Source organism: Mauremys mutica, unplaced genomic scaffold, assembly GCF_020497125.1.
Source record: "Mauremys mutica isolate MM-2020 ecotype Southern unplaced genomic scaffold, ASM2049712v1 000298F_np12_obj, whole genome shotgun sequence".
NCBI classification, from domain to species: Eukaryota; Metazoa; Chordata; order Testudines; family Geoemydidae; genus Mauremys; species Mauremys mutica.
In genome coordinates, this window is record NW_025422903.1 from 1 (window position 1) to 119,129 (window position 119,129).

Genomic DNA, 119,129 nt, shown 5'->3' on the forward strand with positions numbered 1-119,129 from the left:
CGGGGGCGGGGGGAGGGGACACCGGGCTGACAGGGGGGACACCGGGCCGGCCGGGGACAGGGGGAGGGGACACCGGGCCGGCCGGGGACAGGGGGAGGGGACACCGGGCCGGCCGGGGGGGGGGGAGGGGACACCGGGTCCGGCCGGGGGGTGGGGGGAGGGGACACCGGGCCGGCCGGGGGCGGGGGGAGGGGACACCGGGCCGGCCGGGGGGCGGGGGGGGGCCACCGGGCCGGCCGGGGGGGGGGGGGCGGGGACCCCGGGCCGGCGGGGGGGGGGGGGGGGACACCGGGCCGGCCGGGGGGGGGGGGACGGGACACCGGGCCGGCCGGGGGCGGGGGGAGGGGGACACCGGGCTGACAGGGGCGACACCGGGCCGGCCGGGGGCGGGGGGGGGACACCGGGCTGACAGGGGGGACACCGGGCCGGCCGGGGTGGGGGGAGGGGACACCGGGCCGGCCGGGGGCGGGGGGCGGGGACACCGGGCCGGCCGGGGGGGGGGGGAGGGGGACACCGGGCCGGCCGGGGGCGGGCGGGGGGGGACACCGGGCCGGCCGGGGGCGGGGGGAGGGGACACCGGGCCGGCCGGGGGCGGGCGGGGGGGGACACCGGGCCGGCCGGGGGCGGGGGGAGGGGACACCGGGCCGGGTGGGGGGGGACACCGGGCCGGCCGGGGCCGGGGGGGAGGGGACACCGGGCCGGCCGGGGTGGGGGGAGGGGACCCCGGGCCGGCCGGGGTGGGGGGGGGGGACACCGGGCCGGCCGGGGGCGGGGGGAGGGGACACCGGGCCGGCCGGGGGCGGGGGGAGGGGACACCGGGCCGGCCGGGGGCGGGGCACACCGGGCCGGTGGGGGGGGACACCGGGCCGGCCGGGGGCGGGGGGGGACACCGGGCCGGCCGGGGGGGGGGGAGGGGACACCGGGCCGGCCGGGGGCGGGGGGAGGGGACACCGGGCCGGCCGGGGGGGCTGCCCCACGGTTCAGGTCTCCCCCCAGGCCGGGCTGCAGACCCTGCAGGACCTGGGCCCCGAGATGCGCCGGGCGCTGTCCTGCGACCTGGAGGAGGGCGAGGAGGCGGCCGGGGACACCCTGTGTGAGGAGGAGCAGCTGACATGCCAGGTGAGACCCCCCCCGCCCCCTCCCCAGCACCCGCTGCCCCTCCCGCCACGGCTCCCGGTACCACCCACTACCCCCCGGGTGTCCCCCAAGTGCCCCACCCCCAGTTAACCCCTCCCCCCGTGTCACCACAGACCCCAGAGGCACTGCTCGGCAGCGCCCCCGACCACCGCCCCACGGCGCCCGTCTCCGCCCCGGCCGAGGGGGGTGGGGAGCCCCTGGCCAACGGGCTGCTGGACCCCCGGCGCCCCTCTTCCGCCAGTCTGGCCAGGACCCCCAACCACCCCCCCAGCTACGAGGAGAACGAGAGGGGGCAGGAGGAACTGCCCGAGCTACCCCACATCCCCAGCAGGCGCCGCATGAGCAGGTACCGGACGCCGGGGTTCTCCCCCGGCTCTGGGGGAGGAGGGGGGCCGGGGGGCTCCTGGGTTCTCCCCCGGCTCTGGGGGAGGAGGGGGGCTTGGGGGGCTCCTGGGTTCTCCCCCGGCTCCGGGAGGGGAGTGGGGGCTTGTGGGTTAGAGCGGGGGGGAGGGCTGGGAGCTAGGACTCCTGGGTTCTCTCCCCGGCTCTGGGAGGGCAGTGGAGGCTGGTGGTTAGAGCAGGGGGGGCTCGGAGCCAGGATTCCTGGGTTCTCTCCCCAGTTCTGGGAGGGGCTGGGAGCCAGGACTCCTGGGTTCTCTCCCCAGCTCTGGGAGGGGAGTGGGGGCTGGTGGTTAGAGCAGGGGGGGCTCGGAGCCAGGATTCCTGGGTTCTCTCCCCAGTTCTGGGAGGGCAGTGGGGGCTGGTGGTTAGAGCAGGGGGGCTCGGAGCCAGGACTCCTGGGTTCTCTCCCTGGATCTGGGAGGGCAGTGGGGGCTGGTGGTTAGAGCGTGGGGGGGGGGGCTGGGAGCCAGGACTCCTGGGTTCTCTCCCCAGTTCTGGGAGGGGCTGGGAGCCAGGACTCCTGGATTCTCTCCCTGGCTCTGGGAGGGGAGTGGGGGCTGGTGGTTAGAGCAGGGGGGGCTCGGAGCCAGGACTCCTGGGTTCCCAGTGTCTGTGTGTCTGTCCAGGCGGAGCTCCGACGGGAGCTGTATCCCCCCGACGGTGCATGAGGAGCCCGCCCCAGCCGAGGAGACGGCGGGGCAGCAAGGCTACAATAGCCGGGAGGACGACTCGGAGAGCCTGGCTTCTCAGGACAGGTGGGGCGCTGAGATGCAGCCACCTCTGGGGCAGGGCGGCTGGGGAACAGCCACACATAACGCCTCACGGGCAGGGCTCCCGCACACTGGGATTGAGCTTGGACGCCTGGGTTCCCACCCTGACTCTTGCGGGTTGGAGCTGGAGTGGGGCTTGGGTTTACCCCACCTCCTAGCAACCGGGGAGCACCCCCCACATTGCCCCACAGGGGAGCTGGGCGGGGGGCGGTGCTGACTGAGGTGTTTTCCGTCTCTCTCTCCTTCTGTCCATCTGACACTTTTGTCTTCCCTTCCTTCATTGTGTGACCCCGTGGGGTTCGGCCCCGGATGCCGGGGTTCCCCCTTCCTCCTTTCCTTCCTGCTCCGGTGCAGGCAGCCGTGTCTGGGGGACGCCCGGCTCTACCGGCGCCGCTGGGATGATGGCGGCTATGGGGGGTCCCTGCCGCTGCCCCATCGCCGCCTCTCCAACGCCCACCCGGCCGGGGGACCGGGGGGCCGCCTGGCCAAGCGCCGACGCCTCCTGCCCCCCACGCCCGCAGGTAGGGGGCTGGGGGCCAGGGCTAGCGAGGGGGAGGGGAGGGGCCACAGGGTGGGCTAGGGAGTGGTTGGGGAGGGGCAAACAGCTGGAAGTGGTGCTGGGGGCGGGGCAAGGGACAAAGATCTGGCGGTGGGCGGGGCTAGGGGAGGGGCTGGAAGGTGTGAGGGGCGGGGCTAGGGGTGTGGGCGGGGCTAGGGGCGGGGACGAAAGGAACATTGAGGCCGGGCAAGGGGCGGGGCTAGGGTGGGCAAGGGAGGGGAGATTTGAGGATGGGGCAAGGTGGGAGGGGTGGGGCTGGGGGACAAGGCAGAGGGGGAGGGACAGGGGGTGGGGCTTGATGGGAAGGGGCGGGGCCTGGGCTGAGGCCATGTGAGCGCTGGGGAGTAAGGCCCCCCCCGTTGGCCCCCCCAGGCCGGAAGCCGCCCTTCCTCATGCAGTGTTTGCAGCGGCAGGGCAGCTGTGAGGACATGCCCATCCCGGGCACCTACCACCAGAACGCCCCGGACCGGCGCCACCACCCCCAGGTACCTGCACCTGGGGCCGCCTCTCGCACGGCCATTCGCACGAGGCGGCACGCCCGGGGTCTCTGACGGGACGATCGTGCGGGGTGGCAGAGCCGGTGCAGAGCTCTCTCTCTCGTTCACGGTGCCCTGGCTGGGGACCGGGACCGGCTCGGCTCTAGGCACCGGCAAATCAAGCACAATTCCAGGGGGCAGCACTCCGGGCAGTTGTGCTCTGCCTCTCGGAGCTTGGGGCGGCCTGGCTGGGGACGGGCACCTAGCGCCCGCTGGGGGGTGGGCGCCTCCTTTGGTGCCACGGGGCGTCTCCCAGCCTGTGTCCATAACAGCCAGAGGGCAGACGCTCTGCACGTGGAGCTGAGCCACGGGGCTGTGTGCGTGCGATGGTGCGACGGGGTGTGTGCGCATGTGATGGTGCGCGGGGTATGTGTGCATGCGATGGTGCAGCATGGGGTATGTGCATGCTGAAGTGCAATGGGGGCTCTGTGCGTGCAATGGTGCAATAGGGACTTGTGCATGTGATGGTGCAACAGAGGGCATGTGCATGCGATGGTGCGATGGGGCATGTGATGGTGCAAAGGGGGCTGAGTGCCCATGACGGTGTGATGGGGGGCCCTGTGCATGTGATGGTGTGACTGGGTGTGTGTGCGTGCGATGGTGGATGGGGGGCGTGTGCGTGCAATGGTGCAACGGGACGTGATGGTACGACTGGGGGTGTGTGCGTGCGATGGGGGGCGTGTGCTCCCCCCACAGCCCCCCTCACCCCGCTCTCCCCCCCAGGGCTACGGCAGCGCCGCCTCCTGGCACAGCACCAGCCGCCCCCCGGGGGACTCCTCGCAGGCCTGGGCTGCGCCCCCCAAGCGGGGCCGGCTGCTCTACGCCCCACTGCTGCTGGTGGAGGAGGGGGGGCTGACGGTCAGGGGCTGGGGGGAGAAGAGCAGCAGCCGCAGCCTCCCGCCCCCCTCCCGCACCCGCTGGGGGGCCCACGAGCCGGACCTGCCCTGGCCCCCCTACGCCCATCTCCACGTGCCCAGTCCCAGCTACCACGACCAGCGGGGCAGCGCTGACAGCCTGGTGGAAGCCGTGAGTCGGGGGGCCGGCTGGCTGGGGGGGGCAGGGAATGGAGCAGGGGCACGTCCCCTCCGGGGGCCCCGGCTGGCTGGGGGGGCAGGGAATGGGGTACGGGGCCCGTCCCCTCCGGGGGGCAGGGAATGGGGTACGGGGCCCGTCCCCTCTGGGGGCCCCGGCTGGCTGGGGGGGCCGGGAATGGGGTATGGGGCCCGTCCCCTCCGGGGGCCCCGGCTGGCTGGGGGGGGCCGGGAATGGGGTACGGGGCCCGTCCCCTCCGGGGGGCAGGGAATGGGGTACGGGGCCCGTCCCCTCCGGGGGCCCCGGCTGGCTCTGGGGGGGCCGGGAATGGGGTACGGTGCCCGTCCCCTCCGGGGGGCTGGGAATGGGGTATGGGGCCCGTCCCCTCCGGGGGCCCCGGCTGGCTCTGGGGGGGCCGGGAATGGGGTACGGGGCCCGTCCCCTCCGGGGGGCTGGGAATGGGGTACGGGGCCCGTCCCCTCCGGGGGCGCTGGCTGGCTGGGGGGCCGGGCGGGCGCCTCCGTCTCTCTGACCCCCCGTCCCCCCAGGTGCTGATCTCGGAGGGCCTGGGGCTCTACGCCCGGGACCCCAAGTTCGTGGCCTTTGCCAAGCGGGAGATCGCCGACGCCTGTCACATGACCATCGCCGAGATGGAGAGCGCCGCCTCCGACCTGCTGAGCCGCGGGCGGGGCGCTGGGGGGCCCCTGGGCAGCGACGGGGAGGGGGCCCCCCTGTACAGCGACGAGGAGCCGTTCCGCTCGCGGGCCGAGGACGAGCTGGCCGACGAGATGGTCTGTGTGGCCTCGTATTGACCGGGGCGGGGGGCGCGAGGACCCCCCCGAGGGGACCCCCAGGACTCAGAGATACAGCTGGACCCGCCCCCAAGGGCAGGGAGCCTCCCGGGGGAGCCCCCCGGGGGTGCAGCTGGGGGCAGTGGGGGGGCAGGAGAAGACAGATGAGGGGGCTCCCCCCCAAAGGCAGCCCCCTCATTGGCCGAGGCAGGCTCCTGCCCTGGGGGGGGGGGCTGTGCCAGCAGCCCCGCCTCCTTTGCTGAAGCCACGCCCCCACCCAATGGGGAGCCCCCTAGGGTCGGGGCGGGGGGCGGAGCTGGGACAGTTCAATAAAGTCTCTTTGGAAGAAGTGAGGTCTGGGGTCTCCTGTTGGGGGGGGGGGTGTCGCAGGGACCCCCCAGCACAGGATATTTGGGTGGGGGAATCGCCTAGAGGAACAGGACTGTGGCCGCATCCACCCCAATGGGAGCCCCCCACTCCCAAGGAGAGAACCCAGGAGTCCGGCTCCCAGCCCCCCCTGCTCTAGCCACCGGACCCCACTCCCCTCCCAGAGCCAGGGAGAGAACACAGGAGTCCGACTCCCAGCCCCCCCTGCTCTAACCACCAGCCCCCACTCCCCTCCCAGAGCCGGAGAGAGAACCCAGGCGTCCTGGCTCCCAGCCTCCCCTGCTCTAACCACTAAACCCCACCCCCTCCCAGAGCCGGAGAGAGAACCCAGGAGTCCAGCTCCCAGCCCCCCCTGCTCTAGCCACCACACCCCACTCGCCTCCCAGAGCTGGGGACAGACCCCTGGGCCCAGCCACAGTGTCTTCCCCCCGCCCCCCCGTTCCCGTGCGGGGAGGGGGCGGGGGGGCCGCCCTCGCAGACCCATGGACAATTGGGGCAGAGGGGTTCTTATCTCGTCCCAGCGCTCGGGGGGGCTCTCCCTGGCCCTATTATAAATACCCTCAATTCCTCCCGGGTCCAGCCCCCAAGCCCCACCCCGCATCAGGCCAGGAATGGAGGGGGCATGTGTGGGGGTGAGCCCTGGGGCCAGGAGTCCGTCCGAATGCACACGCCCTGCAGCGGTGACACAGCGATGGTTTGCCCAGTGCGGAGATGCAGCCGCCTCTGGGGCACCACCGGGGCACAGCCGTGCATAACGCTGCAGGAGAACAGCTCCTCTGGCGCTGAGATGCAGCCACCTCTGGGGCACCACCAGGGCACAGCCGTGTATAACGCTGCAGGAGAACGGCTCCTCTGGCGCTGAGATGCAGCCACCTCTGGGGCACCACCGGGGAACAGCCGTGTATAACGCTGCAGGAGAACGGCTCCTCTGGCGCTGAGATGCAGCCACCTCTGGGGCACCACCAGGGCACAGCCGTGTATAACGCTGCAGGAGAACGGCTCATCTGGCAGTGAGATGCAGCCGCCTCTGAGGCACCACCAGGGCACAGCCGTGTATAACGCTGCAGGAGAACGGCTCATCTGGCACTGAGATGCAGCCGCCTCTGAGGCACCACCGGGGCACAGCCGTGTATAACGCTGCAGGAGAACGGCTCATCTGGCACTGAGATGCAGCCGCCTCTGGGGCACCACCGGGGCACAGCCGTGTATAACGCTGCAGGAGAACGGCTCATCTGGCGCTGAGATGCAGCCGCCTCTGGGGCACCACCGGGTCACAGCCGTGCATAACGCTGCAGGAGAACGGCTCAGCCAGCACGGAGATGCAGCCGCCTCTGGGGCACCACCGGGGAACAGCCGCACCTAACGCCGCCTGGTTTCTTTGTCCTGGACCTGGGCGGTCGCCAGCGCCCGGCTGCCGGGGGTCAGGCTCGAGGGGGCTCATCTGCGGCTCTGCCCAAAGCCCCCAGGCCGGGAGGACGCAGCCAGGCCGAGCCCCCCGGCCTTCTCCGAGGACCCCGCCGTGGGGCAGGGGCAGCTGCCCCGGGTCCGGGCGGGTCTCAGCCAGTTCGTCCCGCCCCAAGGCAGCCCCCGGGCTCGGAGCAGAGGGGAAACTGAGGCACCCGGGCCAGTCCCATGTCCCCGCAATCCGCACCCGGCACTGGGCTCCTTAGCGCTGCCCCCGGGCCTGGCTGCTCGTTAGTGCCGCAGCCTCAGGCTCGTTAACTGGGCCCGGCTTCCCCCAGGGCCCCTTCGTTAATCTGGTAATTAGCTAATTGGGGCTGGCTCATCAGCGCTAATTAAGGGACCTAGGCATTGGGTGGGTTGACAGGGGCAGCCCAGCAGTCACTAATTGTTAGTTAATTAATCCTAATTAATGGGTGGCACCAATGGGGGAGGGGGGAAGGGCGGGGGCGCTGGAGGACCAAAGAGGGTAACCTTCCCTGCCCTCGTCTCTATGGTCACTGCGGTTCCGGGCTCACAAGTGGACGCTCTGCCCACGGGTGGCGCCATAATATCTATCGTGGCCACTTCCGGTTTTTCAGCGAGCGACTCCGGCTTCTCGCGCGCCGACCATCTCTATGGTCCTCGCATCCTTTCGGCGGGCGACGCTCTGTCACTCACGGCTCCATGGCCTCTCCTTCCGGCTTGAGCCTCTGCGCCTCTATGGTCCTCACTTCCGGTTCCTAGGGGGGCGAAGAGCGCGACTGTCTCTCCCGCCCGTCCTGGCGGCGCCCGGCTACTCTCTATGGTCTCCACTTCCTGCTTCCGGGCGACGTTCTCGCCGGCCTCCCCCGGCAACTCTATGCTCCGCTCTTAAAGTCCCCCGCACCGCTACACTCACGGCCGGGGCGGGCGGCGGTTTTTTGCCCTCCGACGGGCGGGGGCCGGAAGATGGCGCAGGCTCTGTCGGCGGAGGAGTTCCAGCGGCTGCAGGTGCGGGGGACCCAGGCGTCCGGGCCCCCCCCCGCCCCGGGGGGAGAACCCAGGCGTCCGGGCCCCCCCCCCCGCTCTGACCCGCCCCAGCCGGGGGGAGAACCCAGGCGTCCGGGCCCCCACTCTGACCCCCCCCGCCCCGAGCCGGCGGGAGAACCCAGGCGTCCGGGCCCCCCCCCCGCTCTGACACCCCCCCCCGCCCCAGCCGGGGGGTGTACCCCGGCGTCCGGGCCCCCCCCCCGCTCTGACGCCCCCCGCCCCGAGCCGGGGGGAGAACCCAGGCGTCCGGGCCCCCCCCCCGCTCTGACCCCCCCCGCCCCAGCTGGGGGGAGAACCCAGGCGTCCGGGCCCCCCCCCCGCTCTGACCCCCCCGCCCCAGCTGGGGGGAGAACCCAGACGTCCGGGCCCCCCCCCCCGCTCTGACCCCCCCGCCCCGAGCCGGGGGGAGAACCCAGGCGTCCGGGCCCCCGCTCTGACCCCCCCGCCCCGAGCCGGGGGGAGAACCCAGGCGTCCGGGCCCCCGCTCTGACCCCCCCCCCCGCCCCGAGCCGGGGGAGAACCCAGGCGTCCGGGCCCCCGCTCTGACCCCTGTGTGTTTGTGCCCAGGCGCAGCTGCTGGAGCTTCGCACCCAGAACTACCAGCTGTCGGACGAGCTGCGGAAAACCGGCGCCGGTAACGGGGGGGGGGGGGGACGCTGAGACTGACTCTCACCCTTGGGGGGGCCTTGGCTTCTGCCCAGCATCTCTCAGTCCCTGCCCCCCCCTGAGCCAGCCAGTCCCTGCCCTGGGGCCGGGTGGAGCCGGCGCCCCCCAGAGGGGCCAGGCCCCTGCCCCATTCCCTGCCCCCCCCCCCGAGCCAGCCAGTCCCCACCCTGGGGCCGGGTGGGAGCCGGTGCCCCCCAGAGGGGCCAGGCCCCTGCCCCATGCCCTCCCCCCCCCCCCCCGAGCCAGCCAGTCCCCGCCCTGGGGCTGGGGGGAGCCGGCGCCCCCCAGAGAAGCCAGGCCCCTGCCCCATTCCCCGCCCCCCCCCCCCCGAGCCAGCCAGTCCCCGCCCTGGGGCTGGGGGGAGCCGGCGGGGGAGGGAGAGCTCGGTGGTGGGAGCACTGGCCGGCTAACCCCAGGGCTGTGAGTTCAATCCTTGAGGGGGCCACTGAGGGATCTGCCTGGGGCTGGGCCCCCTTTGAGCAGGGGGTTGGACTAGATCCCTCCCGAGGCCCCTTCCCGCCCGGAGATTGTGTGATGCCCCCGAGGGGCCCACCCCCCGGCCGTGGTGTCTCACCTGGTCTCTCTCCCCACAGAACTGACCGGGCTCCGGCAGCGTGTGGCCTTTCTGGATAAGGAGCTCGCCAAGGCTCAGAAGGTACCTGCCCTTCCCGACCTGGGGAGCGCTGGGGCCCCGATCCTGCCTCTGAGCGCTGCCCACAGGGCCCTGCTCGCCTCACCTGCTTGAGGATGCAGGGCCGGGGCGGCAGGGGATCAGCCGCGTAACCCCACGTGGAGGTGGTTTACTTGGCGCTGAGATGCGACCACCTCTGGGGCGGGACAGCTGGGGAACAGCCGCACATAACACCACGCTGGGATGACTCGCCTGGCGCGGCGATGCAGCCGCCTCGGTGGTGGGTGGGAGGGAGGGAAGCTGAGGGGCTGCGGCGTTTAGTTACTGACTCTTCCCTTCTCTCGCTGTCTAGGCTCTGGGGAAAAGCAAGAAAGCTCAGGTGAGGCTGGCCCGGCGGCGGAGCGGGAAGGCTTCGGCCGAGCAGGGTGGTTCTCTGTCACCGGGACTGGCGTGAGGCCCGTCACCGGGGCGTCTGGGGGCTTCACCATCTACAAACGCCTTGATCTGCGCTTGTAGGCCGGTGCGATTGTCACTGTGTTCCAGACAGGGAAACTGAGGCACAGTTAAGTGAGCCACCTGGGAGGCAGCAGCAGAGCACCAGGAGTCCTGGCTCCCAGGCCCCCCTGCTCTAACCACCAGCCCCCACTCCCCTGCCAGAGCCAGGGAGAGAACCCAGGAGTCCTGGCTCCCAGCCCCCCCGGCTCTAACCACCAGCCCCCACTCCCCTCCCCGAGGCTGTTGGGGTGCCCGGCTCTGGGACTCGGTGGGAGGAGGGGATGGAATGAGGTGGGAGGGGATTGGGGGGAGAGTTGGGGTCAGGCTGGGGCGTGTTGGGTGAGTGTGTGAAGGTGGGGGGAGGGGATGGATCTTGGCAAGGGGCAGAGCTGGTGGCCTGGGGTGGGTCACAGCCGGTGTCACGGCTGTGGGGGGGCCTGTGCCCGGGGGGGGTGGTTTCCCAGCCGGTGTCTGGGCTGGGGGGGGCTCTGTGCCCGGGGGGGGGTTCACAGCCGGTGTCCGGGCTGGGCGGGGGGGGCTCTGTGCCCGGGGGGTGCGGTTCACAACCGGTGGCCGGGCTGGGGGGGGGGCTCTGTGCCCGGGGGGGGGTTCACACCCGGTGTCCGGGCTGGGCGGGGGAGGCTCAGTGCCTGGGGGGGGTGTCTGTGCCCGGGGGGGGGTTCACAGCCGGTGTCCGGGCTGGGCGGGGGGGGGCTCTGTGCCCGGGGGGGGTTCACAGCCGGTGTCCGGGCTGGGGGGGGGTCTCTGTGCCCGGGGGGGGACCGAGAGGGGGGGGCGGCTGTGTGCTGGGGGGGGTTCCCAGGGGGTGTCCGGGCTGGGCGGGGGAGGCTCTGTGCCTGGGGGGGGGTGTCTGTGCCCGGGGGGGGTTTCACAGCCGGTGTCCGGGCTGGGCGGGGGGGGGCTCTGTGCCCGGGGGGGTTCACAGCCGGTGTCCGGGCTGGGGGGGGTCTCTGTGCCCGGGGGGGGGTCCGAGCTGGGGGGGCGGCTCTGTGCTGGGGGGGTTCACAGCCGGCCTGTGCCCCCCCCAGGAGGTGGAGGCGCTGCTGAGCGAGAATGAGATGCTGCAGAGCAAATTGCAGAGCCAGGACGAGGATTTCCGGCTCCAGAACAGCAGCCTCCTGCAGGAGCTGGGCAAGGTACCGCGCCGGGGGGTCCGGGCTCGTGGGGGGGGGGGGGGGTCCGGGCTTGCTGGGCGGGGTGGGGGCTGGGCTCGCCGGGGGGGGGCGGGGGGGGGGCCGGGCTCTCACATCCCCCAGAGTTTGCCCAGGAGCCCCTAAGATTCCCCTGGGGGGGGGTGATATTGGTTAACCTTTGACCCCTTCCTCTGCTCCCCTCGCCCCAGCTCTGCTCCCAGGTCGAGCAGCTGGAGACGGACAATAAGCGGATGCAGGGGGGGGGCCCCGTGTCGGACGGGCCCCCTCCCCCCGGGCCCCCACCCCCCGAGCTCCTGCGGCTGCAGGCCGAGAACACGGCGCTGCAAAGGAACGTGGCAGGTAACCCGGCGCTGGGGGGCGCTCGCCCCGAGGCGGGGCCGGGGCTGGGGGGTCACCCGTGGGTGGGGAGGGGGGCGGGGTGCTCGCCCCAGCAGACAGGGCCAGGGGCTGGGGGTGGGGAGAGAGAGGGAGGTGGGGCCGGGCAGCCTGTGGGGCTGTGGCCAGGGGCCGGGCCGGCTGGGGGCCGTGGCGGGGCGCTGGGGGGGCCGGGCAGGCGGGGGGGGCCGTGGGTGGGGAGAGAGGCAGGGATGCTCTCACGTGCAGGCAGGGCGGGCGCGGGGCAGTAACCGGCTCCCCACAGCCCTGCAGGAGCGCTTGGAGAAGGAGGCGGCCCGGCAGGCCGAGGGGCAGGGGGCCCCCCAAGCTCCGGGCCCCGCTGGGGAGGCCGGGGCCGGGCCCTGCCAGCCGCTGCCTGCGGAGCTGGAGCTGAAGTGGGCGACCGAGCGGGAGGAGAAGAAGCTGCTGACGCAGCAGCTGCAGGGCCTGGAGGTCAGCGGGGGGCATGGCCGGGGGGGGGGGGTCTGGGCTGGGGGCTCCCATGGGTCTGACCCCCCCCCGCTCTCTCCCCAGGCGGCCAAGCAGGCCGAGATCTCCCGGCTTCAGGACGAGCTGACTAAGGTGAGCGGGACCCCGGATCCCTGACCCGGTGTGGGGGGGCCGGGGGGGCTCTGGTGACCCCTCCCTGACGGCGTCTCCCTCCTCTCTGCAGCTCAATGAGAAACTGAAGAAAAAGCAAGAGAGGTAGGGACCAGGACGCCTGGGTTCTCTCCCCAGCTCTGGGAGGGGAGTGGGGGCTGGTGGTTAGAGCGGGAGGGGGCTGGGGACCAGGACGCCTGGGTTCTCTCCCCGGCTCTGGGAGGGGAGTGGGGGCTGGTGGTTAGAGCGGGAGGGGGCTGGGGACCAGGACGCCTGGGTTCTCTCCCCGGCTCTGGGAGGGGAGTGTGGGCTGGTGGTTAGAGCGGGAGGGGGCTGGGGACCAGAACGCCTGGGTTCTCTCCCTGGCTCAGGGAGGGGCGCAGGGGCTGGGGACCAGAACGCCTGGGTTCTCTCCCTGGCTCAGGGAGGGGCGCAGGGGCTGGGGGCCAGGACGCCTGGGTTCTCTCCCGGCTCTGGTGGTTGGACAGGGGGCCGGGCCCCGCACCCCAGAGCCAGGGTGGGGGGTGACGGGGCGTTTTGTCTCCTAGTTTCCGGCGGCTGCAGGCGGAGAAGGAGGCTCTGTACAACGACAGCCGGTGAGACGGGCCCCGGGCAAGGGCCAGAACCCACCCGGCCCCCCGCTGGCTGCAGCCGTCTGGCTCCCCTGGGTGGGGGCCCGGAGCCCGGCCCCCCAGTGGGCGCGCGCTCCCCCCCACCTCACACATGCGCGCACACACACACGCACCCCTGCAGGGCCCGGCCCCCCGAACCCCCCCCCCCCCACACGCACCTCGCACGGCCCGGCCCCCCGAACTCCTCCCACCCACCTGCAGGGCCCGGCCCCCCGAACCCCCCCCCACACACGCACCTCGCATGGCCCGGCCCCCCGAACTCCTCCCACCCCCCGCAGGGCCTGGCCCCCCGAACCCCCCCCACCCCCGCAAGTCGCACGGCCCGGCCCCCCGAACCCCCCCACCCCCCCGCAGGGCCCGGCCCCTACACCCTCCTGGCTCTTATTCGCTCCCTGCCCCAAATGTTCTCTGCCCCCCCCGGGGTGTAAAGTAAACGGGTAAAAGTTTGTCTCCTTCCCCGGCTCTGGGAGGGGAGTGGGGGCTGGTGGGTTAGAGTGGGGGGGGGCTGGGAGCCCGGACACCTGGGTTCTCTCCTGGCTCTGGGAGGGGAGGGGGGGCTGGTGGTTAGCGTGCGGGGGTGGGGGGCTGGGAGCCCGGACTCCTGGGTTCTCTCCCGGCTCTGGGAGGGGAGTGGGGGCTGGTGGGTTAGAGTGGGGGGGGGGCTGGGAGCCCGGACACCTGGGTTCTGTCCCGGCTCTGGGAGGGGAGTGGGGGCTGGTGGGTTAGAGTGGGGGGGGGCTGGGAGCCCGGACACCTGGGTTCTCTCCCGGCTCTGGGAGGGGAGTGGGGGCTGGTGGGTTGGGGGGGGGGGCTGGGAGCCCGGACTCCTGGGTTCTCTCCCCTGAGTGCGGGGACCCCGTCTCTGCTGTTCTTGCTCCAGGACCAAGCTGGCTGAGGTCCAGCAGCAGAAAGCCGAGGAGCTGAAATCGCTGCAGCTTTGCAACCAGAAACTGCACCAGGAGCTGCAGGCAGCCGCGCAGGTGAGAGGTGGGGGGGGGGGGGGCCTGCCCCCCCCCAGGTCCCGTCACGTCCCCGGGGCAGGGGCTGGCTGGCGCGGGGGTGGGGAGGAGCCAGGCTGGGGGGTTGAGGGGGTACAGGAGGTGGTGGGATGCTTTGGGGGGCTCTCTCCCAGCCGGTCCCCCTCTCCCCGCAGAGCGCCGCGGAGCTGCGGGAGCAGCTGCAGAGCCGCCAGAGGGAGCACGCGGACGCCCTGCACGCCCTGCAGGAGCAGGTGAGGGGCCCGGACTCCTGGGTTCTCTGGGTGGGGGCTGGGATCTGCTCCCCCCAGGGCTGTGTCAAGGGTAGCAGCTGTTCTCCCCCCCGCCCGCCTTCTCTAACCTCCCGGGTTCACTCCAGCCCCTTCCCTTCCCGTAGGTCCCGCTGGCGGCCGTGTCGCCTCCCGGGGCCTTCGCTCGTCTGCGTGTCGTTCGCTCCCCGGGTCAGGGGGGGGTTCGCGGGTCCTGGCCTCTCTGGATCTCCCCCGGAGCTTGACTTTCCGCAGCGGTTTCCAGTGTGGCTGCGTTTGCCGAGTCCCTCAGCCCGTTTCCACTGGGCTCTTGCGGTTTGTGTCGTGCTGTTGGCTCCTTCGTTACCTTCTGCTCGGTTTTTTTCCGTTGCGTTTTGCGGCGCCGGGACCGTCCGGTGGCGGCGTGTGGCGGGGCGCGGGCGGCGTGTGGCGGGGCGCGGGCGGCGTGTGGCGGGGCGCGGGCGGCGTTTCCCGTCGCTCTGGGGGTTGAAGTTGATTTGACGTTTCGCGCTGACCCGGTTCCCGTGTTGAATGTTGCGGTTCACGGATGTTTTCGTAGTGGGGTTGAACCCCTGGCTGCTGCCCGTGCGAATGGCACCTTGCTGGGGGGCCCCGCCCTGCCCCAGCTGCAGGGGAGCAGTGGTGGCACGTGAGGTGCAGCTGGGGAAACCGAGGCACGGACGGGGCATGGGCAGGGACGCGTTGCCGTTGGTCGTCTCCTCGGCCGTTCTGCGTGTTAACCTGCGTCTCTTCTCTTCCTGCCTCTGTCTGGGCGCCCCCCCTCCCCGCGCCGTCCCCCCGGGGGCAGGCGGCCTGCCAGAGCGCAGAGACCCAGGAGCAAGTAGAGACGATTCTCTCTGAGAACGAAGCCCTGAGAACCAATCTAGCGGCGCTCGAGCAGGTACCCGCTTGGGCAGGGGGCGTCTCCCCTGGCAGGCAGGGCTGGCCACGGGGGGGCACCATGGGGCAGGGGGCGTCTCCCCCGGCAGGCAGGGCTGGCCACGGGGGGGCACCATGGGGCAGGGGGCGTCTCCCCTGGCAGGCAGGGCTGGCCACGGGGGGGCACCATGGGGCAGGGGGCGTCTCCCCCGGCAGGCAGGGCTGGCCACGGGGGGGCACCATGGGGCAGGGGGCGTCTCCCCCGGCAGGCGGGGCTGGCCACGGGGGGGCACCATGGGGCAGGGGGCGTCTCCCCCGGCAGGCGGCGTCTCCCCCGGCAGGCAGGGCTGGCCACGGGGGGGCACCATGGGGCAGGGGGCGTCTCCCCCGGCAGGCGGGGCTGGCCACGGGGGGGCACCATGGGGCAGGGGGCGTCTCCCCCGGCAGGCGGGGCTGGCCACGGGGGGGCACCATGGGGCAGGGGGCTCCGCAGGACTCTCAGCTGGGGGCCTCTGCTCCCGTCCTGCACCCAGGTGGGGTTTGATTTGGGCCTGGGATTCGCCTTTGCTGCCTGCCCTAAAACTCAAGCGCTGCCCCGCCCCAGCAGCGGCTGCATCTCGGTGCCAGGGAGCTGTTATATGCAGCTGTTCCCCACCCCAGAGGCAGCTGCATCTCCCCCCCCTCGGCCTGCGAGGCTGCTGCACTGAATTCCCCGGTTCTCCTGCTTGCTGGATTCTTTTCTCCTTGCGTCTGGCGTCCGCGTCCCCTCTGGTCTGGTTTGTTCTCTGCCCTCGGCTTGCAACCCCCCCCAGCCTGCGCCCGCCCCGTGCTCTGATCCCAGTCACTGGTGCGCTCAGCTACTGGGGACCCCTCCCATGGTGTGGGGCGCTCCGTGGCCGAGGGCAGGTTCCCAGCTCCTGTCCTGGGAGAGGCTGGAATTGACTAGCCCAGGCCGAGCGCCGTGGGGTGGGGTTGGGCTGCTGCCCGCAGGCCGGTGGCGGGTAGTTCCCCAGGCCCAGTGCCGCGGGGTGGGGGTCAGGCTGCTGGGGGCGGGGGGGTAGTTCCCCAGGCCGGGCGGGCCGGGGGCGGGGGCGGGGACGGGCTGCTGGTCGGGGGCGGGGGGGGTAGTTCCCCAGGCCGAGCGCCAGGGGTCGGGCTGCCGCACACGGGCCGGTGGCGGGTAGTTCCCCAGGCCCAGCGGCCTCTCCTCTCCTCTCCTCTCCCGCTGTTAAGATCCAGACGTCGAAGACCCAGGAGCTGAACCTGCTGCGGGAGCAGAGCGCGGCGCTCGGCCTGGAGCTGCAGCAGAGGCAGAGCGAGAAGGAGGCGCTGGCCGGGCAGCGGGACGACCTCGACACCCAGCTACAGGTGTGGGGAGACGGGACGCCTGGGTAGGGCTCATCCCGCCCGGGGGGGCTGGCGGGGGGGCGGTTTTGGGTTATGAATGGGGCCGCGTTCCCTTCTCCGCCCCCCCGGGTGTTCACGGGGAGGGGGGCGCGTTCCCAACCCAGGAGCAGGCTGCTCCGCCCTTTGCAGGATCCCCGACCCGGGGGGCTGCTGGGTTAATGCCCACGGGAGGCCGCGCTCTTGCGTTCACCTGCGGAACTCCTTGCCACGGGGCGGCCGACTGCCCCGAGAAGCAGCTGGAGTCAGGCCCAAAGCCTGTCAGCCGGGGTCTCCCTGGCACCCCGGCTGCTGTGGGAGACAGGCCTGGCTGCGCTGTCGGGGCAGCAGATTTATCGGGGCCTGGTACGTGCCCCCCCCCCCAGGAATCCATCCGAGCCAACAGCCGCCTCCTGGAGCAACTGCAGGCGCTGGGGCAGGAGAAGGAGAAGCTGGTTGTGGAGCTGGAAGAGGCCAGGAAGGTGAGGGGTGGGGCAGGGGGGTGGGCAGGCCGGGTGCTGGGGGGCCAGTCTTGGGGGTGCTCTGGCTGCGGGGGGGCACAGCGGAGGGCACTAGGGGGCTGGTCTCGGGGGGGCTCAGGCCACGGGGCTCAGCGGGGACACTGGGGGGCCGGTCTCGGGGGCTCAGGCTGTGGGGCTCAGCGGGGGGCTCAGGCCGTGGGGCTCAGCGGGGACACTGGGGGGCTGCTCTCTGGGGCTCTGGCCGTGGGGCTCAGCGGGGACACTGGAGGGCCGGTCTCGGGGGGCTCAGGCCGCGGGGCACAGCGGGGGGCTCAGGCCGCGGGGCACAGCGGGGGGCTCAGGCCGCGGGGCACAGCGGGGGACACTGGGGGGCCGGTCTCAGGGCTCAGCGGGGGGCTCAGGCCGCGGGGCTCAGCGGGGGACACTGGGGGGCCGGTCTCGGGGGGCTCAGGCCGTGGGGCTCAGCGGGGTCTCCCCGCAGAGCGCAGACAAGCGCAAGGCCCTGCTGGACGCGCTGGCGGTGGAGACGCAGCAGGAGAAGGGGCGGCAGCAGGAGGTGCTGGCTGCGCTGCGGGTGCAGCACGACAAGGAGGTGCTGAGCGTCCGGGCGCAGTACGAGCGGGAGCTGCGCCAGGTGCACGAGGAGAAGAAACGCCACGAGGAGGCGCTGCGGGGGCAGCTCAAGGAGGAGAAGGTGCTGGGTGTGGGGGGTAGGGAGCCGGGGGGGGCACTTCTGGGGGCCAGAATTTTTACACACAGCTGCTCTGCTCCGCCCGTGGGGCGTTATGTGTGGCTGTTCCCCAGCTGCTCCGCCCCAGAGCTGGCTGCACCTCAGCACCAGGCAACCCCTCCCCATGGGGTGTTATGTGTGGCTGTTCCCCAGCTGCTCCGCCCCAGAGCTGGCTGCGTCTCAGCCCCGTGGGCTCTGCCCTAGCTGGGTGGGCTCACGCTAGCCCTGCCTCTTTGAAGCCCCCGGCCCCTCAGCGCGAGGGCAGGCGGTGATGGTGCCTCTCCCTGCGCCGCAGGCCCGCACCCGGGAGCTGGAGAGCTCGCAGCAGACGGTGGAGGAGCTGCGCCTGCAAATCCAGTCCATGGACGGGGCCAAAGGCTGGTTCGAGCGGCGGCTCAAGGAAGCGGAGGTGGGAGAGGCCCCGGGGTCCCATTCCTGTCCCCTGCCCTGGGGCCGGGTGAAGCCGGCGCCCCCTGGAGGGAGCCGGCGCCCGGTCCCACCCCCCATATCCCCGGCCATTCTCACTCGGGGCGTCTTTCCTGTGTTGCAGGAGCTGATTGAAAAGCACCAACGGGACCATGAAGAGGCGCTTCGAGTGTGCAAGGAGCAGCACGCGGCCGAGCTGAAGGTACGACCGGCAGCTGCCTTGTCCCAGGGGTGGCGGCGTCTCCGAGCCAGGGAGCCTCCCGCTGGGGTGTTACACGCGGCGGTTCCCCGGGGCGGCGGCGTCTCCGAGCCAGGGAGCCTCCCGCTGGGGTGTTAGACGCGGCGGTTCCCCGGGGGCGGCGGCGTCTCCGAGCCAGGGAGCCTCCCGCTGGGGTGTTACACGCGGCGGTTCCCGGGGGCGGCGGCGTCTCCGAGCCAGGGAGCCTCCCGCTGGGGTGTTACACGCGGTGGTTCCCCGGGGGCGGCGGCGTCTCGGAGCCAGGGAGCCTCCCGCTGGGGCGTTACACGCGGCGGTTCCCAGGGGCGGCTGCGTCTCCGAGCCAGGGAGCCTCCCGCTGGGGTGTTACACGCGGCGGTTCCTGGGGGCGGCTGCGTCTCCGAGCCAGGGAGCCTCCCGCTGGGGTGTTACACGCGGCGGTTCCCGGGGGCGGCTGCGTCTCCGAGCCAGGGAGCCTCCCGCTGGGGTGTTAGACGCGGCGGTTCCCGGGGGCGGCGGCGTCTCCGAGCCAGGGAGCCTCCCGCTGGGGTGTTACACGCGGCGGTTCCCGGGGGCGGCGTCGTCTCCGAGCCAGGGAGCCTCCCGCTGGGGTGTTACACGCGGCGGTTCCCGGGGGCGGCTGCGTCTCCGAGCCAGGGAGCCTCCCGCTGGGGTGTTACACGCGGCGGTTCCCGGGGGCGGCGGCGTCTCCGAGCCCGGGAGCCTCCCGCTGGGGTGTTAGACGCGGCGGTTCCTGGGGGCGGCGGCGTCTCCGAGCCAGGGAGCCTCCCGCTGGGGTGTTAGACGCGGCGGTTCCCGGGGGCGGCTGCGTCTCCGAGCCAGGGAGCCTCCCGCTGGGGTGTTACACGCGGCGGTTCCCCGGGGGCGGCGGCGTCTCCGAGCCAGGGAGCCTCCCGCTGGGGTGTTACACGCGGCGGTTCCCCGGGGGCGGCGGCGTCTCGGAGCCAGGGAGCCTCCCGCTGGGGTGTTACACGCGGCGGTTCCCCGGGGGCGGCGGCGTCTCCGAGCCAGGGAGCCTCCCGCTGGGGTGTTACACGCGGCGGTTCCCCGGGGGCGGCGGCGTCTCCGAGCCAGGGAGCCTCCCGCTGGGGTGTTACACGCGGCGGTTCCCGGGGGCGGCGGCGTCTCCGAGCCAGGGAGCCTCCCGCTGGGGCGTTACACGCGGCGGTTCCCGGGGGCGGCGGCGTCTCCGAGCCAGGGAGTCTCCCCGTGTGGCGTTATATGCGGCGGTTCCCGGGGGCGGCTGCATGTTCTGTGGGCCAGGCAGCCCTTTAACCCCTGGCTGCGTGTCCCTTCCCTCAGCTAAAGGACCAGGAGGTGGACGCTGCCAGGGAGCAGCTGCGGGCAGCCGAGAGCTCCCGGGACGAGCACGTGGGCACGATCAGCCGCCTCAGACAGGTGAGGGGGAGCCCGGAGCCCCCCGGGGTGGGGTGGGGCGGGGTGGGGCTGGGGTGAGACTGACGCAGCCTCGTCTCTGGCAGGAGGTGAAGGACACGGTGGACGGCCAGCGCATCCTGGAGAAGAAAGGCAGCGCTGCAGTGAGTGGCCCCCGAGTTCCGGCCCCGCCGAAGGAACCCAGGAGTCCTGATCCCCGCCCCCTCCCCCGGGCGCCCCCTTGCTGTGACGCAGCTTGATGCTCTGCAGTCATGGAGCCCCCCGGCCCCTCCAGCTGGCCCCATGCGGAGGGGAGACGCGCTCCCTGCTGGCCCCTGCCCGGCACAGGGCTGCGCTCCGGGCCCCGTGGCCCCCGGGCCCTTTCAATGCTCTGCCCCCTTCTCCGTAGCTCAAAGACTTGAAGCGGCAGCTGCAGGTGGAGCGGAAGCGGGCGGATAAGTTGCAGGAGCGACTGCAGGAGATCCTGACCAACAGCAAGACGCGGACGGGTGAGCGGGGGTGGGACGCTGGGCCCCCCACCCCATCCGGCACCAGGGACTGGCTGGCCCCGGGGGGCAGGGACCTTGCCCTCAACCTGCAGTCCCTTCCCAAGCTCCTTTGCACAAGTATGGTACTGAGATGCGGCCACCTCTGGGGCGGGGCAGCTGGGGAACAGCCGCACAGTGAATCTGCAGTGATCTTAGGCTGCGCCCTGTGGGGGGCGATGTTCCCCCTTCCACCATTAGGGGGCAGCCCCCCATTCTCCAGTCGGCCAAGGCTTCACAGAAGGGGGAGGGGCAGTTTCAAAGGAGGAGCCTGCGGAACTCCTCGCTGCAGGATGGCCCAGAGCGGGGGTGTTTGACTGGGGGCTTTTGGGGCAGGGCCGTTCCTTGAATCTGTGGAGTCGCTCGCATGCACCAAGAGGCAAAATCATTCTGCTTTTCCCTTGGCCGTGGCAGGAGAAGTGGAGATCAAATATTAACGCCGGGCGTGCGCCGTTTCCGTGCCGGCCTCGCTGCCGCGGGGAGCTGGACTATTAAATACGGTTCTGGGCATGAAATATTAATTCCCATGGCAAAGAAACGCATTTAGCTGGAGCTCAGAGCATTCATCTCCTGCGGAATAACCGTCCCCTGGCTTAACGGGCACCTCAACTTCTGTCCCCCAGTGCAGGGGGGCTGGGAGCCCGGACTCCTGGGTTCCCTCCCCTGCTCCGGGAGGGGAGTGGGGGCTGGTGGTGAGAGCAGGGGGGCTGGGAGCCCGGACTCCTGGGTTCCCTCCCCTGCTCCGGGAGGGGAGTGGGGGCTGGTGGTGAGAGCAGGGGGGCTGGGAGCCCGGACTCCTGGGTTCCCTCCCCTGCTCCGGGAGGGGAGTGGGGGCTGGTGGTGAGAGCAGGGGGGCTGGGAGCCCGGACTCCTGGGTTCCCTCCCCTGCTCCGGGAGGGGAGTGGGGGCTGGTGGTGAGAGCAGGGGGGCTGGGAGCCCGGACTCCTGGGTTCCCTCCCCTGCTCCGGGAGGGGAGCGGGGGCTGGTGGTGAGAGCAGGGGGGCTGGGAGCCCGGACTCCTGGGTTCCCTCCCCTGCTCCGGGAGGGGAGCGGGGGCTGGTGGTGAGAGCAGGGGGGCTGGGAGCCCGGACTCCTGGGTTCTCTCCTCGGCTCCGTGTGGGTCTCAGCATTGGCGTCCTTGTGCGGCTGTTTCCCGGCTGGCCCTCTCCAGAGCCAGACGCATCCTGGCAGTGCAGGCGTCTGCCCCGGTGGGTTAAACATGGGGCGGCGGCGGCTCCTGTCTCCCCATGGTCGCGAGGCCCCCGCGCTTCACCCGCTGCCTTCGAGAAGCTCCAAGGCGGATTCCCAGGAGGCCGACTCCTGGTAGTGTCGGTAGCCGGGGGGCTCTTGGGGGGGCTAATCTGGGGTCACTCCCTGACTGCAGCAGGCCCAGGGCTGGATTTGGATCTCGGGGGGGCCCTCAGGATCGGGCCCTCAGGATCGGGCTATTTCCAGCAGCTTCCTTGGCTCGCTGGGAACCGGCCCTGGGATCGGTGCCCGTTTCTGCGTCTCACCCGCTGGCCCCCCCCTCCCCCAACACACATTGCAGCGCAATTCTCCAGGCGCTGGGAGGGGAGAACAAATCCCAGGCTCTGTAGACAGACACGCCGACCCCCTGCAGTGTTCTGTGTGGCTGTTCCCCAGCTGCCCCACCCCAGAGCTGGCTGCATCTCAGCACCGGGCTCGCTGGCCCCACCCCATTTGGGCTCACTGGCGGGGGGGAGGGGGGGTTTGAGGGGGGAGCCCCTGCTGGGCTGTTCCAAACAGACGGTTGGGGGGGGGCGGGGGGAGCCCGGACTCCTGGGTCCCATGCCCTGTCTCCGCAGGGCTCGAGGAGCTGGTTCTGGCCGAGATGAGCTCCCCCAGCCGGGCGCAGACGGGCGACAGCAGCAGCATCTCGTCCTTCAGCTACCGGGAGGCCATGAAGGAGGGGTCCGGGCCCGGCAGCACCAAGGTGAGGGGTGGGGCTTCCTGCTCGGGGGCGGGGCCTCTTGTGGACCAAGCCCCGCCCCATGCTCCTTCCCCTCCCTCCTAAAGAGGCGGGGCCTCCTGTTCGGGCTCTTGGCTGCCTGCTGCTCCTCCCTACTCCCTCCCTGCCCAGGGGGCGTGGCCTCTGCTGCTAGCCCCTCCCCTCATGCCTGGGCTCCTCCCCTCCCCACTCCCTATGCCCCGCCCCCTTTGCAAACCCCCTCTCTGCCCCCCAGTCCAACACGGGCAGCCCCCAGTCCCAGCGCCCCGCGGACCTGTCGGACGAGGAGATCTCGGAGCTGTTCCAGCGCCTGGCGGAGACGCAGCAGGAGAAGTGGATGCTGGAGGAAAAGGTACCAGCCCCACCCTGCTGGGGGGGAGGGGGGCGTGGGGCAGGAGTGGGGGGCGACGTCTCGTGCTCTGACCTGCCCCCACAGGTGAAGCACCTGGAGGTGAGCAGCTCCTCGATGGCGGCGGATCTGTGCCGGAAAAGCGCCATTATCGAGACCTACGTCATGGACAGTCGCATTGGTGAGAACCCCGGTGTCCGGGAGGGGGGCGCGGGGGGGTTGCTCCCTGTCCCAGGGGTTGGATTCATCAGCAGCCGTCCCAGACGTTCGGGGGGGGGGGGGGGGGGGGGGCCTGCTGCATGGCATGCTGGGAAAACCCTCACCCACTCGCGCCCCCCCCGGGTGAGTTCAGGTGGGGGGGGGCAGGGCTGGACTAGCAGGGGGCTGCGGGTCGGGAGTGAGGGGCGCCGGCAGAGCTGGGCCGTGGGAGGAAGTGAGGGGCAGCAGCAGGATTGTGCCAGTGTCGGCCGTCCAGGACGTCGGCTGGGGGCTGCTGGGGGGGGAGGCTGGTCACCCCCTCTAGCCCTGAGGGGCTCATTGGCCACTGGCGGCAGACAGGACACTGGGCTTGAGTGGCCTTTGGTCTGCCCCAGTCTGGCCACTGCATACCCCCCCCCCGTCCTGAGTGAGCCGCCCAGGGCGCCGTTCTGTGCGGCTGTTCCCTGGCTGCCCCACCCCAGAGGTGGCTGCATGTCGGCACTGAGTGAGCAGCCCAGGGCGCCGTTCTGTGTGGCTGTTCCCGGGCTGCCCCCCCCCAGAGGTGGCTGCATCTCGGCACTGAGTGAGCTGCCCAGGGCGCTGTTCTGTGCGGCTGTTCCTGGGCTGCCCCGCCCCAGAGGTGGCTGCATCTCGGCACTGAGTGAGCTGCCCAGGGCGCTGTTCTGTGCGGCTGTTCCCAGGCTGCCCCGCCCCAGAGGTGGCTGCATGTCGGCACTGAGTGAGCTGCCCAGGGCGCCGTTCTGTGCGGCTGTTCCTCGGTCCCCACGGCCTATTCGTTTTCTCCAAGTCACTTCTGTTGCTCTGGAAGGAGAGCGAAGCCCCCCTGAGCCAGCTGCCCCCCTGCCATGGGGCAATTTGGGGCCGGCGCCCCCTACAGGGGAAAGGCCCCGTGTCCTGTTCCCTGCACCCTGGAATTGTCCCCGTCCCGCAGCTCCTCAAGGTCTGCCAGGCGCTTCCCCTCCCGCTCCCTGCAGCCGGGGTCACCTTGGCCCAGAGGCGGCTTCGGGAATCCAGCCAGCCTGGCTCAGGCCTGGCGCTGCGGCCCCCGCGAAGTGGGGTGGGAGCAGCTCCCTGGAACATGGGGCAGCCCCGGGAGTGGGGCGCTGGGGGGCTGGGCCCTCTCCCCTGGCGGGCAGGGCCGGGCGCTGGCGGGTGCTGTACTGGGGGGTGGGGGACTTGGCTAGCCCAGCGTTTGCCCGGGGCCCCCAAGTTAGATCATCTCCATCTGTCCTCCGCAGGGGGCAGGGCTGCACCCTCCGCTCTCAGCCCCGGGCTCAGGCCAGCGTTCGCCTAGCCATGCCCGCGAGGAGACGCAGCCACCTCTGGGGCGGGGAGCCGGGGAGCCGCCGCACACAACGGCACCCGGGACAGCCCCAGGGGCGGAGATGCAGCCACCTCTGGGGTGGGGAGCCGGGGAGCCGCCGCACACAACGGCACCCGGGACAGCCCCCAGCGCGGAGACGCAGCCACCTCTGGGGTGGGGAGCCGGGGAGCCGCCGCACACAACGGCACCCGGGACAGCCCCCGGCGCGGAGACGCAGCCACCTCTGGGGTGGGGAGCCGGGGAGCCGCCGCACACAACGGCACCCGGGACAGCCCCCGGCGCGGAGACGCAGCCACCTCTGGGGTGGGGAGCCGCCGCACACAACGGCACCCGGGACAGCCCCCAGCGCGGAGACGCAGCCACCTCTGGGGTGGGGAGCCGGGGAGCCGCCGCACACAACGGCACCCGGGACAGCCCCCGGCGCGGAGACGCAGCCACCTCTGGGGTGGGGAGCCGGGGAGCCGCCGCACACAACGGCACCCGGGACAGCCCCCGGCGCGGAGACGCAGCCACCTCTGGGGTGGGGAGCCGCCGCACACAACGGCACCCGGGACAGCCCCTGGCGCGGAGACGCAGCCATCTCTGGGGTGGGGAGCCGGGGAGCCGCCGCACACAACGGCACCCGGGACAGCCCCCGGTGCGGAGACGCAGCCACCTCTGGGGTGGGGAGCCGGGGAGCCGCCGCACACAACAGACCCCGGCGTGGAGACGCAGCCATCTCTGGGGCGGGCGGGGAGCCGGGGGTGCGGGCGGCGCTGGCGCTCAGCGCCAGGTATAAATAGCTGCTGTGCGGGGTCGTGTTCCCCTTGGCTCGGCAGCCGCCAGCTCCGGCCCTGAATGTTTAATGAGGGCTAAAAATACCTCCCCAGCTTCCCTTCCTCTGTCATTGTCCTGCCCTGGGCGGGGGGGACCCAGGAGTCCTGGCTCCCGCCCCTCCTCCCCGCTCTAACCCACCAGCCCCCACTCCCCTCCCAGAGCCAGGAGAGAACCCAGGTGTCCTGGCTCCCAGCCCCAAACACTGAAGAATGGTTAGAGCGGGCGGGGGGGAGGGCTGGGAGCCAGGACTCCTGGGTTCTCTCCTGGCTCTGGGAAGGGAGTGGGGGCTGGTGGTCAGAGGAGGTAGTTAGGCTGGCAGGGGGAGGGGCAGGACTCCTGGGTTCGTTCTTTCTGGCTCACTCCCCCCCTGCCTAGGGGTGGGTCCCCATCTGTTCCGAGCTGCTTGCCTGGGGCCAGCTGCCTCCTGTGTGTTGTGGGGACTCGCAGCCGGCTGAGCCCTGGGTGCGTTCTGGGGGCTCGCTGGGTGGGGTGCGTTGCGGGGGCCGCCTGGCGGCCGGCTGACCCCCGGGGGCATTGCGGGGGCTCGCTGGGGGCTCGTGGCCGGCTGACCCCCGGGGGCGTTGCGGGGGCTCGCTGGGGGCTCGTGGCCGGCTGACCCCCGGGGGCGTTGCGGGGGCTCGCTGGGGACTCGTGGCCGGCTGACCCCCGGGGGCGTTGCGGGGGCTCGCTAGGGAGGGCTGACCCCCGGGGGCGTTGCGGGGGCTCGCTGGGGGCTCGTGGCCGGCTGACCCCCGGGGGCGTTGCGGGGGCTCGCTAGGGAGGGCTGACCCCCGGGGGCGTTGCGGGGGCTCGCTAGGGAGGGCTGACCCCCGGGGGCGTTGCGGGGGCTCGCTAGGGAGGGCTGACCCGCGGGGGCGTTGCGGGGGCCCGGTAGGGCGGGCTGCCCCCCGGGGGCGTTGCGGGGGCTCGCTGGGGGCTCGTGGCCGGCTGACCCCCGGGGGCGTTGCGGGGGCTCGCTGGGGGCTCGTGGCCGGCTGACCCCCGGGGGCGTTGCGGGGGCTCGCTGGGGGCTCGTGGCCGGCTGACCCCCGGGGGCGTTGCGGGGGCTCGCTGGGGAGGGCTGACCCCCGGGGGCGTTGCGGGGGCTCGCTGGGGAGGGCTGACCCCCGGGGGCGTTGCGGGGGCTCGCTGGGGAGGGCTGACCCCCGGGGGCGTTGCGGGGGCTGGCTGGGGAGGGCTGACCCCCGGGGGCGTTGCGGGGGCTGGCTGGGGAGGGCTGACCCCCGGGGGCGTTGCGGGGGTCCGCTGGGGAGGGCTGACCCCCGGGGGCGTTGCGGGGGCTGGCTGGGGAGGGCTGACCCGCGGGGGCGTTGCGGGGGCTCGCTGGGGACTCGTGGCCGGCTGACCCCCGGGGGCGTTGCGGGGGCTCGCTGGGGAGGGCTGACCCCCGGGGGCGTTGCGGGGGCTCGCTGGGGAGGGCTGACCCGCGGGGGCGTTGCGGGGGCTGGCTAGGGAGGGCTGACCCCCGGGGGCGTTGCGGGGGCTGGCTAGGGAGGGCTGACCCCCGGGGGCGTTGCGGGGGCTGGCTAGGGAGGGCTGACCCCCGGGGGCGTTGCGGGGGCTCGCTGGGGGCTCGTGGCCGGCTGACCCCCGGGGGCGTTGCGGGGGCTCGCTGGGGGCTCGTGCCCGGCTGACCCCCGGGGGCGTTGCGGGGGCTCGCTGGGGACTCGTGGCCGGCTGACCCCCGGGGGCGTTGCGGGGGCTCGCTAGGGAGGGCTGACCCCCGGGGGCGTTGCGGGGGCTCGCTGGGGGCTCGTGGCCGGCTGACCCCGGGGGCGTTGCGGGGGCTCGCTAGGGAGGGCTGACCCCCGGGGGCGTTGCGGGGGCTCGCTAGGGAGGGCTGACCCCCGGGGGCGTTGCGGGGGCTCGCTGGGGCCCCGGGGCCGGCTGACCCCCGGGGGCGTTGCGGGGGCTCGCTAGGGAGGGCTGACCCCCGGGGGCGTTGCGGGGGCTCGCTAGGGAGGGCTGACCCCCGGGGGCGTTGCGGGGGCTCGCTAGGGAGGGCTGACCCGCGGGGGCGTTGCGGGGGCTCGCTAGGGAGGGCTGACCCCCGGGGGCGTTGCGGGGGCTCGCTGGGGGCTCGTGGCCGGCTGACCCCCGGGGGCGTTGCGGGGGCTCGCTGGGGGCTCGTGGCCGGCTGACCCCCGGGGGCGTTGCGGGGGCTCGCTGGGGGCTCGTGGCCGGCTGACCCCCGGGGGCGTTGCGGGGGCTCGCTAGGGAGGGCTGACCCCCGGGGGCGTTGCGGGGGCTCGCTGGGGGCTCGTGGCCGGCTGACCCCCGGGGGCGTTGCGGGGGCTCGCTGGGGAGGGCTGACCCCCGGGGGCGTTGCGGGGGCTCGCTGGGGGCTCGTGGCCGGCTGACCCCCGGGGGCGTTGCGGGGGCTCGCTGGGGGCTCGTGGCCGGCTGACCCCCGGGGGCGTTGCGGGGGCTCGCTAGGGAGGGCTGACCCCCGGGGGCGTTGCGGGGGCTCGGTGGGGGCTCGTGGCCGGCTGACCCCCGGGGGCGTTGCGGGGGCTCGCTGGGGAGGGCTGACCCCGGGGGCGTTGCGGGGGCGCGCTGGGGAGGGCTGACCCCCGGGGGCGTTGCGGGGGCTCGCTGGGGAGGGCTGACCCCGGGGGCGTTGCGGGGGCTGGCTGGGGAGGGCTGACCCCCGGGGGCGTTGCGGGGGCTCGCTGGGGAGGGCTGACCCCCGGGGGCGTTGCGGGGGCTGGCTGGGGAGGGCTGACCCGCGGGGGCGTTGCGGGGGCTCGCTGGGGACTCGTGGCCGGCTGACCCCCGGGGGCGTTGCGGGGGCTCGCTGGGGAGGGCTGACCCCCGGGGGCGTTGCGGGGGCTGGCTGGGGAGGGCTGACCCGCGGGGGCGTTGCGGGGGCTGGCTAGGGAGGGCTGACCCCCGGGGGCGTTGCGGGGGCTGGCTAGGGTGGGCAGACCCGCGGGGGCGTTGCGGGGGCTGGCTGGGCCGGGCTGACCCCCGGGGGCGTTGCGGGGGCTGGCTAGGGAGGGCTGACCCGCGGGGGCGTTGCGGGGGCTGGCGAGGCAGGGCTGACCCCCGGGGGCGTTGCGGGGGCTGGCTAGGGAGGGCTGACCCGCGGGGGCTCGCTGGGGAGGGCTGACCCCCGGGGGCGTTGCGGGGGCTCGCTGGGGGCTCGCTGGGGAGGGCTGACCCCCGGGGGCGTTGCGGGGGCTCGCTGGGGGCTCGCTGGGGAGGGCTGACCCCCGGGGGTGTTGCGGGGGCTGGCTGGGGAGGGCTGACCCCCGGGGGGCGTTGCGGGGGCTGCCTGGCGGCCGGCTGACCCCCCCGTCCCCCCAGACGTCTCGGCCCCCCACGGGCCCCTGGAGCGCGGCGGCCTGGGCAGCGTCCTGCGGGACCTGGTGAAGCCGGGCGACGAGAACCTGCGGGAGATGAACAAGAAGCTGCAGAACATGCTGGAGGAGCAGCTCACCAAGAACATGCACCTGCAGAAGGTGAGGGGCGGGGCCGGGGGCGGGGCCTGGGCGGGGGCACTCGGACTCCTGGGTTCTCTGCCCCTCACCCCCCTCTCTCGTCTCTTGCAGCACCTGGAGGTCCTGTCCCAGGAGATCGTGCGGCTGAGCAAGGAGTGCGCCCCCCTCCCCCCGCCCGCCCCCCCCGGCGCCGACCCCCCCTGACAGCCCCTGTGCTGGGGGCGGGGCTGGGGGCGGGGCCTGCCTCTTCCCAGGGCCCCCCATGCTCCTGCTTCAACCGCTCCCCCCCCCCCCCCGGTTCCCTCCGGGGACATTACGTGGGGGGTGGGAACTATAACCCCTCGGCGACCCCTCCTCCCCAGCCCTGCCCCAGCCCCTCCCATCCCATCCCATCCCATCCCCCCCAGATCTGCCCCCCTGCTCTGCTAATGGGTAATTACCCACCCCCCCCCTCAGGTAATGGGTAATTATTCCCCCCTGTGCTCTGCCCTGTCTGCCCCCCCTCCTGGGGCACCCCTGTGGCCCCCCCCAGCTCTGGTAATGGGTGATTATCCCCCCCAAGTCTGTCCCCAGCCCTCCCCCTCCCAGGGGGGAACCTGCCCCCCGAGCTCTGCCCCCCAGCTCCGGTAATGGGTAATTATCTCCTCTGCCCGTAGCCCCTCCCAGCTGGCAGGGGGCGCTGCCCCCCGGGCTCCCTTCCCCCCACATCGCTGCCCCCCCCACCCCCTACTCTGCATCCCTGCCCCCACCTTCTCCCCCCCCTCCTCAGCTCCCCCCCACGCTCCCCCCCACGCTCCCCCCCCCCTCAGCCTTCACCCCCTGCTGGAGGGATTTGGGGGGTGGGTAACTGGCGCTTTAAGAAGCAGGGGAAAGAGGTGAGATTTCGTGGTGCTGCCTCCACTGGCGGGAGGGGGAACTGCAGCCCAATTCCCCAGGGGCCTTGGGAGGGGAAAGGGGGGGGGGGTGCAGTCGGGCGTGAGGACGCTGGTTGGGCTGGGCTGGGGGGGGGCTCCGGCAGGGCGGGGGGGTCTGTGGTGTGGGAGGGAGGGACGCTGGCAGGCCCAGGCTGGCAGGGGGCTGCGGGTCGGGAGTGAGGGGCACCTATTCATCTCTTTGAGGTTCCCACCTCCCCCCCTGGGATATTGGCTCCTTTACCCATCATGCTCTGCTTCTGGCTTGCTCTGACCCCCCCCAGTGCCCCCGCATGTCTCCAATACCCCCCCCCCGGTGCACAGGGGGGAGGGGTCTCTGTCTGTCTGTCCCGGGGGGGGGGCTGTAGGATATTCTGACTGCACTTTCCTGGCCCCCCCCCCCGACTCGGGGGGGCATTTAATGTGTTGGTGACGTGAACCGCGGTTAATTACGGAGACAATAAAGACGTGGATGCTGCAGGGCCCGTGCGGCTGCCGTCAGGGTGGGCCGGGCAGGGGCCGCTCCCCCTGGCAGTGCTGGGGGGCGCCATGGGGCAGGGGCCTGGGGGGGAGGGATCAGTGGGGGCCGCTCTCCCCTGGCAGTGCTGGGGGGCAGGGGCCTGGGGGGGAATGGGTGGGGGCCGCTCTCCCCTGGCAGGGCCATGCGGCAGGGGCCTGGGGGGGTCTGTTGGGGGGGCGCTAGGCGGGTGGGGGGATCAGTGGGGGACTGTCACACACACAGCTGGTGCCCACACCCGGCCCCGTGGGGGGAGCCCCCTTCAGAGCGGCAGCCGTTCTCAGGGGGCCACTTGCTCTCGGGGTCCCCTCCACCTCCTGGAGCCGCATCTCTCTGAGCCTCAGCACGTCTGGCTCTGCCGTGGGCCCCCCAGGAGTCCCCTCGCTCTGGGCCCTGGGGCTGCACCCCCAAGGGGATAATCCCCCCCCAGCCCCCCGTTCTCTGGCCCCCAGCGACTCTCCGCCAGCGTCACCCAGGAGGTTTATCCAGCGTCTGACCCCGGCCTGGCCTCCCTCAGCCCAGCACGTCCCAGTCCCCCTGCAGCCAGGGGGGCTCTGCCTGCTCCCCCTCTCCAGCCCCGACCCCCCCCCTGCTCCCAGCCGGGCCTCCGATACCCCAGGCCCCCTCTGGCCCCTCGGGCTGGAGCCGGCCGGGCAGGTCCCCGGGCCCCTCTCCCCGCAGCCCATTGTCCCCCACTGGCCAGAACCGGCTGCGGCTCCTGAGCGGGGTCACCAGGTCACCAGTGACTGGGGTCTCCATCCTCCAGGCCATCGGCCGGGGTCCCAACTTCCCTCCCCCCCTCGTTAAACCAGCAACCCCCAGGGACACTGAGTCCCACCCCCCCCCCCCCGCGTCTGGAACCCCCTGGAACACACAGAAAAACCAAGAAACCCCCCCCCACACTTCGTCACAGGGACATTGGGGGGCTGGGGGCACCATGGGGTGGGAAATGCCCTAATCTCATTTGTCCTTAAACTCCTCCAGTGGGTGCCCCAAAGCTCCCGTCAGGGCAGGAACCCAGGCGTCCGGGTTAATTCCCCCTGGGGCAATTTCAGGTTCTCCCGCCCCGCCCCAGAGCTGGCTGCATCTCAGTGCCAGGCGAGCTGTCCCTGCAGGGTGTTATATGCGGCTGGTCCCCAGCCGCCCCGCCCCAGAGCTGGCTGCATCTCAGTGCCAGGCGAGCCGTCCCCGCAGGGTGTTACATGCGGCTGGTCCCCAGCCGCCCCGCCCCAGAGCTGGCTGCATCTCAGTGCCAGGCGAGCCGTCCCCGCAGGGTGTTACATGCGGCTGGTCCCCAGCCGCCCCGCCCCAGAGCTGGCTGCATCTCGGCGTTGGCAGGTGGGGGGAGGGAGCTGAGGCCGCGTTGTCGGATGCCGGCAGGGGCTGGCATCAAAGTGCTGCCTGGAAGGGATTCCCCCCCCCCCCGGGCACTCCCAGGGGCTTTCTACTGGGGAAGGAAAACAATGAAATATTAATATCTGGGCTGATGACATCATCCATGCCCCCCCCCCAGCTGTATGGGGTAGGGCCCCGGCTCCCCCCTAAAAAAAACCTCCCAGTGCCCCTCACTCCCGACCCGCAGCCCCTGCCCCCCCAGCCCTGCCGGTGCCCCTCACTCCCGACCCGCAGCCCCTGCCCCCCCCAGCTCTCCCGGTGCCCCTCACTCCCGACCTGCAGCTCCCTGCCCCCCCAGCCCTGCCAGTGCCCCTCACTCCCGACCCACAGCCCCTGCCCCCCCAGCCCTGCCGGTGCCCCTCACTCCCGACCCACAGCCCCTGCCCCCCCCAGCTCTGCCGGTGCCCCTCACTCCCGACCCACAGCCCCTGCCCCCCCCAGCCCTGCCGGTGCCCCTCACTCCTGACCCGCAGCCCCTGCCCCCCCAGCCCTGCCGGTGCCCCTCACTCCCGACCCGCAGCCCCTGCCCCCCCAGCCCTGCCGGTGCCCCTCACTCCCGACCCGCAGCCCCTGCCCCCCCAGCCCTGCCGGTGCCCCTCACTCCCGACCCGCAGCCCCTGCCCCCCCCCGAGCCCTGCCGGTGCCCCTCACTCCCGACCCGCAGCCCCTGCCGCCCGCCAGCTCTGCCGGTTCCCCTCACTCCCGACCTGCATCTCCCTGCCCCCCCAGCCCTGCCAGTGCCCCTCACTCCCGACCCCCAGCCCCTGCCCCCCCCGCCCTGCCGGTGCCCCTCACTCCCGACCCGCAGCCCCTTCCTCCCCAGCCCTGCCGGTGCCCCTCACTCCCGACCCACAGCCCCTGCCCCCCCCAGCTCTGCCGGTGCCCCTCACTCCTGACCCGCAGCCCCTGCCCCCCCCCCAGCCCTGCCGGTGCCCCTCACTCCCGACCCGCAGCCCCTGCTCGCCCAGCCCTGTCCTCTCGCCCACCCCCCCCGTCTTCCCCCTCCCTTATTTAAACTAATTTTTTTTGTCAGCAAAATCCAATGGTCTGGGGAGAGGGGGGCAGTACAGAGAACCCTCCTGACCAATAGGAGGCCAGTTTTTCATCAGCCAATCACGTGGCAGCTTAAACTCTGTCCAAAGTTACACAGCCCAATAGAGATGAGTTCTGGCAACAAGTGAATGTTATGGAGAAGGGGGAGGGGTGGCAGGCGGGGGGGTCCGTGCAGGGCAGGGTCCGCGCCGGGGGCCTCAGCACTGATCGGTCGCTACCGCTGGGCCAGCAGGGGGTGCTGCAAGGAGACCAAACAGCTGATAAGTTTGGAAACTCCCAGGATGCGGGTCCTGTGGAACTACCGGCCACTGGATTTCATCCCAGAGCTGGGCTGGTATCGGCCTTGGGTCCCACTGCAGCAGGGCAAGCAGGAGGCAGGATATTTGGTGTCTGGCCGGGGGTGCAGGGCCCTTGGAAAGTCAACGGCAGCCAGGAGACCAGGGTAGATGGGCCCATGGGTTCAACAACGTACAGACTCTTTCCCTGAGCAAAAAGCCCAAAGGCCTTCGGAGCCAGGGCCTGCAGCCATGAGCCACGATGCAGCCACCTCTGGGGTGGGGCAGCTGCCTGGACACTTGGGACACCTCCCACTGAAGACGCAGGTGTGAGGATGGGGCGGGGGAATCAAGGCAGCTGAGATTTCACCCGTCTGGGGTCATGGCTGGGAGCCCGGACGCCTGGGTTCTCTCCCCGGCGTGGGGAGGGGCACGGGGGCCGGTGCGTTAGAGGGGCAGGGGAGATGGGATCCCGGACGCCTGGGTTCTCTCCCCAGCTCCGGGGGGTCTCCTGGCTGGAGCAGGGGCTGGGTTCTCTGGCAGCAGGTTGTTTTTCTGGGGCGCGTCTCGCTGGCGGGTGACGTATTGGGGGCACCACCGCCCGCCTGTCACCTGGGAGCCTTTGAAGGGCCCTGATGCCGGAGCTGTCGTGAGATTCCTGCTTCGCGCCCGGGGCTGGCACCAGGCTCAGCCACACGCAGAGAGACGGGGAGGGGCGGCTGCTTTGGGGGAGCAGAGAAGGGGACATGGGGCCTGTCCCCTCTAAGGGGCACCTGCCTGATCCTGTCCCAGAGCAGGGGGCTACTCCCCTCCCCCCCGGCCCTGCCGGTGCCCCCCACTCCCGACCCGCAGCCCCCACCAGCCCAGCCCTGGTCTCCCCGGCCCTGCCGGTGCCCCTCACTCCCGACCCGCAGCCCCTGCCAGCCCAGCCCTGGTCTCCCCGGCCCTCCCGGTGCCCCTCACTCCCGACCCGCAGCCCCCGCCAGCCCAGCTCTGCCGGTGCCCCTCACTCCCGACCCGCAGCCCCCACCAGCCCAGCCCTGGTCTCCCCGGCCCTGCCGGTGCCCCTCACTCCCGACCCGCAGCCCCCACCAGCCCAGCCCTGGTCTCCCCGGCCCTGCCGGTGCCCCTCACTCCCGACCCGCAGCCCCCGCCAGCCCAGCTCTGCTGGTGCCCCTCACTCCTGACCTGCAGCCCCTGCCAGCCTGGCCCTGCCCCCCCCAGCTCTGCCGGTGCCCCCCACGCCCTGGCTCTCAGCCCATTTACTGAACAGCTCTTAGCCGCTCTGGGTATCGATTTGCTCTAAGTGCTGCGTGTTTCCCATGTGCTGATTAAGGGTTTGTTCCGACACTGGCAACTCGGGGCACGCGGGGGTGGGGAGTCTGGTGAGTCCCAGAGAGCTGGGGGGGCCCAGGGCTGGGCTGGCAGGGGGCTGTGGGTCGGGAGTGAGGGGCACCGGCTGGGCTGGCAGGGGGCTGCGGGTCGGGAGTGAGGGGCACCGGCTGGGCTGGCAGGGGGCTGCGGGTCGGGAGTGAGGGGCACCGGCCGGGCTGAGGGCTGCGGGTCGGGAGTGAGGGGCACCGGCTGGGCTGGCAGGGGGCTGCGGGTCGGGAGTGAGGGGCACCGGCTGGGCTGGCAGGGGGCTGCGGGTCGGGAGTGAGGGGCACCGGCCGGGCAGGGGGCTGTGGGTCGGGAGTGAGGGGTGCTGATCCTGCTGGGACTCCTGGCTATGCTGGGTGTGTGCTGGGAGCCAGGACTCCTGGGTTCTTGCCCGGCTCTGGGAGGGGAGTGGGGGCTGGTGGTTAGAGGGGTGGCGGGAGCCAGGACTCCTGGGTTCTCTCCCTGGTTCTGAGTCTGCGGACCCCTCCTCAGCTGACTGGAGTTGTTATGGGGGAGGGGTCTGGGGACTCCACACCCCCCGGCACAGTCCCCAAAATTCTCCCTCTGCTCTGGGCCCCCCGTCCCCGCCCCATTGGTGCCTCCCGCCTCCAACTTCATCTCTGCCGCCTCGATCCCCGGCTCCCCCGTTCCCCCTCCCACCCCTGTAGATCCGTCCATCTGCATCCCCGCTAGATCCACACGCCCCCTTTAGAGCCATAGATCCCTCCCCCATAGATCCGTCCCCCATAGATCCCTCCATCCCTCCCCCATAGATCCATCCCCCCACAGATCCCTCCATCCCTCCCCCATAGATCCATCCCCTATAGATCCGTCCATCCCTTCCCCTATAGATCCCTCCCCCATAGATCCGTCCCTCCCCCATAGATCCCTCCCCCCACAGATCCCTCCATCCCTCCCCCATAGATCCCTCCCCCCACAGATCCCTCCATCCCTCCCCTCGCTCTCCCCGCCCCCCCGGCACCCGGCGCTGCGATATAAGAGCCGGTACCCCCCCCCCCCCCCCCCCCGCCTGATGCAGGCGGGACCCGCTTCACTCACACCCGGCCGGACCCGCGGAGCGATGCGCCTGGCGGGGGCCGGGGCAGGGACCCCCCCAGCCCGGAGCCCGGATCGCCGCCCGCGGCCGCCGGAGAGAGGTGAGAGCGGCCGGGCCGGGCGGGTGTGGCCGCCCCCCCGGCGCCCGGATCGGCCCCCCCCATCCACCCCCCCCGCGCCTGTATCTGTCCCCCCCCCCCTCGGCCAGGGGGGCTGGGACAGTGGGGGGGGGGGGGGGGGCCGAGCTGCAAACCCAGCCCCCCCGACCCCCCCATCTCTGGCAGCTGCACCCCCTGCCCTGCCCCCCGCCCTGGCCCCACATGCACCCCAAGGCTGGGGTGTCCCTGAGTCAGGGGGCCCCTCCTGCTCCCCCACCCCCCATGGAGCAGTTACTGTCCCCCGCAGGGGGGGGTCCGGGAAAGGGCTTTGAGTAAGAATCAAAAACACCCACCCCTCCCCCACTGCTTGGCTAGGACTGACCTCCCCCCCGCCCCCCCGCTGGGGTTCCCCCCTCCAACCCCCCAGCCCCCCCAGCAGGGGAGAGAACCCAGGAGTCCTGGCTCCCAGCCCCCACTCCCCTCCCAGAGCCAGGGGAGAACCCAGGCGTCCGGGCTGAGGTGTCTAATCTGCAGTTCTTGATTTTCTGTCTCACGTCTCGTCTCTCCTGCCCGCAGCTCCCTGAGACGCCCCCCGGCTCCCGAGCCCGTCGGCCCCTTTGCCAAGAGCCAGCGGCATGGAGCAGCCCAGAACCCCCCCCCGCCTCGACTGGGGGCGGCTGAGACCGGGGGGCACCTGAGACCGTGACCAGGAGCGACTCGGTCCTCCCCCAGCCCCTGGCTCCGTGCCCCACAGCGACACGCGGGCTGGGTGCTCGTGTGTCGGAGAGAGCTGAGCCCCGGGCAGGTCCCACGGGGACCCACAGCCAGTGGAGCCCTGAGCCCTGAGCCCTGCCCCGGCCTCCTGGGTCCTGAGACCCGCCCCGGCCTCCTGGGGCCCTGAGACCCGCCCCGGCCTCCTGGGGCCCTGAGACCCGCCCCGGCCTCCTGGGGCCCTGAGCCCTGCCCCGGCCTCCTGGGCCCTGAGACCCGCCCCGGCCTCCTGGGGTCCTGAGACCCGCCCCGGCCTCCTGGGTCCTGAGACCCGCCCCAGCCTCCTGGGCCCTGAGACCCGCCCCGGCCTCCTGGGGCCCTGAGACCCGCCCCGGCCTCCTGGGGCCCTGAGACCCGCCCCGGCCTCCTGGGCCCTGAGACCCGCCCCGGCCTCCTGGGGCCCTGAGACCCGCCCCGGCCTCCTGGGGCCCTGAGACCCGCCCCGGCGTCCTGGGCCCTGAGACCCGCCCCGGCCTCCTGGGGCCCTGAGACCCGCCCCGGCCTCCTGGGCCCTGAGACCCGCCCCGGCCTCCTGGGCCCTGAGACCCGCCCCGGCCTCCTGGGCCCTGAGACCCGCCCCGGCCTCCTGGGCCCTGAGACCCGCCCCGGCCTCCTGGGCCCTGAGACCTGCCCCGGCCTCCCTTGGACACATCCAAGTTTGGAGACAACCCCCCCTCCCGCCGGCGCCCCATCTCCTGGGTCCCAAGGCCACTGCCCGGGCACCTCTGGCTTTGGCGCCTTCCCCGTCCCAAGCTGACGCCCCCTCCCTGCCCCGGCGACCCCCACGCCCGGCCACCATGGCGGCCGGCGTGGCTACCTGGCTGCCCTTTGCCCGTGCGGCCGCCGTGGGCTGGCTGCCCTTGGCCAAGAAGCCGATACCCAAACCGCCCAGCGACAAGCGACCCCGGGGGGACGAGATCCTGGTGGTGAACGTGAGCGGCCGGCGGTTCCAGACCTGGCAGAACACGCTGGACCGGTACCCGGACACGCTGCTGGGCAGCTCGGAGAAGGAGTTCTTCTACGACGAGGACAGCCAGGAGTATTTCTTCGACCGCGACCCGGAGATCTTCCGCCACGTCTTGAACTTCTACCGCACCGGCCACCTGCACTACCCCCGGCACGAGTGCATCCAGGCCTTCGACGAGGAGCTGAGCTTTTACGGCATCATCCCGGAGCTGATTGGCGACTGCTGCCTGGAGGAGTACCGCGACCGCAAGAAGGAGAACGCCGAGCGGCTGGCCGAGGACGAGGAAGCGGAGAGCGCCACCGACCTTTCGCTGCCGCCGGACAGCACCGTCCGGCAGCGGCTGTGGCGGGCCTTCGAGAACCCCCACACCAGCACCGTGGCCTTGGTCTTCTACTATGTCACCGGCTTCTTCATCGCCGTCTCGGTGATCGCCAACGTGGTGGAGACCATCCCCTGCCAGCCGCCGCCCGGCCGGAAGCGCCAGCAGCCCTGCGGCGACCGCTTCCCCTTGGTCTTCTCCTGCATGGACACAGCCTGCGTCCTCATCTTCACCGGCGAGTACCTGCTCCGGCTCTTCGCCGCCCCCAGCCGCTGCCGCTTCCTGCGCAGCGTCATGAGCATCATCGACGTGGTGGCCATCCTGCCCTACTACATTGGGCTGGTGATGCCGGAGAACGAGGACGTCAGCGGGGCCTTCGTCACCCTGCGGGTCTTCCGGGTCTTCCGCATCTTCAAGTTCTCGCGGCACTCGCAGGGGCTGCGGATCCTGGGCTACACGCTGAAGAGCTGCGCCTCGGAGCTGGGCTTCCTCCTCTTCTCGCTGACCATGGCCATCATCATCTTCGCCACCGTCATGTTCTACGCCGAGAAGGGCACCCGCAGCACCAACTTCACCAGCATCCCGGCCGCCTTCTGGTACACCATCGTCACCATGACCACGCTGGGGTGAGTCCGCGCCCGCCTCGCTGGGCAGGGGCTGCCGGGATCCCGCGGGGCCGCCGCTCCCAGGGAACAGCCCCCGCACTCGATTGCTTTAGTCTCGGGTTTTGGAGTTGCTGTGCCGGGAGTCCGGCCCTGGACTCTACCGTGGCCAGGACATTTGGCCAAATGACTGACTGCCCTGCGGCGGGTCCGTGGGACACCAGCGCTGCTGTTCTTGGGCCTGCTGGGAGCAGAGTGCGAATCCCACCCGGGCAATTCCCACACGCAGCAGATTCACAACAGGCTGGGAAAGGGCTGAAGTGTGCATGGTGGGTGTGGGGGAGGGGCTGGGAGCCAGGACTCCTGGGTTCTCCCCTGGCTCTGGGAGGGGAGTGGGGCCTGTGGTTAGAGCAGGGGGGGCTGGGAGCCAGGACTCCTGGGTTCTCCCCTGGCTCTGGGAGGGCAGTGGGGGCTGGTGGGTCAGAGCAGGGGGGGCTGGGAGCCAGGACTCCTGGGTTCTCCCCTGGCTCTGGGGGGCAGTGGGGGCTGGTGGTTAGAGCAGGGGGGCTGGGAGCCAGGACTCCTGGGTTCTCCCCTGGCTCTGGGCGGGCAGTGGGGGCTGGTGGTTAGAGCAGGGGGGCTGGGAGCCAGGATTCCTGGGTTCTCCCCTGTCTCTGGGAGGGGAGTGGGGCCTGTGGTTAGAGCAGGGGAGCTGGGAGCCAGGACTCCTGGGTTCTCCCCTGGCTCTGGGAGGGCAGTGGGGGCTGGTGGTTAGAGCAGGGGGGCTGGGAGCCAGGACTCCTGGGTTCTCCCCTGGCTCTGGGAGGGCAGTGGGGCCTGTGGTTAGAGCAGGGGGGCTGGGAGCCAGGACTCCTGGGTTCTCCCCTGGCTCTGGGAGGGCAGTGGAGGGCAAGGCGCTGGAGCGGAGGAACTTGTGGGCAGGAGGCTGGTGCCATCTGCACTGGGCTGGATATTTCCTGGCTGCCCAAGGATGCAAACGTCTGTTCAGCTCGTAATTCTTCCTAAGAGCCCGCGGCAGCTTCCAGCGCGGGCCAGCCGCAGGGGGGGGGGAGAGCGAAAGAGAGGAGCTGGGGGCTGCAGGTCGGGAGTGAGGGGCATCAGCGGAGCTGGGGGGGGGGCCCAGCACTGGGCTAGCAGGGGGCTATGGGTCGGGACTGAGGGGCACCGCATGTCTCTTTAACAGTCCCCAGGATTCCTGGGCACTGTTGCATCTTACTGCATCATTGCTGGGGCAAACCACAGAGCTGGGGAGAGAACCCAGGAGTCCTGGCTCCCAGCCCCCACCACCCAGCAACACACACACACACAATCCGCAGGTCACCATACAAACTGTCTTTCCCTTACTTCCCACCAGGGGGCGCCAGGGGTCACTATTACACAAGGGTGTGGCGAAGAGATGCATTGTGGGTAAAGCGGAGGGCAGGAGGAGGGGGCCGTTTGGGTTCCGGGCTAGGTGGGGCGGCTGGAGATTCTCGCTGCAATGATGAAGGGAGGAAAGTGTCTTCTCCCCCATCACTAGGTTCAAGTGTTAACAGCCCCGATTGTGTGACGGGTCCCACCACATCGAATGGGGGCTTGGAGGAGATGTGCCTTCATGGTGAAGGGAATGGGGCAGCACCAGGGCTCCTGGGTTCTCTCCCAGGCCCTGGGAGGGGAGCGGGGTCTAGTGGTTAGAGCAGGGGGATTGGGAGCCCAGACACCTGGGTTCCATTTGTGGCCATGAGCCAGGGCCATCTGGGCCAAGCACCCCGGGTTGAGTCTGTTCTGCCTCCATATCTGTTACCGGCAGTTTCTATGAAACAGGCTTCTCCTTCCTGTCCCAATTCCTCGTGCGGCGTTGTGTGGTGGTTCCCCAGCTGCCCCGCCCCAGAGCTGGCTGCATCTCTGCGCCGGGTGAGCCGTCCCCGTGCGGTGTTATATGTGGTGGTTCCCCAGCTGCCCCACCCCAGAGCTGGCTGCATCTCAGCGCCGGGCGAGCCGTCCCCGTGCGGTGTTATGTGTGGTGGTTCCCCAGCTGCTCCGCCCCAGAGCTGGCTGCATCTCAGCGCCGGGCGAGCCCTCCCCATGCGGTGTTATGTGTGGTGGTTCCCCGGCTGCCCCACCCCAGAGCTGGCTGCATCTCAGCGCCGGGCGAGCCATCCCCATGCGGTGTTATGTGTGGCGGTTCCCTGGATGCCCCGCCCCAGAGCTGGCTGCATCTCAGCGCCGGGCGAGCCATCCCCATGCGGTGTTATGTGTGGTGGTTCCCCAGCTGCCCCGCCCCAGAGCTGGCTGCATCTCTGCGCCGGGTGAGCCGTCCCTGTGCGGTGTTATGTGTGGTGGTTCCCTGGCTGCTCTGCCCCAGAGCTGGCTGCATCTCAGCGCCGGGCGAGCCGTCCCCATGCGGTGTTATGTGCAGTGGTTCCCTGCCTGCTCCACCCCAGAAGTGGCTGCATCGAATGCCCATCTGTGTCTGGGGACACGGCAGCTCCGTGCTTTCTCCCCCCGCCCTGCTCCACGCCGAGGCCTTGGTGGCTGCCCGGGTGTTTTGCTCTGCACCAGATCGGGCACGTGGCATGTAACCGAGGCAGGGCCCTGCTGCAGCTCCATGGGGGATGAATTATTTATCCACAGAGCGCGGGAGGCAGAGACAGCCGCTTTCCGCAGCTCGCGTGTGCTGGGGGGCCTGCAGGTCGGGAGTGAGGGGCACCGGCAGAGCCCGGGGCTGGGGTCGGATCCGGGTGACCTGCCTTGGGCTCGTCCTGAGGCCGGCGGAGATTCCGCTGAATCGGCAACATGCTCGGTGAGGGGAGTGGGGTCTGGTGGGTCAGAGCAGGGGGGGGGCTGGGAGCCCGGACTCCTGGGTTCTCCCCCAGCTCAGGGAGGGGAGGTGGGGCTGGTGGGTCAGAGCGGGGCTGGGGGTGTTGGCTCTTTGCGTGTCTCTGCCATGGGGTCGTGATCTCATCTGCTCCAGGGCAAATTGGGGCCTAACCCCCCCCGAGTTTGTTTCATGGCAAGTCCCCCCCCCCACAGGCACCTTCCAGGCCCTGCGGCTGCCCCCTAGCAGGGCGGGGCCCCCTTCCCGCTCCCCCATTTCTGTGCATCTCAGGCCTTGGCCGACTCACATCCCCCCCCCAGTGGAGTTACAGGGGGGTCGGGGCTGTCAGGTCCCCCACAACCATCCCCCTCCCCTGGTCCAAGGAGCAGCCTTCAGTACCCTGGGTCAGCCCCAGGGCCCCCCCCCCGGTATCTCCCCCCACCCCTGGCTCAGCCCCAGGTCCCCCCCCGGGATCCGGCGCCCCGGGGTCAGCCCCCCCCGGTATCTCCCCCCACCCCTGGCTCAGCCCCAGGGGCCCCCCAGTATCTCCCCCCACCACTGGCTCAGCCCCAGGGCCCCCCCCCGGTATCCTGCGCCCCTGGGTCAGCCCCCCCCGGTATCTCCCCCCCCCCATGGCTCAGCCCCAGGGCCCCCCGTTTTCTCCCCCCACCCCTGGCTCAGCCCCCGGGCCCCCCCGGTATCTCCCCCCACCCCTGGCTCAGCCCCAGGGCCCCCCCCACGCCGCAGCACAAGGTTGCAGCAACCTCTCGCCGGCCAAGCGGACCCGCTCCGCGCTGGTACCTGGGGACGTGTGAATATTTCATGTTCTCCGTAGTTACACACGGAGCCGGCCTAGAGCTGGGGCGGGGGGGGGGGCTCCTGGTTCCTGGGGCTTCCCCCTCCGGAATCCCACCCCCGGCACAGAACACAAAATCCCCTTGCTGCCCCCCGGGCCTCGCCCTTGTCCTGAGGTCTGCACTGAGCCACTAGGGGGCGCCGTGCTGCAGGGAGCGGGGCGGGGGCTGGGCAGTCGGGGCTGGGGTCTCAGCAGGGGGAGCCCAGTGTCCTGTCCAGTTAGAACAAGCCACCACCCAGCTACAATTCCCTGGAATTCCCACTGAATAGCAAATTCTTCTTTATGTGTTAGGCAGCTGGTCCCAGCTGCCCCGCCCCAGAGCTGGCTGCATCTCAGCGCCGGGCGAGTTGTCCCCTTGCAGGGTTGTGTGCGGCTGGTCCCAGCTGCCCTGCCCCAGAGCTGGCTGCAACTCAGCGCCGGGCGAGCCGTCCCCTTGCAGCGTTGTGTGCGGCTGGTCCCAGCTGCCCTGCCCCAGAGCTGGCTGCAACTCAGCGCCGGGCGAGCCATCCCCTTGCAGCGTTGTGTGCGGCTGGTCCCAGCTGCCCTGCCCCAGAGGTGGCCACATCGTGTGTTACCCATAACAGGGAAGCTGTCCCCGCTCTCAGGCCGCGCTCTGAGCCGTTGATTGATTCCTCAGCCCGTTAAATAAGTCATGGTGTTGTGGTGCGTATTTTATTATATAATCGCCGCTCGCCTGACGTGGATTAAGAGCGTTTCTCCAGAAGCAATTTCACTTTCCCAAGCGCTCCATTACTAATTGCAACACTTCTGCTGCCTGTTATCCTCATGCGGCGTTATGGGTGGCTGTTCCCCAGCCGCCCTGCCCCAGAGGTGGCTGCAGCTCAGCGTGGGGTGAGCCATCCCGGCGTGGTGTTATGTGCAGCTGTTCCCCAGCCGTCCTGCCCCAGAGGTGGCTGCATCTCAGCCTCTCCCCCACCGCACCGGGGAGGGACTCTAGAGCAGCAGGGCTGTGAGATGCATGGGGCGGTTCACACCTCTGCGAGTGACCAGCTCAGGCTCTTGGCAGACTCCGGCAGCGTCACATTTTGGGGGTTTTCTCCCCGACCGCAAGGGCTAGGAACAGACTTTTTTCAGCCCCCAAAAGCTGAGCTTCTGGCGCATTCGTGTTCTTTTTCCCTCCCTCCTCCCTGGCAGGTACGGGGACATGGTTCCCAGCACGATCGCCGGGAAGATCTTCGGCTCCATCTGCTCGCTGAGCGGGGTGCTGGTCATTGCACTGCCGGTGCCCGTCATTGTCTCCAACTTCAGCCGCATCTACCACCAGAACCAGCGGGCGGACAAACGCCGGGCGCAGCAGGTCCGGGGGGGCGGCCCTGTGCAAAGGAGGGGGGATGCGGGGAGAGGAGAGGGAGCCACAGTGGAGGGGGGTTGTGGGGCTGAGATGCAGAGGGGGGCTGGGGGGTCGGAAGGGGAGCTGGGGGGGAGGTTTGTGTCTGTGTCTCTGACCCGTCCCCCCCCCCCCCCCGCAGAAGGTTCGCCTGGCACGGATCCGACTGGCGAAGAGCACCACGACCAACGCCTTCCTGCAGTACAAGCGCAACGGGGGCCTTGAGGTACCTGCCCCTCGCACGCGCACCCCTCGCACGCGCACCCCTCGCACGCGCACCCCATTGCACTAGCAAACGCCCGTGCACCGTGGCTGCACACGCTTGCCCAGTGGCAGGAGAGCACTCGCTGTACAGACGCCCCTGCACACTCACCCCCCCGGCGCTGACACCCCCTGTGCACAACCGCCTCGCACACTCGCCCTGCCCACAATGATGTTAGCACAGCCCCTGTGCACACCCGCCCCACACACTGCCTCAGTGCACGGACATGACCGTGCACACTCAGCAGGCCCACTGCTCACACTGTTGTACTAGCTCACTCATGTACAAACCCAGTGCACGCTGGCTGCACATTCACCCTTCACACAAACACACAATTGCAGTAACACTCACATGCACAATCACAGGGCACACTTACCCTTTACACATGCACACCGTTACACTAACACACATGCACAACACACACTCACCACCACCCACTTGAACTAAACCCATCACTGTGCAAGCACAAGGCACACTCACCTCACACTTTGCACACACACAATTACATTAACACCGGCACACACACTCACAGTTCCGTTGGCACCCCCTACATCCCCACACACTGCCCCAGTTGCACTGGCACACCTGTGCACAATCACTGCACACTCACCCCTTGCACACAGTCCCAATGCACACTGGATGTACACTCACACACACACACTAACACACCCTTGCACAATCCCAATACACAATTGCCCTTCACACAAACACACACGCTAACACACCCATGCACAATCCCAATGCACAATCGTCGCTCCTACCGGCACACCATTGCACTAACACCACCGTGTACAATCCCAGTGCACACTCACCACAACTTGCACGCTTCCCCAGTTGCACTGACACACCCAGTCACACACCCTCTCAGCCTTACACACGCACAGGAGTGCAGAACACAGCTCTCTTTGCACGCTTCCCCCCGCCAACCCACCTGGTTGTACCCCTCCCACTCGCCCCTGCTCTCAGGCCCTAGTAGGCTGGGGATGTGTGTGCTGGGGAGGGGGTGTCTGTCTATCTCTGATCTCCCCCCAAAACAGGCCCTGGGCAGCGCAGCCCATGCCTTGGCTGTGAGGAATTGTTCGACCTTCGAGCAGCAGCACCATCACCTGCTGCACTGCCTGGAGAAGACCACGGTGAGCGGGGGGGCAGGGGGCGGCTGGGGGGCCGCGTGGGGGGCGGAGGGCGCCGTGGGCCGCGCTGAATCTCCCCCTCCCCCCCGCAGAGCCACGAGTTCATGGACGAGCGCTCGTGCAGCGAGGCCGGGCTGGGGGGCTCGGTGGGCGGACGGAGCAGCCGCAGCACCTCCTTCTCCTCCCAGCAGGGCGGCGCCACCTCCTGCTGCCCCCGCCGGGGCCCCCCGCGCCGGGCCCTGCGCCCGGCCCCCTCCACCGCCTCCGTCAGCCGCGCCAGCGCCCAGGAGCTCAACACGCTGCACGGCCACAAGGGGCCCGCCGCCCCCCAGAGGTAGCAGCACCCCACACCGGGGGGGGAGGGGCACTGGGGGGCTGGGCGAGGGGGGGAGGAATCGGAGGTGCTGGGGGGACTGAGCTGTGGGGAGGGGGAGGGGCACTGGGGGCCTGCCCCAGAGGGGATGGGGCATGGAGGCTCCTAGGTGCTCCCTCCAGCAGCCACTAGGGGGAGCTGGCACCCTCCCCTCCCCCCATCCACTGGGGTCTTTGTGCTGAACTAGAGAGTAATGCTGGTGCCTGCTGCCACCTAGTGGACAACTGCGGAAAAGTGGGGGCTGGGAGCCCGGACGCCTGGGTTCTCTCCCCGGCTCTGGGAGGGGAGGGGGGTCTAGTGGGTTAGAGGGGGGACGCTGGGAGCCAGGATGCCTGGGTTCACTCTCTCTCCCTCCACCTCCCCCAGCCGCTCCAGCTTGAACGCCAAGGCCCACGAGAACATGACGATGACCTACGATGGGGTGGACCTGGCGGCTGCTCTCACCAGCATCCCCACGCCCCCCGCCAACACCCCCGAGAGCCGCCCCCCCTCGCCCCGCGCCCTGCCCAACTCCAGCCTGCCTGCCCCCCACCTGCCCCACCGCATGGTCAAGATCTCCTCCTTGTAAGGGCAGAGCGTGGAGCGGCTGGCGGGGGTGCCCCGTCCCCTCCGCCCACCACTGGGGCCCGGACACTGGGCTCCTGCCTGCCCCGGACGCCTGGGTTCCACATGCCTAGGGGCATTGTCTTCCACAAACGCTGGGGTGCCAGCTGCCTGAGCGCCTGGATGCCTGGGTCCCCTGCTTCGGTGCATGTCCTCACCCGGCTGCCTGGGTCCCAGGGACATTGTCTTCCACAAATGCTGGGGTGGTGGCCTCTGCCTGAGGGTCTGGATTTCTCCCGGACGCCTGGGTTCCACAGGAGCATGGCCTGGCCCAGAAACCTGTGTCCCCCCCACCCCCGCTTAGGCGCATGACTTCGCCCGGATGCCTGGGTCCCGCCGCTGTAGCGACACAGTCTTCCACAAACACTGAGGTGCCACCCGCCGAGGGACACGGCCTTGTCCGGATGCCTGGGTCCTGCCCCCCCCCATTCGAATCAAAGCCATATCTAGGGGACAGCTATGCAAGACGGGTAAACAGCACCACTTCCAGGGCCGGCCTGGGTAAAGCCTCCCCCCCACACCCCGCGCTCCCACCCCAAGCAATGTGGGCAAGAGCCCTGGTTAACCCAAAGCCCTTGTATGGCCTGTGCTGGGAGGGGAGTGGGGTCCTGCCAGCAGAGGGGGCTGGGAGCCCGGACGCCTGGGTTCTCTCCCCGGCTCTGGGAGGGGCGTGGGGGCTGGTGGGTGAGAGCAGGGGGGGCTGGGAGCCCAGACGCCTGGGTTCTCTCCCTGGCTTGGGGAGGGGCAGGTTTGGGCCAGAGATCTTTTGTGGAAGCACCAAATCCACCAGGATTCACACACACACACCCCCGCCCCGGATCAGACCCCATGGGCCCATGTAGCCCAATGCCCACCCTAGATCAGAACCAAGGACCTGCGGGGCCGGACTCCTGGGTCCCTTCCCCACCCCCTTTGATGGACCCAAGCCCCTGGCCTATGCATGTCTCTTCCACCACCGGGGGCCGCTGTCCATGGCTGCCGACCACCACCTGCCTGGATCTCCCTTCTAGCCTCAGTGGGATGGTGCCTCTTTGGGGGAGCAGAAAGGGGGGGTACCAGACCCCCCAAATTCCACTGCCCCCCTCCTTCCCGGGACCTTGCCTAGGTACAACGATTGACGGGGACCGGACGCCGAATCTGCTAATAACTTCGCGCCTTCGACGGGCTGCCGGCCACCTCGCAATCTGCCTCGGGTGCCGTTCTAGGCATTCGGGGGTGGGCAAGACGCCTGGGTTCTCAGCTTGGGGAAGGGAGTGGGGGCTAGTGGTTAGAGCAGGGGGGAGCTGGGAGCCCGGCCGCCTGGGTTCTCTCCCCAGCTCTAGGAAAGGAGGGGGTTGTCTCAGACCCCCCACCCCTGCGAACAGCCTGTAGGGCTATTGTGCCCCTGATAAGAGTGGCAGCGGCATTCCTCACCCCCCCCACAGCACTAACTGTGGGGTGGGGGTCCCGAAACATCCCGCCCCAGGTGGGCAATGCAGGGACGAATGCATGGAGCTGTGGGGCGGGCGGCAGCCAGCCCCGAGGAATGGCCAGCAGGGGGGTGCTAGAGGAGACACTGAAGCCACAGGGACCGGGTTGGGGGTGGGCGCCCCCGAGTCCCACCACGCGCTCTGGGGGAGCAGGCACCTCGTTGGTTGAATAGCACAACGCCCAATTCCTTGCATGGCCACTGGGGGGCACCATGGAATCTGCTGCACCTCCCCCCCCATCTAAAGCAATATACCCAGTGGGCACCCCCCCCCCCGAGAGGGCATCCCTATAGGGGGGGTGCCCCGGCTGGGAGGGGAGGGTAACGCACCCCACACCTCCCCCTTCAATTTACCTCCAAGTCTACATGAAAACGAGTGGAAAAGTTGGGGAGGGGCGGAGCCAGGACTCCTGGGTTCTCTCCCCGGCTCTGGGAGGGGAGTGGGTACTAATAATTGGGGGCGGGGGAGGCTGGGAGCCAGGACTCCTGGGGCCTCTCCTGACTCAGTGTGTGACCGGTCAAGTCACTTCAACTCAGGTTCCCCTTTGTGTCCACAGGGGGAGAATAAAAGTGCCCGGCTTTGGGGCGGGGAGGTTGGGCGTTGAACCCCTGTGAGGCCGGGGGCGCGTTTGCTGCACCTTGCATGGGGGGGGGGGCGGGGGGCGGGAGCAGTACAGAGGCTGGGGGGGGCAGAGAAGCTGGGGGTCGAGGGGCTGCCCTGAGCCCAGAGCGGCGCCGCTGTTGTTGGAGCAAATACAATGAAACGTGTTAAACCTCAGAACCCCGACTCCCGACCTTCCTTGGGGCACGGGGGGCAAACTAGGAGGGGATGCGCCACAAGGGGGCCCCTCTGGGGGCGTCAGATCCGGGGTGACCCAGGGCAGGGGGTGGCTGGGGAGTGGGGTGGGACTGGGACACGGGGCCTCTCCCCACTAGGGGGCACTGGCTCGGGGGTATGTGTGTGAGGGAGCCTGGACTCCTGGGTTCTCTCCCCAGCTCTGGGAGGGGAGTGGGGTCTAGTGGTTAGAGCGGGGGGGGGGCTGGGAGCCAGGACTCCTGGGTTCTCTCCCCGGCTCTGGGAGGGGAGTGGGGGCTGGTGGTTAGAGCGGGGTGGGGGCTGGGAGCCCGGACTCCTGGGTTCTCTCCCCGGCTCTGGGAGGGGAGTGGGGTCTAGTGGTTAGAGCAGGGGGGGCTGGGAGCCCGGACTCCTGGGTTCTCTCCCTGGCTCTGAGAGGGGAGTGGGGTCTAGTGGTTAGAGCAGGGGGGGAGGGGCTGGGAGCCCGGACTCCTGGGTTCTCTCCCCAGCTCTGGGAGGGGAGTGGGGGCTGGTGGTTAGAGCAGGGGGGGGGCTGGGAGCCAGGACTCCTGGGTTCTCTCCCCTCCACTTGGGGCTCGGTTGGTCGAGCAGGATAATAGGTAAGTAAAAAGGGTGGGACTATATTTGAGTAACAGTCACCTCAGCCAATCAGAGCGGCTGCCGTGGGGGCTCGGGCAGGGCTAGAGGGGAAGGGGGCCTTTGATGGGATGATGCCTTCCAGCCAATCAGAATGGAGGGTTTTCTTCTTGGCCAATCAGAGAGCTACTCTTCGATGTCCAATCAATCAGAGATGAGCGCTGTGCTCTCAGCCAGTGAAATGTGGGCGCCTGGCTTCCCAGCCAATCAACATCATTTGCTGTTTCCTCCTCCAATCGGAGGTGTGGAGCCTCTCAAACTGCCAATCAGAAGCGAGGGTAGGTCCTTCGTAGCCAATGAGAAACGACGTCTCCGTCTTCTAGCCAATCAGAGATGGCTCCTTTGCGTTTCAGCCATTCGGAAATAGGTTCCTTGTCTCTCAGCCAGTCAGAAATGAGTCCTCCACCTCTGAGCCAATCAGAAATTGGTTCCGTGATGTTCAGCCAATCAGAAATGAGAGCTTCACCTCTGAACCAATAAGAGACTTCATTGTTACTAAGGGCGGTCCAGGTCCCGCCTTCCTCTGTGTCGTTGCTATGGGCTGTGGGACGGGGTATTGTAGTGGGAAAACGGGGGTGGGTGGGACTTTTTTGATTGGCAGTTTAGCTTTGGCCAATCAAATATTTGGCCCGTCAACCTGTGGCCAATGAGCGTGAGGCCGCACTTGGTAGCCAGTGAGACTAGGGTCGTTGCCAAGGCGTGCCTAGTCCCCGCCCCCGGCGTTGCTAAGGGGAGTGACGGCGGAAGTGAGCGCGCGGGGTCAGGGGCCGGCTGTGTTGATGTTGACACTAGGCCGGGGCCGAGCGCGAGGGGCTGCCGCGGAAGCCGGGAAGGGTCAAAAAGCCGCAACGGGGAGGGGGAAGGAGCGGGCAAGCGAGGGGTTGATTCGTTTGCGTCCGGCCGCCGGAGGCTGCTGCTCCCCCTCCCCCCGGGGTACTTTCGCCCCCACGACCCCTCCCTATGGGGGGGCAGTGAGTGTGTGGGGGAGAGGGAGCCCCCCCGGGTACCCACCATCCCCTTGGCCCCTCCATCCGGGTACCCCGCCCCCCGCGACCCCCCCTTAGCCCCTCCATCCGGGTACCCCGCCCCCCGCGACCCCCCCTTAGCGCCTCCATCCGGGTACCCCGCCCCCCGCGACCCCCCCTTAGCGCCTCCATCCGGGTACCGAGCCCTCCCTGGTACCCCCCCTTAGCCCCTCCATCCGGGTACCCCGCCCCCCGGGACCCCCCCTTAGCGCCTCCATCCGGGTACCCCGCCCCCCGGGACCCCCCTTAGCCCCTCCATCCGGGTACCCCGCCCCCCGGGACCCTCCCTTTTGCCCCTCCATCCGGGTACCCCCGCCCCCCCGGGACCCCCCCTGAGCCCCTCCATCCGGGTACCCCGCCCCCCGCGCCCCCCCTTAGCTCCTCCATCCTGGTACCCCGCCCCCCGCGACCCCCCTTAGCCCCTCAATCCGGGTACCCCGCCCCCGGGACCTTCCTTAGCGTCTCCATCCGGGTACCCCCGCCCCCCCGGGACCCCCCCCCCTTAGCCCCTCCATCCGGGTACCCACCATCCCCTTAGCCCCTCCATCCGGGTACCCCGCCCCCCCGGGACCCTCCCCTTAGCCTCTCCATCCGGGTACCCACCATCCCCTTAGCCCATCCATCCGGGTATCCCGGCCCCCCGGCACCCCCCCCTTAGCGCCTCCATCCGGGTACCCCGCCCCCCGATCCCCCCCTTAGCCCCTCCAACCAGGTACCCACCATCCCCTTAGCCTCTGCATCCGGGTACCCCGCCCCCCCTTAGCCCGTCCATCCGGGTTTCCCGCCCCCCGACCCGGGGCCAGCCCCGCCCGCCGGCCCAGCCGGGCCCCGCTCCCTCCCGGCCATGACGATCCTGCCCAAGAAGAAGCCCTGCCCGGCGGCGGGGGACGGGGAGCGGGACCCGCCAGGCGGCCCCCCCCGCGCCGCGGCCCCGGGCGGGGTGGGCGGCTCGGACCCCCACCCCCCCCCGCGGGGGGGGCCCGGCCCGGACTCGCACGCGCGGGGGGGGCCCGGCGGCGGGGGCGGCCCCCCCGCCGGCCCCGACCCCCGCGGCGGAGGGGCCCGATCCCGGGCCTCCCCTCCCCCGCCCCGCTGGGGGGCGCCCCCCGCTGGCTCGCCGCCGCCGCCGGGCTCCGGCGGGGTGGGGGGCGGCGGGGACCCGCTCGGGGGGCTGGACGGGGCCCCGCTGCTCGGGGCGGGCGAGGCCCGGGGCGGGGGCTGCTGCTCGGGGCCGGGGCACAGCAAGCGGCGGCGGCAGGGGGGGCCCGGCCCGGGCAGCAGCCCCGAGCGGGACGAGGCCGGTGGCGGCGCCGGCTGTAACAGCGAGGACGAGTACGAGACGGCGGCGGCCCGCGGGGAGAGCATGGACCCGGCCACCGTGGAGCAGGTACCCGGGGGGGTCCCCTTCTGGGAGGGTTGGTGGGGGGAGAGGGATCCCCCTTCTTGCAGGTATGGGAGGACCCCCGGTATGGGGGGAGGGAGATCCCCCTTCTTGGAGGTTTGGGGGGGACCCAGACCCCCCTCTTTTGGGCTATGGGAGAGTGGGACCTGCCTCTGGGCTATTGGAGGGATTCCCCTTCTCTGAGCTATGTTGGAGAATGAGGGATTTCTTCTCCGCTGAGGGCTGTGGGGGCACAGGGGGACCTGCCCTTTCTGTAACAGATGCCCTGGGTGGGGCAGGCCCCCTGGGCTGTGTGGGGAGGGGGACCCCCTTCTGAGCTGTGGCAGGGATGGGGATCCCCTCTGAAGTATAGAGGAACCACCCCCTGTAGAGCAGGTATCCTGGGCAGCATTCTCTCCTTGGGAGTGGTGGACCCCCTCCTTCTGAGAGCTGGGGGAAGTGGGGAGACCCTCCGCTCTGACCTGGGCTGGAGGAGAGCAATGCCCCCTCGTTTGGTGGGGGGGACCCTCCATTCCCCGATCTGGGGGAGGCCCCCCCTTTCAGATGTGGTGGTGAGCCCCCTTCCTCTGATATGGGGTGGGGGCAGCCCTGCCGGGGGCAATGTTGATAGGTGACCCTGCTCCCTCTTATGAGGGGGCTCTGATCTGGAGGTGGGAAGACACCCCCACCCCTGTATGATGCGGGGAGGGATGTAACAATCAGGTGGTGACTCTTACATTTCCCCATGGGCCCCCTGCTATGTGATAGGGGAATGGGGGGGTGTCTACTGGAGGGGGGACCCCTCTGGCACTTATCCCTGTCAGGCAGTGGGGGTGCTCTGAGCTGGGGGGTAATGCTGTTTTTCCAGCTCTACCCTCATCCCATGCGGTGGGCTCTGCGGGGGTCCATGTATTGTCACCCTATTAGCCTGCTATTTACCCCCCCTTATTGCTGTTTGGGTGTGGGTACCCCTGAGCACCCCCCCAGCACTCATTCTTACTCATTAGGGGGCACTTGGCCTGTGAACTCCATCCCACCCCACCAAGATCCAGTGGGTGGGATGCTGGGACCAAGGCATCTGGGCCTGCATTCCCTTTGGAGGTGGGATTCTAGGGACCCAGGCATCTGGAGGCTCTGGTTCCCCGAGCACACTGGGAACCCAGGCATCCGGGGGCTCTGCTCCTAGCCCCCCCCCCCATGGTACTGTGTGTGTGTGTGTGTGTCCCTCAGTGCCCCTGCTGGAGAGGATGAGTCCAGCTCCCTGTGTGTGAGCATGTACCCACTAGATTGTGCTAGAGCGTAGGAGACACACAATTCACCAGGTGAGCAAGTGAAACTAACTAGCTTCATCATGGGATCCTAGCAATGGTGAAAAGTGAACTGTGTGTTGTTGTAGCATCTAGGAGCCCAGTCCTACCCCAGGACCTCATTGTTCTGGGTGCTCGACAGGAAATATTTGGTGTATTTTGGTAGTATGCAGGAGCTCCATCCTGGACTGGGACCCCCTTGTGCCAGGCGCTGTATGTTATCTATTAGGTATATTACGGTAGCACCCAGGAGAGAGAGACACACACCCCTTGCGCCAGGCGCTGTATGTTATCTATTAGGTATATTACGGTAGCACCCAGGAGAGAGACCCTCCCTTGTGCCAGGCGCTGTATGTTATCTATTAGGTATATTACGGTAGCACCCAGGACAGACACCCCCCCCCTTGTGCCAGGCGCTGTATGTTATCTATTAGGTGTATTACGGCAGTGCCCGTGGGAGGGCCTTGCGCCAGGCTCTGTACAAACGCAGACCAGAGAGAGACTCCCCAGTCCCGCAGCCTGAACCCTGCCCTGGCCGCAGTGGGGTGGAATTATCGTTGTCCCTCCCTCCAGCCCGGCGGACCTGCCCCCGGCGACGCAGGGCTCTGGGTCCCCCGGGGCACTGGGGGAGATGTGGGTGAATCGTGCTGCTCGCCTGTTGGTTCGGGGCGAGACCCGCACCAGGGAAGAGAGGCTCCGGCCGGGCTGGGTCTCAGCCCCGGTGCGCCACGCGTGGCAGCGCTGGGGTAACTCGCCGACAGACAGACCCGTCACCCATCCCTACTCGCCAGGCGCGGCGGTGCCCAGACGTAGGCCGACTGTCTCTCGGTTGTTAGCAGCTTGCCTAGCTGCACGTGCCGCCTGTTGAGTTGGGCTGTTGCAGGGGATTGTGGGATGTCGCTTGGCCTAAGGGAACAGGACTCTGGGAAAACCCGCCAGGCATTCCCATAACGGGGTCTGTAGGAACATAATGGGGTCTGGTTTGTCTAGCCGGGGGGATCCCCAATCCGGGCTGGCTTCACAGGGCCTGGCATTCAGGGGAAACCCCACCCTGGCTGGGCTAGGGGTCCTGTGGGACCTCTTCTCCCCAGGGCTGGGATCGGGGAAGGGGGAGCGGAGCGGGGGCTGCTGGTACTGGACACGTTTGGAATAGACGTCTCCTACCTCAGGTCCATTAATGCTTAATGCAGCGAGCCAAGATGGGGGGGCCTGGTCCCACAGCTAACGTTGAGGGGGGCTTTCCCAGGGCAGCGTGCGGGGGATTTGTGTGGGGCTGGCCGACCCCCTTTCCCATTCGAGGGCCAGACAGAATCTGTTCTGTAACCCAATCCGTCCCGCCATCACCGTGGGCCCTGGGCTGGTGCCCCATATGCAGCTGGGGGGCGTCAGCTGGGACACTGAGCAGCCCTTCCAGGGTCGTGAGCTTGGATCCTGGCTCCCAGCCCCTCTCGCGCCCCCCGCTGTAACCACTAGGCACCAGCGCTCCGTAACACGCCATGTACGTATCCTCCGTTGTGCCAGATGCTGGGGGCCTGGGCTCTGAGTGGGGGCCTTAGGAGGTGGGAGACAAGGGGGCTGGGTGCTAGGCGGCGCTGTGCTGTGGGGGGCTGGGCAGGGGGCGCTGTCCCCTGGCAGTCTGGGCCGGGTGCTGGGGGGGGGAGAACATAAGAACGGCCAGACCGGGTCAGACCAAAGGTCCATCCAGCCCAGTATCTGTCTGCCGACAGTGGCCAGTGCCAGGTGCCCCAGAGGGAGTGAACCCAACAGGTGATGATCAAGTGACCTGACAAACGGGGGCCAGGGACCCCATTCCTCACCCAGCCTGGCTACTAGCCATTAACGGACTTAACCTCCATGCCTGTGTCCAGTTCCCTTTTAAACCCTGTTCTCGTCCCGGCCTTCACAGCCTCCTCAGGCAGGGAGCTCCACAGGCTGCCTGTGGCTGCGGGAAGAAGAACTTCCTTTGATTTGTTTTAAACCCGCTGCCCCTTAATTTCATTTGGTGACCCCTAGTTCTTGTGTTATGGGAACAAGTAACTAACTTTTCCTTCTCCACTTTCTCCACATCACTCATGATTTTATAGACCTCTGTCATATCCCCCCTTAGTCTCCTCTTTTCCAAGCTGAAAAGTCCCAGCCTCATATGGGACCCGTTCCAAACCCCTAATCATTTTACTTGCCCTTCTCTGAACCATCTCTAACGCCAGTATCTCTTTTTGGAGACGAGGAGACCACAGCTGTGCCCAGTATTCGAGCCGTGGGCGTCCCATGGATTTCTAGAAGGGCAATGAGAGATCCTCCCTCTTATTCTCTAGCCCCTTTGAATGATTCCTAACATCCTGTTTGCTTTTTTGACCGACTCTGCGCACTGCCTGGACGTCCTCAGAGAACTGTCCACGATGACTCCAAGATCATTTTCCTGACTCGTTGTAGCTAAATTAGCCCCCATCATGTTGTGTGTATAGTCGGGGTTATTTTCCCAACGTGCATCACTTTCCATTGAGCCACAGCACATTTCAGTTGCCATTTTGCTGCCCAGACACTTAGTTTTGTGAGATCGTTTTGAAGTTCTTCACCGTCTGCTTGAGCACTTTGAGACACGTGGCTGGGCAGGGGAGCCGGGGCCAGGCACTAGGGGGCGCTGTGCTCTGGGGCTTGGCCGGAGGCGCTGCCCCTGGCAGTCAGGGCCGGGGGCTGGGGGGCTCCGTGGGGCGGGGGCTCTGTGGGGCGGGGGCGCGTGGTAACTTGCTGAGGCGGTGCTCTCTTGTCTCCAGCAGGAGAACAGGTTTGAGAAGTCGCTGCGGGAGAAGAAAGGTTTCATCATCAAGCAGATGAAGGAGGACGGGGCTTGTTTATTCCGGGCTGTGGGTAAGTTGGGGGTGGGGAGGATGTGGGGAGCCCCTGTCCTGGGGGGAGCAGCCTGATCTCTTTCCCAGCCCTTCTGGGATAAGTTGGGGGAGCAGGTCAGGGGGGGATGGAGGTCAGGGTTGGGGGGCTGGGGGTTGGGGTGGGGACCTGCTCAGGAGCAGGTCAGAGTTAGGGGTCAGGAGTGATGGATGGGGAGATTTGGGGCAGGGTTGGGGGTGTCCTAGGGGTGGGTTTGGGGGTCAGAATTGGGGGGCCTGTGGGGGAAGCCGGAAGAACGGGGTGTGGTAGGGTCAGGTTTGAGGGGGCTGGGGTCCCTGTGGTGAGATCGGGTGGTTCCGCTAGGCCTTGACTCCGGGTTCCTGGAAAGTGGGTGCGGGGGGGGGGGGTTCTCTGCTGCCCGCCAGCCGTTTTCAGGGTGATCTCTGAGCTGTGGGGTTCGTGGCCCCCAGGGCCTTGGCTCTGGGTTGGACAAAGTGGGGGATGGGGGGTGGCTTTCAGGTGAGACTGTACGATGGACAATCAGGGTGAGGCAGGTCCCTCGAGGTGGGGCCCCCGGCCAGGATTGGGGCCCCATCGCGCCGGGCGCGGCGCAGATACCCCGCGAGAGACAGGCCCTGCCCCGGGCGAGCTTCCCGTGGGTGCTGGCAAGGGGCGCGAGGGGAAATCGGGGGACAGAGCCGGGGATAGAAGCCAGGAGTCCTGAGTCCCAGCCCTTCCCCACGAGTCCACGCTGCCCCTCGGAGAAACAGGGAGCCCTGGCGCTGCGGGGTGAGGGGCCGGGTGGGGGGGGGGCGCTCTGCCCTGGCGCTGCGGGGTGCCCCGCTGCAGGGACCTGGGGGGGGGGGGGGCGCTCTGCCCTGGCCGGCAGGACCCCGCCACAGGGACCTGGGGGGGGGGGGCGCTCTGCCCTGGCCGGCAGGGCCCCACTGCAGGGACCTGGGGGGGGGGGCGCTCTGCCCTGGCCGGCAGGGCCCCGCCGCAGGGACCTGGGGGGGGGGGCGCTCTGCCCTGGCCGGCAGGGCCGTGCGGTGGGGTGAGGGGCTGGGTGGGGGGCGCTCTGCCCTGGCCGGCAGGACCCCGCCACAGGGACCTGGGGGGGGGGGGGGCGCGCTGCCCTGGCCGGCAGGGCCCCCCTGCAGGGACCTGGGGGGGGGGGGCGCGGGGCCCGGGCCGGCGGGGCCCCGCCGCGGGGACCTGGGGGGGGGGGCGCTCTGCCCTGGCCGGCAGGGCCGTGCTGTGGGGTGAGGGGCTGGGTGGGGGGCGCTCTGCCCTGGCCGGCAGGGCCGTGCTGCAGGGACCTGGGGGGGGGGGGGCGCGCGGCCCTGGCCGGCAGGGCCCCGCTGCAGGGACCTGGGGGGGGGGCGCTCTGCCCTGGCCGGCAGGGCCCCGCCGCAGGGACCTGGGGGGGGGGCGCTCTGCCCTGGCCGGCAGGGCCCCGCTGCAGGGACCTGGGGGGGGGGGCGCTCAGCCCGGGCCGGCAGGGCCCCGCAGCAGGGACCGGGGGGGGGGGGGGGGCTCTGCCCTGGCCGGCAGGGCCCCGCCGCAGGGACCTGGGGGGGGGGGGGGGCGCTCTGCCCGGGCCGGCAGGGCCCCGCCGCAGGGTGAGGGGCTGGGGGGGGGCGCTCTGCCCTGGCCGGCAGGGCCCCGCCGCAGGGACCTGGGGGGGGGGGGGGGGCTCTGCGCTGGCCGGCACGGCCCCGCCGCAGGGACCTGGGGGGGGGGGGCGCTCTGCACTGGCCGGCAGGGCCGTGCTGTGGGGTGAGGGGCCGGGTGGGGGGCACTCTGCCCTGGCCGGCAGGGCCCCGCTGCAGGGTGAGGGGCTGGGTGGGGGGGCTCTGCCCTGGCCGGCAGGGCCCCGCTGCAGGGTGAGGGGCCGGGTGGGGGGCGCTCTGCCCTGGCTCTGGGGGGTGAGGGGCCGGGTGGGGGGGGGCGCTCTGCCCTGGCCGGCAGGGCCCCGCTGCAGGGACCTGGGGGGGGGGGTGCTCTGCCCTGGCCGGCAGGGCCCCGCCGCAGGGACCTGGGGGGGGGGGGGGGGCGCTCTGCCCTGGCCGGCAGGGCCGTGCTGTGGGGGGCGCCATGCTGTGGGGGCAGGGCAGGGGGCGCTCTCCATGTCAATCATTGGCCTTCTATTGATTGACATCTCTAATCCCGCCCCTCAGGCCCTATGATCAGCTGCTCATTTGACCCATAGGTGTGTATGACTCCCCCCATGTGGAGGGGCGGGGAATCAGTGACCCGGCTCCTTTCCCAGAACTCTGTTCTCCCCCCCACGCCCTCCCCCAGAGGTGGGGGATTCCTAGATCGGGGGTCCCCCGATGGGTTGGGTGCTGCAGAGAGATTTGGGGTACACCCTGAATGAGATCAGGATCCCCCCCATATGACCGAACATAAGAAGTGGGGGTAGCACAGAGCCTGCCCTCCCCGGAGGGGGCTGCATCTGAGCACCGGCCGAACCCTCCCTGCGGGGCGTTATGTGCAGCTGTTCCCCAGAGGCGGCTGCATCTCAGTCTCACAGGCATGAAGTCTGTTCCCCTGTCAGTGCCTTTTCCCGGGTGACCAGCAGGGGGCAGCACAACCCTGGCATTGTCTCCTCCTTCCTGTCAAGCCCACACACCCGCTGGCTTCTGCCGAGATAAACAGCTTCCCTTCCCCCGGGCAGCGCCGGTCCCCACCCCTCCTATCGCCCCTGACGCAGCAAAGCGGGGCTGCAGGTGGGGGAGCAGGGCACCGGGGTGGGGGGGGCGGCGAATGAGCCAGGCCAGTGTGATCTGTGTTTTGGCGGGGGCGGGGGTAGTTTGAGGTAGGTGCAGAGAACCCAGGAGTCCTGGCTCCCTGCGCTGGCGCTGGCTTGGCAGGGGGCTGGCGTGGCGTGGCTGCTGAGTCGGGGCAGGGTTTTGCTGACTGGGCTGCTGAGTCATGGCAGGGTTTTGCTGACTCAGAGGAGGTTTTGCAGCGTCATGTTTTGCTCCTGCTCTGCCCAGGCCTGGCAAGGCCTTGTCAGTGGTCGCTGCTCCCCAGACTCAGCCGCCTGGGGACTAGAGCAAGGCGCCTTCCCACAGCACAACTGGTCTCTCTGCCAGCAGTGGTGCAGCCATGGGGACAGAACCCAGGCGTCCTGGCCCCCAGCCCCCCACCCCTTCTATCTCATTAGACACACTCCCCTCCCAAAGCTGGGCAGAGAACCCAGGCGTCCTGGCTCCCAGCCCCCCTGCTGTAACCTCTAGAGGCACTTCCCACCTGCTTAGATTAAAGGCAGCTCTTGCCTCTCGTCAATTACACGTACATTTTCCCAGCAGCACGTCAGTTTCCTTCCTCTTCTGATGGGTTTTCCACCTGCCCCCCATGTGGAACATTCCCTGCCCCGAGCATCAGCACCCGTCCCACGCATCCTCCCCGGGTTGGAGGGGGGCTGGGAGCCAGGACTCCTGGGTTCTCTCCCGGCTCTGTGAGGGCAGTGGGGGCTGGGGGGTGAGAGCAGGGGGGGCTGGGAGCCAGGACTCCTGGGTTCTCTCCCGGCTCTGGGAGGGCAGTGGGGGCTGGGGGGTCAGGGCAGGGGGGGCTGGGAGCCAGGACTCCTGGGTTCTCTCCCCGGCTCTGGGAGGGGAGTGCGGTCTGGTGGTTAGAGCAGGGAGGCTGGGACCCAGGACTCCTGGGTTCTGTTCTTGGCTGGGGGAGGGGGTCTCGTGAGCACCGAGAAGTGACTGAAACCCCGGTATTAGAAAGCCTTTGTGGTGCGAGGGGTGGGGGAATTTCAACCACCCTGTTTTGATAGAAACTGAAACTCGCAGGCCGAGAAGGGGGGAGGCAGGTGACTGCTGCTCTAGCTCCGTTCTCAATAGTGCCCCACCCCCAACAGCCCTTCGCCCCTAACGTTCAGCTGCCCCCCGGGGAAAATCTTCAACCCTACATTAGCTTCAGCCCTTCTCTGAGTCCCTTAGCACTGTTTGTACGGCCACAGTGCCACTGGGGAACCAGGGAGAGAACCCAGGAGTCCTGGCTCCCAGCCCCCCACCCTACCCACTGGGCCCATAGGACCTTCCTCCCCGTTTCTGCTGCTTCATCTTCCATTGCAAAGGGTCCCTAAGGCTGGCTCCCTGGGTGCTGAGCTGCAGCCCCCTCTGGGGGGGGGAGCCAGGGAAGGGCCGTGCCGCCGGGTGTGCGCGCTCAGGGAGCAGGGTCGTCCCCTGCGGGCTGGGGGCGGAAGCACCGCGTGCACCACTGGCCGGCCTGCCTTCGCGGTTACTGACTTTTCCTCTTCCTGCAGCCACCAAGGGGAATTTGGCTGCTAAGAATAGCCAGCACTTTACATACACTGGGCCCCTCCCGCCCCTGGGGGGCAGCTGCTTTCCCCTGCCACAGCAGAGGGTGAGGAGCAGGTAATGGCCGAAGCAGGGATAGGACTCTGAAGTCCTGACACTCCCGTGCTCTAACCAGAGCCAGGGAGAGACCACAGGAGTCCTGGCTCCCAGCTCCCCCACCCTCCCAGAGCTGGGGAGAGACCCCAGGAGTCCTGGCTCCCAGCCCCACCCCGCTCTAACCCACCAGCCCCCACTCCCCTCCCAGAGCCAGGGAGAGAACCCAGGAGTCCTGGCTCCCAGCCCCCCCTGCTCTAACCACCAGCCCCCACTCTCCTCCCAGAGCCGGGAGAGAACCCAGGAGTCCTGGCTCCCAGCTCCCCCAACTCTCTAAGAGCCAGGGAGAGAACCCAGGAGTCCTGGCTCCATGTACCCCCAGCTCTAACCCACCAGCCCCCACTCACCTCCCAGAGCCAGGAGAGAACCCAGGAGTCCTGGCTCCCAGCTCCCCCAACTCTCTAAGAGCCAGGGAGAGAACCCAGGAGTCCTGGCTCCATGTACCCCCAGCTCTAACCCACCAGCCCCCACTCCCCTCCCAGAGCCGGGAGAGAACCCAGGAGTCCTGGCTCCAAGTACCCCCAGCTCTAACCCACCAGCCCCCACTCCCCTCCCAGAGCCGGGGAGAGAACCCACGAGTCCTGGCTCCAAGTACCCCCAGCTCTAACCCACCAGCCCTCACTCACCTCCCAGAGCCGGGAGAGAACCCAGGAGTCCTGGCTCTCAGGTCCCCGCACCCTCCCAGAGCCGGGAGAGAACCCAGGAGTCCTGGCTCTCAGCTCCCTGCACCCTCCCAGAGCCGGGAGAGAACCCAGGAGTCCTGGCTCTCAGCTCCCCGCACCCTCCCAGAGCCGGGAGAGAACCCAGGAGTCCTGGCTCTCACTACATTCATAGCTCCAGTAGTGAGTGTGGACTTGGAGCTAGAACGGTTGCCCAGCTGCCCTGCCCCAGAGATGGCTGCATCTTGGCAAGCAATTTCTAAATCCCTTTAAGCTCCGCGATCCTTTTGGGTGTCCCCACCCTGTGTCCTGTAAACCCTGCGTTGCCAGGTGCTGGGCCCGGATGCATTTGTAGATTTCACACTCGCCCACGTGGGTTGATCCCCCCCCAAAGAGCGGTTAATTTGTTTGTTTGGCTGGAAACCCGGACAGAGGTCTGAGAAGGCTGCGGCGAGGTGGTCAAAATAAATCTAGGGAGAGATGGCTGCTGAGGTAGCCGGGGAGCCATCACTCAGTTTCGCGATACGTCTATTAGTCAGTAGGTGAGAATTTCAGTCCGGGGGGAGACGCTTTTTGACTGGCACGGTGTGATATGGTGACAGCGCCGGGCCCCGGACGCCTGGGTTCTATTCCCAGACTGGCTGGGTGAACTTGGGCAGACCGCCGCCCTGCTGGTGGTGCCTCTGTTTTTCCTCCCAGCGTTTGTCTGTGCTGACTGACTGGAAATTTTCTCGCTGTGTGTCTGCGCAGCACCCGCCCGGTGCCTGGCGTAACAGGAACCCCAGTCTTGGTTTGGGCGGGTGGTCTGGATAGTGCCCCATGCGATGGGGTCCGATCTTGGTCAGTGGGGCCTCTCCAGCACCGAGCGAAGACTGAGGCACTGATCTCACTTGGGTGGGAGATAGGGAGCTGGTGGGGCTCTGATCTCTCCCCAGGGGGCGCTGTCTGTGAAGCACCTGGCAAACAGGAGCCCCCCGTCTCAGCTGGCACTTGTAAGAGCCCCTGTTATGCAAGGTGTGTCTGTCGTGGTTTGGGAGCCCGTTGTGCCGTGCACTGTGCTTTGTATATTAGGTGTATTATGGTAGTCTGTCTTGGCGCGTACCCGTTGTGCCAGGCGTGGTGCGTGGTATATTAGGTGTATTATGGTAGCGCCTCAGCACGGTGGGGAACTGTTGTGCCGGGCGGGCACTGTGCCTGGTATATTAGGTGTATTATGGTAGCGTCTTGGCGCGTACCCGTTGTGCCAGGTGCTGTGCGTGTTATATTAGGTGTATTATGGTAGCGCCTTGGCGCGTACCCGTTGTGCCAGGTGCTGTGCGTGGTATATTAGGTGTATTACGGTAGCGTCTAGGCATTCTGGGTTGTGTCAGGCGCTGTACGTTTTCCGACGTATTTCAGTAGTGTCCGGAGAAGGCGCGCTCTGGACCCTGGAGGGGAAAGCAGACGGGAACCGGGAGCCTGTGCCGCTCAGCGCTGTCGCCTGCCAGCTGGGTGCCGGACCGGCGTGGTGAACCCAGTTCTGGCCCTTGGCCGAAAACTCTCCCTGCCTGGGTCAAAGTCTCACACGCCGAGACCAGTGTCAGTTCGGGGCCAGCAAAACCCCTTGGCCCCTTTCAAAGTGGCTCAGGGCGATTTGCTCCCGGCTTGGTTCCTCCCAGTTCTTTTCACTCGGTTCAGCTTCCAGTTCCGAACAGCAGCTCTCCTCCAAGTGCCATTTCTCTGCTTCGCAAACCTTCCTCCACCTGCCCCTCTCTCACGGGACGGGAGCTAAGCATGGGAACACTGCCCCGCCGGGCGCGGCGGGCTCCAGGGATCCGTGCTGGGGATTCCTTCGGGGCGTACGACAGACCCATCCCTTCTGGCCTCGGAATCCATGAATTTCGGGTTTTGGCAAGTCTCTGTATTCAGCCTAAGCGAGCCGCGCTCGTCCGGTCTCCTCCGCTGAGATCAGCTCCCCGTTCCCTGACCGTGGCTCTGGGCAGCTCCTCCGAGGCGGGAGCCTGGGGTGGAGGCATCGTGGGCTGGGGTCGGAGGGGAGATGACAGCAAAGAATTGGGGGGCTCGGCCGCGAGGAGCTGCCGAAGGATCGACAAGCGGCTGCCGCTGGAGGGGCTAGAAAAGGGGATTGTTGGTTTAGCCTCGTTTGGGCCGAATCACGTTCCCCCTCTGGTCTGTGGGGGGTTGTCAGCAGGCAGGGGATTGATACCGGACCCTTACGGACCTAGTGGGGGGTGACATGGGCCCAGGGGGAGGAATTTCCTGGCTTCTCTTGCGCCCCTGGGCATTTCCGAAGCCGGCTGAACTCTGACGCCCAGTGCACAGCGGCCAGAACGCTGCCCTGAGCAGACCTGGCGATCTCGCTTGGGGACCTCCTTGCTCCAGCCGTCATCAGTGAGGGAGAGAACCCAGGAGTCCTGGCTCCCAGCCCCCCTGCTCTAACCACCAGACCCCACTCCCCTCCCAGAGCCGGGGAGAGAACCCAGGAGTCCTGGCTCCCAGCCCCCCTGCTCTAACCACCAGACCCCACTCCCCTCCCAGAGCTGGGGAGAGAACCCAGGCGTCCTGGCTCCCAGCACCCCCTGCTCTAACCACCAGCCCCCACTCCCCTCCCAGAGCCGGGGAGAGAACCCAGGAGTCCTGGCTCCCAGCCCCCCTGCTCTAACCACCAGCCCCCACTCCCCTCCCAGAGCCAGGAAGAGAACCCAGGAGTCCTGACTCCCAGCCCCCCCGCTCTAACCACCAGCCCCCACTGCCCTCCCAGAGCCGGGGAGAGAACCCAGGAGTCCTGACTCCCAGCCCCCCCGCTCTAACCACCAGCCCCCACTCCCCTCCCAGAGCCGGGGATGGAACCCAGGAGGTTCCCCCGCCCCCTCTTCTGCAGTTGTGGAGGGGAGTGGGGCCTAGTGCATTGGGTGGGGAGTGGGGGAGTGGGGGAGGCTGGGAACCAGGACTCCTGGGTTCCGTTCGTAGTTTCCCTCTCAAGTCTGGCTGTTGTTTGCCTCAGTTGCCTTAGCCCTGGCCCCGCCTCCTAGTAATGGGGGGGGGAATAGTGGAGGGGGGCAAACAGCTGTGGTCTTTTGCTTCCTGTTTTCTTGTGCCCTGCGCAGGCTGCAGCGAGTGTGTTTGCCGAGCGTGGGTATAAATAACGTATGGGCCGACCACAGCGCAGGCTTCTGGGAAACCCAGCAGGTCCCCATGTGACTGACGGGAGCTGCTGGCCACGGCCCCCCCCCCCCCCCCCAGCACCCCTCAAAACCCACATCCTTGTTTACATTGCAGTGGGGGGGGGATGAGTCACTCGCTCCCATGATGCGGCACTCGGCACGTCAAGGTGCTAGGCCTCATGGGGTACCAGCCGGATCCAGGACAGGTGGGGAACTCAGGAGTCCTGGGCCCTAACCCCTCTGCTCCAACCCACTAGAGCCCCCTCCCTTCCCAGAGCCGGGAGAGAACCCAGGAGTCCTGGCGCCCAGCCCCCCGGCTCTAACCACCAGCCCCCACTCCCCTCCCAGAGCCGGGAGAGAACCCAGGAGTCCTGGCTCCCAGCCCCCCCTGCTGTAACCCACCAGCCCCCACTCCCCTCCCAGAGCCGGGAGAGAACCCAGGAGTCCTGGCTCCCAGCCCCCCCTGCTCTAACCCACCAGCCCCCACTCCCCTCCCAGAGCTGGGAGAGAACCCAGGAGTCCTGGTGCCCAGCCCCCCCTGCTCTAACCACCAGCCCCCACTCCCTTCCCAGAGCCGGGAGAGAACCCAGGAGTCCTGGCGCCCAGCCCCCTGCTTTAACCCACCAGCCCCCACTCCCCTCCCAGAGCTGGGAGAGAACCCAGGAGTCCTGGCGCCCAGCCCCCTGCTTTAACCCACCAGCCCCTCCTCCCCTCCCAGAGCTGGGAGAGAACCCAGGAGTCCTGGCGCCCAGCCCCCCCTGCTCTAACCACCAGCCCCCACTCCCCTCCCAGAGCTGGGAGAGAACCCAGGAGTCCTGGCGCCCAGCCCCCCCCCCCCGCTCTAACCACCAGCCCCCACTCCCCTCCCAGAGCCGGGAGAGAACCCAGGAGTCCTGGCGCCCAGCCCCCCCGCTCTAACTCCAAGATTCCTTGGAGGGGAGCAGTGGCTAGTGGCTAGAGCTGGGGGCTGGCAGCCTTTTCTCTTTCCCAGCACCCCTGGTGGCAGCTCCCCGGACATGGGCCCAGAGGGCTCAGTACCTGGGTTAGGCAGGACGCCAAGGGTAGGAGTGAATGGCCAGTGTTCAGACTGGGGAGCGGTAAATAGTGGGGTCCCCCCCCGGGGCTCCTCAACGCCGTCACAGAGGAGCTGGGAAAAGGGGCGGTTTGCGGCCGATACGAAACGACTCGAGAGTCGCGACCCCGGCAGCGAAGAGCCAGGAAGGGACGTCCCCGGAGCAGGCGAGCTGGCGAGAGGATTTCAGCGTCGAGACCCGCCCGGCCGCGCCCCTTGGGAACAGGGTCCCAGCCGCGCCCCAGACTGGGCGACAGAACTGATCGGGGGATGGAAGCGCTGCCGTACGGGGCGCGAGCCGAGACGGGGCCTGGTCGGCTGGGAAAGGAGGCGCCGGGGGGGATATGACAGAGGGCTGTAAAGTCACGACGCGGGTGGGAATAGTGAACAGGGAAATGTTATTTACCCCTTCGTGTAACACTGAACTATGATCCGCTGAGGACGTGCACAGGCAGCAGGGTAAACCGGAGGAATGGGGGGATTTCTTCACCCAGCGCAGTCAACCTGTGGGACTCCCTGCCAGGGGACGTGGTGCAGGCCGGAACCGGCACCGGGTTCAAAACCGAGCTCGCTAAGTGCCTGGAGGAGGGGTCCGTCAGCGGCTGTTAGCCTGGGGGGGCTGGGACCCCCCCCCCGAGTGTCCCTAGCCTGTGAGGGCCAGATGCGGGGACGGGACGATGGAGGATGGATCACTCGGTAATTGCCCTGTTCGGTTCATTCCCTCTGAAGTGCCTGACACCAGGCAGGACACGGGCTGGATGGGCCCTGGGTCTGCCCCACTGTGGCCGTTCGTGCGATGTCCCCCCCCCCCACCCCGTGTCTCCGCATCACCTGTTCTGTCTCCCGACACCCCTCTCCTCTCTTCCAGCTGACCAGGTCTATGGAGACCAGGACATGCACGAAGTGGTCCGGAAGCACTGTATGGACTACCTGGTGAGCGGGGGCGGGGGACAGCTCGGGGGATCCCCAGGGTGGCCACCTTAGCGTCTTCCCCTGCGGCAGGCCCCAGGGACCCCATGTCCCATTCCCCACCCCCCTGAGCCAGCCAGTCCCGCCCTGGGGCCGATGGGAGCCGGCGCCCCCTACAGGGGACAGGCCCCTGCCCCATTCCCCGCCCCCCTGAGCCAGCCAGTCCCACCCTGGGCTGGATGGGACCCGGCGCCCCCTACAGGGGACAGGCCCCTGCCCCATTCCCCGCCCCCCTGAGCCAGCCAGTCCCGCCCTGGGGCCGGATGGGAGCCGGCGCCCCCTACAGGGGCCAGGCCCCTGCCCCATTCCCCGCCCCCCTGCGTCAGCCAGTCCCGCCCTGGGGCCGATGGGAGCCGGCGCCCCCCAGAGGGGCCAGGCCGCAGCCCCATTCCCGCCCCCCCTGAGCCAGCCAGTCCCGCCCTGGGGCCGATGGGAGCTGGTGCCCCCCAGAGGGGCCAGGCCCCTGCCCCACTCCCCGCCCCCCAGCCAGCCAGTCCCTGCCCCATATCTCAGTCTCTCTCCGGCCCCCGGGGCCGCCCCCCCGCAGATGAAGAACGCCGATTACTTCTCCAACTACGTGACTGAAGATTTCACCACCTACATCAACCGGAAGCGGAAAAACAATTGCCACGGCAACCACATTGAGATGCAGGCCATGGCGGAGATGTACAACCGGCCTGTGGAGGTGTATCAGTACGGCACAGGTACCGGGGGGCCCTGGCTTCTCGCTCGGCTCGGCCCCCGGCTCCGCCTGGCAGGGTCACGAGAGGAGCCCCCCATCCTCTGACTCCTCTCTAAGCCCCCCCACCGTGACATCCAGCCCCTGGCGCCGACTGATCACTGAAATCCCAGCTCCAAAGGAACAGAGGCCGGGTCCACACAGCGCAGAACCCCCCGGCGGGCCTGGCCCGGCTGACTTGGGCTGGGGGGGGGGGAAACGGGACACACCCACCCCCCACCCCCCCAGATTCTTCCCCGGGGACTCGCTTGTTCTCCCAGGCCATCGATGGGACATCCTGGTTCGTCCCATTAGCCAGGACTCCTGGGTTCTCTCCTTAGCTCGGGGGGGGCTGGGAGCCCGGACGCCTGGGTTCTCTCCTTAGTTCGGGGGGGGCCGGGAGCCTGGATGCCTGGGTTCTCTCCCTAGCTCGGGGGGGGGCTGGGAGCCCGGACTCCTGGGTTCTCCCTGCTAACGAGGCTGTGCCCGCCTCTCGCAGAGCCCATCAACACCTTCCACGGCATCCAGCAGAACGAGGACGAGCCCATCCGGGTCTCCTACCACCGCAACATCCACTACAACTCCGTGGTGAACCCCAACAAGGCCACCATCGGCGTGGGGCTGGGGCTGCCTTCCTTCAAGCCAGGGGTGAGTGGGGCGGGGCTGGGGGCAGGGCCATGGGCCGGTTGGGGGCGTGTCACAGCTGGGGGCGGGGCTGGGCATGTGATGGGCGGGGCTGGGTGTGTCACAGCTGGGGGGCAGGGCTGGGCGTGTGATGGGCAGGGCTGGGCGAGTCGCAGCTGGGGGGCGGGGCTGGGCATGTGATGGGTGGGGCTGGGGACAGGGCCATGGGCCGGTTGGGGGCGTGTCACAGCTGGGGGCGGGGCTGGGCATGTGATGGGCGGGGCTGGGTGTGTCACAGCTGGGGGGCAGGGCTGGGCGTGTGATGGGCAGGGCTGGGCGTGTCGCAGCTGGGGGGCGGGGCTGGGCATGTGATGGGTGGGGCTGGGGACAGGGCCATGGGCCGGTTGGGGGCGTGTCACAGCTGGGGGCGGGGCTGGGCATGTGATGGGCAGGGCTGGGTGTGTCACAGCTGGGGGGCAGGGCTGGGCATGTGATGGGCAGGGCTGGGTGTGTCACAGCTGGGGGGCAGGGCTGGGCATGTGATGGGCAGGGCTGGGTGTGTCACAGCTGGGGGGCGGGGCTGGGCATGTGATGGGCAGGGCTGGGTGTGTCACAGCTGGGGGGCGGGGCTGGGCATGTGATGGGCGGGGCTGGGGACAGGGCCATGGGCCAGGTGAGGGCATGTGATGGGCGGGGCTGGGCGTGTCACAGCTGGGGGGTGGGTCTGGGGCCAGGGCCATGGGCCGGGTGGGGGCGTGTCACAGCTGGGGGCGGGGCTGGGCGTATCAGTGCTTTGATTGGGGGCGGGGCTGGGACGGGGCTAGGCGTGTGGGGGCGGGGCTAGGCGTGTGATGGGCGGGGCTGGGACGGGGCTAGGCATGTGATGGGCGGGGCGGGAGGCCGGTGTCTGACACGGGGCGGGGCACTCTGTGGGCGGGGCTCCCTGACCCCGCCCCCTCCCGGCAGTACGCGGAGCAGTCGCTGATGAAAAGCGCCATCAAGACGTCGGAGGAGTCGTGGATCGAGCAGCAGATGCTGGAGGACAAGAAGCGAGCGACCGACTGGGAGGCCACGAACGAGGCCATCGAGGAGCAGGTGGCCCGAGAGTCCTACCTGCAGTGGCTGCGGGACCAGGAGAAACAAGCCCGACAGGTGAGCCCCCGCCCCCACCCCCACCCCTCTGGGGACTGGCTGGCTCAGGAGGGTGGGGGATTGGCTGGGTGGGGGGCAGGGAATGGGACCTGGAGGGGGAGGAGGGGATTGGCCGGATGGGGGGCAGGGAACGGGACCCGGCGGGTGGGGGGATTGGCTGGGGGGGGGGCAGGGAACAGGACCCAGCAGGTGGGGGATTGGCCGGGTGGGGGGGGGCGGGGAACGGGACCCGGCGGGGGGGGGACTGGCCGGGTGGGGGGGGCGGGCCACGGGACCCGGCGGGTGGGGGACTGGCCGGGTGGGGGGGGCGGGGAACGGGACCCGGCGGGTGGGGGACTGGCCGGGTGGGGGGGGCGGGGAACGGGACCCGGCCGGTGGGTGACTGGCCGGGTGGGGGGGGGCGGGGACCGGGACCCGGCGGGTGGGGGGATTGGCCGGGGGGGGCGGGGAACGGGACCCGGCGGGTGGGGGGGGGGCGGGGCACCGGACCCGGCAGGGGGGGGGACAGGCCGGGGGGGGGGGGCGGGGCACGGGACCCGGCGGGTGGGGGACTGGCCGGGTGGGGGGGGCGGGGAACGGGACCCGGCGGGTGGGGGGATTGGCTGGGGGGGGGCGGGGAACGGGACCCGGCGGGTGGGGGGATTGGGTGGGGGGGGCGGGGAACGGGACCCGGCGGGTCGGGGACTGGCCGGGTGGGGGGGGCGGGGAACGGGACCCGGCGGGTGGGGGGATTGGCTGGGGGGGGGCAGGGAACGGGACCCGGCGGGTGGGGGGATTGGCTGGGGGGGGCGGGGAACGGGACCCAGCGGGTGGGGTATTGGCCGGGGGTGGGGAACGGGACCCGGCGGGTGGGGGATTGGCCGGGGGGGGGCAGGGAACGGGACCCGGCGGGTGGGGGATTGGCCGGGGGGGGGGGGAACGGGACCCCGGGGGGCTCTTCGCCGCTCACCCCTCGCCTCCCCCCAGCCCCGGAAAGCCAGCGCCACCTGCAGCTCGGCCACGGCGGCGGCGACCAGCGGGCTGGAGGACTGGAGCAGCCGCTCCCCGCGCCAGCGCAGCTCGGCCCCGTCCCCCGAGCACCCCGACCTGCACGGCGAGATCACCGCCCTGAAACCGCCCTCGCCGGGCACCGCCGCCGCCCTGGCGCTGCCCAAGCCGCCCTCGCCCTGCGCGCCAGGTCAGTGCCGCGGGGGGGTCCCTGCCCTCTTAGCCAGGAGCTCGGGGGGGTGATCCGGGAACTGCCCCAGTGCGGCTGCATGTCGGCGCCGGGTCCCCATGTGGCGTTATGAGCGGCTGTTTCCCACCCGCCCCACCCCAGAGCTGGATCATCTCGGGTCCCAGTCCCCAGGGGGTGTTCTGTGTGGCTGGTCCCATCCGCCCCACCCCGCCCCAGAGCTGGATGCATCTCAACATCAGGCGAGCCACTGCACTGCAGTGTTATGTGGGGCTGTTCCCCAGCCACCCCGCCCCAGAGGCGGCTGCATCTCAGGGCCAATGAATATACATTCAGCCTGTTTAGCCCCCCCTCCCCCCATCTCTGCATCCCCAGGCACAAGCAGTCAGTTATCGGCAGGAGGCGGCCGAGCGACCCCACCCTTAGTGTCCTTGTACCCAGCCCTGGAGTGCCGGGCCATCATGCAGCAGATGTCGCCTACCGCGTTCGGTGAGTGTCACCACCAGCCCCCACTGCCCTCCCAGAGCCGGGAGAGAACCCAGGAGTCCTGGCTCCCGGCCCCCCCTGCTCTACCCACCAGCCCCCACTGCCCTCCCAGAGCCGGGAGAGAACCCAGGAGTCCTGGCTCCCAGCCCCCCCTGCTCTACCCACCAGCCCCCACTGCCCTCCCAGAGCCGGGAGAGAACCCAGGAGTCCTGGCGCCCAGCCCCCTGCTCTAACCTCCAGTGCCCCCCCCCCCTCCTCAAGCTGGGGAGAGAACCCAGGAGTCCTTTGCAGATGGCAAATAGGAGGGCTCTGAATGAGGCCACGCCCCTGAAGCCAATAGCCCCGCCCCCGATTTGCTGAGGGGCCGGGAGGAGTTGGCGCTGGGCGGGTGTGATGTGGGGGGGCTGGGCAGAGAGGAGGGGGGAGCGCTGGGCTGGCTGCAGAGCAGAGGGGGCCGGGGGGGCGCGGGGGGGAGCGCTGGGCTGGCTGCGGCGCGGGGGGGGGGCGCGGGGCTGGCAGCAGCGCGGGGGGGCGGGGGCGAGAGCGGGGCGGGCTGCCGAGCCGGGGGGCCGTGGGGGGGCACTGGGCTGGCTCCAGCACGGGGGGGCGCGGGGGGGGGCGCTGGGCTGGCTGCGGGGCGGGGGGACACGGGGGGGGGGCGCGGGGCAGCCGGCGGCGCGGGGGGGGCGCAGGGGGGGCGCTGGGCTGGCTGCAGCGCGGGGGGGGCGCAGGGGGGGCGCTGGGCTGGCTGCAGCGCGGGGGTGGGCGCTGGGCTGGCTCCGGCACGGGGGGGGGGCGCTGGGCTGGCTGCGGCGCGGGGGGGGCGCGGGGGGGGCACAGGGGGGGCGCTGGGCTGGCTGCGGCGCGGGGGGTGCTCTGCCCCCTAACGCGGCCCCCCCGGCAGGTCTGACGGACTGGGACGAGGACGAGATCCTGGCGTCGGTGCTGGCGGTCTCGCAGCAGGAATACCTGGAGAGCATGAAGGGCTCCCTGCACAGAGACAGCCCCGCCGACAAGAGTTGATAGTGAAGGGAGCCCCCCGGCCCCCCGGCCCCCCGGCGCCGCACGGCTGGACGGAAACGCAGACCAAGGACCTGGGGAGAAAACCCAAGCGGCCGCGTGTGGCGTCGTCCCTTCTGCCGCCAGCCGGGGGCGCTGCCGGACCCCCCGCGGCGCTGGACAGGAGCGAGGGAGCCTGGGAAAATACCCACCGTCCTTTGCTGCAGGCCAACCGTCTCCCCCCGCCCCCACCGCTCTGGGCCGGGGGGCTGGAGGCCGCAGCTGGAGCCGCTCTCAGGCTGGATTTGGGGGGGTCTGCGAAGGGGGCGTCGGTCGGGGGCCTCCCTCCCCTCCCGCTGGATTGGGGGTCGCAGCAGCCGCCCCTTCGCGCTGGGACCCCCTGGGCGGCGGCGGCTCAGAGTGCCCAGCTGGGGCCTGCGAGGCTGTATGGAAAGGGGGGAGCACGCCATGGCCCCCCCATACACCCCCCGATCTTCCCCTAGAGTCCTGCCCCTGACCCCCCGGGGGGCAGCCCCCCAGCCGCACGCCCCCGAGGAACACCCCAATCTGCCCCCTCCCTTGGGGAGCCACAGGCCCGGGGGGGGGCTGGTGCCCCTCGCGAGTGACCCCTCTGGCCTGCCCAGGCCCTAGAGCCGGTTTGACCAGCTGTGAAAAGACCCCCCCCCGGCCCTGCTGGGGGTCCCTGGGCCCCCTCCCAGCAGCATCCACCTGCCCCCCAAGTCTGGGCACTGGCTGCTCTGCCGCACCTGGCCAGGCGCGGGGGGGGGGGGGGGGGGTTAAAGGCCCCCGGGGCACGGGAGCTGCTGGTTAATTCCCCCCCCCAAGTGACACCCCACGCCAGGGTCTGATAAAAACGGGGGCTGCTAGAGGGGGGGCCTCCGGACTGGGGGGCCCGAGACACAGGATAAGGCCCCCTGTTGTGCTGCCCCAGAGCTGCTATGGGGGGGGTCACCGGGCTGCCAGAGATGGGGGCCCCGACCGGCCAGGTCCTGCCCAGGAGACAGACCCCCCCAGCGCACGTGCTGCCCCCAACACCACATGGGATCGGGGCCCGGTCGAGCCCCCCACGGCGCCCGGGGCACAGACGCAGCGAGAGACGGTCCCGGCCCCCCCAAAACAGCTTCCAACTTAAAGAAATTGAATTGATTGTTTTCCATTTCGCACTGGATTTTCTTCACTGGGGGGAGGGGGGCTGGTGGATTACACCCGGGGGCTGGGAGCCCGGATTCCTGGGTTCTCTCCCGGCTCTGGGAGGGGGGTGAGGGCTGGTGGATTACAGCGGGGGGCTGGGAGCCTGGACTCCTGGGTTCTCTCCCGGCTCTGGGAGGGGGGTGGGGTCTGTGCGTTAGAGTTGGGGGGCTGGGAGCCCAGACGCCTGGGTTCTCTCCCCGGCTCTGGGAGGGGGGTGGGGCCTGGTGCGTTAGAGTTGGGGGGCTGGGAGCCCTGACGCCTGGGTTCTCTCCCCGGCTCTGGGAGGGGGGTGGGGCCTGTGCGTTAGAGTTGGGGGGCTGGGAGCCCTGACGCCTGGGTTCTCTCCCCGGCTCTGGGAGGGGGGTGGGGCCTGTGCGTTAGAGTTGGGGGACTGGGAGCCCGGACTCCTGGGTTCTGTCCCTGGCTCTGGGAGGGGGGTGGGGCCTGGTGCATTAGAGTTGGGGGGCTGGGAGCCCGGACGCCTGGGTTCTCTCCCCGGCTCTGGGAGGGAGGTGGGGCCTGGTGCATTAGAGTTGGGGGGCTGGGAGCCCGGACTCCTGGGTTCTGTCCCTGGCTCTGGGAGGGGGGTGGGGCCTGGTGCAGTAGAGTTGGGGGGCTGGGAGCCAGGACTCCTGGGTTCTGTCCCTGGCTCTGGGAGGGGGGTGGGGCCTGGTGCGTTAGAGTTGGGGGGCTGGGAGCCCGGACGCCTGGGTTCTGTCCCTGGCTCTGGGAGGGAGGTGGGGACTAGTGGATAGAGCAGGGAGGAGGGACGCTGGGAGCCCGGACTCCTGGGTTCTCTCCCCGGCTCTGGGAGGGGAGCGGTTGCTGACATTGGGGTTAGATCAAAGCACTGAGGCCCCCCCACCCCCCATGCCCTTCATCTGCCCCCGGGCCCGGGCCCGGGTCTCTCCCTTCGCTCTGTTCTCTGCCAAGCTCCCCCCCAGGTACCTGACGGTATCTGTCCCTGGGGGCAGTTTTGGTAGGACCCACACAAACGCCACCTAAGATCTGCGGGGGGGGGGGGGTTGCTGTGAACGGGGAGCCCCAGTTCCTGCCTCCAGGGACAGCCCAGGACGGGTGTTTGGGGGTCCCTGCTCCAGGGTCTCCAGCGGGGGGGGGGTCTCCTTGTTGCATTAGGGCTCTGCAGGGGGTGTGACCCCTGTTCACTACCCACCCCCGGGGTCTGGGGGGAGCCCAAAGGCCCTGCCACATGCCCTCCCAGAGTCAGGAGAGAAGCCAGGCGTTCGGGCTCCCAACCTCCCCCCACACTGGCACTCCAGCCACCAGGCCCCACCGGGGGGGGCTGCAGGTCGGGAGTGAGGGGCGCCGGCAGGGCCAGGCCGGCGGGGGCTGCAGGTCGGGAGTGAGGGGCGCCAGCAGGGCTCGGGGAGGGGTCAGGTGGTTGGGGCAGGGGGGGTGGGCACCCAGACACCTGGGTTCTCTCCTGGCTCTGGGAGGGAAGTGGGGACTAGTGGTTAGAGCGGGGGGGGCGCGCTGGGAGCCAGGACTCCTGGGTTCCCTGCCCGGCTCTGGAAGGGGAGGGGGGGCTGGGAGCCAGGACTCCTGGGTTCCCTGCCCGGCTCTGGCGGGGAGAGGTCTGGTGGTTGGAGCGGGGCGGGGGGGGCATTGCTGGGCACCCGGACGCCTGGGTTCCCTGCCCACCCTAGCAGTTCTGGAGGCGCAGCCACCTCTCGCTGAGGGTGAGGGACGTGCGAGGCGCCGCGGCGGCTGGTTTGCGCTGACCGAGTTCCCAGCAAACGCTGCGGCGCCGCTTCCGCCGAGCCCCCGCGGTCACCCCCAGACCTGCGCCCCGATTCCTGGAAAATCACCTCAACCTCCCCCCCCCCCGCCCGCGTGCATCCCGGGGCGGGGCCATGCAAACGAGCCCGCCGCTGATTGGCTGGCGCCGGGGTTGTAGCGAGGGAGCCGCGCGGCGCGGCGCGAGTCGGTCCCGGGCTGAGCTCGGGGCGCTGCGGGGTCCGAGGCTGCGGGGACGGGCGGGGATGCGGCCCGCGGGCGGGGAGGGGCGCTGCGGCCCCAGAGGTGAGACCCGGCCCCTGCCCCCTCCCCTCCTGCCCCCCCGGCTCCCTCCTGCCCCACGGTCCCCTCCTGCAGCCCCACGGTCCCCTCCTGCCCCACGGTCCCCTCCTGCAGCCCCACGGCCCCCTCCTGCCCCACGGCCCCCTCCCCTCCTGCAGCCCCACGGCCCCTTCCCCACGGCCCCCTCCCCTCCTGCAGCCCCACGGCCCCCTCCTGCCCCACGGCCCCCTCCCCTCCTGCTGCCCCACGGCCCCCTCCTGCCCCACGGCCCCCTCCCCTCCTGCAGCCCCCCGGCCCCTGCCCCACGGCCCCCTCCCCTCCTGCAGCCCCACGGCCCCCTCCTGCCCCACGGGCCCCTCCTGCAGCCCCACGGCCCCCTCCTGCCCCACGGGCCCCTCCTGCAGCCCCCCGGCCCCTGCCCCACGGGCCCCTCCCCTCCTGCAGCCCCACGGCCCCTGCCCCACGGCCCCCTCCCCTCCTGCAGCCCCACGGCCCCCTCCCCTCTCCCACTGTCCCGGCTCCTGCCCCACTGCGGGGAGGTGAGACCCGGCCCCTGACCCCTCCCAACTGCTCATTTCTCTCCAGTCACTTTCACACTCGCTGTCTGTGTCTGTCTTCCATAGTCTCCCCCCCCCCGCTCGGGGTTCGGGGGGGCTCCTCCCCCCTGTGTCATTCCCCAGGTCTCTCGGGGGCTCCTTCATTCCCCCCCCCCGCCAAACACGCCAGGCTCCCCCTCTGCAGAACTGCCCCTGCCCGCATCTCCCACTTCATTCCTGGGGGGGGGGGCACCCGGCTCTGGGAGGGGAGTGGGGCCTATTGGTTAGAGCAGGGGGGGCTGGGAGCCTGGACTCCTGGGTTCTCTCCCGGCTCTGGGAGGGGAGTGGGGTCTAGTGGTTAGAGCAGGGGGCTGGGAGCCAGGACTCCTGGGTTCTCTCCCGGCTCCGGAAGGGGAGTGGGGTCTAGTGGTTAGAGCAGAGGAGGCTGGGCGCCAGGACTCCTGGGTTCTATTTTCCATGACAGTAACACTCTACCCTGCCGCAGGGAAGGACAAAGACGCCTTCGACGCCGTGTATCAGCTCGGGCGGCTCCTGGGCAAGGGCGGCTTCGGGACGGTCTACGCTGGTCACCGGCTGGCTGATGGACTGCAGGTGAGAAAACCATCTGGCCTCGGGGGGGGAATGGGGCAGGGGCCTGTCCCCTCTAGGGGGCGCTGGCTCCCACCCGGCCCCAGGGCGGGGACTGGCTGGCTGGGGGGCAGGGAATGGGGCAGGGGCCTGTCCCCTCACGGGGGCGCTGGCTCCCACCCGGCCCCAGGGCAGGGACTGGCTGGCTCAGGGGGGCGGGAATGGGGCAGGGGCCTGTCCCCTCTAGGGGGGCGCTGGTTCCCACCCGGCCCCAGGGCGGGGACTGGCTGGCTGGGGGGCAGGGAATGGGGCAGGGGCCTGGCCCCTCTGGGGGGCGCTGGCTCCCATTCAGCCCCAGGGCAGGGACTGGCTGGCTCAGGGGGGCAGGGAATGGGGCAGGGGCCTGTCCCCTCTAGGGGGCGCCGGCTCCCACCCGGCCCCAGGGCAGGGACTGGCTGGCTGGGGGGCAGGGAATGGGGCAGGGGCCTGATCTCTCTCTCCGTCTCTCTGCAGGTTGCCATCAAACACATTGCGAAGAACAAAGTCGCGCACTGGTCCAAGCTGGTACGTTTCGTGGGGAGGGGCGGGAGGCAGTGACTGGATGGGGGGGGGCAGCTAATTCCTAGACTCGCTCGTTAGCTCAGGGTGCTCTCGCCGGTTAATTGCCTCCCCTTTGAAAGCTCCACGTGAGCGAGGACACACGACGAGTCTGCGTCCCCACTGCAAACCTGGGGCGGCTAACGAGGGGCTGAGCTCGGCAAATTCCCACCAGGGTCCTCGAACCCGCGCTTAGATCCTTGGGACACGGCTTTATGCAAATTAACCCCATCTCCTGCTTTTCGATTGGGCCCAGATAAAGGGGGGTGGGTCTATGGGCTGAAGGTGCTTTAGCATAGAAATCGCTGCAACCTCTACTGCCCCCTGCAGCACGGCACCCCCCAGCACCCACTGCCAGGACTCCTGGGTTCTCTCCTTGATCTGGGAGGGGGCTGGTGGTTAGAGCAGGGGAGGGTGGGAGCCAGGACTCCTGGGTTCTCCCCCAGCTCTGGGAGGGGAGTGGGGGCTGGTGGTTAGAGCGGGGGTGGGTGGGAGCCAGGACTCCTGGGTTCTCTCCCGGCTCTAGGAGGGGAGTGGGGGCTGGTAGGTAGAGCGGGTCTGCAGCATAAGGCCCAGCCTCAGTGTCCCGCGTTCTCTCTCCCCACAGCCCAGCGGCCTCCGAGTGCCGCAGGAGGTGATGCTGATGAAGCGGGTGTGTGCCAGGGGGGGGCACCGGGGCGTGATCCGCCTGCTGGACTGGTACGAGACCCCCGAGGGGTTTCTCCTGGTGCTGGAGCGGCCCGAGCCCTGCCAGGATCTCTTCGACTACGTGACGGAGCGGGGGCCCCTGGCCGAGGGGCAGTGCCGGCGCTTCTTCCGCCAGGTGCTGGAGGCCGTGGGTCACTGCCACGCCCGGGGGGTGGCGCATCGGGACATCAAGGACGAGAACATCCTGGTGGAGCTGCGCACCGGCCACCTCCAGCTCATCGACTTCGGCTCCGGCGCCCTCCTGCGGGACACGGTCTACACGGAGTTCGACGGTGAGGGGCCCGGACGCCTGGGTTCTCTGCCCGGCTCTGGGAGGGCGGTGGGGGTAGAGCTGGGGGCCCGGACGCCTGGGTTCTCTCCCCGGCTCTGGGAGGAGGGTGGGGGTAGAGCTGGGAGCCCGGACGCCTGGGTTCTCTCCCCGGCTCTGGGAGGGGGGTGGGGGTAGAGCTGGGAGCCCGGACGCCTGGGTTCTCTGCCCGGCTCTGGGAGGGGGGTGGGGGTAGAGCTGGGAGCCCGGATGCCTGGGTTCTCTGCCCGGCTCTGGGAGGCGGCACCGCTAACCCCTGTGCCCCCCGCAGGCACCCGTGTGTACAGCCCCCCGGAGTGGGTGGGGCTGCAGCAATACCACGTGCTGCCGGCCACCGTCTGGTCCCTGGGGGTCCTGCTCTACGACATGGCCTGCGGCGACGTCCCCTTCCAGCGTGACGAGGAGATCCTGGCCGCGCAGCTCCGCTTCCCGGAGCCCCTGTCTGAGGGTGAGCGCCCCCCGCTGGCCCCCGGGGGTACTGCCCCCCTGTGCCCAGCCCGGCCCCTTCCTGCCCCCCTGTGCCCAGCCCGGCCCCCTCCTGCTCTTCTATGCCCAGCCCGGCCCCTGCTGGCCCCCTCCTGCCCCCCAACGCCCAGCATGGGCCCCGCTGACCCCCTGGGGTACTGCCCCCCCTATGCCCAGCACGGCCCCCGCTGGCCCCCCGGGTACTGCACCCCAACATCTCTTCATTCTTTCACACTCCTCCCCCCCCCCCTTTTTTTTTAAATTTCTCTGGACGTTCAAAATGATCAGTTTGGGGGGGGCTGGGCGCCAGGACTCCTGGGTTCTCTCCCCAGCTCGGGAGGGGAGTGGGGTCTGGTGGTTAGAGCGGGGGGGGCTGGCGCCAGGACTCCTGGGTTCTCTCTAACCTCCTTGCTCATTCTCCCCAGGCTGCCAGGATGTGATCCGATGGTGCCTGTCCCCAGAGCCCTCAGACCGACCCACGCTGGAGCAGCTTCTCCAACACCCCTGGCTGCAGCCTGATCCCCAGTTCCAACCGGAGGAGGAGCCACAGAACCCAGCGCCCCCTAGGGGCACCGCTGGCAACAGCAGCTGCTGAAAGACTTGGATTTACCCTGCATCTCCCTGCCGGGATGGGGACCCACCCCCATGGGGACCACTTCAGCCTCAGGCAGCTGGGCCTGTGGCCAGCTGAGATCAGAGTTGACCTGGTTTTACAGGTGTCTAGAACCCAGGAGTTCCCAGCCTCCCCCTCCCCTTTCTAACCACTAGACCAAACTCCCCTCCCAGAACTGGGGAAAGAACCCAGGAGTCCTTGTTCCCAGTCCCTCCCCCCTAGAGGTTTGGATTCTGGTCCCTCTCAAGGATCAGCCGTGTCTCTGTATGTGTAAATACTTGTGTATTGCCGTGAGCTGGGCTCCCCTCAGTACCAGCCCATGAGGTGGTTATGAGGTGGGGGGGCTCTAGCCCCCCCATTTCCAGCCCCTCCCATGCTCCCCAAGGTGTGGCTTGCTGGGCTGAGACTGAGGTGTCTTATGTAAGCTGCTGAACGGGCCCCAATGCAGGGGACCCCGGTGCCAGCGTGAGATTCAGACCAATTCTGTACAGGATTGAGGGGAAGAAAAATCTATTTAAATAAAAGAGGTTTTATCTTTATCCAGGAAATCCTGGTAGAGTCAGTGATTCCTCTCACTATGGGGAGGTGGGAACCCAGGAGTTCTGGCTCCCAGCCCTGCCCCAGCTCTAACCCCCCAGTCCCCTCTCAGAGCTGGGGAGAGAACCCAGGTGTCCTGGCTCCCAGGCCCTCACCCACACTAAAGGTATAGCTCCAGCCAGCACTCCTGGATCCAGCAGTGACTCACACTTACCAGGTGTCACCTACGTCAGCCCTACATTTACCTGCCTTCCCCTGCGCACACCAGCTGTGCCAACAACTATGCCCCCCAACACCTGCCAGCGTTTCATGTCCCCGCCCCAGCCACACCCTTCCTACTCCCCACTGGGGCTTCAAAGCTCTGGGTGTGGGGAATGTGATAGGGGGCAGGTCCCCTCTAGGGGGTACTGGCTCCCATCCAGCCCCAGGGTGGGGACTGGTTGGCTCTGTGGGGGATGGGACATGGGCCCTTTAGCCTACATGGCTGGCCACTTTTGCACTCTGTGGTGCCCAGAAGCAATTACCCTTCCATGGGCTCCCCTGAAATGCATGTTGGCCGCCCATAGCCCCTGAGACGTGTCGTGTGAGAAGCCGACCCAAGGAGCTGGGGGGCTGGAGGGAGCTCGGGGGACGGTTCGCTGCCACGGGGGTGTGTGCTCTGGGGCTGGAAACCAGGAGTCCAGGCTGCCACCCTCCCCCACTGTAACCCGGCAGCCCCCACTCCCCTCCCAGAGCCGGGGAGAGAACCCAGGCGTCCGGGCTCCCAGCCCCCCCTGCTCCAACCACCAGCCCCCACTCCCCTCCCAGAGCCGGGGAGAGAACCCAGGCGTCCGGGCTCCCAGCCCCCCCTGCTCCAACCACCAGCCCCCACTCCCCTCCCAGAGCCGGGGAGAGAACCCAGGCGTCCGGGCTCCCAGCCCCCCCTGCTCCAACCACCAGCCCCCACTCCCCTCCCAGAGCCGGGGCGAGAACCCAGGCGTCCGGGCTCCCAGCCCCAAACCGCCCCCCGCTTCTAACCACTAGCCATCCCTACTCTCTATGGTCCTCCCACGCGGGCACCGCTCTAGCCAGCCCCCTGCTCTCTATGGTCCTCCCACTGGGGCTCCGCTCTAGCCAGTCCCTCCGCTCTCTATGGTCCTCCCACTGGGGCTCCGCTCTAGCCAGCTCCCTGCCCTCTATGGTCCTCCCACTCGGTCTCTGCTCTAGCCAGCACCTCCGTTCTCTATGGTCCTCCTACGTGGGCTCCGCTCTAGCCAGCCCCCTGCTCTCTATGGTCCTCCCACTGGGGCTCCGCTCTAGCCAGCCCTACCCTGCTCTCTATGGTCCTCCCATTGGGGCTCCGCTCTAGCCAGCCCCCTGCTCTCTATGGTCCTCCTACGCGGGCTCCGCTCTAGCCCCGCCTCTCGCGGTGGGGCGGAAGCGGAAGCCGGGATGCGGAAGTGGCGGCGGGGCGGGGTCTGTGGGTTGCCGGGCAGTTGCCACCATGGCAGCGGCTGGGGGGGCCGGAGGCGGCGGGGACCAGGCGGCCGCGGGGGGTGAGACGCGGGGGGGGCAGGGCCCCGGGGCTCTGGGGGGACTCTGGGGGGGGCAGGGACCGGGGGGGGTTCGGGGGGGCCAGGGACCGGGGGGGGCCAGGGACCGGGAGGGGCCCCGGGGGGCTCTGGGGGGGTTCGGGGGGGGCAGGGCCCCGGGGCTCTGGGGGGGCCAGGGACCGGGGGGGTTCGGGGGGGGCCAGGGACCGGGGGGGGTTCGGGGGGGGCGGGCCCCGGGGGGGCTCTGGGGGGACCGGGGGGGCGGGGACAGGGAGGGGCTCTGGGGGGGGCGGGGACCGGGGGGGCTCTGGGGGGGCGGGGCCAGGGAGGGGCAGGGCCCCGGGGGGGCTCTGGGGGGCCAGGGACCGGGGGGGCTCTGGGGGGGGGAGGGCCCCGGGGGGGCTCGGGGGGGGCAGGGACCGGGGGGGTTCGGGGGGGGCAGGGCCCCGGGGGGCGCTGACACCACGGAGACGTGGGGCGCAGGGGGAGCTGGTGCCCGTGGTGGGGTTGAGGAGCAGCGGGGACGTGGACATGGGAAGGCGGCGGCGGCGGCGCCGTGGGGGGCGTGTGGCGCGCGGGCTGCCTGGGGCTGGGTCACTGGCTGTGATGGGGGGGTGCAGACACGGGTGCGGGTGGGGGGAGCGAAGGCCACGTGAGGAGGGGTAGATACCTGGGGGGTCCCTGTGGGGAACCTGGCGTTACGGGCTGGGGGGGGTTGTGAGGAAAGGCTCATGCTGCAGTGGGGAGATGCCAGGGCATTGATGGGGGAGCAGATGATGGGGGGGGGCAGTGTCCGGGGAGGGACAGACACTGCAGGGAGGGGGGACGCTGAGGAAAGGGGGGGGATGCGGAGGAAAGTGGCGAGAGGGGCCCTGGGAGGGGCAGACCCTACAAATGGGGGGTGGGTTGGTTTAGACACTGGGACAGCATGGGAGGGAGGCTGCAGTGGGGTCTGGGTGTGGGGCGGGGTGGAGTAGGGAAGGCCAGGGAATTGCTGCGGCTGAAGGGGGAGCGTGTGGGGTTGGACATACACAAAGGCGGGTGTCTGGTGTACAAGGGGGAGCTCTGGCCCCTGTGATGAGCGGGGCAGGTTGCACAAGGTGGGGACGGGGGACTCCCTGCAGAGAAAGATGGGGCGGGAGTGGGATTTCCTGCTTTTCTCCCCACTTGGATGCACCGTTATGTGGAGCTGTTCTGCAGCTGCTCCTCCCCAGAGGCAGCTGCGTCTCTGTGCCGCGTGAGTCGTTCCCGGCATAGCCGGCCGGATTTCCCTCTTACAGTAGCCCTGGGCCGGCCTGACCGTTCCTTGGATTGGAATGTGGTCGAGGGAGGGAAATTCCCCACCCTTTTTTCATATTTCCTGGTTTGATTCTGGACAGGTGTGTGTTTGCTTAGCCGGGTGCCGCAGAAAGCCAGTAATTTAGCTGCAGTTCCCTTCAGCTGATGCCAACCCCCCCCCCCCCCACCCCCTGGCACCTGAAGTGCTGCCCGTCTGGGTGCCAGTCTTTCATCCAGGACTCAATTAGTGGCAATCGATCACGCTGGGAAGCAACATTTAGATGGGCTCACGGGCCTACCTGCCTGGTGTCCTGCCTCCAACCAGAGAAATCCTTGTCTCCCAGCTCCCAATGGCCCCTGCCCCGATGGTGTTGGCGGTTGTTGACAGTTTCTATTATGGTAGGGTCTACAGTTATACTTCCCCAGCGTTAGGCGTTGATTCTTTCAATGGCGGTCAACGCCATGCAGATTTCCGTGGTGTTAGGGGCTGGCCAGACACAGGGCAGAAAGCCCCATCGCAGAAGCGAGGTTTTTTGTTTCATTATAACGTCTCTGGCTGCTGAGTGGGGAGCCCATCAACTGTGAACAGGAGGAGAAAGGCCTGGGCGCATCAGGAGGCCTGAGCTGTGGGGAAAGGCCCCAGGGTGTCTCCAGCCGAGATCGGGACATATTAACGCCATGGGACAAGGGTCTCCTCCGGACCCCTGCGTTCTGTTCTGCCCAACCCGCGTGCGAGGAAAAAGGGAGCAGAGGAGGGCCCATTGGGGGAGCAGCGAGCTGATCTCGTCATGGGCGGCTGCAGGAGCTGGTCTAGTGGAGCTGAAAACGCAGGCTGCCGGGGTGGGGCTGAACCCCCCGGGGGAAGAGCTACTGACGCCAAGCGACCAACCCGGCACAAGGAGAAACGGGGATAAACTGATTGAGGAAGTTTTGAACCACCTGAGAGAGAGGGCGAGCCATCCCTGTGCAGCGTTATGAGCAGCTGTTCCCCAGCTGCCCCGCCCCAGAGGTGGCTGCATCTCCGCCCCGCGAGCCATCCCTGTGCAGCTGTTCCCCAGCTGCCCCGCCCCAGGGGTGGCTGCATCTCCACGCCGCGAGCCATCCCTGTGCAGCTGTTCCCCAGCTGCCCTGCCCCAGAGGTGGCTGCATCTCCACGCCGCGAGCCATCCCTGTGCAGCGTTATGTGCAGCTGTTCCCCAGCTGCCCTGCCCCAGAGGTGGCTGCATCTCCGCGCCGCGAGCCATCCCTGTGCAGCTGTTCCCCAGCTGCCCCGCCCCAGATGTGGCTGCATCTCCGCGCCGCGAGCCATCCCTGTGCAGCTGTTCCCCAGCTGCCCCGCCCCAGATGTGGCTGCATCTCCGCGCCGCGAGCCATCCCTGTGCAGCTGTTCCCCAGCTGCCCTGCCCCAGGGGTGGCTGCATCTCCGCGCCGCGAGCCATCCCTGTGCAGCTGTTCCCCAGCTGCCCTGCCCCAGGGGTGGCTGCATCTCCGCGCCGCGAGCCATCCCTGTGCAGCTGTTCCCCAGCTGCCCCGCCCCAGAGGTGGCTGCATCTCAGCGCCACAAGCCCCCCGAATGCAGCCTGCTTGAGAGGTGGGGCCAGGGAGGGGGCAGCCTGCCTTCTGCATGTGCATTAGATCAGTGTGCAAGGGGGCGTCACAGGATTTTGGCATTGGGGAATTGGCTGGGTGCAGCGTTGCAGGGAAGGGGGGTGTGTGGAAGGCCATGGGGGGTCTGATCTGGGGAAGGGGATGCCAGGCGGCTGGGTCTGAGGGGCAGAGGGGGTCGCCAGGCGGGCTGCCTCTGGGTCTGACCCGTCCCTGTCCCAGCAGGGAACCGTCGGTTGAAGTACATCAGCCTGGCAGTGCTAGTGGTCCAGAACGCCTCCCTCATCCTGAGCATCCGCTACGTGCGAACCCTGCCCGGGGAGCGCTTCTTCGCCACCACGGCCGTGGTGATGGCTGAGCTGCTCAAGGGAGCCACCTGCCTGCTGCTCATCTTCCTCCAGAAACAAGGTAGGGGGGGCCAGGCTGGGCAGGGGGCACTCTCCCCTGGCGGGCCGGGCCGGGAGCTGGGGGGGGCTAGGCGGTCCGGGCTGGGTGGGCGTTGGAGGGGGGGGCTAGTCCGGACCGGGCGGGCGCTGGGGCCAGGGGCTAGGCAGGCCAGGCTGGCTGGGCGCTGGGGCAGGGGGCTAGGCAGGCCAGGCTGGCTGGGCGCTGGAGGGGGGGGCTAGTCCGGCTGGGCTGGGGGGCGCTAGGCAGGCCAGGCTGGCTGGGCGCTGGAGGGGGGGGCTAGTTGGGCCGGGCCAGGCGGGCGCTGAAGGGGGGGGGGGGCTAGTTGGGCCGGGCCAGGCGGGCACCGGAGAGGGGGCTAGTCCGGGCCAGGCGGGCACTGGGGCAGGGGGCTAGGCAGGCCGGGGGGGGCTAGTTGGGCCGGGCTGGGTGGGCGCTGGAGAGGGGGCTAGTCCGGACCGGGCGGGCGCTGGGGCAGGGGGCTAGGCAGGCCGGGGGGGGCTAGTTGGGCCGGGCCAGGCGGGCGCTGGGGGGGGGGCTAGTCCGGCAGGCCCAGGCGGGCGCCGGGGGGGGGGGGCCTAGTTGGGCCGGGGCAGGCGGGCGCTGGAGAGGGGGCTAGTCCGGACCGGGCGGGCGCTGGGGCAGGGGGCTGGGCAGGCTGGGCGCTGGAGGGGGGGGGGGCTAGTTGGGCTGGGCAGGCTGGGCGCTGGAGGGGGGGGGGCTAGTTGGGCCGGACCGGGCGGGAGCTGGGGCAGGGGGCTAGGCAGGCCGGTGGGGGCTAGTTGGGCCGGGCCAGGCGGGCGCTGGGGGGGGGGGGGGGGCTAGTCCGGCAGGCCCAGGCCGGCGCCGGGGGGGGGGGGGGGGCAAGTCCGGCAGGCCCGGGCGGGCGCCGCGCCAGGCAGGCCGTGAGCCGTCCCTGGCGCTCTCTGCCCGCAGGCAGCATGAAGCAGTTCGCCCTGTTGCTGTACGACGCCGTGGTGGTGCAGTACATGGACACGCTGAAGCTGGCGGTGCCCTCGCTGATCTACACGCTGCAGAACAACCTCCAGTACGTCGCCATCTCCAACCTGCCGGCAGCCACCTTCCAGGTGGGACCCCAGCCCTGAGGCCGGGCTCGATGGGCCCGTCGGTCTGACCGGGGGTACTGGGGTGGGGGAGGATCTGTGGGTTGGCTGGCTGGCAGTCAGGAGGGGATGCCAGCCCGGCCCCCCGCGGCTCTGACCTGCCTGCCCGCCGCCCTGCAGGTCACCTACCAGCTGAAGATCCTGACCACGGCCGTCTTCTCGGTCCTGATGCTTCGCAAGAGCCTGTCGCGCCTGCAGTGGGTGTCCCTGGTGCTGCTCTTCGCCGGCGTGGCCGTCGTCCAGGTGGAGCAGGGCCAGGCGGGCGGGGGGAGCAACCCGGGCGCCGCCGCCCACCAGAGCTACGCCGTCGGCCTGGTCGCCGTGGTGGTCTCCTGCCTCTCCTCGGGCTTCGCCGGCGTCTACTTCGAGAAGATCTTGAAGGGCAGCTCGGCCTCCGTGTGGCTCCGCAACGTGCAGCTGGGCATCTTTGGGACCCTGCTGGGGCTGCTGGGCATGTGGTGGGCCGAGGGGGCGGCCGTGGCCGCCCAGGGCTTCTTCCACGGCTACAGCCCGCTGGTGTGGGGCGTGATCCTCAACCAGGCCTTCGGCGGCCTCCTGGTGGCCGTGGTGGTGAAGTACGCGGACAACATCCTCAAGGGCTTCGCCACCTCGCTCTCCATCGTGGCCTCCACCGTGGCCTCCATGTACCTCTTCGGCTTCCGCCTGCACCCGCCCTTCGCCCTGGGGGCCGGGCTGGTCATCGGGGCCGTCTACATGTACAGTCTGCCCAAGGCCGGGCCGCCCCTGGGCCCTCGCCAGGAGCCCACGGCCCTGCCGCCCCTCGGCAAGGAACCCAGCGAGCCGGGCTACCCGCCCAAGTCAGTGCTGGTCGAGTGAGGCCTGCTGGGGGGTGGGGCGGGGTGGGGTGGGGGGATCTCTCCTGGGCCCCGAGCCCCTCCAGAGCCTCTCCCTGCCCCACATCTCTCTGCCCCTCCTACCTGGGCTCCTGCCCCACGGCTCCCTCACTTGAGTGGTCTTTGGAGGGAAGCACGTCCCCCTTTCCTACCCCCCTCCAAACATTCTGCTGCTGCTCCCCCCTGTATCCCCCGCCCCACATCTGTCCCCCCCCCCGCTCCAGTTCAGACCGTTCCCCTCTCCTGGATCAGGATGACGGCCACCCCCCACTCGGCCCAGGAGAGGCATTTAGATGCACACTACAGGGGGGAGAGGTTATGCGGGGGTCACCTCCGCCCCCCAAGAGACCATGATTCCCCCCCCTCCTTGAGCCGTGGGGGGTCGGCAAATGGATTGAGCCAGAGGATTATTTTTGTACGATACCAAAGCAGCCCTGATGGACGGCGCCTGAAGACGGGGGGCGGGAGGGATGGCTCGGCCGTACCAAGCTGGCATGTGGAGGAAGGACTCGCCACCCTTCCAAAGGGTGATGATTCGCCTGGGCAGCGTGGGAGTGCTGCCCCCGGCCTCCCCACAGCACCCCCTTTGTTGGAGTGCTCCCTCGCACAGCCCCCTAAGTTGTGTGTCGGGGGAAGGTGCTGGGAGCCAGGACTCCTGGGTTCTCTTCCCGGATCTGGGAGGGGAGTGGGGGCTGGTGGTTAGGAGTGGGGCTGGGAGCCAGGACTCCGGGGTTCTCCCCCCGGCTCTGGGACGGGAGTGGGGACTGGTGGTTAGAGCAGGGGGGCTGGGAGCCAGGACTCCGGGGTTCTCCCCCTGGCTCTGGGACGGGAGTGGGGGCTGGTGGTTAGAGCAGGGGGGCTGGGAGTCGGGACTCACTGTCTGTAAATTTCAGCTGAGTTCCTCCCCCAGCTCCGTGACTCAGTTTCCCCCGGGTGCTCCAGGACGCTGCCCTGCCCTGGCTCCTTGGGGTTCGGCTGGGTGGGAGCGAATGGCCGTGACCTGCCATTAATTACTAATCCATCCCCCTGGCGGGAGGCGGTGTCCCTGGGCAGGCAGCTCCCAGGGGCAGTGGGGACAGAGGCTGCCGTTGGTACCAGACAATGGGGAGCAGCCAGTGTGAATGTGCATCGCGCCCCGACTCCACTGCCAACCCGTTCCCAGCAGCTGGGGGGCTGGCCCCATTGATGCTGCCGGGGGCCATCCCCGGGGACTCCATGGAGCGACGGCCGATGGACACGGGCAGGGGGCTGGCCCCGACCTCGCACAAATGAGGGGATGAGATATATTTTAAGTGTCACTCTACCCTCTGCTGCTATTGAGGGGTGGGGGCCTGGGAGCCCAGACTCCTGGGTTCTCTCCCCGGCTCTGCGAGGGGAGTGGGGTCTAGTGGTTAGAGCAGGGGGGGCTGGGAGCCAGGACTCCTGGGTTCTCTCCCTGGCTCTGGGAGGGGAGTGGGGGCTGGTGGTTAGAGCAGGGGGGGCTGGATGCCAGGACTCCTGGGTTCTCTCCCCGGCTCTGGGAGGGGAGTGGGGGCTGGTGATTAGAGCAGGCGGGGCTGGGAGCCAGGACTCCTGGGTTCTCTCCCTGGCTCTGGGAGGGAAGTGGGGGCTGGGAGCCAGGACTCCTGGGTTCTCTCCGTGGCTCTGGGAGGAGAGTGGGGGCTGGTGGTTAGAGCAGGGGGGCTGGGAGCCGGGACTCCTGGGTTCAGTTCTCAGCTCCGTCTCTCTCTCTGCCTCAGTTTCCCTCCTCCAAAGCCAGGGGCAGCGCTGCTTTGCCGAGGGGCCTGCTGGCTGGGATTGAGGCGGGGGGGGGACACTCCCGCAGGGGTGCTACCACTGTACATAGATGCCGGGTGACACATTTTGTACAGCTGGGGGGTGGGTTTTTTTAAAACGCCTGTAACCCTGCCGGCTGCTGTCCTGTCTGCAGAGCCGCCGCGCGGAATAAAGAGACTGTATTTATTTAGCTGGCGTGCTCGGTGATTGACGGGGGGGGGGGGGGACGACATGTGGGGGGGTGTCCTAGGATTCATGTTAGTGCATGACCTCTAACCCTACTAACAGCTGGGGAATGGGGCGGGGGCCTGTCCCCTCTGGGGGGCGCTGACTCCCACCCGGCCCCAGGGCGGGGACTGGCTGGCTCAGGGGGGGCAGGGAATGGGGCGGGGGCCTGTCCCCTCTGGGGGGCGCCGGCTCCCATCCGGCCCCAGGGCAGGGACTGGCTGGCTCAGGGGGGGCAGGGAATGGGGCGGGGGCCTGTCCCCTCTGGGGGGCGCTGACTCCCATCCGGCCCCAGGGTGGGGACTGGCTGGCTCGGGGGGGGCTGGGAATGGGGCGGGGGCCGGTCCCCTCTGGGGGGCGCTGACTCCCATCCGGCCCCAGGGTGGGGACTGGCTGGCTCAGGGGGGGCAGGGAATGGGGCGGGGGCCTGTCCCCTCTGGGGGGCACTGGCTCCCATCCGGCCCCAGGGTGGGAACTGGCTGGCTCGGGGGGGGAGGGAATGGGGCAGGGGCCTGTCCCCTCTGGGGGGCACTGGCTCCCATCCGGCCCCAGGGCGGGGACTGGCTGGCTCGGGGGGGGAGGGAATGGGGCAGGGGCCTGTCCCCTCTGGGGGGCACTGGCTCCCATCCGGCCCCAGGGCGGGGACTGGCTGGCTCAGGGGGGGCAGGGAATGGGGCAGGGGCCCTCTAGGGGCGCTGGCTCTGCTCCTGAGGTAAGTTTGCCAGGTCTCAGCCCCGTCCTGGTGTGGCAGCTCCCCCAGGCAGGGAGACACCCGGCCCCCCACAAGCCGAGGCCTCCCCGTCTCCTCCCACGGCTTGGTGCCAAATGTGGGGAGGGGGTGACCCCCAACGCTGTCCCCTGGCCCATCAACCCCCCCCCCCCGCCCAAAGCACTGAGCCGTGTTCAGTGGTGGTGGTATCCCCCGTGTCTGCCCTGCTGGGGCCTCCACAGAGATTGGGGAGTCCCCAAGGGTAGGCCCCAGCCCTCCCCTGATGGTGATCAGAGTCGCCCCCCACCATTGGGGCACGGGCTACACCCATACCCCCCCCCCCGGCCCCTCACTGGGCCAGGCACTGCCCAGCCCCAGAAGCAGAGAGATTCCCTACAGCCAACAGCAGTGGGGAAACTGAGGCACAAAATGGACTTTCCCAGCGGCACCCAGGGGTGGGCCAGGAGGCTGGAGCCGCAGGGCAGGGACTGGCTGGCTCCCGGGCAGGGGTGGGGACGGGAAATGCCTCTCCTGTCCTGGCTATTAGCAATGAAAGGGGGGTGCTGGGGGTAATTTAATAGCCTTGAGCCCCTATTGCTGGGGGAGGGGGGCAGTCATAGGGGGTGGGGGGAGCTGGGGAACTCCAGGGCTCGGGGGGGCAGAGTTCCCTGCCCCCCCACTCCAGCAGACCTGCAGGACCAGCCCCCCAAAACTAAACCTGGTACATTGTAAGCTGCATGAACTACTGGGTTGTGGAAGGCTGGGAGCCAGGACACCTGGGTCCTCACCCAGCTCTGGGAGTAGAGGCCCTGGAGGACTGGGAGCCAGGACACCTGGGTCCTCACCCAGCTCTGGGAGTAGAGGCGGGGGAGGGCTGGGAGCCAGGACACCTGGGTCCTCACCCAGCTCTGGGAGTAGAGAGGCGGGGGAGGGCTGGGAGCCAGGATGCCTGGGTTCTCTTCCGGCTCTGTGCTCCCCGAGCCCAACCATCCCCTTTTCTCTCTTGCAGGCTGGCATGTAAAGAGAAGGGCTCCTGAGTTGGGCAGCGACTGGGGTGGGGCGACGTTCGCTGTGTCTGGAAGCACCCGGCCCCGGCAGGGGACCCCTCCGCCCTGCCCCAGAGGTGGCTGCATCTTGGGGCCAGGTGAGGCAGCCTGGGATCCTGCCCGCGGCTTTCAGAAGAAAGTAGGAGATGCAGTGGAAGGGTAGGGCTGGGAGCCAGGACTCCTGGGTTCTCTCCCCAGCTGCGGGAGGGGAGCGGGGTCTGGGAGCTCCACCTCACTGCCATTTCCTGATTCACCCTGCCTCGGTTTACCCTTGCGTAAAAGGCAGGCAGCCCTCCTACCTCCCAGAAGGGGATGCGCCCGCTCACAGCATGGCCAGTCCCCCTCACTCAAGCCCCCCATGCTTATGGGGGGGACGCAGGCACGAGCCGCTCAGTATTAATGCCCCCTAACCCAGTGGTTATGGGGCAGCCGTGTGGAACCCCCCATTTTTATCACTCCCCACTGTGGCCTTTTCTATTTATTGTCCAACATGGATTTTGACACAACAGTGTGTGTCCTCTGTTATCTGTGGGGCTGCAGGACTCCTGGGTTCTCTCCCCAGCTCTGTGGGGGGTGAGGGGTGCGGTGATTAGAGCAGGGGGGCTGGAAGCTAGGACTCCTGGGTTCTCTCCTTGGCTCTGGGAGCGGGGGGAGGGGCCAGGACTCCTGGGTTCTCTCCCGCCTCTGGTCCAAGGACCCAGGGAAATACATGAGAGCACCCCCTGACCAGCCCTGTCTGCCAGGGAGAGCACCCCCTGCCCAGCAACGCCCACCCCGCTCCCCGCAGTCCCCAGCCCAGCCCCCCGTGCAGGCCGGGCACACACAAAGGTCGGTCCCAGCTGCATCTCTCCAGGTTTATTACGGGGGGGGGGGGGGGGGGTGTCAGTCCTGCTGCTTGGCGCGGGAGGCCTCGGCGTTGGCCCGCAGCACGGCACCGGGGCTGGGGTACGGGCGCTGCTGGAACAGGGGCCCGGCCGCGGTCGTGTCGGCCCCCGTCTTCGCCTCGTTGCGCTTCGGCAGCCCCGTCGACCACGTGCCCCTGCGGGGGGTTGGCAATGTCAGCGCGACAGACCCCCTCCCCCACCTAGACCCCACCAAACTCCTCCCCCTGTCTCACCCCTCCCCTGCTCTGTCACCCAGCCCCCCCCAAGCCACACTGGGACTACAGGATCTCACCGTGGGGCATCCGAGTAGGCACTGGGGTCCATGGGGTCTAGCTCCTCGTCCTTGCGGCTGCCTGGGGAGGGAGAGACCCTGCTCAGTCGAGTGCTGCCCCAAAGCCCCCCCCAAGTCCAGCTACACCCCCATCCCCCAGGTACTAATTCACCCCCTTCCCCCTCATCCCTCTTTGCCCCCCATGTCTCTGCTCCCCACAGCCACCCTGCCCTGGGCTCAGCCCCACCCGCTCCAGGATGCCGTGGGACCTTCATCCCCCCCCCATACACACACTGGCTCGGATCAAGTGCTCCCCCCCCGCCCACGCACTTTTCTTGCTCTTGGGATACGGCGCCAGCTCTTCCCGGCGATGGTAACGCCGCTCCTTCACCTCCTCGCGCTCCGGCTTCTCATAGGGGCGCTCCGGCTTCTCGTCAGCCTCTGGGGGAGACACACACACAGCTCCTGAGGGAACCCCGGCATCCGGGCCCCACCACTCTGCCCCAGTTTAAGCCACTCGACCCCAAGCCCTGCCCAGAGCTGGGACAGAAGGCCAGGAGTCCTGAATCCCAGCCCCCTCCCCAACTAACCCCATTTCCCTCCCATTACCTAGGCTGTTTTTCAATTTCTTCGTGGCTTTGGTGATGATGGAGTTGGGGTCGTTAGGAGAGAGCCAGGAGACCAGGTCGTTCTCCATGTTCCAGTAGTAGGGGAGACCGCTGGAGGGCAGGGGGAGACAGAGAGTTGATTCACCTGCTGTTATAACACGCTGAGATGCAGCCACTTCTGGGGTGGGGCAGCTGGGGACCAGCCGCACATAACGCCGCACAGGCTCTCTCTTACCAGATGGGGTCGAACACTTTATACCAGTTGGGCGGCAAGTTCTCAATTCTGGTGGCTTCGTAATCCACGTGGTCGTCATCGTAATCTTCCGCGATGACCTCCTCCTCGGGCTCTAAGGGCAGCGTGGGTCAGAGCGCCGGCTGCACAGAGAGCGCCCCCCGCCCGGCCCCCAGCGCCCGGCCCGCCGGGGGAGAGCGCCCCCCGCCCGGCCCCCCAACGCCGCCCAGAACCCCCACCCAGCCCCCCCAGGGGAGAGCGCCCCCTGACCCCCAGCACCGCCCACCCGGCCCGCCAGGGGAGAGCGCCCCCCGCCCGGCCCCCCAGCGCCCCCCAGGGGAGAGCGCCCCCCGCCCGGCCCCCCAGCGCCCGGCCCCCCGGGGGAGAGCGCCCCCCGCCCGGCCCCCCAGCGCCCCCACCCAGCCCCCCAGGGGAGAGCGCCCCCTGACCCCCAGCACCGCCCGCCCGGCCCCCCAGGGGAGAGCGCCCCCCGCCCGGCCCCACAGCGCCCGGCCCCACAGCGCCCCCCCGGCGGGCCCGGTGTCTCGCACGCACCCGGCTCCACGTGCTTGAGGAGGCCTCGCTTGGCCAGGCGGGACTGAAGCGCCACCGGCAGCGGCATCTGGAGCGGCGGAACCTGGCGGGGGGGGCGGGGGGGGAGCGTCAGTCGGGGGAATCCAGGGCCCGGGGTCCCCCCGCGTCTCACCTCCCCGGGGGGGGCGGCCCCTCCCCCCCCGGGACCCCCCCGTCGGCCCCTCCCCCCGAGCTCCCCCCACGCCCCCCGGCCCCTCCCCCCGGGGTCTCCCCCACCAGTCTCCCTCCGGCCCCTCCGCTCGCCAGGCTGCACCTAGACCCCAGCCACGCACGTGACACACTCGGGCCAATCAGCGCCCTCCCCTGCTCCTCTCGCTCAGCTGATGCCGCAGGCAACTTGGCCCCGCCCCCCATGCCCATCTGACGGGCTCCGGCCAATGGGAGGGAGGCAGGCGAGGCTGACCCGTCACCTTTTCCGGCTGACCAATCGAAGGGACAGAGCAGAGGGTCCCGCCCCCAAAGACAACCAATCAGAGTGAAGACCGCAAAGTCACGTGATACCTATGAGCCGGTGAGAAGGGGAGACACAAGTCACGTGCTCGGAGAAGAGCCAATAGGGAGGCGGAATCCCCTCCCTAAGTGCACGCAGGGCCGGAAAAGGGGGGGGGTCTGCCCTGTCATGTGACTCCAACTGACCAATCAGAGCGGAGACACGCCCGGCGCCTTTATATGACGTATGGCGATAAACACACGTGATCCCAGCTACCCAATAAGAGGCCGCGGGGCTCACCCGCTTCGTGAGAGGCGGGACAAGGGGGCGGAGCGTTTCACCCACGTGACCGTGCGGTCGCTGTTTGGAGCCATGGAGGAATATGCCCGGGAGCCCTGGTGAGCGGCCGCGGCGCGTCTCCCCCCGCGCGGGGCGCTTGGTACCGCCCGGCGGGCGAGTCCATTGCGAGGGGAACTGGTCTCTTCCCGCCCCCCATGGCAGGGGCCTGTGGGCCGCTCCATTAGGTGACCGGTGGGTCCAGAGCGGAACCTCCCCCCACGTGTTTGGTCCCTTGGTAGCTCCCAGCCCATTGGGTGGGCGAGCCCATTGGAAGAGCAGTGGAGGGGGAGGGACCTCTCGGACTTGCCTATCACCCCTTTCTCCTGGAATGGATTCACCCAACTCCCCTCTGCCAGCAGCGCCCCCAATCTCCCTGCAATGGACCCACCCGTTCCCGTCCTTCGCCCCGTTTCCCGGGGGGGGGGCTCTCGGGAACACCCCTCTTCTTGGTCACTTGGTACGTCCCTGCTCTTCGCTGTCTATGGGCGGGCGAGTTCATTGGCGGGAGAAATGGGGGGGTGCAGATTCTCTCCCCCCCCGTCCTCTCATAGGCTCCATGGGCTGGGAGATACCAAGTCACCAAAGCAGGGAGGGTTGGGAAATACCAAGAGCACAAGACTGGAAGGTGTGTTTGTACCACGTGGTATCCCGGGGGTGGGGGGATTATTATTGTAGGGTGTGTTGCTGTTCCTGAGGAATTGTTATTGTAGGGTCTCTCCTCGCTGGTGGCATGGCGGGGGCGGGGGCGGGGACAGGCTGTGTGAGGCTAGGTTGGCGCTGGCCGGGAGGGGTTGTAGGGTTTGTTATTGTAGGGTTGACCCGGTGGGGGTGGGGTTATGGTAGGGGTTGGCTCCCTGCTGGTCCGTGGGTGGGGGAGTTATGGTCGTCCCGGGCCTGGGGTCGCGCTCGAGGGGTTAGCAGGGATCTGTTATGGTAGGGTTCCTACCCTCGGCTTGTTGTAGGGTTGCTTCGGGGTTTGTTTACTGTAGGGTCTCCCAAGCTGGCTAACCACCTCCTTCCCCTCCGGCAGCCCATGGCGCATCGTGGATGACTGCGGCGGTGCCTTCACCATGGGGATGATCGGTGGGGGGGTCTTCCAGGCCGTCAAGGGTTTCCGGAACGCCCCCGTGGTGAGTCCAGCCCCTGACACCCCTCGTCGCCAGCTGGAGCCAGGCCCCGGATCCTGTCGGTCTCATTCCCATCTTCCTGATGGTGCTGGGCCCTCCGGGCTGGGGTGGGTTGTGCGCCTGAGGGGTGGCTCCCTGCCGATCCCGATCGCTACAGGGGGAAGGGGAGAAGAGGGGCCCGGTGGGGGCCATGTGGCATCTCACCCCAACTCTTCCTCTGCTGCTTTTACTCCTAGGGCGTCCGACACCGGTTCAAAGGGAGCGTCAGTGCCATCCGCATCAGAGCGCCGCAGATTGGAGGTGAGGGGGGCTATGTAGTGTGGGGGGGAGGCGGGCAGTGTGGGGAGCATAGGCCCGGGGGGGAGGGGGCCAAGGTGTATCTAATCGCTGCTCCCTCCTTTCCCCAGGTAGCTTTGCCGTCTGGGGGGGCCTTTTCTCCACCATTGACTGCGGCCTGGTGAAGATGAGGGGGAAGGAAGATCCCTGGAACTCGATCACCAGTGGGGCACTCACGGGGGCTGTGCTGGCTTCCCGCAGTGAGTGTCCTGTGCAGCACCCCCTGCTGGCCCCCTGCCTCGGGGCCCCCCGCTGCTGGGTCCTGACTGCCAGGGGTGGGCGGCCCCCTGCCTCCTGGTGCCCCATCTCTTTAATTCACCTCTTCTTCTTCTTCCCAGGTGGCCCGTTAGCCATGGTTGGCTCAGCCATGATGGGGGGCATTTTACTGGCCTTGATAGAAGGAGTCGGGATCTTACTCACCAGATACACGGCCCAGCAATTCCAGAACTGTAAGCAGGGCCTGGGGCTGGGCTGGCAGGGGCTGCGGGTCGGGAGTGAGGGGCACCGGCAGAGATGGGGCGGGGGGAGCCTGGGACTGTGGGTTGGGAGTGAGGAGAGCTGGGGGGTGAGGGGGGCTGAGCTGGGCTAGCAGGGGGCTGCGGGTCGGGAGTGAGGAGCGCTGGATGGGGGTGCCAGGGGTAGCAGGGGGCGGTGGATCATTTCAGCGCTGGTCAGGCTGTCCCTGTGTGGTGTTGTGGGGCTGTTCCCCAGCCGCCCTGCCCAGAAGTGGCTGCATCTCTGCCTTCTCACTAGTAATTTTCTCCCCCCCTTCTGCCCCCCCCAGCTAACCCTTTCGGTGAAGACCCCAGTCAGCTGCCCCTGAAGGACAGCCCAGCGCCTCCAGGATACCCGGGCTATGGACAATACCAGTGAAGCTGCTTTGTACTTGGGGGGTCCCCTCTTTTTTGGGGGGGCAGCTGCAGCTAATAATTCGCCCCTCCCCCTTGCTGGTGCTCAGGATGTGATTCCAGCCGCTGGTCCTTCCAGTTCTTGGATTCTCGCTGAATAGGCCTGTTTCCCTCATTGTGGAGGAGGGAGGGGTTTGCTGGGAGCCCTTCTAATTTGCATATTGTCGGGGCGGGGGCTGGGGACTATGGGGCAGGGGATTGCTCTGTATTTCCTGCTACGTTGGGGGGCGGGCTGTGGGGATATTGGACTACAGGATAAATTGGGGGAGTTGGCACCTGCTCTCAGTGGGGAGTCTCCTTTTTGGAGCTCACCTCCCATTCTGTTTGGGGGTGGCTCCATTTCCAGCTCGAAAATGGAGTTCAATACACCCCTGAAAGGGCATGAGGGGCTGTATCACCCCTTTTAGCTGGGATGAAATTTAGGGGGGCTGCAGGGTTGTAGATGAGGGGGTGCTCCTGGCACTGTGCTGGGGGTGCCTATCTTTTTGCAGCACCCCAAAACTTCTTGTGGCAGGGTGTCTTGTTGTTAGTGGCTTGCCTTGCTCCTGAGGTGGGGGGGCTGGGGGGGGAGGCATCTCTTGGAATGAAGCCAGGTGGGGCCTCTTGAAATCGGTATGACAGTGCACCCATGGATTATGCTTCCCCGCTTGCCTGGCTGTGACCCCAAAAAGGGGCGTGATCCCCACTTTCATAACCAGTGAATCCTGCTGTCCCCCCAATCCAGCTGGGAAACTCCACCTTGGTGTGTATCCCCAGCCTGTCCCAATTAAGGTTACATCCCCCTGCTATCAGCCCCCTGAAATCCCCAGTTCTGAGCCCAATTTCACCTCTTTTAGTCTTTATATTTAAAGATGTTTTTAAAGGTGTGTGACTTGCTGCTGTGTCAGAGTGTTTAATGATCTGCCTGCCAGTGGGGGTGCTGTGATGCAGGGATGGGAGTGGGGTCTGGTGTGTGTAGTGAGAGGCCTGGGGGCCAGGACTCCTGAGTTCTTTCCTGGCTCTGGGAGGAGAGTGGGGTCTAGTGATTGTAGTGTGGGGAGGGGGATGCTGTCTGTCTTCATTTAACCACAGAGCATGGAAGCTGCTGAACAGAGAATCCCCCTCTTTGGGAGCAGTATTGGGGATTTGCACCAGATGGCTGATCATTCCATCCAGCACAGAGGAGAGTCAGAGATTGGACCTCAACGCTTCCAGCAGAGGGCTGCACGGCTGGAGCAAGAGAGACCCACTGCCTGCTCTCATAGACCTATGCAGGCTGTCCCTGCTTTTAAGTGTCAGACAAAACACCCCCTTGCAGAGAGAGGGAAACTGAGGCAGGGAAAGAGGTGTGCCTGGTGCAGAACTGAGGGCTGAGCCCTGGTAGTCTGACTTGCTGGCCTAGGGCTTAACCTGTGCTCCTGCCTTGTACTATCAGCACCCACCTACACTCACTCCCATGGTCCCCCCTCAAATTCATCTCCACCCTTGCCTGGGCTTAATTAGCCTGAGACTCATTTCTCGGGGCATCCTGCTTGCTAAGCCCCCAGGGCTGATCCATTTCAAAATCCTAAGCAGCAGCCTATGGGGGGTGGGGGTAAATGGAGGGTTACAGACAGACACCCCCCAACCCCAGCAGCTGCAGTTTCAGCACCTCTGTCCCCACTCTTCTAAGAGATGGGCTTGCAACCCAGGAGTCCTAGATTCCCAGCCCCCCTGCTCTGATCACCAGACCCTGCTCCCCTCCCAGAGCCAGGGAGAGAACCCAGGAGAACCTGCTCTCAGCCCTAGTTTCTGTCAAGGTGGCATGGATGCAAGAAGACTTCCCCCCACCCCCCCAGCCCTGTGCCCCCTGAGGAGAGGAATGGGACCCCCAAAGGGCTCATCTCCCAGACAGACCCATGATGTGGGTGGTGGGGTACACACATGGGGGGTGCACCCAGTCCCTGGCGGGGGGCAGTGGCAAGGAGTCTGCACACCAAAGGGTTGGGGGTGGGGCACAGGGGAGGTGGCCTGGACCCTTTGGGGCCCATGATGTGCAGGCAGGGAGGTCAGTGAAGGGGGGGCTCTTGCCCCTGGGGGGAACTGACCAGTGGGCACCAAAGGGGGCAGCAGCTGGGGGCATTTTAAAGCTGGGGGGGCGAGAGGGCTGGCAGCCAGGACTCCTGGGTTCTGCACATGGGGGCAGCTCCAGGCGCTCCTGTGTGAGGGGTTTGGCCCTGACCCTTACTCAGGGGCTTCTGGGGGCAGAACCGGGCACTAGACTGATGGGGGTGTCAGAGAATCCCAGTCCTCCCCCCACACACACACTCCCCCCTCCCAGAGCTGGGGAGAGAACCCAGGAGTCCTGGCTCCCCCTGCTCTAACCCACCAGCCCCCTCCCCTCCCCTCCCTGAGCCGGGGAGGGAACCCAGGAGTCCTGGCTCCTGGCCCCTTGTCATGTGACCAGGCCCATGCAGGCTTCGGGCAGTTCCGGGTGCGTTGCTAGGCAACTGGGCCCCGGTTGCCAGGGCGCCTGCCAGGTACTGGGACTATGGGGGGGGAGAGGGCGGCGCGGTGCATTGTGGGACGGGGCCCCCTCCCCCGCTGCTGGGGTGCCTCAGGAATTGGGAGGTAGCCTAGGAGGGAGCAATGCATTGTGGGATGGGACGCCGTAGGACAGGGCACCCCCCCAGTATCCCACAATGCACTGTGGGTGCCTTAGGATGGGGGGGTGTAACTTGAGAGGGAGCAGTGCATTATGGGAAGGGAAAGGAACCCCCCCCAGTATCCCACAATGCATTGTGGGTGCCTTAGGATGGGGGGTGTAACTTGAGAGGGAGCAGTGCATTATGGGACACCCCCCAGTATCCCACAATGCACTGCAGGTGCCCCAGAAATTTGGGGGGGGTGCCTGGAGCAGTGCATTTTCGGAAGGGAAAGGGGTGGTCCCCTCAGATATGGCGTGAGGAAGAGGTGCATTATGAGTTAGGACACCTCTGATATCCCACAATGCACTGTGGGTGCCTTAGAAATGGGGGTTTGGCCTGGGAGAGGCAGCAGTGCATTGTGGGATGGGGCTCCCCCAATAACCCACAGTGCGTTGGGGTTCCCTCAGTGTAAGGGGTGAGGAGCAGGGTATTATGGGACAGGGCATCTCACCCCCACCCCCGGTACACCACAATACCGAGTGCCCCTTTTGGGGGTGGAGGGCCCCTAACAGGGTGTGAATTATTCTCTCCCACAGGTCCCAGTGCAAACCAGTCAGCCCAGCATGGATCAGTACAGCATCCTGGGCAGGATAGGGGAAGGTGCCCACGGCATCGTCTTCAAAGCCAAGAACATAGAGGTGAGAATGTCCCCCCTCGATCTGATCCCCACAGCCAGGGCTGAGGGCCAGGCCGCCTGGGTTCTCTCCACAGCTGGGGCGGGGAGCAGGAGCCAGGACGCCTGGGTTCTCTCCATGGCTTTGGGAGGGGAGTGGGGGCTGGTGGTTAGAGCAGGGGGGGCTGGGGGCCAGGCCGCCTGGGTTCTCTCCACGGCTGGGGCGGGGAGCAGGAGCCAGGATGCCTGGGTTCTCTCCCTGGCTCTGGGAGGGGAGTGGGGTCTAGTGATTGCGAGGGTGGGAGCGGGAGCCAGGACACCTGGGTTCTCTCCCCGGCTCTGGGAGGGGAGTGGGGGCTGGTGCTTAGAGCAGGGGGGGCTGGGAGCTGGATGCCTGGGTTCTCTCCCCAGCTCTGGGAGGGGAGGCTGGTGGTTGGGGCGGGGGGGCTGCAGTGGGAGCTAGGACTCCTGGGTTCTATTCTCACTGCATCCCTGCTCCACAGACAGGGGAGACCGTGGCATTGAAGAAGGTCGCTCTGCGGAGACTGGAGGACGGGATCCCGAATCAGGCGCTGCGGGAGATCAAAGCGCTACAGGAGATTGAGGAGAATCAGCATGTGAGTGGGGGGCTGGGAGCCAGGACTCCTGGATTCTCTCCGTGGCTCTGGGAGGAGAGTGGGGTTTAGTGGGGTCCGGGTGAGGTGACCTCTTGGGGTCCCTTCCAGCCCTACAAGCACTGGGGTTCTGTGATGGCAAAGCCACAGTGTTGGGGGTCAGAAATAGAGACCCCAGGGTCTATTTCTTCCCGTCCCCTTCCACTGCCCGGCCTGCAGCTACCCTATCCTCCCGTCTCTGGGTTGCTGCCTTCTTTCTTGTTCCCCTGTTTCTTTTGTCCTTTCTTTGTATTCTTTCTTTCTTTCTTTTTCACTACTTTTTTTTGCCTTTCTGTGTTTTCGTTCATTCGCTTCTAGAGCTGGGCAAAACAAAATCAACGCGTGAAACTGCCAAAAAATGCAGTTTTCAGGCACCAAAAATTCAGCAAATTCCACCAACCCCCACCCCCCCAAAACACAAGGGGAGGAACCATCAAACGTGACCCAAATGAAATTTTGTGGGTTTTGTTTATTTGTTTGTTTGTTTTGGCGAGAAAAACTGGAAAAATTCTGTTAGAAACTAACCACGTTTTTCCCCTGGATGGATGGATCTTTCTTTCTTTCTTTTCTTGTTGCTGATAGATCCTTGGTAAGTTAAGATGCCAAGAAAGCAGAAGACGTGAGCTACGGGTGGGTGTCCATCTGTCTATCTGGGAGATTCGGCTACGCAGGCCTGCTGAACTGGTTGGGGCAGCAGACACTGGGATGGGCGGGCCCACGGCTCGGACCGAAGGCGGGATCCTGGGGTCGAGGGGCTCGGGACACCAGGCTGGCTGGGCTCACGGCTCTGCCCTGTCTCCCCCGTCGCAGGTGGTGAAGCTGAAGGCCGTGTTCCCCCACGGCGCAGGCTTCGTGCTGGTGTTCGAGTACATGCTGTCGGACCTGGCCGAGGTGATCCGCAACTCCCAGCAGCCCCTGACGCAGGCCCAGGTGAAAGGCTACATGCTCATGCTGCTGCAGGGGGTGGCCTTCTGCCACGCCAATAACATCATGCACCGGGTGAGTCCAGCCCCCCCCCCCCCGCTCTAAGCACTAGGCCCCGCTCCCCTCCCAGAGCTGGGGAGAGAACCCAGGCGTCCGGACTCCCAGCCCCCGCTCCTGTAACCCACTCATTGTTCCCAGCAGGATCTGAAACCAGCCAATTTACTCATCAGCTCTACGGGGCAGCTGAAGATTGCGGATTTCGGCCTCGCCAGGGTGTTCTCCAGTGACGCAGGCCGGCTCTACAGCCACCAGGTGGCCACCAGGTGACTGGGAGTGGCCGGGCTCTGGGCTGGAACCTTTGGCCACAGAACCTGGTCGGTCCATGGAGCCAGGGACCAGGAATTGGGCTCCTGGGTTCTCTCCCCAGCTCTGGGAGCGGAGGGGTCTGGTGGGTTAGAGTGGAGGGAGAGCCAGGACTCCTGGGTTCTCTCCTGGCTCTGGGAGGGAAGTGGGGGCTAGTGGGATAGAGCAGGGGGGGCTTGGAGCCAGGACTCCTGGGTTCTCTCCCTGGCTCTGGGAGGGGAGTGGGGGCTAGTGGTTAGAGCAGGGGGGGCTGGGAGCCAGGACTTCTGGGTTCTCTCCCCGCTCTGGGAGGGCAGTGGGGTCTTGTGGGATAGAGCGGGGAGATGCTCGTGGTGGGTATGGAGGTGTGTAACCGTCTCTCTGTCTCCTCGTTAGGTGGTACCGTGCCCCGGAGCTCCTGTACGGCGCCCGGAAGTATGACGAAGGGGTGGATTTGTGGTGAGCTCCCCGGCCCCTCATGTATTAGAATCCCCCTACTCTGGGCTCCCCTCCATGCGTGAGCCCCGCTATGGCTGGACGGCCCCTCGTTAGCAAGAATCCCCTCCCCATGCTGATGTGGGGGTCTGGAACAAGGAGATCTCTGCTGGAGCAGGATTCGAGTGCATACTTAATGAAGGGGCGTGGCCAAGGGAGCGTCCTTCCTTAATCCAGCCCTAGCCGAGCCCTTTTTGTCCTGCCCCATGGCCATGCTCCCCCCACATAATCACGCCGCCCAAGCCCTTTCCAGGGAGCCAGACCACAGAGCGGGCCCTAGAGGGGGTCTCAGCCCCCCCACAGCCCTCTGTGTACTGGGGGGGGGGACTCCTTCCCACGCCCCCAGCAGAGACGTGATAGGACGGTTCTCACTTCTACAGGCAACCGGCTCAGGCTCTCTGCAGACTCAGGCAGTGCCCCTGTATCCGTTCCACTCAGGCCGTTGGCACGTCTGCAAGCCCAGGCGTCGCGCTTTGACGCTTCTCTCCCCAGACGGGAGTCCCGGGAACTCCTGTTACTTTTTTTATCCTGAAGGCCCAGCGTCTCTCGTGTGTGTGTGGGGGGCCACGACTGAGCCCTAAATGATCTCCCCCACTCCCCCTGCTGCCCAGAGGCACCTGGGGACAGTGAGGATTGCCCCACAGACCCCGGGGACACCGGGGGATAGGGATCACCCCGGCGCTCCATAACCCCCCCCCCCAGCCTGCTCCCCCTTTTCTGCATCGGCTCCAGGGCTGTGGGCTGCATTTTTGCTGAGCTGCTGAACAACTCGCCCCTCTTCCCCGGGGAGAACGACATTGAACAGCTCTGCTGTGTGCTCCGGGTGCTGGGGACCCCGAGCCAGCGCATCTGGCCGGTGAGTGGGGGGCAGGGGGTTCTCCCCCAGCTGTGAGGCTAACGGTTAGAGCAGGGGGCTGGGAGCCAGGACTCCTGGGTTCTCTCCCAGCTCTGGGAGGGGAGTGGGGGCTGGTGGTTAGAGCAGGGGGGCTGGGAGCCAGGACTCCTGGGTTCTCTCCCAGCTCTGGGAGGGGAGTGGGGGCTGGTGGTTAGAGCAGCAGGCAGGGCTGAGACTCCAGGACTCCTGGGTTCTCTCCCTGGCTCTGGGAGGGGAGTGGGGTCTGGTGGTTAGAGCAGGGGGGCTGGGAGCCAGGACTCCTGGGTTCTCTCCCAGCTCTGGGAGGGGAGTGGGGGCTGGTGGTTAGAGCAGCAGGCAGGGCTGAGACTCCAGGACTCCTGGGTTCTCTCCCCGGCTCTGGGAGGGGAGTGGGGTCTGGTGGTTAGAGCAGCAGGCAGGGCTGAGACTCCAGGACTCCTGGGTTTTCTAAGCACCCATCTCCCGTGGCAGGAGATCACGGAGCTCCCTGACTACAACAAGATCTCGTTCAAAGACAACCCGCCCATCCCGCTGGAGGAGGTGCTGCCCGACGCCCCCCCACAGGCCCTGCAGCTGCTGAAGCACTTTCTGGTCTACCCTTCCCGGGAGCGTGTGAAGGCAGCCCAGGTAAGGGAGCCGCCCCACTGCTCTCCCAGCGCCCGGAGAGAACCCAGGAGTCCTGGCTCCCAGCCCTCCCTCCATCTCTAATCTCCCCTGGCAGTCAGGGCTGGGTGCTAGGGGGTGCCGTGGGGCGGGGAGTGCAATACCTCACGATGCCACCAGAGGGCGCCCCAGGCTCTCCCATTAGTCAGCTGTGGTGCTGAGTCGGGAGTGTCACCGGGTTAACCCTTTCTTCCCCACCCCCAGGCATTGCTGCATCCCTATTTCTTCACCCCCCCGCTGCCCGCCCACCACTCGGAGCTCCCCGTTCCCCAGCGGGGGGGCAGGACAGCCCGGCAGGGACCCCAGCACCAGCGCGACTTCCACGTCGAGCGGCCCGTGGAGGAGTCTGTGGTGGACCCCGAATGGGTGGCCCCTTATGTGGTGTGAGGGTGAAGATGGGACATGGGGGCCTGTCCCCTCTAGGGGGCGCCAGCTCCCACCCAGCCCCAGCGTGGGGACTGGCTGACTCAGGAGGGTGGGGAACGGGGTGCAGGGCCTGTCCCCTCTAGGGGACACAGGCTCTGATCCAGCCCTGTGGAGGGCGAATATTGGCCCCAGTTCCCTATATAGTCCCTGTAATAGGGACCCCAAATCTGTCTGTCCCCCCAGCATCTCCCCCTCTGGTTCCTGGTGCTCTCTGGACTCTGTGGTGTCACTGAGTTTTGTAATTAAACGGCTCTCGTTTACTGTGAACTGACTCTCGGCCCCTTTCCTGGAATTGCCCCACCCCCGGGTCTGGTTCTGTATGTAGGAGCCAGGACTCCTGGGTTCTCTCCCAGCTCTGGGAGGGGAGGGGGGCTGGTGGGTTAGAGCAGGGGGGCTGGGAGCCAGGACTCCTGGGTTCTCTCCCAGCTCTGGGAGGCGGGGCCTGGGAGCCAGGACTCTTGGGTTCTATACCCGGCTCTAGGAGGGGAGTGGGGTCTGGTGGTTGGAGCAGCGGGGGCTGGGAGCCAGGACTCCTGGGTTCTCTCCCAGCTCTGGGAGGGGAGGGGGGGCCTGGGAGCCAGGACTCTTGGGTTCTATACCTGGCTCTAGGAGGGGAGTGGGGTCTGGTGGTTGGAGCAGCGGGGGCTGGGAGCCAGGACTCCTGGGTTCTCTCCCCGGCACTGGAAGCGGAGTGGGGGCTAGTGGTTAGAGCAGGGGGGGTCTGGGAGCCAGGACTCCTGGGACCAGACCCTGGCTCTGCCTTGCTTCCCCGTTCTCCCGGCAGTGACAGGCGGGTGACAGCCGCCCAGCCTGAGCCGGGAGATAGCGTTATCTCTGTCGCCATGTGCCCGCCTCTGGGCTGTGCTGGCGTTGCTGGGGGGTGGGGGGCACAGGGTTGGTTGGCCATGGAGCCCTCACTTTCCTGCCCTGCTCTGGCCTCGTCTCCCTCCTTTCCTGCTCCTCGGCCTGGCCTGCTCTCTCGCGCTTTCATTCTTCACGTCTCTTCCATTTCTTCCTTCCTCTCGCACATGTCTCACGCTCGGGCCTCCCTTCCTTCATCACTGTCAGGCCCTGTCTTTCGCTGGCCCGCTCTCCGCCTGTCACCCTCGTTCTGTCTTTCATTAGCACCTTCTCCCGCCCGTCTGTCACGTCTGCAGCGTGGTCTCCCTCCGTCGTTCTGGGTGACGGCCCCTGGCGCTGCACAGTGTCTGTTAGGTCCTAGATTTCAGAGTAGCAGCCGTGTTAGTCTGTATCCGCAAAAAGAACAGGAGTACTTGTGGCACCTTAAAGACTAACAAATTTATTTTAGCATGAGCTTTCGTGAGCTGCAGCTCACTTCTTCGGATGCAAGAAGACTCTTGGGTTCTATACCCGGCTCTAGGAGGCTCTAGGTCCTAGGCACCCCAGCCACGGCCTAGGACCCCCCTGCGCTGGGCGCTGTACAGTGTCTATTAGGTGTATTACGGTACCTCCTAGGCGCCCCAGCCACGGTCCAGGACCCCACCGTGCCAGGTGCTGTACAGTGTCTATTAGGTGTAATACGGTACCTCCTAGGCACCCCAGCCACGGCCCAGGACCCCACCGTGCCAGGCGCTGTACAGACCTGTAACAAAAAGACAGTCCCTGCCCCCGCGGAGCTTCCCGTCTGAGACGAGACCCGGGGTGGGTCCAGACTGGGGACCACAAGGGAACGAGTCCCTGTTGCAGCCAGCTCCACGCCACGGCAGCCTTCCCCTTGCCAAGCTTTGCCCCGAGGCATCATGGCAGAGGAGGCGGAGAACAGGGCGGATGTCCGTGGGGCTGTGCGCCCGAGTCCGAAGATGCTCGGTGGGAGAGCCACCAGTGACGACGGAGGCTGGAGTCGGGGGCAGGAGTGGAGATCCGGAAAGCGACGGTGCTAGATCGGCTGCCAGAGACCTTATACAGTCCTAGATTCCTCGCCCTTCGCAGGGCAGAGCCCCCAAGCTCAGCATGTCTGGCGTTCTTGTTCCTACCTGGATACGTTACATTTAGCAGAGGAAACCACACATGGTTTGCTTCTGCCCGGGTTCCCAGGCAGGCCAGGTGGCTCGGTATCGCTGACCTGCCCCCCTGCATTATTTACCCACAATTTTTGAGCCATCTGCAAACTTTATCAGGGATGATTTTATGTTTTCTTCCAGGGCATTGATCAAAATGCCTGTCCAAGAACTGATTCCAGGGGACCCCACTGGAAACAGACCCACTCAAGGATCATTCCCCACTTACAGTTACATTCTGAGATCTATCAGTTAGCCAGTTTTTAAGGCATTTAATGTGGGTTGTGTTAATGTTACATTGTGTGAATTTTTAATCAGTGTCATGCGGGACCTCAGCGAAGTCTGCCTGTTACATCAACGCTGTCATCTTTAGCAACCAAACGTGTAATCTCATCAAAAAAAGATATCGAGTTAGTTTGACCGCATCTGTTTTCTGTAAACCCCTGTTCATTGGCATTAATTATGTCACTCTCTTTTCTTCAGTAATCGAGTCCTGTATCAGCCGCTCCCAGGGGCGGCTCCAGGCACCAGCACGCCAAGCGCGTGCCTGGGGCAGCAAGCCACAGGGGGTGTTCTGCCGGTCGCTGTGAGGGCGGCAGGCAGGTTGCCTTCGGCAGCATGTCTGTGGAGGGTCCGCTGGTCCCGCGGCTTCGGCGGACCTCCCGCAGGCTGCCGCCAAAGACAGCCTGCCTGCCGTGCTTGGGGCAGCAAAATACCTAGAGCCGCCCCTGGCCGCTCCATTATCTTGCCCAGGATGGATGTCAGGCTGACAGGCCTATAATTACCCAGATCATCCCGTTCGCCCTTTTTAAAAAAAATTGGCACCTTGATTTATTACACATTGACCTTCCCCCGGTGCTCCAAGACGTACCACAAAGCAACAGTAACAGTACTGCCAGCTCCTCGGCCAGCTCTTTTAAAACTCTTGGATTGAAGTTCTCTGGGCCTGATGATTTAAAAATGTCTGACTTTAGTAGCGTCCTCCAGTGGCACTACTGCATGGAAAAACTGTCGTCATCACTCATCCGACGAGCTTGCAACGTTTGGTTTTTTTTACCCAGAACAGGAATATTTAATTGACCGTGTCTGCCGGTTCTGTGCTAGGATTGGTAAGTCTACCATTGCCAGCAAGGAATAGACCAATACCATTCTCGGGATCCTTTCTGTTCCTCATGTGGTTAAAAAAAACACCTCCTTCTCATTCTCCAGACAGCCTGTTTGATGCGCCAGAGAAGGGGGCGGCAGTGGAGGGCTGCAAGGGTTCGAAATGGCATTAGATAAGTTCATGGCGGATAGGTCCATCAGTGGCTATTAGCCAGGATGGCCAGGGCCACCACCCCATACTCTGGGTGTCCCTAAAGCTCTGCCTGCCAGTAGCTGGGACTGGGCGATGGGATGGGCCACTGTTCGTTCCCGCTGAAGCACCTGGGGTTGGCCGCTGTCGGCAGACAGGACTCTGGGCTAGCGATTGGACTGACCCAGCGTGGCCGTTCCTCTCTTCTTAGGGGCAACGTGGGCAGAGAAACGGGCTCGGAGGAGGATCCTGGGGGTGGGGGGGACGAGCCGGGCAAGATCGCACGGACGATGCGGTGGGGTGAGGAGAGCGGCAGGCCGGCTGGATGGAGAGGAAAAGCTGGATCTTGAGGACGTTGGGCGGCATCCACAAGATTTCCACGGAGTCTGCACGTAGGAGGGAGGCCCGCGTCGACGGTGACAGGCAAGCTGGGTTGGGTGGCGGGGCAGGCGAGGAGCTACTTGCTGGATTTTACCTTGGCGAGGTCGATCCGGGAGTGGAGGCGGGAGTTGGACCCGGGTTTGTGGGAGGGAGAAGGTGCAGATGGAGAAGAGAACGACCGAGCCCTGGGGAGCCAGGAAAGGATGGAGGCAGGGAAGCCGAGATCCCCAGAAAAGGAGCCAGGAGGAGGGTGGAAACTCCTCCTTTCGTGTGATCCTTTAGTCATTGTCGATTCTTTCTGTGTCGTCCTTCAGTGCCCCCTTTGTTCCCCAGCAGAATCTTTTTCTTTTCTTTTCTTTCTCACGGTTGCGATCTTAGACCCTTGCAGAGCTCGGTAAGCTGCGGAATTTCCCCCTATCAATAAGGAAATAAAACAATCTAGGAACGGCCAAGCAAAAAGCTTAGTAAGTTTTAAAAAAGAAATGAGGACATGCCAGATAGTGGTTCCCGTGGTAAACTTTGATTTTGAGATCAGGGTCTTGTCATGCCGGGCCCTGGCCACACCCCGTCCGCGATCAGGGCCCCCCCGTCGGGCCGGGCACTGCCCACTCCCCACCCGTGATCAGCCTCCCCCCCCCCAATCTGGCCGGGTGCTGCCCACACCCCGACCGACCAAGGGCTGGCTTGGTTCTGATGTATAAACCCCTTCCCAGGGCACTAACGGGGTTATTAATCTCTCAGCGAAAGGCAGAAGCCCAGCTGGAAACGCGGCCCCAACTTTTCCCAGTGGGGGTGATGAGGCCTCGGAACAAACCGCCCAGGGACGTGGTGGATTCCCCGACTCCCGTGGGGTCAGATCCGGGCCGGATCCTTTCCGGAAGAGGCTTTAGCCAAGTCAGTGGGTTCAGCGCAGGGGGACCCTCGGGGACATTCACCAGCCTGGCCTATACGGGAGTTCGGCCTAGGTGGTCTGAGGGGCTTTTCTAGCCGGTCCCGTGGTTCGTGGCAAGTTCACTGCACCCCGAGGGGCTCTGTGCCCCCCTCCATCCCCCCACCCCCTCTAATTCACAGATTCTCTCTGTGTCCCCTAAGCTCCCCCATGCTAGGGGCTCTGGGTGCCCCCCCAATCTCCCCAGAGCAGGGGCCCCCATTCTGCCCCCCCATGCCAGGAGCTCTCTGTGGCCCCCATTTCCACCACCCTTCTCTGAGGGGGTCAGTCATTCAAGGGTCCCCAGGTTCTGCTCCCTTGGGGAGCTGGCCTAGGGACGGCGTCATTTTCTGCCTCAGTGCCCGGGGGCTCTTTGATCTGCACTCAGTGGCCAAGATGCTAAAACGGGGGCCGTGCTGACTGGATGCTGGGCAGGGGCTCCCCATGTATCCCCCCATTTTCTAATTTCCTCCCCCTCTCCATATCCACAGACTCCCGCCCGCCGGTGCCTGGAGCCTCCCCTGGAAATTCGGAAAGGCTCAGCCACGGCATCCAGAAGTTGTCGCCTGATATGTGGGTGGAGATGCACCGGGACAGTGAGCTTCAGAGCTTGGCCAGCTCAGCCAGGGGCGAGATTAGAATCACCCAGGAGCTGAGCTCCCCCTCGGGGAAAGAGGGTGAGTGCACGGAGACTCTCCGCTACTGGGTAGCAGTATAGGAAGCATGACACACGGAGGCGTTTTCAGAGCCTCTCCTCTCCAGCAGGGGGCATCAGGGTCCCCCCCAGTCTGGACCATTACAATAAGATTTATGTTATGAACCTGCTGCGCTTCATGTAGGTCCTACTGTATTTACTAGCCTAATGACACTGATCTCTGCTTGATGCTCAAGGATCTATAGCTTGAGTGAGCTGTCCCAGGGCTGGGCTGGCAGGGGGCTGCGGGTCGGGAGTGAGGGGCACCGGCAGGGCTGTCTTGGAGGGTGGGGAAGGCAGGGGCTGCGGGTCGGGAGTGAGGGGCACCGCGGGGCTGGGTTTGGGCTCATCTCTCTCTCTCTCTCTTGCTCAGCTCCTTCCCCTTTATCTGGCGCTGGGAGATAAGCGGGTGTTTTTCAGAGAATCGGTCGCTGGCTTCCCCTGAAGTCTGGGTTACTCACCCCCCCCCCCCCGTGTGCAGGGCCAGGGGGTTCATCCTGACACAGAATCTGCATCAGTTTCTATCAGCCAGTGGCGCGGGGACGCCCCCAGTTATAGCCGCAGTGGGGGCTGGTGGTTAGAGCTGGGGGGCTGGGAGCCAGGACTCCTGGGTTCTCTCCTGGCTCTGGGAGGGGAGTGGGGGCTAGTGGTTAGAGCTGGGGGGCTGGGAGCCAGGACTCCTGGGTTCTCTCCTGGCTCTGGGAGGGGAGTGGGGGCTAGTGGTTAGAGCTGGGGGGCTGGGAGCCAGGACTCCTGGGTTCTCTCCTGGCTCTGGGAGGGGAGTGGGGGCTAGTGGTTAGAGCTGGGGGGCTGGGAGCCAGGACTCTTGGGTTCTCTCCCCGGAACTGGAAAGGGAGTGGGGTCTAGTGGTTAGAGCTGGGGGGCCTGGGAGCCAGGACTCCTGGGTTCTCTCCCTGGCTCTGGGACACTAGCAGAGGAAGGGGAGTGAACAGGCCAGGAAGACTGTGGCCCTCCCACCCCAGACGCAGCGGGGGCCTGGGGGCGTCTCCCCCAGCCAGGTCTGTTATTCTCCACCTGCCCCCCTGCGCTGCCCGTCCCAGCACCCTGGCGTGGGTTGTTCCAGGCCCCGTCACCAAGAATCCGCCAACCGCCAGCTCCTGAGCCTGGCATCAGATAAGGGCTTATCGGGGACTTCCAGGCCTGCTGCCATAACCTCCCCAGGCCCCAAACTGGCCGGGCGGTTAGTGGGGCAGGGAATGGGGCAGGGGCCTGTCCCCTCTGGGGGGCGCCGGGTCTCATCCGGCCCCAGGGCAGGGACTGGCTGGCTCGGGGGGGCAGGGAATGGGGCTGGGGCCTGTCCCCTCTAGGGGGCTCCGGCTGCGATCTGCCCCTGTGTGTGAAATCTCTAGGGATGCTGAGTGATGATAGACCAGTTGCTGCCCCCCATGTATCCATAGCTGCCTCCCCTCCCCCTGGACGAGCGTGGGGGTACAGCACCAAGACCCCAAAACTCTCAACCCTCCCTCCAATGTTTACCTGCCTCCTCCTACTGAGCCAGGGAGAGAACCCAGGCATCCTGCGTCCCAATGCCCCCCCCCCGCCCGACTAGAGCCCAGTCTCCTCCCAGAGAACCCAGGAGTCCTGGCTTCCAGCCCCTCCCCTCTAACCGATAGACCCCCCCACTCCCCTCCCAGAGAACCCAGGAGTTCTGGCTCCCAGCCCCCTGCCCCCCCAACCACTAGACCCATCTCCATCTACACCAGACAGAGTTTGGGGGGCTGGTTTTCTCTCTCTCTGCGCTGTACATCGGGGGGTAATTGGGCAGGAGACCCCCAGCTGCTCTCCCCCTCCCCTCTCTGTGCCCCACAAGAGCCCGTCCCGTCTCAGAAGGCGGGACCTCACCCGCCTGGGCTGCTGTGTCATTTTTAGCGTCTCTGTCCCCCCCCTTCTTTCCTCTGTCTCTCGGAGCCACCCAGCAAGCTGGGGCGGACCCACGGCCGGCTAGGTCTGGGGGAGCTCTCTGTGCTTCAACCCCCCCTCGAAATTTGCCAAGGGTCCCCCTGACACCGCATGTGGGGACCCCCCCCAAATTTCTTGCCCAGCTCTAGGTGAGTGTCAAGCCGAGGCCGGCGGGGGACGGGCAGCGTCCAGTTTGGGGGAGTTGTGGAGAGAGGCCGATGGGCAGAGCGAATCGGGACGGGACGGAAGGGTGCGGGGGCACTGCAAATGGAGGGCTGACATGGGGTGCCAGGGGGCACAGAGAACAGAGAGGGGCTGGCGGGGGATGCCAGGGGGCACTGGGAACAGAGAGGGGCTGGCGGGGGGTGCCAGGGGGCAGTGGGACCAGAGTGGCGCTGGCGGGGGGTGCCAGGGGGCACTGGGAACAGAGAGGGGCTGGCGGGGGGTGCCAGGGGGCACAGGGAACAGAGAGGGGCTGGCGGGGGGGTGCCTGGGGGCACAGGGTACAGAGCGGGGCTGGCGGGGGGTGCCAGGGGGCACTGGGAACAGAGAGGGGCTGGCGGGGGGTGCCAGGGGGCACTGGGAACGGAGAGGGGCTGGCGGGGGGTGCCAGGGGGCACAGGGAACGGAGAGGGGCTGGCGGGGGTGCCAGGGGGCACAGGGAACGGAGAGGGGCTGGCGGGGGTTGCCAGGGGGCACATGGAACGGAGGGGGGCTGGCGGGGGTTGCCAGGGCGCACATGGAACAGAGAGGGGCTGGTGGGAGGTGCCAGGGGGAATTGGGAATGTAGGAGGGCTGGTGGGGGGGTGCGAGGGGGCATTGGGAATGGAGGGGGGCTGGCAGAGAGAGCCAGGGGGCATTGGGAACGGAGGAGGGCTGGCGGGGGGTGCCAGGGGGCACAGGGAACGGAGGGGGGCTGGCGGGGGGTGCCGGGGGGCACAGGGAACGGAGCGGGGCTGGCGGGGGGCACAGGGAACGGAGAGGGGCTAGCAGGGGGTGCCGGGGAGCACAGGGAACGGAGGGAGGCTGGGGGGGGGCACAGGGAACGGGGGGGGTGCCGGGGGGCACAGGGAATGGAGGGGGGCTGGCGGGGGGTGCCGGGGGGCACAGGGACTGGAGGGGGGCAGGCGGGGGGCGCAGGGAACGGAGGGGGGCTGGCGGGGGGTGCCGGGGAGCACAGGGACCGGAGGGGGGCTGGCGGGGGGCGCAGGGAACGGAGGGGGGCTGGCGGGGGGCACAGGGAACAGAGGGGGGCTGGCGGGGGGTGCCGGGGGGCACAGGGAACGGAGGGGGGCTGGCGGGGGGCCCAGGGAACGCAGGGGGCCTGGCGGGGGGTGCCGGGGGGCACAGGGAACGGGGGGGGGCTGGCGGGGGTGCCAGGGGGCATTGGGAACAGAGAGGGGCTGGCGGGGGTGCCGGTGGGCACTGGGAACAGAGAGGGGCTGGCAGAGAGAGCCATGGGGCATTGGGAATGGTTGGGGGTTGGCAGGGGTGACGGGGCATTGGGAATGGGTGGGGGTTGGTGGGGGGGTGCCAAGGGGGAATTGGCAATGGAAGGGGGCTGGCGGGGGGTGCCGGGGGGCACTGGGAACGGAGGGGGGCTGGTGGGGGGTGCCGGGGGGCACAGGGAACGGAGGGGGGCTGGCGGAGGGCACAGGGAAGGGAGGGGGGCTGGCGGGGGGTGCCGGGGGGCACAGGGAACGGAGGGGGGCTGGCGGGGGTGCCAGTGGGATTGGGGTAGGTGGGGGGACGGGGTGTGGGGGGGAGGGGGGAGGGGTGGGGGGGCGGAGCAGACGGCCGGGTGGCTCCAGGAAAAGAGGGGAGCAGACTGGCAGGTCCCAGCGGGTCCGTTCCAGGTTAATGTCGGGGTTTCCACCCCCCATTTGAGTCCCCCCCAGGCTGGTCGTACGGGGATCTGGGGGGGGGGGGCCCTTGTCCGGAGACGTCCAGCCCGTGTGGGGGCATCGGGGGAGGGGGAGACACTTTTCCAGCCCCCCAGCCCCCACTCCTCCGGGTACTGAGCAAGGGGCAATTCAAGGGACCTTCGGTACCCCAGAGGTTCAGCCATTTACCTTCTGTTCTCTCCTCTCAGCCTCCCGGACGCCTGGGTTCTTTCGAAGCCTTCACGAGGTAAATGGGGGGGGGGTGAGGGGATCGCCCCTGCTGTGGGGCGGGTGGGGGGTTACAATACACATTGTTCTACCCACTGAGCTGCATCAGGGCAAATCTGTCACTGCCGTGTGAGCCGCCCGCCAAGGCGAAGGAGATAAAAATTATCTCCCGGCTACTTCTTATCTGAGGCCCTGATCCCGATAAGGGCTCTAGAATCGTTGGGCCCCACACGTCCGATTTCCTCCCCCCCTCTGGCCTGGTGCACACCCACACAACGCAGAGATCGGGGGCAGGGGGCACCGGGCCATGCTGGAGCTGGATGGGATGATGGGGGGGGGGTGCGCAGGGGGTGTTTGGAGTGTGTCTGTGATGGGGGGCGGTTTTGGAGTTGTGGTGTGTCTGTCTTTGCGGCGGTGTCGAGGGGTTATGTGTGTATCTTTGGGTGGAGTTTTTGTCACATTCAGGGTGTGTGTCTTTGGGTTGTGTGGTGCTGTGTCTGCATTTGGCTGGTTTGTCTTTGTGCTGGTGTTGGGGTGTCTCCTTGGGTTGTGTGTCTGTCTTTGGGAGGCGTGTGTTTGGGTTGTGTGTCTTTGCGGTGCTGTTCAGGGTGTGTGTCTGTGTGTTTTTGTAGTGTTTGTTTGGGTTGTGGTGGTGGTTGGGTTGTTTGTCTTTGTAGTGGTGGTGATGGGGTGTCCCCTTGGGTTGTGTGTCTCCAGGATGTGGTGGAGTGTGTGTTTGGGTAGTATGTCTTTGCAGTGGTGTTGAGAGGTGTCTCTGTCTGGGTTGTGTCTCTTTGTGTGGGTCTGGGCTGTGTTTTTGTAGTGTTCACGGTGTGAGTATTTGGGTTGTGTCTTTGTCTTTGGGTTGTGGTGTGTGTCTGTGTTTGGGTTGTGTGTCTTTGTGGTGGTGAGAGTGTCTCTTTGTGTGGGTCTGGGCTGTGTTTTTGTAGGGTTGAAGGTGCGTGTGTGTGTTGTTTACGCTGCGGGTGGTTTGGGCTGTGGTGGGGGGGCGGGGGGGGCGCTGTTTGGGACTGCCTGTGTGGTGTGCTTCATGTGGCGGGCGATAGTTTCAGTGGCTGTGACTTGGTGTGTTGTTTGTGTTGATTTTGCATGTCTGTGTGGGCTGTTGTGGTGGTTTGGTGGGTGTGTGTGGCAGGGGTCTGTGTTGGCTTGTTAGCTTGTGTGTGTGGTGTCCGTGGGTTAGCAGCGTGTTGTGGCTGGGGGGCCGGGGGCCTTTTTCGGGATGTAGTTCTCTGACTGTGGTGTTGGACGTGTGAGTCTGTTGTTCTGGGGATGCTGAGTGTTGGCTTTGTGGGGTGTCTGTGTGTTTTTCCAGGGTGTGGTGTTTCGGAGAGTGCTTGTGTGTGTTGGGGGGCTTGTGTGTCGCGGAAGGAGTTGTGATTTCTCTGCTCTTTGGTCTGGATTTGTGTGTGTGTGTGTGTGTGTGTGTGTGTGTGTCCCTGATGCCCCTGCTGGAGAGGCTGAGCTTTGGGGGGGGGTGTCCTCGTGTGTCCTCGTGCTCTGGGATGGTGTGTTGTTTCGGGGCAGTGGCTTGTGGTGGGGTGACCCCGTGGGGATGGTTAAGGATTGGCGAGGGGGGCGCATTTGTGCGGCGGGGGGGTGCTGGGCGTGTGTGTCGGGTGGTGGGAGCAGGGCTGGGTTGAATTGCGACTTGGAAATGGACAGGAGATGAAAAAAGCAACAAAATTCACAACATAAGAAGAGGGCACAGAGTGGGGGTGGGGAAATACACCCCCTAACCGACCGTTACGCAGCGCCTGGAAGAGAACCCAGGCGTCCTGGCTCCCAGCCCCCCAACTAGACCCCACTCCCCTCCCAGAGCTGGGGAGAGAACCCAGGCGTCCTGGCGCCCAGCCCCCCCTCCGTTGTGGGGTGGTTAGTTCGCTCCCCCGCCCCACGTTATCTGCCCCATCTCTGCTGCGCTGGCAGGGATGAGGCAAGGGCAGCTTTTGAAATCAGCTTTGAGACGGTGCCGACTTCCTCTGCACTGCGCCACCCTCTCCCCCCCCACACCCAGCAGCAAGGACTCCTGGGTTCAATCCCTGGGTTGGGGAGGGGAGTGGGGGGGGGGCAGGACTCCTGGGTTCAATCCCTGGGTCGGGGAGGGGAGTGGGGGGGGCAGGACTCCTGGGTTCAATCCATGGGGCGGGGAGGGGGGGGGCAGGACTCCTGGGTTCAATCTCTGGGTCAGGGAGAGGAGTGGGGGGGGAGCCAGGACTCCTGGGTTCAGTCCCTGGGTCGGGGAGAGGAGTGGGGGGGAGCCAGGACTCCTGGGTTCAATCCCTGGCTCGGGGAGAGGAGTGGGGGGGGCAGGACTCCTGGGTTCAATCCCTGGGGAGGGGAGTGGGGGGGGAGCCAGGACTCCTGGGTTCAGTCCCTGGGTCGGGGAGAGGAGTGGGGGGGAGCCAGGACTCCTGGGTTCAGTCCCTGGGTCGGGGAGAGGAGTGGGGGGGAGCCAGGACTCCTGGGTTCAGTCCCTGGGTCGGGGAGAGGAGTGGGGGGGAGCCAGGACTCCTGGGTTCAGTCCCTGGGTCGGGGAGAGGAGTGGGGGGGAGCCAGGACTCCTGGGTTCAATCCCTGGCTCGGGGAGGGGAGTGGGGAGGGCAGGACTCCTGGGTTCAATCCCTGGCTCGGGGAGCCAGGACTCCTGGGTTCAGTGTGAGGGGAGGTGGGCTCACAGAGGGGCCAGGCCCCGGCTGAAGTCTCTGGCGGACACTGGGGGGGCTGCGTGCGAGATCGAGATCGGGGGGCGGGCAGGGCCGGGTGGAAAGGGGCCTCCCCGGCCGGGCTGGAGGCACCACTTCTGAGAAGGAGCGGCTGGGAGTGCCTGATGGGGAGATAGAGAGAGAGATGCAGAGATTGGCCGGCCTCCGGGGTGACCCTCCCTAGGCCATGGATAGGGGTGGGGTCCCCGGGGCCCGGCTGGCTGGCTGGAGACAGAGGTGGGGATGGGCAGACGGGGGGCGGGGTGGATGGTGCGGTTGGATGGAAGGATGGATGGGGGGGGCGTGAAGGGGGGATGGATGGGTGGAGGGGGGGATGCAGGGAGGGATGTGTGGAGGGGTGTGGATGCGGGGTGGATGGTGCAGTTGGATGGAAGGATGGATGGAGGGGGGTGCAGAGGGGATGGATGGATGGAGGGGGGTGCAGAGGGGATGGATGGATGGAGGGGGGTGCAGAGGGGATGGATGGGTGGAGGGGGGTGCAGAGGGGATGGATGGGTGGAGGGGGGTGCAGAGGGGATGGATGTGGGCTGGATGGGGCAGTTGGATGGAGGGCCATGGAGGAAAGGAGGGAGGGAGGGGTGTGGAAGGATGAAGCGATGGACGGAGAGAGGGATGAGCATGGAGGGAGGGAGGGCTATGGAGGGAGGGATAAAGGGAGGGAGGGATGAGGGGGGAGGGAGGGAGGGAGGGAGAGGTGTGGATGTGGGCTGGATGGTGCAGTTGGATGGAGGGGTGTGGGGGGAGGGAGGGGTGGGGGGGATGGAGGGGGTGTGGGGAGGGATGGAGGGAGGGGTGTGGGGGGAGGGAGGGGTGTGGGGGGGTGTGGGGGGAGGGAGGGGTGTGGGGGGATGGAGGGGGATGGAGGGAGGGAGGGGTGTGGATGTAGAGAGGGGGCTGGGGGGATGGAGGGGGTGTGGGGAGGGCTGGAGGGAGGGGTGTGGAGGGAGATGGAGGGAGGGGTGTGGAGGGATGGAGGGAGATGGAGGGAGGGGTGTGGGGAGGGATGGAGGGGGATGGAGGGGGTGTGGAGGGATGGAGGGGTGGGGGGGGATGGAGGGGGTGTGGGGGGAGGGATGGAGGGGTGGGGGGGGGAGGGAGGGGGTGGGGGGGCCGTGCAGAGAGGGCAGGGTGGATTCAGGCCTTGGGGGAGGGACAGACCCATTGTTTTCAGTCCCATGAGCCCCACGTTGCCCCTCGTGGCCCCGGGGCCTCTCGCTCCGCCCTGGCCTGGTCCTTGTCCTCGCGCCCTCGGTCCCCCCCGGGGCCCCCCCCGCGTCTCTGTGCCCTCCCCGAGCCTGGGCCGGGCGGGCGGGTTTCATTCCCCGGCCCCTGGAGTGCTGAGTATGGTGGCCTGGCTGGCGCCTGCACGGCCCTGCCCTCGAGATGCCAACCGTGAACGCCTCATAAACCGATCGACTCGCAAAGCCTGGCAGCCAGCGGCCTCCCCCCGGCCCTGCCCCCGCCCCATTCGCACGTGGAATCGCTGTGCTTGCACGCTAACGAGCAGCCCTGTTCACACGTGGCCTCTCGAGAACGGGCTCGTCCCCCACGGGAACGTGTCGCCGTCGGTCCGGGGGCGGACGGACGGTGGCGGGCCGGCCGCTGGCGTTCGCTGGGCCCCGCGTGGATTTCCATCGGGGGGGGACGGACGGTGGCGGGCCGGCCGCTGGCGTTCGCTGGGCCCCGCGTGGATTTCCATCCCGGGGGGGGGACGGACGGTGGCGGGCCGGCCGCTGGCATTTGCTGGGCACCGCGTGGATTTCCATCCCGGGGGGGGGACGGACGGTGGCGGGCCGGCCGCTGGGCCCCGCGTGGATTTCCATCCCGGGGGGGGGGGGACGGACGGTGGCGGGCCGGCCGCTGGCATTTGCTGGGCACCGCGTGGATTTCCATCGGGGGGGGGGACGGCCGGGGGCGGGCCGGCCCCGGGGCCCCGCGTGGAGTTCCACCCCGGGGGGGGGACGGCCGGTGGCGGGCCGGCCGCTGGGCCCCGCGTGGATTTCCATCCCGCGGGGGGGGGACGGTGGCGGGCCGGCCGCTGGCATTCGCTGGGCCCCGCGTGGATTTCCATCGGGGGGGGGGGACGGACGGTGGCGGGCCGGCCACTGGGCCCCGCGTGGATTTCCATCCCGGGGGTGGGACGGACGGTGGCGGGCCGGCCACTGGGCCCCGCGTGGATTTCCATCCCGGGTGGGGGGGACGGTGGCGGGCCGGCCGCTGGCGTTCGCTGGGCCCCGCCTGGATTTCCATCCCGGGTGGGGGGGGGGACACCGCCCAGCATTGCCTCCTCTTTAAACAGCCCTGACTTTGCTTTGCTTTTGGCTGCGTCTCTAACCACCAGCCCCCACTCCCCTCCCAGAGCCAGAGAGAGAACCCAGGAGTCCTGGCTCCCAGCCCCCCTGTTCTAACCACCAGCCCCCACTCCCCCTCCCAGAGCCAGGAAGAGAACCCAGGAGTCCTGACTCCCCACCCCAGCCCCGCTCTAACCACCAGCCCCCACTCCCCTCCCAGAGCCGGGGAGGGAACCCAGGCATCCTGACACCCTGTGCCTTGTCCCCCATGTAAATTCCCCATCTAGGTCAGCAGCTCTTGTGCCCGGGATGGATTTTGCCACCCTAGGGGGGCAGGAGGTGACCCCCCATTTCCTGGAGCCCCCCCTCCTGCCGCCGGCCGATGAATCTGCGGTCTTCTTCCACGGAGCCGAGGGCGGGGACCCCGGCGCGCTCGCTACCTACTTCTCCCGGACGCCGGAGTCCTACCGCAACACGCCGGGTAGGTGGCTGGAGCCCGGACGCCCCGCTACGTGGCCGGGGACCCCCGAGGGGCATCGCCTGGGGCCGCCCACAGAGGGCACTGTCACCACGGGCTTTGTGGTTGCTATGGCTACCGGGGCCACGGCTGCACTTCCGCCGTGGCTGCATGTGGTGTCCCCAGGGCTCCTGCGGGTTGGCATGGCAACGGTGCCATCGCTATCCCATTGTGTGGGGTCGCCGTGGCCCCCGCCCCCTGGATTCGCTGCGATTGTCGGGGTTTCTCCTGCCTCGCCATGGCGACGGGTTTCGTGTCCCCGTGGCAGCTGTGGGTTCCTTCCAGGTGCCCCCGACGCCCCCCCACTGACCCCTCTCCTCTCCTTTTCCTCCTCCTGCAGCGCGCCCCGTGTACCCCCTCCTCAACGGGCTGCAGTGGGTGGACGGGCACCCCTACGCCGCGGCCGGCTGGACCCCCGTCTCCTACGGCAAGCCCCAGGCCGGGGTCCCCCTCTATCCGGCTCCCCCTTCCTCCTCGTCCTACAGCCCCCCCTCGCCCAAGGAGCAGCCCCCCGAGGACAAGGGCAGCCCCAAGTTCCTGGAGATGCTGAAGACGGAGCCGATGAGCCCCTCCACCACCGAGCTGCTGACGTTGGGGTCCCCTGCCGGGGCCCCCCACCCCGCCTACAGCGGGACCCCGGAGTTCGGGTTCTACCAGCCCAGCGGGAGCCCCCTGACGGCTGGCTACTCCCCCAAACTCAGGGGGCCGCTGCAGCTGTCCCCATGCGGTGAGAGCTTCCTGCAGGCTCGGGGGGTGGGGGGCGGCGCCCCTGGGGGGAGAGGCCTCGTCGCTGACTCGGTTTCCCTGTCCCGTCCCACAGAGGCGCGGGAGTGCGTGAACTGCGGGGCCACGGCCACCCCCCTGTGGCGCCGGGACGGCACTGGGCACTACCTGTGTAACGCCTGCGGGCTCTACCACAAGATGAACGGGCAAAACCGGCCCCTCATCCGGCCCAAGAAACGCCTGGTGAGTGGGGAACTCTCCCCCCCCGACTTCCCTGGGGTCCCCCCAGGACCCACCTTTCCCCCGGACCCCCTGCCACTCCCATGACATCCCCCCTCGCCCGACACCCCCAGCCTCCCGCCCCAGCCTCCCCCGACATGTTCTGCTCCCACGAGACCCCCCCAGCCTCCCTGACACCCCCTTCTCCGAGGCCCCCCACCCAAGCCTCCCCCGACATGTTCCGCTCCCATGAGACCCCCCCCATCCCAGTCTCCCCGACACCCCCTTCTATTCCCATGACATGCCCCAGTCCACCCCCCCGGCCTCCCCAACATCCCATTCCGCTTCCATGACACCCCTGCGATGCCCTGCCCCCATCCTCTGGGCGCGGGGGCCAGCCCCGTCTGCTCTGCGCCCACCCACCCCCCGTCTCCCCCCAGATCGTCAGCAAGCGAGCGGGCACCCAGTGCAGCAACTGCCAGACGACCACCACCACCCTATGGCGCCGGAACGCCAGCGGGGAGCCCGTCTGCAACGCCTGCGGCCTCTACTACAAACTGCACAACGTAAGCCGCACGCCGGGGTGGGGGCTGGGAGCCAGGACTCCTGGGTTCTCTCCCTGGCTCTGGGAGGGGAGGGGGGTCTAGCGGTTAGGGTGCGGGGACCCCGGATGCCTGGGTTCCATCTCTCTCCCCTTCCCCCCTGCAGGTCAATCGCCCCCTGACGATGCGGAAAGATGGAATCCAGACCCGCAACCGCAAAGTCTCCAGCAAGGGCAAGAAACGCCGGGGGGCGGCTCCGGGCGAGGGGGGGGCTGGGCCCCCCACCCCACTCGAACTGTTCTCCCCCCTGGGCGAGGACCCCGCCTCCCTCTACGCCCTGAGCCCCATGGTCCTGTCCAGCCACCTGCTCCCCTTCTCCCCCTCCACCCACCTCCTCGGGCCCCCCCCAGCCGCCTACCACCCCCCCCACGCCTCCCCAGGGGCAGGCGCCTCGCTGGGGTGATGGGGGCCCCTCGCGGAAGGAGGCTGAGCTGGAAAGAGGGGGCAGCTGGGGGGGACATTGGGATACAGCTGTTGGGGGGTCGCCCCCCAGCCACGGAGTTGGGGATTGGGAGAGAGGGGGCAGAGTGTCGGGGTACAGGGGGATTCGCCTCACCTCAGCAGCCGCAAGGATTGGGGGGCTCCCCCTAGAAATGGGGCCACCCTCCACTGGCCTCCCTGAGCTCTGTCTGGGCACACACACCCCGTCTGTCCCATTCCCCCCCCCCACACACCCATCCACCCCCCCGCCATCTGTCCACCCCACTACATCCCCGTCCGTCCATCTGTCCCTCCCTCCATCCACCCAGCCACTTTCGAAGGAATGACCCCTCATTTCCACCCTCCCCTGTGCCTGGGTTTCCCCTTCAGCACCCCCAAATCCTCACACAGGGGGCTCCCCCCAGCACCTTCCCCCCTTCCTCCTCCTACACCCTCTCAACCCTTCACCCCTTGTGTCCCCCCACAGTGACCCCATCCCCCATGATCCAGCACTGGCTGCGATAGGACCCCCCATTTTTACTCTCCCTTCTGGCACCCAGATATATTGTGGGTTAAAAAAATATATTCTGTGGAAACCACATTTTAAAATATATTATATATTTCTTGTAATGACTCGGGTGTCGTGTTTTAATGCCTGCGGGGTGAAGTCGGGGGCTCAGCTTGGGGGTGCAGCCCCAAACGACTGTAGCTGTGTTCAGCACTGCGGCGGGGGGGGGGGGCTGGATTGGTGTTTAAGTATTGGGATGCAGAGTTCAGTTTTGGGGGTGCCAGCTTGTTCTACCTGTACCCCCAGCTCAGCTGGGTTTGAGTAGCATGGGGGGGCTGCAGGAAGCTGTGGCTGGGGGTTGGATTAGTGTTCAGCTGTTGGGGTACATGCTCCAGTTTGGGGGTGTCCTCATTTATGGGGGTGCTCCATCAGGTTTCAGGGGGGT

General features: G+C 68.1%; 10 protein-coding genes across 18 annotated transcripts; 9 read left to right on the forward strand and 1 right to left on the reverse strand.

The window, feature by feature from the left end:
* The first annotated feature begins 934 nt into the window (after positions 1 to 934).
* Positions 935 to 5,598, forward strand: LOC123357100 (voltage-dependent L-type calcium channel subunit alpha-1F-like). Its single transcript, XM_045000413.1, has 7 exons — positions 935 to 1,119; positions 1,251 to 1,483; positions 2,166 to 2,294; positions 2,664 to 2,830; positions 3,241 to 3,353; positions 4,128 to 4,430; positions 4,985 to 5,598. Exons 1-7 carry the CDS (start codon positions 1,033 to 1,035, stop codon positions 5,246 to 5,248), a joined length of 1,296 nt encoding a protein of 431 aa, XP_044856348.1. The 5' UTR covers positions 935 to 1,032; the 3' UTR covers positions 5,249 to 5,598.
* A 2,218-nt stretch (positions 5,599 to 7,816) lies between these two features.
* On the forward strand, positions 7,817 to 28,427 carry GRIPAP1 (GRIP1 associated protein 1). Of its 2 annotated transcripts, XM_045000421.1 has the most exons (26): positions 7,822 to 8,047; positions 8,654 to 8,720; positions 9,346 to 9,407; positions 9,736 to 9,762; positions 10,928 to 11,035; positions 11,242 to 11,392; positions 11,694 to 11,881; positions 11,963 to 12,010; positions 12,102 to 12,133; positions 12,577 to 12,624; positions 13,541 to 13,640; positions 13,814 to 13,891; positions 14,715 to 14,807; positions 16,019 to 16,153; positions 16,555 to 16,650; positions 17,132 to 17,344; positions 17,676 to 17,789; positions 17,931 to 18,008; positions 19,347 to 19,442; positions 19,526 to 19,582; positions 19,828 to 19,927; positions 21,790 to 21,917; positions 22,168 to 22,284; positions 22,369 to 22,462; positions 27,971 to 28,125; positions 28,216 to 28,426. In XM_045000421.1, exons 1-26 carry the CDS (start codon positions 8,006 to 8,008, stop codon positions 28,306 to 28,308), a joined length of 2,520 nt encoding a protein of 839 aa, XP_044856356.1. In that variant the 5' UTR covers positions 7,822 to 8,005; the 3' UTR covers positions 28,309 to 28,426. The 2 variants fall into 2 exon arrangements, with proteins under 2 accessions (XP_044856357.1, XP_044856356.1); XM_045000422.1 differs by lacking the exon at positions 14,715 to 14,807 and having other exon boundaries at positions 7,817 to 8,047; positions 28,216 to 28,427.
* A 7,665-nt stretch (positions 28,428 to 36,092) lies between these two features.
* KCND1 (potassium voltage-gated channel subfamily D member 1) lies at positions 36,093 to 46,960 on the forward strand. The gene is made up of 6 exons (XM_045000432.1): positions 36,093 to 37,472; positions 42,278 to 42,440; positions 42,613 to 42,696; positions 43,770 to 43,865; positions 43,955 to 44,196; positions 44,602 to 46,960. Exons 1-6 carry the CDS (start codon positions 36,358 to 36,360, stop codon positions 44,801 to 44,803), a joined length of 1,902 nt encoding a protein of 633 aa, XP_044856367.1. The 5' UTR covers positions 36,093 to 36,357; the 3' UTR covers positions 44,804 to 46,960.
* Positions 46,961 to 49,964: 3,004 nt separating this feature from the next.
* Positions 49,965 to 70,941, forward strand: OTUD5 (OTU deubiquitinase 5). Of its 2 annotated transcripts, none has more exons than XM_045000412.1 (9): positions 49,965 to 50,171; positions 54,247 to 54,340; positions 64,516 to 64,580; positions 65,164 to 65,320; positions 65,834 to 65,982; positions 66,925 to 67,110; positions 68,077 to 68,287; positions 68,660 to 68,773; positions 69,675 to 70,941. In XM_045000412.1, exons 1-9 carry the CDS (start codon positions 50,148 to 50,150, stop codon positions 69,791 to 69,793), a joined length of 1,119 nt encoding a protein of 372 aa, XP_044856347.1. In that variant the 5' UTR covers positions 49,965 to 50,147; the 3' UTR covers positions 69,794 to 70,941. The 2 variants fall into 2 exon arrangements, with proteins under 2 accessions (XP_044856347.1, XP_044856346.1); XM_045000411.1 differs by having other exon boundaries at positions 50,008 to 50,171; positions 54,250 to 54,340.
* Positions 70,942 to 72,917: 1,976 nt separating this feature from the next.
* Positions 72,918 to 77,955, forward strand: PIM2 (Pim-2 proto-oncogene, serine/threonine kinase). Its single transcript, XM_045000405.1, has 6 exons — positions 72,918 to 73,024; positions 74,063 to 74,169; positions 74,659 to 74,709; positions 75,350 to 75,722; positions 76,029 to 76,205; positions 76,648 to 77,955. The coding sequence occupies exons 1-6, from the start codon at positions 72,985 to 72,987 to the stop codon at positions 76,815 to 76,817; spliced, it is 918 nt and encodes a 305-aa protein (XP_044856340.1). The 5' UTR covers positions 72,918 to 72,984; the 3' UTR covers positions 76,818 to 77,955.
* Positions 77,956 to 78,819: 864 nt separating this feature from the next.
* SLC35A2 (solute carrier family 35 member A2) lies at positions 78,820 to 88,389 on the forward strand. 2 transcript variants are annotated; one of them, XM_045000398.1, is made up of 5 exons: positions 78,820 to 78,907; positions 82,013 to 82,195; positions 83,129 to 83,280; positions 83,437 to 84,134; positions 87,890 to 88,389. In XM_045000398.1, exons 1-5 carry the CDS (start codon positions 78,856 to 78,858, stop codon positions 87,915 to 87,917), a joined length of 1,113 nt encoding a protein of 370 aa, XP_044856333.1. In that variant the 5' UTR covers positions 78,820 to 78,855; the 3' UTR covers positions 87,918 to 88,389. The 2 variants fall into 2 exon arrangements, with proteins under 2 accessions (XP_044856333.1, XP_044856334.1); XM_045000399.1 differs by lacking the exon at positions 78,820 to 78,907 and adding an exon at positions 80,048 to 80,141.
* Positions 88,390 to 88,759: 370 nt separating this feature from the next.
* PQBP1 (polyglutamine binding protein 1) lies at positions 88,760 to 90,886 on the reverse strand. Its single transcript, XM_045000407.1, has 7 exons — positions 90,832 to 90,886; positions 90,477 to 90,553; positions 89,925 to 90,036; positions 89,691 to 89,800; positions 89,412 to 89,522; positions 89,103 to 89,163; positions 88,760 to 88,965 (listed from the first exon to the last, which is right to left on the reverse strand). The coding sequence occupies exons 1-7, from the start codon at positions 90,873 to 90,875 to the stop codon at positions 88,809 to 88,811; spliced, it is 672 nt and encodes a 223-aa protein (XP_044856342.1). The 5' UTR covers positions 90,876 to 90,886; the 3' UTR covers positions 88,760 to 88,808.
* Positions 90,887 to 91,198: 312 nt separating this feature from the next.
* On the forward strand, positions 91,199 to 94,531 carry TIMM17B (translocase of inner mitochondrial membrane 17B). The gene is made up of 6 exons (XM_045000408.1): positions 91,199 to 91,343; positions 92,315 to 92,414; positions 92,648 to 92,711; positions 92,819 to 92,947; positions 93,086 to 93,196; positions 93,532 to 94,531. Exons 1-6 carry the CDS (start codon positions 91,318 to 91,320, stop codon positions 93,618 to 93,620), a joined length of 519 nt encoding a protein of 172 aa, XP_044856343.1. The 5' UTR covers positions 91,199 to 91,317; the 3' UTR covers positions 93,621 to 94,531.
* Positions 94,532 to 96,134: 1,603 nt separating this feature from the next.
* On the forward strand, positions 96,135 to 106,837 carry CDK20 (cyclin dependent kinase 20). 6 transcript variants are annotated; one of them, XR_006575502.1, is made up of 10 exons: positions 96,438 to 96,586; positions 96,858 to 96,959; positions 97,438 to 97,551; positions 98,398 to 98,586; positions 98,713 to 98,834; positions 99,250 to 99,312; positions 100,081 to 100,204; positions 100,694 to 100,849; positions 104,835 to 105,046; positions 106,424 to 106,837. XR_006575502.1 is itself a non-coding variant. In XM_045000392.1 (9 exons), the coding sequence occupies exons 2-9, from the start codon at positions 96,885 to 96,887 to the stop codon at positions 101,270 to 101,272; spliced, it is 1,026 nt and encodes a 341-aa protein (XP_044856327.1). In that variant the 5' UTR covers positions 96,135 to 96,153; positions 96,858 to 96,884; the 3' UTR covers positions 101,273 to 101,578. The 6 variants fall into 6 exon arrangements, 5 of the variants coding, with proteins under 5 accessions (XP_044856327.1, XP_044856331.1, XP_044856329.1 ...); XM_045000392.1 differs by lacking the exons at positions 96,438 to 96,586; positions 104,835 to 105,046; positions 106,424 to 106,837 and adding exons at positions 96,135 to 96,153; positions 101,090 to 101,578; XM_045000396.1 differs by lacking the exons at positions 96,438 to 96,586; positions 104,835 to 105,046; positions 106,424 to 106,837 and adding exons at positions 96,200 to 96,244; positions 101,090 to 101,578.
* A 1,504-nt stretch (positions 106,838 to 108,341) lies between these two features.
* GATA1 (GATA binding protein 1) lies at positions 108,342 to 118,793 on the forward strand. The gene is made up of 7 exons (XM_045000397.1): positions 108,342 to 108,695; positions 110,639 to 110,676; positions 115,983 to 116,176; positions 116,553 to 116,939; positions 117,033 to 117,178; positions 117,595 to 117,720; positions 117,863 to 118,793. The coding sequence occupies exons 3-7, from the start codon at positions 116,005 to 116,007 to the stop codon at positions 118,157 to 118,159; spliced, it is 1,128 nt and encodes a 375-aa protein (XP_044856332.1). The 5' UTR covers positions 108,342 to 108,695; positions 110,639 to 110,676; positions 115,983 to 116,004; the 3' UTR covers positions 118,160 to 118,793.
* The last annotated feature ends 336 nt before the right edge of the window (positions 118,794 to 119,129 follow it).

Coding starts and splice junctions, on each gene's coding strand:
- LOC123357100 (XM_045000413.1), top strand. CDS start 1,033: ATGCGCCGGGCGCTGTCCTGCGACCTGGAGGAGGGCGAGGAGGCGGCC. Junction 1,484..2,165: donor AGCAGGCGCCGCATGAGCAG/GTACCGGACGCC, acceptor GTGTCTGTCCAG/GCGGAGCTCCGACGGGAGCT. Junction 3,354..4,127: donor ACCGGCGCCACCACCCCCAG/GTACCTGCACCT, acceptor TCTCCCCCCCAG/GGCTACGGCAGCGCCGCCTC.
- SLC35A2 (XM_045000398.1), top strand. CDS start 78,856: ATGGCAGCGGCTGGGGGGGCCGGAGGCGGCGGGGACCAGGCGGCCGCG. Junction 82,196..83,128: donor CATCTTCCTCCAGAAACAAG/GTAGGGGGGGCC, acceptor CTCTGCCCGCAG/GCAGCATGAAGCAGTTCGCC. Junction 83,281..83,436: donor TGCCGGCAGCCACCTTCCAG/GTGGGACCCCAG, acceptor GCCGCCCTGCAG/GTCACCTACCAGCTGAAGAT.
- GATA1 (XM_045000397.1), top strand. CDS start 116,005: ATGGATTTTGCCACCCTAGGGGGGCAGGAGGTGACCCCCCATTTCCTG. Junction 116,177..116,552: donor GTCCTACCGCAACACGCCGG/GTAGGTGGCTGG, acceptor CTCCTCCTGCAG/CGCGCCCCGTGTACCCCCTC. Junction 117,179..117,594: donor TCCGGCCCAAGAAACGCCTG/GTGAGTGGGGAA, acceptor GTCTCCCCCCAG/ATCGTCAGCAAGCGAGCGGG.
- CDK20 (XM_045000391.1), top strand. CDS start 96,488: ATGCACTGCAGGTGCCCCAGAAATTTGGGGGGGGTGCCTGGAGCAGTG. Junction 96,587..96,857: donor AGATATGGCGTGAGGAAGAG/GTGCATTATGAG, acceptor TCTCTCCCACAG/GTCCCAGTGCAAACCAGTCA. Junction 96,960..97,437: donor TCAAAGCCAAGAACATAGAG/GTGAGAATGTCC, acceptor CCTGCTCCACAG/ACAGGGGAGACCGTGGCATT.
- GRIPAP1 (XM_045000421.1), top strand. CDS start 8,006: ATGGCGCAGGCTCTGTCGGCGGAGGAGTTCCAGCGGCTGCAG. Junction 18,009..19,346: donor AGCACGCGGCCGAGCTGAAG/GTACGACCGGCA, acceptor CCCTTCCCTCAG/CTAAAGGACCAGGAGGTGGA. Junction 22,285..22,368: donor AGTGGATGCTGGAGGAAAAG/GTACCAGCCCCA, acceptor CTGCCCCCACAG/GTGAAGCACCTGGAGGTGAG.
- OTUD5 (XM_045000412.1), top strand. CDS start 50,148: ATGGACCCGGCCACCGTGGAGCAG. Junction 54,341..64,515: donor TTGTTTATTCCGGGCTGTGG/GTAAGTTGGGGG, acceptor CCTCTCTTCCAG/CTGACCAGGTCTATGGAGAC. Junction 65,321..65,833: donor GGTGTATCAGTACGGCACAG/GTACCGGGGGGC, acceptor CGCCTCTCGCAG/AGCCCATCAACACCTTCCAC.
- PQBP1 (XM_045000407.1), bottom strand. CDS start 90,875: ATGGGCATGGGGGGCGGGGCCAAGTTGCCTGCGGCATCAGCTGA. Junction 89,801..89,924: donor AAAGTGTTCGACCCCATCTG/GTAAGAGAGAGC, acceptor CCTGCCCTCCAG/CGGTCTCCCCTACTACTGGA. Junction 89,523..89,690: donor GAAATTGAAAAACAGCCTAG/GTAATGGGAGGG, acceptor TGTCTCCCCCAG/AGGCTGACGAGAAGCCGGAG.
- KCND1 (XM_045000432.1), top strand. CDS start 36,358: ATGGCGGCCGGCGTGGCTACCTGGCTGCCCTTTGCCCGTGCGGCCGCC. Junction 43,866..43,954: donor ACTGCCTGGAGAAGACCACG/GTGAGCGGGGGG, acceptor TCCCCCCCGCAG/AGCCACGAGTTCATGGACGA. Junction 44,197..44,601: donor GGGCCCGCCGCCCCCCAGAG/GTAGCAGCACCC, acceptor CACCTCCCCCAG/CCGCTCCAGCTTGAACGCCA.
- TIMM17B (XM_045000408.1), top strand. CDS start 91,318: ATGGAGGAATATGCCCGGGAGCCCTG. Junction 91,344..92,314: donor GAATATGCCCGGGAGCCCTG/GTGAGCGGCCGC, acceptor CCCCTCCGGCAG/CCCATGGCGCATCGTGGATG. Junction 92,712..92,818: donor CAGAGCGCCGCAGATTGGAG/GTGAGGGGGGCT, acceptor TCCTTTCCCCAG/GTAGCTTTGCCGTCTGGGGG.
- PIM2 (XM_045000405.1), top strand. CDS start 72,985: ATGCGGCCCGCGGGCGGGGAGGGGCGCTGCGGCCCCAGAG. Junction 73,025..74,062: donor GGGGCGCTGCGGCCCCAGAG/GTGAGACCCGGC, acceptor ACCCTGCCGCAG/GGAAGGACAAAGACGCCTTC. Junction 75,723..76,028: donor GGTCTACACGGAGTTCGACG/GTGAGGGGCCCG, acceptor TGCCCCCCGCAG/GCACCCGTGTGTACAGCCCC.